The sequence below is a fragment of the Saimiri boliviensis genome, chromosome 11 (assembly GCF_048565385.1).
Source record: "Saimiri boliviensis isolate mSaiBol1 chromosome 11, mSaiBol1.pri, whole genome shotgun sequence".
Lineage (NCBI taxonomy): Eukaryota > Metazoa > Chordata > Mammalia > Primates > Cebidae > Saimiri > Saimiri boliviensis.
In genome coordinates, this window is record NC_133459.1 from 10,714,335 (window position 1) to 10,852,258 (window position 137,924).

The 137,924-nt window shown below is 51.1% G+C and overlaps 7 protein-coding genes and 2 pseudogenes across 14 annotated transcripts; 4 read left to right on the top strand and 5 right to left on the bottom strand.

Annotated features, from left to right (window-relative positions):
* Nucleotides 1–375: 375 nt before the first annotated feature.
* AGTRAP (angiotensin II receptor associated protein) lies at nucleotides 376–20,178 on the top strand. Of its 2 annotated transcripts, none has more exons than XM_039474454.2 (5): nucleotides 376–541; nucleotides 12,859–12,893; nucleotides 16,428–16,533; nucleotides 17,927–18,101; nucleotides 19,520–20,178. In XM_039474454.2, the coding sequence occupies exons 1-5, from the start codon at nucleotides 515–517 to the stop codon at nucleotides 19,633–19,635; spliced, it is 459 nt and encodes a 152-aa protein (XP_039330388.1). In that variant the 5' UTR covers nucleotides 376–514; the 3' UTR covers nucleotides 19,636–20,178. The 2 variants fall into 2 exon arrangements, with proteins under 2 accessions (XP_039330388.1, XP_039330387.1); XM_039474453.2 differs by having other exon boundaries at nucleotides 381–541; nucleotides 17,927–18,122.
* Nucleotides 20,179–31,431: 11,253 nt separating this feature from the next.
* Nucleotides 31,432–32,164, bottom strand: LOC120366095 (uncharacterized; annotated as a pseudogene).
* A 3,461-nt stretch (nucleotides 32,165–35,625) lies between these two features.
* On the top strand, nucleotides 35,626–48,466 carry C11H1orf167 (chromosome 11 C1orf167 homolog). The gene is made up of 9 exons (XM_074380061.1): nucleotides 35,626–35,695; nucleotides 37,081–38,300; nucleotides 38,431–38,474; nucleotides 39,629–39,827; nucleotides 41,911–42,065; nucleotides 43,703–43,815; nucleotides 44,255–44,420; nucleotides 46,871–47,046; nucleotides 48,259–48,466. Exons 1-9 carry the CDS (start codon nucleotides 35,626–35,628, stop codon nucleotides 48,435–48,437), a joined length of 2,322 nt encoding a protein of 773 aa, XP_074236162.1. The 3' UTR covers nucleotides 48,438–48,466.
* On the bottom strand, nucleotides 40,727–41,360 carry LOC141580367 (large ribosomal subunit protein eL29 pseudogene; annotated as a pseudogene).
* A 1,184-nt stretch (nucleotides 48,467–49,650) lies between the features above and the next one.
* LOC101037086 (uncharacterized protein C1orf167) lies at nucleotides 49,651–55,351 on the top strand. Its single transcript, XM_074381527.1, is given in 8 exon segments — nucleotides 49,651–49,895; nucleotides 49,897–50,061; nucleotides 50,607–50,760; nucleotides 53,158–53,272; nucleotides 53,987–54,146; nucleotides 54,345–54,480; nucleotides 54,743–54,836; nucleotides 55,251–55,351. Coding segments are annotated over 8 exon segments (1,170 nt in total).
* Nucleotides 55,352–56,432: 1,081 nt separating this feature from the next.
* On the bottom strand, nucleotides 56,433–71,798 carry MTHFR (methylenetetrahydrofolate reductase). 6 transcript variants are annotated; one of them, XM_074380056.1, is made up of 12 exons: nucleotides 71,669–71,798; nucleotides 68,732–68,980; nucleotides 67,011–67,318; nucleotides 66,075–66,185; nucleotides 62,324–62,517; nucleotides 60,716–60,966; nucleotides 60,348–60,482; nucleotides 59,964–60,144; nucleotides 59,525–59,707; nucleotides 58,213–58,314; nucleotides 57,153–57,272; nucleotides 56,433–56,808 (listed from the first exon to the last, which is right to left on the bottom strand). In XM_074380056.1, exons 2-12 carry the CDS (start codon nucleotides 68,965–68,967, stop codon nucleotides 56,590–56,592), a joined length of 2,040 nt encoding a protein of 679 aa, XP_074236157.1. In that variant the 5' UTR covers nucleotides 68,968–68,980; nucleotides 71,669–71,798; the 3' UTR covers nucleotides 56,433–56,589. The 6 variants fall into 6 exon arrangements, with proteins under 6 accessions (XP_074236157.1, XP_003936070.4, XP_074236161.1 ...); XM_003936021.4 differs by having other exon boundaries at nucleotides 67,011–67,249; nucleotides 71,669–71,796; XM_074380060.1 differs by lacking the exon at nucleotides 71,669–71,798 and adding an exon at nucleotides 71,506–71,651.
* Nucleotides 71,799–71,828: 30 nt separating this feature from the next.
* On the top strand, nucleotides 71,829–111,966 carry CLCN6 (chloride voltage-gated channel 6). Of its 2 annotated transcripts, XM_039473766.2 has the most exons (23): nucleotides 71,832–72,128; nucleotides 72,885–72,944; nucleotides 83,749–83,814; nucleotides 84,839–84,904; nucleotides 87,700–87,766; nucleotides 91,072–91,178; nucleotides 92,224–92,350; nucleotides 92,993–93,060; nucleotides 95,071–95,129; nucleotides 96,023–96,155; nucleotides 97,113–97,226; nucleotides 97,466–97,632; nucleotides 98,198–98,324; nucleotides 102,165–102,291; nucleotides 102,530–102,683; nucleotides 102,842–103,001; nucleotides 103,090–103,196; nucleotides 104,560–104,746; nucleotides 105,937–106,094; nucleotides 106,276–106,432; nucleotides 107,242–107,349; nucleotides 107,446–107,571; nucleotides 109,010–111,966. In XM_039473766.2, the coding sequence occupies exons 1-23, from the start codon at nucleotides 72,042–72,044 to the stop codon at nucleotides 109,088–109,090; spliced, it is 2,613 nt and encodes an 870-aa protein (XP_039329700.1). In that variant the 5' UTR covers nucleotides 71,832–72,041; the 3' UTR covers nucleotides 109,091–111,966. The 2 variants fall into 2 exon arrangements, 1 of the variants encoding a protein (XP_039329700.1); XR_005580784.2 differs by lacking the exons at nucleotides 107,446–107,571; nucleotides 109,010–111,966 and having other exon boundaries at nucleotides 71,829–72,128; nucleotides 106,310–106,432; nucleotides 107,242–107,331.
* A 2,246-nt stretch (nucleotides 111,967–114,212) lies between these two features.
* On the bottom strand, nucleotides 114,213–115,684 carry NPPA (natriuretic peptide A). Its single transcript, XM_003936020.3, has 3 exons — nucleotides 115,444–115,684; nucleotides 114,996–115,322; nucleotides 114,213–114,518 (listed from the first exon to the last, which is right to left on the bottom strand). Exons 1-3 carry the CDS (start codon nucleotides 115,564–115,566, stop codon nucleotides 114,507–114,509), a joined length of 462 nt encoding a protein of 153 aa, XP_003936069.1. The 5' UTR covers nucleotides 115,567–115,684; the 3' UTR covers nucleotides 114,213–114,506.
* Nucleotides 115,685–125,736: 10,052 nt separating this feature from the next.
* Nucleotides 125,737–127,220, bottom strand: NPPB (natriuretic peptide B). The gene is made up of 3 exons (XM_003936019.4): nucleotides 126,974–127,220; nucleotides 126,493–126,748; nucleotides 125,737–125,951 (listed from the first exon to the last, which is right to left on the bottom strand). The coding sequence occupies exons 1-3, from the start codon at nucleotides 127,106–127,108 to the stop codon at nucleotides 125,935–125,937; spliced, it is 408 nt and encodes a 135-aa protein (XP_003936068.3). The 5' UTR covers nucleotides 127,109–127,220; the 3' UTR covers nucleotides 125,737–125,934.
* Nucleotides 127,221–137,924: the final 10,704 nt, after the last annotated feature.

Sequence of the window (137,924 nt, forward strand, 5' to 3'; positions counted from 1 at the left end):
TCTTCTTTAACAACAGCGGTTAGCGCATTTAATCCTCACAAGGATCACAGGAGGTTGGTATCCTAAATGACCCATTTACACAGGGAAGTGGGGAGGAGGGTGCCCCCAAGGGTGAGGCACAAGCTGTTGCCACATCAGCACTTCGCGCCTGGACGGTCCCCCGGTTGTCCTGACTGCACCAGTCCCATCAGCCGGCCTCCTGAGATATTTGCCAGGCAGTAAACACCCTGCGCGACAGAAACTCCAACTTTGGCCAGCGGCCTCCAGGTTACTGCCTGCGCGGCGGCGGGAGCCTGGAGCCTGGAGCCTGGGGGAAGGCGCGCGCCGCCGACGCCGTCTCCAGGCAACTGGCGGCGGTCACGTGGCCCGCCCGAGCCCGCCTCACGTGGTCCGGAGCTGTGCCGGGGTTGGAGTCTCCGCAAAGGGCGGGGCGGGGTCGGGGAAGTTTGTTCCCCGAGTTCGGAGCCCAGGAGCCCCAGCTGCTGCCGCGCAGGTGCCCTCGGCCTGGGTCCGGATGGAGCTGCCTGCGGTGAACCTGAAGGTGGCGACGGGTGGGGCGGGGTCCCCTTTGCGGTGGGGGGCGGCATTTGCATTTTCCAGGAAGGTGGGAGGACCGAGGGATGGGAGGGAGAAAGGGAAGGTACAGACCCCAGGAGAGAAGGAGGTGGGCAGGCAAGCCACAGCAGGAAGAAGGATCCAGGCACAGGCCAGCAGGGCTACGCAGAGGGGCCGTTGGAGGTGGCGTGGCAGGGCAGGGCTAGGGCTGTCCCCTCCCGGACTCCGACCCTTCAGCGGGCAGGGCCGGTCCCACGTGCTGTGGCCCACACGCCCAGAATTCCCCTGGAGGAGGAGGAGGAAGGCTCGCGGGAGGGGCTTGGAGGCGGCTCACCTCCCCGGCGCGGGGGCAGGGGCAGGGCCTATCCCCGGGTCCCGGCAGCCTCCTCCTATGCTAAATCGGGTTAAGGAAATCAAATATTCCCAAACAATTCGTTTATAAAGTTTACACATCCAGCGCCCTTACTTCATAATCAAGAAGCACGAACTCCAACAGAAATTACTTAAAAGCAGAAAACCCCAACTTTGTGCACTTGGGAAAACTCTGCAGGGCTTCCTGGGGTGTCTTCATTTCCCGAGCCCTGAGCTCAGCCGGGTCTGGGTGCCAGCGGCTGTTCTTCTTTTTCTCCCCGTCCAGCCCCACCACCCCCGTGTCTGGGCTCTGTTTGCATTACCGGGGCTAGGGGCTTTAACTCTGGTCAGGAAGGTGTGGACCTTGAGCCAAACCGGCCATTTTGGGTCTTAGTGCAGCCTCCTTTGAGGCAATATCCAGGAATGTCCTCTTACTCATGAGTGACAACGCATTTAGCACCCTGTTGGTGTCTGTGACTAAAAGAACCTGAGAGATAGATGGTTACAAAACAGTGACTTAATACACGTTTATTATTACATCTGTGCTATGACTTGCCATGGACACATTTCCCTTCTTTTTTTTTTTTTGAGACTGAGTTTCACTGTTGTTGCCCAGGCTGGAGTGCAATGGTGTGATCTCAGCTCACTGCAGCCTTCGCCTCCCAGGTTCAAGCGATTCTCCTGACTCAGCCTCCCAAGTAGCTGGGATTACAGGTGCCCACTACCATGCCCGGCTAATTTTTGTATTTTTAGTAGAGATGGGGTTTTGTCATTTTGGCCAGGCTGGTCTCGAACTCCTGACCTCAGGTGATCCACCTGCCTCAGCCTCCCACAGTGCTGGGATTACAGGCCTGAGCCACCATGCCAGGTACATTTCCTTTCTTAAACATACTTGCTTCAGCAAACCTTCCTGAAGCGTCCCATCAACAGTGGAGGGGAGAGATGGCTGGAGCAAGGGAATGGGTTTGCGTGGAATGTTCAGCGGGGAAGAAATTTACATGACAGCAACTGAGATTTGTTGGTATCAGTACTCATTGTATCCCAGGCAAGGTGGGGTTAACACCAACTGCCTTTTCTCTGATTAGGGATGTGCTTAAAATAATTGCTAAGAGAGGATCAGGTGAGGGCGGTGGGAGAGAGAGAGCTCTCACTTATGGGTGTCTGTGGTGTGCCAGGTTATTTGTTTAATCGAGGTAACCTTATGAGAAAGCTGATACGGTCATCTTTTTACAGATGAGCAAACTTCAGCTCAGACTGGGTAAGTTGCCAAGGTCCCACAGGGAGTAAGTGGCAGTGTCCGTATTTGAACTCACAGGGATCAGACTCCAGGGCCAGGTCATTTCTGGGGTACCAGCTTACTCAGGGCTGACTTTGACCTCAGCTGTTTGTGTCCTTTGGGAGGGCTTAGTCTCTCTGAGATTTTTTTTTTTTTTTTTTTTTTTTTTTGAGGCGGAGTTTCACTCTTGTTACCCAGGCTGGAGTGCAATGGTGCGATCTTGGCTCACCGCAACCTCCGCCTCCTGGGTTCAGGCAATTCTCCTGCCTCAGCCTCCTGAGTGGCTGGGATGACAGGCACACACCACCATGCCCAGCTAATTTTTTGTATTTTTAGTAGAGACGGGGTTTCACCATGTTGACCAGGATGGTCTCGATCTCTTGACCTCGTGATCCACCCGCCTCAGCCTCCCAAAGTGCTGGGATTACAGGCTTAAGCCACCGTGCCCGGCCCCTGAGATTTTTTTTGAACAACTTTTTGGGCCTGACAGGCTAAGAGCATCCACAGGTGTGAGCTATGCTTGCTTTCTGTATCCAGGATGAAAAGGCTGGTTCTTCCCTTGACTTGGCACATAAGACCTCCTGTCTCCAAGGGTCTTGGCTGCTACCAGTCAGAGACAACTAAGTGCTGGGAGGCCCTGAGGGATCAGGGTCGCCAGGTCATGTATAGAATCTCCTATACGTGACCAGGTGAACTTGAATTTCAGATCAACAACAATCAGATTTTTAATATGAGTATGTCTCAGGCAATATGTGGGACATATTAACAAATTATTCATGATCTGATATTGGAAATTAACTGGGTGTTCTGTTATTTTTTTTTGAGACGGAGTCTCGCTCTGTCACCCAGGCTGGAGTGCAGTGGTGCGATCTCAGCTCACTACAGCCTCCGCCTCCCAGGTTCAAGCAATTCTTCTGCCTCAGCCTCCTGAGTAGCTGGGACTACAGGCACATGCCACCATGCTCAGCTAATTTTTGTATTTTTAGTAGAGGTGGGATTTCACCATGTTGGTGAGGCTGGTTTCAAACTCCTGACCTCATCATCTGCCCACCTGGCCTCCCAAAGTGCTAGGATTACAGGTGTAAGCCACACCTCGCCCAGCCTGGTGTTCTGTATTTTTGTTTGCTGAATCTGGCCACACTGTGGAGGGCAGCTGTTGACTCCTTGCTTGCAGGCCCTTAGGGGATGTTCTGAGATCAGAGCCCTTCAGGAGCTGGGGCACTGCTCCCCACGGCCTGCGCTCCCTCCCACTCTGTCATTTTGTATATTCCTCAGTTAATGGCTGCATGCCTGCTTCTGCCCAGCTCAGCCAGAGTGGGCACTGGTGCCAGCTGAGAAGAAACAGCTGCCCCAGGCCCTTTGCTCAGAGGGCAGCCCCTGAAGCCAGGTCCTGAGCGGCAAGAATGGCATTGTGATGAGCTTAGAAACGACTGGACTTGGCTTCAGAGGTCTTGTGAGAAGAGGACCTTGAGAGGAGGATCCAGTGGTCTAGGAGGTAGTTGAGCACTGGGGAATGAGGACTGCCGGGATGGAGGTGACTTCCTGGCAGGCACTGTGTTGAGTGCCTCCCACGCCTCTCCACCTCCCTGCACCACTGGATCCACACAGCAACACTGAACCAGGCATTATTACCCTACTGTACAGAAGAGCGAACAGCTCTTCCGAAAGTTAGGTGATTTGCCCAAGGTCACTAGGTTCTTTTTTTTTTTTTTGAGATGGAATCTTGCCCTGTCGCCCACACTGGGGTGCAATGGCATGATCTCGGCTCACTGCAACCTCTGCCTCCCCGGTTCAAGTGATTCTCCTGCCTCAGCCTCCTGAGTAACTGGGGTTACAGGCTCATGTTACCATGCCCAGCTAATTTTTTTATCCTCAGTAGAGATGGGGTGTCACCATGTTGGCCAGGCTGGTGTCGAACTCCTAACCTCGTGTTCCACCTGCCTGGGCCTCCCAAAGTGCTGGGATTACAGGCATGAGCCGCTACGCCCGGCCTAAGGTCGCTAGGTTCTAAAGTCATGGAGCCAGTCAAATCCACCTGTTTGCCTCCAGTACCCGTGAAGTTAACTGCTACACGACTCTGCCTCCCATCTGTGGCAGCCCTGACTGGTGTCCCTGGGCCCCGGCCACGCTGGGAGATCTCACTAGCACATGTAACAGGCCACCAAGTGTTGGCACAGGACTGGTAGTATATTCCATTTCTGGGAAGTCCTACCCTGCCGTGGGTTCTCTAGTGGCAAACAAAGGGTTCAGGTCTTGGTGTGCCTAGCCTGTTGGTGTCTCTTCAGCCTTTTCTTCTCCAAGTTAGACTTCCTCATTTCCATCCGCCCTCTCTGGCTCTCCTAAATCCTGACAGTATAGCACAGTAGAAAGAGCACAGGCTTTTGGGGCAGGCAGGTCTGCATTCAAGGCCTTGAGTGGGTTTCTGTGTGTCCTTGAGTAGGTTTCTGAACCTCTCTCAGTATCTGCTTTTTCATTGTAAAAAGAAGATCAATACAGTCCCTACCTCCTAGGCTGATAGATCCCACGGTCCAGGAGGTAATGTAGAATTAGGGTTAAAAATTCAGCCTGGGCCAGGTGTGGTGGCTCAAGCCTATAATCCCAGCATTTTAGGAGGCCAAAGCAGGTGGATCACTTGAGGTCAGGAGTTCAAGACCAGCCTGGCCAACATAATGAAACCCCATTTCTACTAAAAATACAAAAATTAGCCAGATGTGGTGGTGCTCGCCTGGAGTCCTAGCTACTCAGGAGGCTGAGGCGCCAAGGATCACTTGAGCCCAGGAAGCAGAGGTCGCAGTGAGCCGAGATCATGCCATGGCACTCCAGCCTGGGTGACGGAGCAAGATTCTGTCTCATGAAACAAACAAACAAAAACTGGCTGGATAGATCAATTCTGACTTTGCGTCTGGGCTCTGTTGTTAAATGCTTTATGAATTGGGCCAATTTACTTCATCTCTCAGAGCCTCAGTTCTAACCTATACAGTTACTCAGGTGACCTGAGTTACGTGCAGTGTAGACGCAGGGCAGGCAAGTGCTTGTCAGTAGCAGAAATGACTGCTGTTTACGATACAGGATCCCTGTCCCACATAGGTATTTACGGTTAGTAAGCGGATATGTAGTGACTATCCAGATAGATGCCTGTCTCTGATGGTTGAGCCACCCCCGTGGGACAAATGGGTACTGCCTCCATTTCGCAGAGAAAGAGGCTGAGTCCTTGGCGCCTGGACCAGCACCCGCCTCTCCTATTCCTAACAGCATCCTGGGACCTCCTGCTGCCTTGGCCCATTGACACCTGTCTGGGAAAGAGCTGGCGACCCTCCCCTGGATGGAGCACTGTAGTGAGGGTCCAGGAGCTCGTCCTTCCTACGCAGCTGGTAATGGTCCTGGCACTGCCTTCCATTTTGCTTAGGCCCCTCACCTGCTTCCAGCTCCTCTTTCAGGCAGTACCTCAGAATCCTTGTCTCTTTGGCTACCAGGAAGCTCCCTCAGGGGCAGCAGACAGTGCTTTTGTCCTGACAGTTACTGGGCCCTGCTTCGCTGGGCTGCCAGGCTGGTTTGGCTCAGTTTCTTCCTGGAGCCTTCCTGCACACTAAGGCTTCTCTGGGTGTCCTCCTGTTACAAAGATGAAGAAACTGAGGCAGGGGAGGCTTAGGCTTCTGTACATTTCTTTTCCCAGGGGCTTAAGAGAAGCAATCAGATGGTGCTAACTTTCTTTCTTTTCTTTCTTTTTTTTTTTTTTTTTTTGAGACGGAGTTTCACTCTTGTTACCCAAGCTGGAGTGGAGTGCAATGGTGTGATCTCGGCTCACTGCAACCTCCACCTCCCGGGTTCGAGTGATTCTCCTGCCTCAGCCTCCCAAGAAGCTGGGACTACAGGTGCACACCACCATGCCCAGCTAACTTTTTTTTGTATTTTTAGTAGAGATGGGTTTTGTCATGTTGGCCAGGCTGATCGTAAACTCCGGACCTCCACCTGCCTCAGCCTCCCAAAGTGCTGGGATTATGGGCATGAGCCACCAGGCCTGACCTTTCTTAATATTTATAAAACCAAAGTGAAGTCACGCAGAGGGGGCTGTGTGTGGTCTAAGGATCTGCAGTATTCCAGGTTATATTGTTTTCTTCCCTAGCAGAGATGGCCGGGGTGTGGGCCCAGCTGGGTGCTCTAGAAGGCTTTATCTTACAGCGCTAGAAGGCTTTATCTTACAGGTTACAAGCATGACCCTTGGGGTACCCTGTGGATCAGTGGCCCCTTGGGACTCAGCTTTTCATGCCATTCTCTTTGGAATAATCCAGGGCTCTGCAGGGCCCATTTATTAAAGACCTACTGTGTGTACAATCTAGCTGTAGGAGCCAGAGCATTGAAAATGAAGATCATTTCTAAAATAGGCCCAGAGTGGGAAGGGTTAGGTGTTGATTTTGGGGAGGAAAGGGGTGATGGGAGCTGCCTACCCTCTGTCTCCTTCCTTGCTGTCTTCAGGTCTAAAAGCTGGATGTTGGGACCACTGTGGTACACTTCGCGGTGTGGCTCTCAGCGAGTTCCTTCCTGTCTGTGGTCCAGGGTTGACTATCAGACAGAGGGGACAGTGTTAGCTCTGAAGATAAAGATCAGAATTGTCCTCATGCCCAGCCCTGCCCACCCCCAACTTCCTGTCCCTCCCTCCTCCACTCCCCTTGCCTTCCACTCCAGCCACACTGGCTTCTGTTCAGTTTCCAGAATGTTCCATGCCCCACTTCTACCACAGAGTGGGTGCCGTCCCTCCTGCTCTAAATGCTCCTCTTTCCCCTCTGCCTCCCCCATCCCTTCCTCAGAGAAGCCCCTGAGCCCCGCCACCCTCCCAGCCTCCCTGCCGTTCAGTCAGGTACGCTTTCCTTTGCTATAGCTTTCCTTCAGGATGAGGGTTTACTGCACCCCCATTCCTAGAGCTGAGTATCTAGTTAGCAACATCAGTCTTGAGAATGCAGCTCCGAATCTGCTCTGCATACCCCTGACTCCCCAGGGTGGTGGAAAATCAGGTGCCAGTGATGCTGGGTGACATTGTCAATGTTTAAGAAACTTAGCACCATTTGATGACTTCAGGCCCTTGGGAAATGAAATCCATGGAAGATGACATCTCCCCTGCCTCAGTTTCCCCTCTTTGTAATGGGGAGAGGCCTAATGGCTGGACAACACAGCCTGGATCTGAATCCTGGCTCCGCCACTGGCCTGCTCTGTGGCCTTGCATCCCTTCCTTCTGAGCCTCAGATTCTCAGCAGTAAAATGGGGTTAATAGGACCTCAGAGGATTGTAAGGATTTAGTTCGTTTGTATACAGAAAGCACTTGGAATGGCACCCAGCACATAGGAAGTGCTCAATAGTAGATGAAGGTAGGTGAGGTGATGGCGAAGATTTCTTCTAGAGCTAGCCTTCTGTAACACACAGACTTGGCCTGGTCAGATCAGAGTCTTGAGATCTCATTTTTTTTGAGACAGAGTTTCACTCTATCGCCCAGGCTGGAGTGCAGTGGCATGATCTCGGCTCACTGCAACCTCTGCCTCCTGGGTTCAGGCAATTCTGCCTCAGCCTCCCAAGTAGCTGGGATTACAGGCGTGCACCACCATGCCCTGCTAATTTTTTGTATTTTTAGTAGAGATGGGGTTTTGTCCTGCTGGCCAGGCTGGTCTGGAACTCCTGACTTCATGATCCACCCACCTGAACCTCCCAAAGTGCTGGGATTACAGGCATCAGCCACCGCGCTCGGCGTGAGATCTTAAAGTTGGGTGCATCTGTTCTTACAGAATAATTTTCCTAGTCTTCTGGAGCTGGGAGAGGAATTTCTTTTGGGCTCACTGCATACTTGACCTCCCAGGCTCAAGTGATTCTATGCCCGGCGTGAGATCTTCTTCAAGTTGGGTGCATCGGTCCTTACAGAATTATTTTCTTAGTCCTCTGGAGCTGGGAGAGGAATTTCGTTTGGGCCACAGAGCCTTGTGGTTCACTCTGGTCCTGGGCCCTGGAGGTAAAGGTAAAGCATTTCAGCCGCCAGCTCTGGATTTCATCTGGCCCCACGTGTGGACATTTCTCACAAGCCCAAACAGTTCCCAGCTGAAGGCCCGTGCACCCAGCGGGGAGGTTGGGGGCACTGATTTTGGAGGCGGGTTTGAAATTTAATTTGTTTTGCCACTTGCTATCTGTGGAATCTTGATCAACATAATTTATTTCTGAGCCTTGTTTTCTCATCTGTGAAATGAGGATAATAGTATCTGTTCCAGAGGCTGTTGTGAAGTCCGGATAAGGTCATGTGAGACGTTTGGCATAGGGCCTGGCACATAGTTGGTGTGTAGTCAAGAGTAACTCTTCTAGAAATGCTTTTTCCTCCTCTGCCAGAGTTCTTCCCTCCCCTCCCCTCCCCTTCTCTGTCCCTTCCTCTCCTCTCTCTTCCCCTTGCCTTCTCTCTCCACTCCCCTCCCCTCCCCTGCCCTCCCCTGCCCTCCCCTGCCCTCCCCTGCCCTTCCTATCCCCTCCCCTTCTTGCCCTCCCTTTCCCTCCTCTCCCCTCCCCTTCCCTTCCTCTTTCTTCCTTTTTTCCTCCCTCCCTTCCTTCCTTCTCTCTCTCTCTCCCTCTCTCTCTTCCCCCCTCTCCCTCTCCCTCTCTCTCCCCACTCCCTCTCTCTCCCCCCTCCCTCTCTCTCTCCCTCTCTCTCTTCCCCCTCTCCCTCTCCCTCTCTCTCTCCCCTCCCTCTCTCCCCCCTCCCTCTCTCTCCCCCCTCCCTCTCTCTCCCCTCCTCTTCCCACTTCTTTCTCCCTCTCTCTCCCCCCTCCCTCTCTCTCCTCCCTCCCTCTCCCACTCTCTCCCCCCCCTTTCTTTCCCCCCTCTCCTCCCACCTCTCACTCCACCTCCACCCCCTCTGTCTTTTTTACAGGATCTTGCTCTGTCCCCCAGGCTACAGTGCAGTGGCATCTCAGCTCACTGCATACTTGACCTCTCAGGCTCAACTGATTCTCCCACCTGAGCACCCCAAGTAGCTGGGACTATAGGCGCACTCCACCACGCCTGGCTAATTTTTTTATTTTTTGTAGAGATGGGATCTTACTTTGTTGGCCAGGTTGTTCTCGACCTCCTGGGCTCAAGCAGTCTCCCCCCTCAACTTCCTAAAGTGTTGGGATTACAGACACGAGTCACCACGCCCGGCTCAGTGTTCTTTTTTGCAGGTGGTGAGGTCGCCTCCTGCCTTTCCACCCAGGCCAGAAACCCAGGCCTTCTTTGCAAACCTTGCCCATGTCGGCGCCAGCACGCTGCCTCTGCCCCAGGCATGTGGCATCTCCCTCCCAGCCTGAACCCTCGATCCTTTGAATAAACCTTGAGGGCCCTCATTGACCACCAGGTCCCGTTGAAGCTTCCAATTTGGAGTTCCCAGCCTCCCAAAGTCTCTGTGCCACCTCACCCCCACCTTAGCCATCTCCATGCCCACCATCACCCACTCAGGGCCTGGGGCTTGGCCCCACCTTTGCTTGGCCAAGCCCAGCTCATACTTTGTATTCAGCCAGGGTCCCTTCCCTTTGGATGCTCTCGATGTAGCCGCCTGCCATCTTGAGGCAGCTGTCCTTTTTTTTTTTTTTCTCGAGACGGAGTTTCGCTCTTGATACCCAGGTTGGAGTGCAATGGCGCGATCTCGGCTCACCGCAACCTCCGCCTCCTGGGTTCAGGCAATTCTCCTGCCTCAGCCTCCTGAGTAGCTGGGATTACAGGCATGTGCCACCATGCCCAGCTAATTTTTGTATTTTTAGTAGAGACGGGGTTTCACCATGTTGACCAGGATGGTCTCGATCTCTCGACCTCGTGATCCACCCGCCTCGGCCTCCCAAAGTGCTGGGATTACAGGCTTGAGCCACCGCGCCCGGCCTTTTTTTTTTTTTTTTTTTTTTTTTTTAAGACAGAGTCTCACGTTGTCACCCAGGCTGGAGTGTAGTGGTGCCATCTGGGCTCACTGCAACCTCCACCTCCCAGGTTCAAACAATTTTCCTACCTCAGCTTCCCAAGTAGATGCAACTACAGGCACCCACCATCACGCCCAGCTAATTTTTGTATTTTTAGTAGAGACAGGGTTTCACCGTATTGGCTAAGCTGGTCTTGAACTCCTGACCCCAAGTGATCCACCTGCTTTGGCTTCCCAAAGTGCTGGGATTATAGGCGTGAGCCAACATGCCTGGCCCGTCTGCCCTTTGTTCTGTGTGCTTTCCAGTCAGGGCCTTTTTGATGTCCCGCAGTAGAGACCAGGTCCAGGAGAGGAGGCTGTTATTTTAAGGATAAAGAGGGCATTAAAAATGGTAAAATATTGTAGCAGGTGCAGTACCTCCTGCCTGTAATTGCAGCACTTTGGGAGACCAAGGTCAGTGGATTGCTTGAGCCGAGGAATTTGAGACTTGCCTGGTTAACATAGGGAGACCTCATCTCTACAAAAAACAAAAATTATCTGGGTGTGGTGGTGTGCACCTGCAGTCTCAGCTAGTGGGGAGGCTGAAGCGGGAGGATGACAAGCCCAGGAGTTCAAGGCTGCAGTGAGCTGTGATGGCGCCACTGCATTTCAGCCTGAGCCACGGAGCAAGACCATGTCTCAGAATTTTTAAGAAGTAGATGATTGCAGAAATCCAGAAAAATAGCCAGAGGGATTTTGTTGTTATTTTTCCTTAACATAAGGCACACCGAGCTATCACCCTGTAGGAAAGTGTCAATGGCTTTCCTCTTTGCACTTGGCATGAAGCCCACTCTCCTTCCTGAGGCCCTCAGGCCCCCCTACCTGTCCCCAGCTACCCTCCCTTTGCCTTCTCTCTCTAGTCACAACACCTGCTTTCCCCCCTGCCCCCGCAGTGCCCTAGCTCTAGTGTCCCAAGAAATCATCCCCAGTGAGTCCCCCACCCACCCACTCCGCTTCCCATCCAGGCCTCTTCTGGTGGCAGAGCAGATTCCCTGCGTTCTGCAAAGGGGTCCCGATCCAGACCCTCAGAGAGAGGTCTTGGATCTCGAACAAGAAAGAATTCAGGGCGAGTCCGTAGGGTAAAGTGGAAGCAAGTTTATTAAGAAAGTAAAGGAGGCTAGGCGTAGTAGCTCAAGCCTGTAATCCCAGCACTCTGGGAGGCCAAGGCAGGTAGATCACGAGGTCAAGAGATCGAGACTATCCTGGTCAACATGGTGAAACCTCGTCTCTACTAAAAATACAAAAAATTAGCTGGGCATGGTGGCGCATGCCTGTAATCCCAGCTACTCAGGAGGCTGAGGCAGGAGAATTGCCTGAACCCAGGAGGCGGAGGTTGCGGTGAGCCGAGATCGCGCCATTGCACTCCAGCCTGGGTAACACGAGCGAAACTCCGTCTCAAAAAAAAAGAAGAAAGAAAGTAAAGGAATAAAAGAACGGCTGCTCCACCGACAGAGCAGCTCTGAGGGCTGCTGGTTGCCCATTTTTATAGTTAATCCTTTTTTTCCTTTTTTTTTTTTTTTTTTGAGACAGAGTCTCACTCTGTCGCGCAATGGCGAGATCTTGGCTCACTGCAACCTCTGCCTCCTGGGTTCAAGCAATTCTCCTGCCTCAGCCTCCAAAGTAGCTGGGACTACAGGAGGGTGCCACCACACCTGGCTGATTTTTGTATTTTTAGTAGAGAAGGGATTTCACTGCATTAGCCAGGATGGTCTCGATCTCCTCACCTCATGATCCACCCGCCCTGGCCTCCCAAAGTGCTGGGATTACAGGCGTGAGCCACCGCGCCCAGCCTATGGTTATTTCTTGATGATATGCTAGACAAAGGGTGGATTATTCATGCCTCCCCTTTTCAGACCATGTAGGGTGACTTCCTGACGTTGCCATGGCATTTGTAAACTGTCATGGCGCTGGTGGGATGTAGCAGTGAGGATGACCAGAGGTAGCTCTCGTGGCCATCTTGGTTTTGGTGGGTTTTGGCTGGCTTCTTTACTGTATCCTGTTTTATCAGCAGGGTCTTTTTTTTTTTTTTTTTTTTTTTTTTTGAGACGGAGTTTCGCTCTTGTTACCCAGGCTGGAGTGCAATGGCACGATCTCAGCTCACCGCAACCTCCACCTCCTGGGTTCAGGCAATTCTCCTGCCTCAGCCTCCTGAGTAGCTGGGACTACAGGCGTGCGCCACCATGCCCAGCTAATTTTTGTATTTTTAGTAGAGACGAGGTTTCACCATGTTGACCAGGATGGTCTCGATCTCTTGACCTCGTGATCCACCCGCCTCGGCCTCCCAAAGTGCTGGGATTACAGGCTTGAGCCACCGCGCCCGGCCTATCAGCAGGGTCTTTATGACCTGTACCTTGTGCTGACCTCCTATCTCATCCTGTGACTTAGAATGCCTAACCTGGGAATGCAGCCCACTACGTTTCAACCTTGTTTTACCCAGCTCTTATTCAAGATGGAGTTGCTCTGGTTCATGTGCTTCTGATGCTTAGAAGGGGTGTAGGTGCCAGCTGCCCCATGGGAGGGGTGAAGGCATGAAGCGGCACCTCCCTGGCCTGGACTCCCTTCTTCCTCCTCCTTCACTCCTGGAGTTGGTGGCATGTATTTCAATAGACATTTCTGAGGCCCTCAGAGGTGCCAGGTTGGGGGGGCCTCCTGTGTTTTCTGCCCCGAAGCTTTCCTGCGCCTGTGATGGTCACGTTCACAGACCTCTCCCCCACTTGTTGTGCCACAGGTGATTCTCCTGGGTCACTGGCTGCTGACAGTCTGGTAAGTGACTCTGTGGGTTTCTGCATGTCTCCTGCGGTCTCTGGGTCTGTGTCAGTTGGATTGGCTTCTGGTTCTGCCACGTTTTAGCCAGGTCACTCTGGGCCAAGCAACTCTGCCTCTCGGGGTCTTGATTTCCATCTGTATAATGGGCATAAGGCCGGCACACCTCCAGGAACTGGGAGGAAGAAGTAGAAGGGCCCATCGGAGCTCCCAGGGCCTGCCCCACAGCGAGGCCTCAGTGTTGCAGGTTTGATTTTCACCTTTACCATCTCTTTTTTTTATTTTATTTTTTTTTGAGATGGAGTCTTGCTCTGTTGCCCAGCCTGGAGTGCAGTAGCACAATCTCAGCTCACTGCAACGTCCACCTCCTAGGTTCAAGCGATTCTTCTACCTCAGCCACCCAAGTAGCTGGGACTGTAGGCAAGCACCACCACACCCAGCTAATTTTTATATTTTAGTAGAGACAGAGTTTCACCATTTTGGCCAGGATAGTCTCGATCTCTTGACCTCGTGATCCACCCGCCTCGGCCTCCCAAGGTGCTGGGATTACAGGCCTGAGCCACCACGCCCAGCCTACCATCTCTTTTATTTGTTGAGCTTCTGGAAAGATTTCTCTGCCAAACCAAGACTGGAAGCCATTGAGCTCATGTGTGCACCTTGCAAACCTGGAAGTGCCCAGCGCAATAGTTGTGAGTAATATGAACAGTAGCCATCGTGGTTCACGACCTTGAGAAGCAGGGCAAAAATACAGATTTCTTAGTCACACTCCCCAAGATTCTGAGTTGGCGATTCTGGGTTGAGACCCAAGCACCTGCTTTCTTTTTATTTATCTTTTTTTTTTTTTTTTTTTTTGAGACGGAGTCTGGCTCTGTCGCCCAGGCTGGAGCATAGTGGCACAATCTCGGCTCACTGCAACCTCCGCCTCCTGGGTTCAAGTGATTCTCCTGCCTGAGCCTACTGAGTAGCTGGGACTACAGGCATGCGCCACCATGCTCAACTAATTTTTGTATTTTTAGTACAGACAGGGTTTTACCATGCTGGCCAGGCTGGTCTCAAACACCTGACCTCAGGTGATCCACCCACCTCGGCCTCCCACAGTGCTGGAATTACAGGCATGAGCCACCATGCCTAACAGCACCTGCTTTCTTTCTTTCTTTCTTTCTTTCTTTCTTTCCTTTTTTTTTTTTTTGAGACGGAGTTTCGCTCTTGTTACCCAGGCTGGAGTGCAATGGCGCGATCTCGGCTTACCGCAACCTCCGCCTCCTGGGTTCAAGCAATTCTCCTGCCTCAGCCTCCTGAGTAGCTGGGATTACAGGCACGTGCCACCATGCCCAGCTATTTTTTTTGTATTTTTAGTAGAGATGGGGTTTCACCATGTTGACCAGGATGGTCTCGATCTCTTGACCTCGTGATCCACCCGCCTCGGCCTCCCAAAGTGCTGGGATTATAGGTGTGAGCCACCGCACCCAGCCTCTTTTTTTTTTTTTTTTTTTTAATGTTTTCCTACAGTCTAACAGGCGTCCCCAGACTTTTTACACAGGGGGCCAGTTCACTGTCCCTCAGACCGTTGGAGGGCCGCCACATACTGTGCCCCTCTCACTGACCACCAGTGAAAGAGGTGCCCCTTCCTGAAGTGTGGTGGGGGGCCGGATAAAAGGCCTCAGGGGGCTGCATGCGGCCCATGGGCCGTAGTTTGGGGACACCTGGTCTAGCACGTGAACCTGCTTTCTTTTTTTTTTTTTTTGAGACAGAGTTTCGCTCTTGTTACCCAGGCTGGAGTGCAATGGCGCGATCTCGGCTCACCGCAACCTCCGCCTCCTGGGTTCAGGCAATTCTCCTGCCTCAGCCTCCTGAGTAGCTGGGATTACAGGCACGTGCCACCATGCCCAGCTAATTTTTTTTTGTATTTATAGTAGAGACGGGGGTTCACCATGTTGACCAGGATGGTCTTGATCTCTTGACCTTGTGATCCACCCGCCTCGGCCTCCCAAAGTGCTGGGATTACAAGCTTGAGCCACCGCGCCCGGCCTGAACCTGCTTTCTTAAAAGCAAAAGATAAGATGGTTTATTCAAAGACCTATTGAATCCAGTGACACTAAAAACCTGCCTTGCACATGTCTTCTGCATGTTGCCCTTCAGTGAATGTTATATAAATCTAGGAAGTGGTCGCTGCATGGAGGGGCAGGCAAGGCCCAGTGGGTTTGGTAATAAACGAGGTAGACTCAGTTTCTGTCCTTCTTGGTCTTCTTTGCAGCATAGCAGGGTGACAAGAGCATGGCCTCCCCAGCCAGACTCCAAATTCCAGCCTCACTGCTCAGCAGCCATGTGAGCTTGGGCAAGTTACTTAACCTCTGTGTGCCTCAGTTTCCTCATCTATAAAGTGAGGATAACAATAATACTTCCTGCCTAGGGTTGTTAACATAAATGCACATAAATGAGTTAATTTAAAGCAGTTAGAACCAGCCGGGCACAGTGGCTCACACCTGTCATCCCAGCACTTTGGGAGGGCGAGGCGGGTGATCACGAGGTCAGAAGTTCGAGATCATCCTGGTCAAGATGGTGAAACCCCGTCTTCTACTAAAAATACAACAATTAGCTGGCGTGGTGGTGTACGCCTCTAATCCTAGCTACTCAGGAGGCTGAGACAGAAGAATCGCTTGACCCTGGGAGGCAGAGCAACGTTGTAGTGAGCCGAGATCTTGCCACGGCACTCCAGCCTGGCTGACATTTGGAATAAAATGCAGACTCTTCACCAGGGCTTAAGGGGCCCGTGGGACCCCGGACACAGCCCCGCCCTCCCTGACCTCCCAACCACAGCCCTGTGCAGTGGGCAAAACTCTTGTCAAAAAAAAAAAAAGAAAAATAGTAGAACCATACCAGGTACTAGCAAGTGCTCTGTGTTCACTATGATTTTGATTGGATTGAAAAGCGAACAAATCGGTCAACAATGTCAGTTAGTAGCAATACCCTAAAAGGTAGAATAGGGTGGGCCTTGTGTTAGGAAAGTGACGAGGTCCTACTTAGCATTGGTGGGCGAGGGAAGGAGTCTCAGAGTGAACATTCGAGCTGCCACTCAATGACAAACGGGGGCCAAGTGTCAGGGTAGAGGGCACCCACTGCACAGGGCTGTGGCTGGGAGGTCAGGGAGGGCAGGGCTGTGTCCGGGGTCCCACGGGCCCCTTAAGCCCTGGTGAAGAGTCTGCATTTTATTCCAAATGGGATGGAAAACTGTTGGAGGATGTTTAGCAGAGGAGCGACAGCATCTGAATACACTACCGGTTGCTATTTAGAGAACAGAGTGGCAGTCAGGAGGCTGTTATCTGGCAGGAGAGGGAGGTGCTTGGGACCGGTAGGGACACAGCCAGATCCAGGGTCTGGGTGGGAGACGAGCCCATGGGATTTGCTGGCGCACAGCCAGGTGGCCTCAAAGACTAAGGTCTGTTATGGGAGGAGGCCCTGAGACCCCCGGCGCAGGAGGGAGGTGACCTGCGGGTCGGTGGCCGCCTGACGGGACTGAGCTGCCTCTTCCAACAGGGGCTGCATCGTGTTCTCGGGCTCCTATGCCTGGGCCAACTTCACCATCCTGGCCTTGGGCGTGTGGGCTGTGGCTCAGCGGGACTCCATTGACGCCATAAGCATGGTGAGCCGGGGTGGGGTAGAGGCGGCAGGGTGGGGGCCGCAGCACAGGGCGAGACACAGCCTGGCTGTGCCTCCCTGTCCCGTCCAATCTTCCCTCTCTTCCTGGGGCCACCACTGCCCATTGTCTAAAGCAGGTGTCCCCAAACTTTTTACACAGGGGACCAGTTCACTGTCCCTCAGGCCGTTGGAGGGCCACCACATACAGTGCTCCTCTCACCGACCACCAATGAAAGAGGTGCCCCTTCCTGAAGTGTGGCAGGGGGCCAGATAAATGGCCTCAGGGGGCCGCATGCGGCCCGCGGGCCGTAGTTTGGGGACGCCTGGTCTAAAGCCTTGTTCTTCAGCCTCCTGGGCGTCAGCCCATGCCTGTCTTCGGGAGCCAGCATGCTGCTCTTCTTGCCTGGCTTAGAGAAGCCCAGGTCTGCCATTATCTCCCCCAAGAAAGCCATGGGGCGGGTCCCACCAGTGCCCCAGATTGGCCACTCTGCAAGAAAAATGGAGCATCCCCTGTAACCTGCCTCTGGGGCTCCCTTTTAGGGGAGGGGACCTGGCTGGGAGACCCGGCCAAGGGGGCACACCACTACTTTAGGAAGGAGAGATGACCCAGGCTGACCGAAACCTCCCACAGGGGAAGCTTCTCAGCACCCACCAAGCCCTGTGGGGCAGCGTGTGCCCCCACACTGGCTCTTCAAGCTTTGGCCAGGGCTTGGGGTGACTGAGGAATGAAAAGGGATTTTCTTTTTCTTTTTTTTTTTTGAGACGGAGACTCGCTCTGTCGCTTAGGCTAGAGTGCAGTGGTGCGATCTCAGCTCACTGCAACCTTCGTCTGCCAGGTTCAAGCAATTCTCCTGCCTCAGCCTCCCAAGCAGCTGAGACTACAGGCTTGTGCCATCATGTGCGGCTAATTTTTTTGTATTTTTAGTAGAGATGGGGTTTCACCTTATTGGCCAGGCTGGTCTCGAACTCCTGACCTCATGATCCACCTGCCTCAGCCTCCCAAAGTGCTGGGATTACAGGCATGAGCCACCGTGCCTGGCCCTGAGAAGGGATTTTCTTTGTGTTGGAGACGGACTGGGTGAACTCCAAGGAACCTTTCTTTATGGAGGTTCTAGAGCCAAGTCCTATGCCCATCATGGTCTTGGAGGTGATGGAAAATGGGTGGGGAGGGAGGCTCTGTGGAACCGAGACCTGGACCCTCTGTGTTCCTGCCCCCAGACTGCAGTCTCAGCCAGGGGCTCCCCCACGGGTCCTGCCTGCTTGCTTGCTTGCTCGCTCAGTTTTCCAGCAATCCCCGAGGACACAGTAGGGCGTGAGACAGCTTCCCGTCTGGTACATGGTGGGGAGCCACGGGGCGTGGCAGGGCTCTGGTGCTCATCAGTGAATGTGTCTTGCAGTTTCTGTGTGGCTTGTTGGCCACTATCTTCCTGGACATCGTGCACATCAGCATCTTCTACCCGCCGGGAAACCTCACGGACACGGTCCGCTTTGGCGCAGGCATGGCCATCCTCAGCTTGCTGCTCAAGCCGCTCTCCTGCTGCTTCGTCTACCACATGTACCGGGAGCGTGGGGGTGAGCTCCTGGTCCACACTGGTGAGGTCCACCACCTCCGGCCAGCTCCCCACCACTGCCATCTCTCCCTTGCCTGGGCCCCAGCCTCTCCCCCAGTGAGCCGGCCTTGCCCCATGGGGCCAGCGATCAAGGTGCAGGGAGAGCATGGCATGGGCACTCTGTACCAGGCTGGATGAGCCCAAGCTCCTGGTCTCTGCTGCAGGAGCCCAGGGGTCCCCTGGCTGTCCTGGTCTGCTGTGACTTTCCCCTGCTGTGAAGCTAAGGCTGGGCCGTTCTCTCAGCCTAGAGCACAGGCACAGCTGGGGGTGCCATTTAGTTCCCAGGGGTAGCCCTGGGCTGTCTCGGGCACCTACAGGTCTCCTCTCCGTTCCCACCGGGCCCTGACACTGGAACCCCATTTCCTGCCATGTGGGGTCTTTCCTCTCCTGCGGCAGAGATTGTGCTAGGTAGCCAAGGAGAGCCTGCTCTAGCGTAGGCTGTGGGAGCCTCAGCGAAGATGGCCCTGAACTGTGGGCACTCTCCCTACCCACCAGCCCCGCCCACCCCGCCCTCTCCCACGCTCTCTCTGAACTCCTGTACCCCTTCTGCTGGTGGCTGAGCTGTTTGCCTGCTCTCTGACGCCTCTGTCTCTCCTTTCTCTTTGAGAGGAGTGGAGGGAGGTGGTGGGGTGTGGCCTTCTACCTTTCACTCCTGAGAAGAGAGGCCCCAGGTGGCCTGTGACTGCCACCAGCTGGTCGAGGGTAAGAATGGCCTGGGGCTGCCCCCAGGGAAGCGGCACCAGAATGTATCTCCCATTGGACAGATGAGAAAACTGAGGCCCACAGCCCTTGGGACATGCTCAAGGTCCCAGGATGAATGTACAGAGGAGGGGATGAGCGTGAGGAGTGTGAGGTGCTTGGAGCCTACCGTCCTGCCTTGGACTCAGCCCCAGCCTCCGAGGCCGTCTGGATATAGGAATGTGGTGTCGTCCTGCCTGAGAGGGGAACTGGAGAGGGGAGCTGCAGAGGAGCGCATGGGCCCAGGGCTGGTGTCCCTCTGCCCAGGTTCCTAAGCACGTGCTGCCTGAGGCACCACCCCATGGCACAGTGGCCTGGAGCCTGGCTTTGAGCTTGGCTGCCTAGGTGCGGGTCCCAGCATCATCGCTTCGAGCTGTGTGATCCCAGCAAGTCAGTTCATCTCTTTGACCCACAGTTTCCTCATGTGTAAAGTGGGGGTGATACCCGCTGCACAGGAGTACGGGAGGATTGAATGAATGATACACGCTAAAAGCCTAGTGCCTGGGGCTGCTGCCTCTGTCTCTGGTGGTGTCAGGATGCCCCGCCCCAGGGTGGCAGGGGTGGATCTTGCGTCGGACTCAGCAGAACGTCTCGAGTTCTCCCCATTCACTTTTCTTTCCCATCATGTCCCCTGCCACCCAGGTTTCCTTGGATCTTCTCAGGACCGTAGTGCCTACCAGACGATTGATTCACCAGAGGCACCCGCAGATCCCTTTGCAGTCCCAGAGGGCAGGGGTCAAGATGCCCGAGGGTACTGAAGCCAGCCACGCTGCACCTGGCCCCACTCCAGGTTCCAGGGATGCTCCTGACCTCCATCTCTGGGACCTAAGATGGAATGTGTCTCTAGCTCACAGGTTACCTGAACCAAGTGCCCTGAGAGGCCAGGAACCCCCATGGGCCACCCAGTGCCACACACACTCCTGTCCCAAACTCCTTGAGGCCTCCCTCCCTTCAGGGCACCCGCTGGTTCCCGGGCTGGAATGAAGATCTTTCTTCACCTCCTACCCCATCGTGGCACCACGGAGGCCCCCAGCCAAGTCCTGCCTGACCGTAGCAGGCTCAGGCCTTTAAGTCCTGGTGACGCCTGTTTGTCGGGCTTTGGGGGAAGCCCTGAGAGCTTCAGGTCTGCTCAGCCCCAGGAGCAGTCTGGCGTGGGAGTGAGGTCCTGTGCTTCTCACTGCCTGGCCACGTGGTTCCTAGCTATACAGGGCTGGAGGGCAGAGGCATCCGCAACACTGACACACCGCAGCCTCCAGCCTCCCTTTTCGGAGCCACAGCATTAAAGTTTGGGGAGTTCTGTAGATGGGCTGTGTTTTGAGCCACTTTCAGTCTCTTGGCTGGGGTGGGGCCTGGCCTTGTTCCTGGGAAGATTTCTCCTGCCAATTCCCAGGTGGAACCTGCCCTGGGCCACCCCATTCTGTCGTGGCAGGAGGAAATGGGCGTGTTCGTTGGCTGAGCTGGGCTTCTGCCTGTCTCTGGCCTAGCAGAGGCCACAGCAGAGAGACACTGGTGGGTGTGGTGTGTGGCATCCATTTCTCTGAACCAGATGACCCAAGCACCGGTTTGAATCCTGCTCTGCCCCTTACTAGCTGCGTGCCTTCAGTGTCTTCTAGAAAGGGTGGGTGCCTGCTCCAGGTGTAAAGTGCCTGGCATGAGGAGGGCTCCCTAAGTGATGGCGAAGTCGTTAGTGGACCTGCTCCTCGCGCCAGTGATGACGCTGGGTTAGGCGGCGGGGCGACCTCTTCCTGGCAGCCCGTGTGTCTGGTCACAGCTGACTTGGACTGACTCATCCAGAACCTCCCCAGGGCCCAGGCCTTCCCCACTGACAGGTCTGGCTCTCCACAGCTTGCACTTCTGCCCCCTGGACCCCAAGGGCCAGGACTTTCCCAGACCATCCTGGCTTGTCCCTGGCACAGGGTCAAGGCCTAGTGCACAGCCCCCATCATTCACTTGTGTCCGTCTGTCAATCAAAAGAGGTTCAGTACCTGCCTGGTGCCGAGCGGGCTGGGGGCTGCAGTGGTGACCTTTGGAAGCTGCTCTCTCGACCTAGGCGTCTTCCCACCTGGAGGATGGCAGACAGGGACAAGAGCCCCAAAAGAAGGGGCATGGGCCTCTGGGCCTGGAAGGCAGGCTGCTGTGGGGAAGGGCGCTGCCGAGCAGCAGCAGTTGTGAGAAACTGGAAACAGGCTCGCTGTCAGGAGACGGACCAGTAAGTCATGGTCCATTTATTATAGAGAGCACAGACCAGTAAGCCATGGTCCATTTACTGTAGGGAATATGGACCAGTAAGCCATGGTCCATTCATTATAGGGAATGTGGACCAGTAAACCAAGATCCACTGTAAGCCACGGTCCATTCATTATAGGGAGCACCCACCAGTAAGCCACCATCCATTCATTATAACGAGTATGGACCAGTAAGCCATGGTCTGTTCATTGTATGGAACCCGGTGCAGCAGTTGCAGCAGACAAACCAGACCTATTTCTACCAACGATGGTCCCCACAAATGTGAACAAAGCAGATTACAGAATGGCATTGGGATGAATTTTCAGACCTCACTGCTTGGGTGTGTGTTGTTCCTGGGTGTATATGCAGTAAAATAGAAAGCAGGGACTAGAAGGGCACCTGTCAAGTTAATGACAAGCCATCCTGGGTGGAGGGGTGGTGTGGCCTGAAGGGAGTGGGACTAAGACCCAAGGCCGTTTCTGTTGTGTACGAGGCTTCCTGGCCCCGGGAAGTCTTGCTGAGTGCCAGCGTTGGGAACGGGTCAGATTCCTGAAGGGAATGAGAAGCCAGGGCAGGGGCTTGGCCCAGGCAATGGGGAGCAGATGATGGAGCCTGGACCACCCAGAGGGGAGAGTATCTAGAGACCTCAGTTCCTCATCATCCCAGATCCCCAGGTTGAACTGGCTCTTTGGCAGAGAGGACAGAGGGAAGCTTCTGTCTTGGGGGTGCCCCAGAAGCAGAGCCTGTGATGAAAGCGAGGGAGCTGGGTTTTCCCGTCATTGGCCAGGAGCCGCCAGAGAGGGTAACTTAGATTTGCAGGCACCATGACCCCTGACCATGCAGACAGTTGGGACCCGCAGAGCCGTCAGAGGCAGACAGAAATAGTGAAGGAGGCACCCATGTGGCTGCCCCTTCCACACAGCGGCCCCGAAGGGAGAGCTTCTAACACACAACAAACACCGCAGAGCCCACTGTGAGTGAGGCCGTGTTCCCGAGGCAGGGGATGCCAGGGTTCGCGAAGAGTCACCGGGGCGTTCCATTTAGCATGAGACATTCTAGGCAGCAAGACAGCTAACAAGGCCCGAGGCAAGAGTGGCTGAGCAGAGGGTGGGAGCCGGAGGGAAGAAGACGAGGAGGTCAGAAGGTGGCCAGGGCCAGATGTGCAGGCTTAGCAGGTCATTCTGAGGACTCCAGGTCTGGCTGGATGAGATGGGAGCCCCGGAGGGTGTTAGGCAGAGCGGGACAAGGTCTGCCTTACATTCTTTTTGTTTTGTTTTGCTTTGAGACAGAGTTTCCCTCTTGTGTGGGCTGGAGTACAATGGTGTGATCTTAGCTCACTGCAGCCTCCCCCTCCCGGGTTCAAGCTATTCTTCTGCCTCAGCCTCCTAAATAGCAGGGATTACAGGCACGCGCCACCCTGCCCAGCTAATTTTTGTATTTTTAGTAGAGACAGGGTTTCACCATGTTGACCAGGATGGTCTCGATCTCTTGACCTCATGATCCGCCCACCTCGGCCTCCCAAAGTGCTGGGATTACAGGCTTGAGCCACTGCGCCCGGCCTCATGTAACTTTTGTTTGTTTGTTTTGTTTTGTTTTGTTTTGTTTTGTTTTTTTGAGACGGAGTTTCACTCTTGTTACCCAGGCTGGAGTGCAATGGCGCGATTTCGGCTCACCACAACCTCCGCCTCCTGGGCTCAGGCAATTCTCCTGCCTCAGTCTCCTGAGTAGCTAGGATTACAGGCACGTGCCACCATGCCCAGCTAATTTTTTGTATTTTTAGTAGAGACGGGGTTTCACCATGTTGACCAGGATGGTCTCGATCTCTTGACCTCGTGATCCACCCGCCTCGGCCTCCCAAAGTGCTGGGATTACAGGCTTGAGCCACCGCGCCCGGCTCATGTAACTTTTAAAAGCCCTGTGTCTATAGGGACTTGGAAGTAGCACACCCCACAGGTTTATATAATGTCTGACATTCTAGAGACTGTCAATTACAGGAAGCAAATTCCTCTTGCCTCTGGTCTCCTGCTGGAGAGGGCTCGTGTTAGTCTGTTCTCATACTGCTAATAAAGACATGTCAGAGACTCGGTAATTTATACAGGTGAGAGATTTAATGGACTCACAGTGCCACATGGCTGAGAAGGCTTCATCATCACTGCAGAGGCAAATGAGGAGCAAAGTAACGTCTTACATGGTGGCAGGCAAGAGATAGAGCCCTTGCTGGAGAACTCCCATTTATAAAACCATCAGATCTCGAGACTTATTCACATCACCAGCACAATAGGGGGAACCACCCCCATGATTCAAGTATCTCCACCTGGCCCGGCTCTTGACATGTGGGGATTATTACAATTCAAGGTGAGATTTGGCTGGGGACAAACCATATCAGGGCTGAAGTCACACTTGTCCAGTTTGCAAATCTATTTCTTGTTTTCACAAAGCTGAGCCTTCCAGATGAGGAAGCCAGAGAAATTGCCCCTCGGATATCACTGCCTTCTCCTGTTGGCCAGAACTAAACAAAAGCTGTAGTACCTACAGGGCCTCTCACCTCAGGCCTGTTCTCAGTCTGCAGAGTGGCCTGGAAATTCCTGCTCTCACACTGTGTCTCTAAACTGGCTCCGGAGTCAGTGAGCCTTGGTTTAAGCCCTCCATGTGCTCTGTAACTGGCCGTGTAAGAGACACTAGCTCTTAACCTCACTATGCCTCAGCTTCCGCCTCTGAAAATGGGGACCATAATAGTACCTGACTCAGGTATTAGGAGTGAAAATGGTGCGACACGTGTTTAATAAATGTTAGATCTCATGATCTGTACCACTGTGTACATTCATTCATTCAGAGAGGGAAGGCATCCAAGTGGCCTGTGACTGGTACCAGCCGGTCAAGGGCAAGAGTGGCCTGGAGCCTCCCACCCTGGCTGACCTCAAGCTGTGTCCAGACCTGCCCCGGGTGAGGGGTGCCAGAACGTTTCTCCCATTGGACAGACAAGGAAACTGAGGCCCGCAGCCCTTGGGACTTGTTCAGGGTCCCAGGATGAATATGCAGAGGAGGGGATGAGCGTGAGGAGTGTGGCATACTTGGGGCCCTACGGCCCTGCCTTGGACCCAGCCCCAGCCTCCGGAGCTGTCTGAATACAGTGATGTGGCGTCTTCGTGCTTGGAGGGCAGCTGGAGAGGCATGCGTGGGCCCGAGGCTGGTGTCCCTCTGCTCAGGTTCCATGGGGAAGCCCACGTCACAGTGGCCTGGAGCCTGGCTTTGGGCTCGGCCTGGGCGTGGGTCCCAGCATCGTCAGCTTTGAGCTACATGGTCTCGGGCAAGTCAGTTCATTTCTTTGACCCAATTCTGTGAACATTTCTTGAGTGCTTTCTACAAATTTTCAAAAGATTGGAAAAATGTTCAGGAAAGAAAACAGATTTTCCTCACTAGCAACAGAACTCAGGACCCAGTTCTCCAGGTGGTTGGGCGCTTTTGTGCACACCTCTCAGTCTATCTGCAGAGTCAACAGGTTCTCATAAAATGTTATATCTGAGGCCAGGCACAGTGGCTCATGCCTGTAATCCCAACACTTTGGGAGGTGGAAGCAGGTGGATCACAAGGTCAGGAGTTAGAGACCAGCCTGACCAACATGGTGAAACACTGTCTCTAATAAAAAATACAAAAATTAGCCAGATGTGGTGATGCCTGCCTGTAATCCCAGCTACTCAGGAGGCTAAGGCAGGAGAATCGCTTGAACCCGGGAGGCGGAGGCTGCAGTGAGCAGAGATCGCGCCAGTGCACTCCAGCCTGGGTGACAAGAGTGAGACTCCTTCTCAAAAAAAAAAAAAAAAAAAAAAATTATCATATCTGAGATGAATATTCAGTATCACAGATTTGAACTTGAGGGAAATTTAGACTTCCCCTAGCCCAGTGGTTTTAAAAATATTTTATTTCAAGGCCAGGCACAGTGGCTCACGTCTGTAATCCTGGCACTTTGGGAGGCCAAGGCAGGAGGATCAACTGGAGTCAGGAGTTTGAGACCAGCCTGGTCAACATGGCAAAACCATGTCTTTGCTAAAACTACAAAGATAAGCCTGGTGTGGTGGCTCGTGCCTGTGTTCCCAGCTACTTGGGAGGCTGAGGTGGGAGAATCACTTGAACCTGGGAGGCAGACATTGCAGTGAGCTGAGATTGAACCACTGCACTCCAGCCTGGGTGACAGAGTGAGACTCTGTCTCAAAAAAAAAAAAAAAAGATTTCAAATCCTTTGTTTAAAAGAAATATTCAGTATATAAGAGGCAGCAGGTCTGATCAAGTATCCTTTCATCACTACCAGGGAACCCCAGGATCCCCAGAGCATAATGGGAAAGCTGATCTCCTGGATCCTAAATCTCCTAGACACAGGCCCAGAAAGGACAGCCTTGGAAAAGGGCACACGGAGACTTGATTTCAGAGCTGAAATGTGGCAATGCAGAAATTAGGATTCTCAGCAGAGTTTTAAAAGAATGAAAGAGAAGTACAAGTGAAAAATACAGTGATTAAAATCAGAAACTCGATGGCTAGGTTAATTCATAGAATAGATACATCTGGGCCGGGCGCGGTGGCTCAAGTCTGTAATCCCAGCACTTTGGGAGGCCGAGGTGGGTGGATCACGAGGTCAAGAGATCGAGACCATCCTGGTCAACATGATGAAACCCCGTCTCTACTAAAAATACAAAAAATTAGCTGGGCATGGTGGCGCGTGCCTGTAATCCCAGCTACTCAGGAGGCTGAGGCAGGAGAATTGCCTGAACCCAGGAGACGGAGGTTGTGGTGAGCCAAGATCACGCCATTGCACTCCAGCCTGGGTAACGAGTGAAACTCCTTCTCAAAAAAAAAAAAAAAAAAAAAAAGAATAGATACATCTGAAGAGAGAATTAGTAGCCTGGAGGGTAGATTTGAAGAAATCATTCAGAATGCAGTAGAAAGAGATAGAAAATACAAAAAAAGAAGTTAAGACACAGGCCAAACACTGTGGCTCACACCTGTAATCCTAGCACTTTGGGAGGCTGAGGCTGTTGGATCACAAGGTCAGGAGTTCAAGATCAGCCTGTCCAACATGGTGAAACCCCATCTCTACTTAAAATATAAAAATTAGCCTGGTGTGGTGGCAGGCACCTGTAATCCCAGTTACTCGGGAGGCTGAGGCAGGAGAATCGCTTGAACCCTGGAGGTGGAGGTTGCCGTGAGCCGAGATTGTGCCACGGTACTCCAGCCTGGGTCACAGAGCAAGATTCCATCTTGGAAAAAAAAAAAAAAAGTTAAGACACAAGGATAGAGTGAGAAGGAACAATATATGTATAGTCAGAGTTCCTGAAGGAGATGGTGGGAGAGAAGCAACATTCAAAGAGATAGTGTCAGAGTATTTTCCAAAATGGAAAGACAGCAAAGCTCAGATTGAAGAAGCCAAACAATTCCAAAACAGAGTAAGTTGAAAGAGGCCAGGTGCAGCGGCTCACACCTGTTATCCCAGCACTTTGGGAGGCCAAGTTGGCTGTATCATTTGAACCCAGGAGTTGGGAGACTAGCCTGGACAACATGGCGAAACCCCATCTCTACAAAAGATACAAAAGTTATCCCGGAGTAGTGGTGCATGCCTGTAGTCCCAGCTACTTAGGAGGCTGAGGTGGTGGGATCACCTGCACCCAGGGAGTTCGAGGCTACAGTGAGCCATGATGGTGCCACTGCACCCCAGCCAGCCTGGATGACAGAGAGTCATTCTAACAGAACATGGTTCATTCAATTCTATATCTTCAGCACCTAGAACAGTACTGGCACCCAGTTAATGCTTTATAGAAGTTGTAGAATGAATGAATGAATGAATACTGTAGAACACCAAAGACAAAAATTAATCTCCCAAAAGCAACCAGATAGAAAACATACTGTCTCAAAAAGATTGACAGTTGCTGGCGGCTAATGTCTCAACAGCAACAATAGCAGTCAGAAGGCAGTGAAATGATATATTCCAAGTGGTAAAAAAAATAACTGTGAGCCTAAAATTATGCACCAGTCCGTTATCTTTCAGGGATGAGGGAAAATATACTGAGAAAAATTACAGTTCAGTTTATCACCCATAGATCTTTGATATAAAATTGTCTGAAGAATCTTTTAATGGCTGTTGGAAACAGATGCTCAGTGCCACAAAGAAAAATCAGCAGCCAGGTTCAGTGGCTCGCACCTGTAATCCCAGCTCTTTGGGAGGCTGAGGCAGGTGAATAATGAGATTAGGAGATCGAGACCATCCTGGCTAACATGGTGAAACCCTGTCTCTACTTAAAAAAAAAAAAATACAAAAAATTAGCCAGATGCAGTGGCATGTGCCTGTAGTCCCAGCTACTCTGGAGGCTGAGGCAGGAGAATCGCCTGAATCTAGGAGGCAGAGGTTGCAGTGAGCCAAGATCACGCCATTTCACACCAGCCTGGAGACAGAGTGAGACTCCATCTCAATTAAAAAAAAAAAAAAGTAAGAAAAATCAACACTGAGACAAAGGATCTCTCAGCAAGGTAATTTTACTTTCTGCAGAAAGGGTGCTCTCATTAGCCATCTTGCCATGAGAATACAACAAACAAAGGAAAAGCAGACATATTTATCCCTTACACATTTGGGGTCGTCCTTACTGCTGCATCTAATCTTCATTGGTTGGAGCCAGACCTCACAATCTAAACTAAAACCAGACTGGTTAACAACTTAAAGCTTTTCTAAACAGGTAAAAGCAGTGGAGAATAAAAGGAAGTCCAAATAAGGAAGCGACATAGGCTTCGAGCTGGAACGTGCCTGTGAGCACATCCAGCACAGGTATCTTGGTTAAAGTACAAGGGCATAGAATGTACCACGTGCCTGTGAGCAGCTACATAGGATGGGGCTTAACAGTTACTAGCAAGAAGGCTTTGAAGAAAGTCTTTAAAAGAGACTCTTATTTCTAACATTTATTATTATTATTATTATTATTCTTTAACAAGAAAGGAAACTTTGAAGAGGAACTTTTCTACTTCCTACAGTGGCACGTGGAATTTTTTTCAGAAGGAAGACTTGAGATGCACAAACGAAATAGTAAACATGGTGTAGTCTCCAAGACAATAATATGTAATTCAGGGGCCGGGTGCGGTGGCTCAAGCCTGTAATCCCAGCACTTTGGGAGGCCGAGGCAGGTGGATCACGAGGTCAAGAGATCGAGACCATCCTGGTCAACATGGTGAAACCCCGTCTCTACTAAAAGTACAAAAAATTAGCTGGGCGTGGTGGCGCGTGCTTGTAATCCCAGCTACTCGGGAGGCTGAGGCAGGAGAATTGCCTGAACCCAGGAGGCGGAGGTTGCGGTGAGCCGAGATCGAGCCATTGCACTCCAGCCTGGGTAACAAGAGCGAAACTCTGTCTCAAAAAAAAAAATGTAATTCAGGACAATCTGAACAGAAAGCGTGTGCTGAAGCCCTGCCCACCCCCGCCCCCCCCCCACGCCCCGGCCCCACGCTTTTTTTTTTAACCTGGGGGAGATTAAATACTGGCAATTAACTTTAGATTTTGTTAAATATACATATTAAAATATCTTGGGACTGGGCACAGTGGCTCACCCCTGTAATCCCGGCACTTTGGGAGGCCAAGGTGGGCAGCTCACCTGAGGTCAGGAGTTCAAGACCAGCCTGGCTAACATGGCAAAGCCCCATCTCTACTAAAAATACAAAAATTAACTGGGTGTGGTATGGGGCACCTGTAATCCCAGCTACTAGGGAGGCTGAGGCTTGAGAATCACTTGAACCTAGGAACTGGAGGTTTTGGTGAGCCAAGATCACACCACTACACTCCAGTCTGGGGGATAGAGCAAGACTTTGTCTCAAAAATGTGTGTGTGTGTGTGTGTGTGTGTGTGTGTGTGTGTGTGTGTAGGATAACCACAGAAAGAATAGATATGAAATGTGCAGTATCCAAGTCATTGAGGGGCAGGGCAGGGGAGAAAAAGAAAACCTTGATAAATCCTTAAAAATGCAGGCTGGGCGCGGTGGCTCACGCCTGTAATCCCAGCACTTTGGGAGGCCAAGACAGGTGGATCACCTGAGGTCGGGAGTTCGAGACCAGCCTGACCAATGTAGAGAAACCCCATCTCTACCAAAAATACAAAATTAGCTGGGTGTGGTGGTACATTCCTGTAATCCCCAGCTCCTAGGGAGGCTGAGGCAGGAGAATCGCCTGAAACTGAGAGGCGGAGGTTGCAATGGGTGTAGATCGCGCCATTGCAGTCCAGCCTGGACAATAAGAGCAAAACTCCATCTCAAAAGAAAAAGAAAAAAAAAGAAAGCAAGAAAAGAGAAAGATGAAAACTTTGGCTGTTAGCAAGCACAAAAATAAGATGGTTAAAATAAATATGTCCAAATCATACATTTTAAAATTCCAGCTATATTGTATTTACAAATGATAAACCTAAACTTGTGGACATGGGAAGACTGAAGGTAGAGGATGAAAAAGTTATACCAGGCAAGTAAGGACCAAAGCGGAGCTGTGGCGCTAAATTAATACCCTGCAAATTTGACTTTAAGGCAAAGAGTATTACTAGAGATAAAAGAGAGTCAAAACCTAAAGAACAGGCTGGGCACAGTGGCTCATGCCTGTAATCCCAGCACTTTGGGAGGCTGAGGCAGGTGGATCACCTGAGGTCTGGAGTTCAAGACCAGCCTGGCCAACATGGTGAAACCCCATCTCTACTAAAAATGCAAAAATTGGCCGGGCAAGGTGGCGGGCTCCTGTAATCCCAGCTACCTGGGAGCCTGAAGCAGGAAAATTGCTTGAACCCGGGGGCAGAGGTTTCAGTGAGTCAAGAGCGTGCCATTGCACTCCAGCCTGGGCAACAACAGCAAAACTCTGTCTCAAAAAATAAATAAATAAATAAATAAATAAATAAATAAATAAATAAATAAACCTAAAGAACAAAAGCTTCCATCCATCAGGTTTAGGAGACATTAGACATGAACACCTATGAAGGGAGCCGTCATCACCCCCTCCTTCTTCAAGAATTGCTTTAGAGTTTAAAAACTTCTTTGGCATTTATTTGATAAATATTCGACCCTCACATCAAGCCAAAGCGGTAGGGGAGGTAGGTGTCAGCCACCACCCACCTTTTACAGATGAGGAGCCTTAGGTTTAGAGAGGTTAGGGACTTGCCTAAGGTCACACAGCAGCAGAAAGTTCTTTTTTTTTTTTTTTTGAGACAGAGTCTCACTCTATTGCCCAGGCTGGAGTACAGTGCCATGATTGTGGCTCACTGAAGCCTTGAACTCCTAGATTCAAGTAATTTCCTGCCTCAGCCTCCCAAGTAGGTGGGACCACAGGCGTGCATCACCACACCTGGCTAATTGTTGTATTTTTTTTTCGTAGTGATGAGGTCTTGCAGTGCTGTCCAGGCTGGTCTTGAATTCCTGGGCCCCAGAGATCCTCCTGCCTCAGCCTGCCCAAGTGCTGGGATTGCAAGTGTAAGCCACTGCGCCTGATCGGCAGGAAGAGTTCATCACAGGTCTGCTGACTGAGCGCTCTTTCCTCTCCCAGCGGGAGCTTACAAAGGATAAAACATACAATCTGGAGAGAGGAAGGAAAGGGATGGCTGAGCACGGTGGGGAACCATGAGGGCAAAGGCTTGGCTGGTGGAAATGGAAGGACGTTCGCAGTCTTGAAAGAAGTGTGAGGAAGCTAGGCTGATGGCATGGCGAAGCCTGGATAATAGGGTGGAGTCCAGCCAGTTTCTGAAGTACCTGAAGGCTGGAAGAGTTTTTTTTTTGTTTTGTTTTGTTTGTTTTTGAGAAGGAGTCTCACTCTGTCACCCAGGCTGGAGTGCAGTGGCATGATCACAGCTCACTGCAACCTCCGCCTCCCAGGTCCAAGTGATTCTCCTGCCACAGCCTCCTGAATAGCTGGGGTTACAGGCACACACCGTCACGCCAGCTAATTTTTGTGTTTTTAGTAGAGATGGGGTTTTGCCATGTTGGCCAGGCTGGTCTCAAACTCCTGACCTCAAGTGATCCAGCTGCCTCAGCCTCCCAAAGTGTTGGGATTATAGGCGTAAGCTGCTGTGTCTGCCCTTTTCTTTTTTCTTTTCTTTCTTTCTTTTTTTTTTTTTTTAAACAAGGAATTTGTTATAGTTTTATTTTCTCTGCATTTGGAAAATAGGACCAACGTGAAAAAAAAAATACCTTCTGTAGGGGGAAAAATGACATTAAAAAGAGAGGTGGGAAGGCTGAAAGGGATTAGTGCTTTAGCTGCAAGGAGCTGCAACATCTCTGGTCCAGGGTATCAAAAAGATACTGGGAAGATAGAACAGGAGGAAGGAGAATGTGAATTTACTGAGGGAGAGGGCCCCGAAGTGGGCCGTGAGGGGGAACTGGCGGCCAGGGAGTAGGCTGGGTGGAGGGAGAGGCCCCCGCTGGCAGCCGTAGGATGGGGGTTGTGGAGGGCCTGTGTATCCATGAGGCAGCATCAGTGGAGGAGGCTTATGCATACCATGGAGGCATAGGACCTGGTGACCCATGGGAGATCCAGACTGAGGATGCCCATTGGAGGAGGTCCAGGACGAGGCACTTCAGGTGGTGGTCAGGGTGGTGACTGCCCCCCAGATCCTGGGGGCCCAGCACGGGGGTGTCCTCAGCCATGAGGGCGATGGTGTGCCAGCTGCATCTGAGACATTCCTAGATGGGGCGCCGCACCTGTCGGGAACAGGTGAGGATGTGAGTGTTCATGATCTGGATGTCCTGCCCCTAGGGTTCCTGCTGATGAGGGCCGGGGGCATATCCTGCAGCTCCAGGAGGCATAGGTGGTGGGGTCACGGCTGGGGTATCCCGGGTGGGGAGGGCTCGGAGAGGCAGCTGTAGGTGTGGGAAGGAGCCAGGAGGAGGCACGCCTGGTGAAGGAAGCCCAGACCCCACAGGATTTCGGGCAGAGGGTGAAGGAGGTTCCCAGGGACCTGAAGGCCAGGAGAATGTTGCCGGTCTTGCACGTGCAAAAGTTGCCCTGGGGCCAAGTGCTTTGCCTGCCGAGGACCCCACGCTGTGCCTGGACGTCTGTGGCCACGCCCATGGCTCAGGGCTGGGCGGGGCCAGGCGCGGGACAGCACGCTCTGCTCTCCTAACGACCCCTGCAGGCCAGCCACCTGCAGGGGTCGTTAGCGGTCCCAGCCCCGAGCCCCCTCTAGATTCAAATCCGACTGGGTGAAGAAGGACCCGAGGAGGACCCACGCACTTCAGGGCAGATCCAGGAGGGCAGGAAACTGACCTCAGGCTCTTTTGGTGGGAAGAGGAGGGAGGCCGTGAGCGTCGTTAAGTGGACGGGGTGGGGGTGGAGTGGGAGGGGGAAGTCGGAGGGATGGGGACAGGGGGCAGAGAAATGGACAGAAGAAACCCGACGTGAGGGCCGGGGGTGTAGGATGGGCTCCTGTGGCTTGAGCGGCCTCAAGTTCACTTGGGCAAGAGGTGGTGGTGTGGTGGTCTTGGTTACGAGCCTGCGCTGTGGAGCCAGCCCGGGGGTGGCCCCTCCTGAGGCCTTGGGGGTGGGAGCAGGCAGCTCTTCTAATCTCATGTCCTCATCTCTAAAACAGGGAACTTAAATCCTAGGGCTGCGGTGCAGATTAAATGTCAGGACGCCTGCTGAAGGCTGCACAGTGCCTAGCTGTCATTTATTCAGTGCACATTTCCAAGCCCCTGCTGGGGGTCAGGCATTGTTCTATGGACTGCAAATCCAGCGGCGGGGGGGGGGGGGGGGAACGGAAACAAAACCAGCCTGCCCTCGTGTGGCTCCTAGGCCACTGGAGGGAGAAATACACCAATTTCTTCACTGTTAGGTGGCCACAAGTGCAGGGCAAGAGAGTGAGGAAAGGCCAGGGTGCTGCAGTTAGAGAGAGAGTGGGTAGGGAGGGCTCACTGTGATATGGGAGGCAGGACTTGAAGGCAGAGGGGGCAGCAGCACAGGTGACGGCATGCCTGGTGAGGACAGGTGAGGGCGTGCGTGGCGTTTGTAGGAGCAGCCAGGGGGCTGGTGTGTGTGGACAGTGGGCAAGGGGAAGAGGAGTGGGGAGGACGGTAAAGTAACTGGAAGCTGGATTTTAAAGACTTTGCAGAGTTAGGTGTGGTGGCTTACGCCTGTAATCCCAGCACTTTCAGAGGCTGAGGTCAGGAGTTCAAGACCAGCCTGGCCATCATGGCAAAATGCTGTCTCTACCAAAAAATACAAAAATTAGCCGGGTGTCGTGGCATGCGCCTGTGGTCCCAGTTTCTTACAGTCTGAGGCAGGAGGATCCCTTGAGCCCAGGGAGGCAGGTGGGGGTTGCAGTGAGCCGGGATCACACCACTGTACGAGCCTGGGTGACAAAGTGAGACTCCATCTCAAAAGAAAAGAAAAAAAAAAAGGTTTTAGCCAGGCGTGGTGGCTCACACCTGTAATCCCAGCACCTTGGGAGGCCAAGGCGGGCAGATCACGAGGTCAAGAGTTCAAGAGCAGGCCGGGCGCGGTGGCTCAAGCCTGTAATCCCAGCACTTTGGGAGGCCGAGGCGGGTGGATCACGAGGTCAAGAGATCGAGACCATCCTGGTCAACATGGTGAAACCCCGTCTCTACTAAAAATACAAAAAATTAGCTGGGCATGGTGGCGCGTGCCTGTAATCCCAGCTACTCAGGAGGCTGAGGCAGGAGAGTTGCCTGAACCCAGGAGGTGGAGGTTGCGGTGAGCCGAGATCGCGCCATTGCACTCCAGCCTGGGTAACAAGAGCGAAACTCCATCTCAAAAAAAAAAAAAAAAAAAGAGTTCAAGAGCAGCCTGATCAATGTGGTGAAACTGTCTTTACTAAAAATACAAAAATTATCCAGGTGTGGTGGTATGCACCTGTAATCCCAGCTACTCAGGAGGCTGAGGCAGGAGAATCACTTGAACCCGAAAGGCAGAGGTTGCAGTAAGCTGAGATTGTGCCACTGCACTCCAGCCTGGGTGACAGAACGAGACTCCATCTCAAAAAAAAAAAAAAAAAAAAGTTTTTGCAGCCTAAGACCCTGTCTCAAAAAAGAAAAAAAAAAAAAGCTGGGCGCGGTGGCTCAAGCCTGTAATCCCAGCACTTTGGGTGGCCGAGGCGGGTGGATCACGAGGTCAAGAGATCGAGACCATGCTGGTCAACATGGTGAAACCCCGTCTCTACTAAAAATACAAAAAATTAGCTGGGCATGGTAGTGCGTGCCTATAATCCCAGCTACTCAGGAGGCTGAGGCAGGAGAATTGCCTGAACCCAGGAGGCGGAGGTTGCGGTGAGCCGAGATCGCGCCATTGCACTCCAGCTCAAAAAAAAAAAAAAAAAAAAAAAAACAAAAAACGTTTTGCAGCCTAAGGTATCTTGCAGCTACTGAGCTCTGCCATTGCAGCTGGGAAGCAGACAGTCTATAAACAAATGGGCTTTGTTCCAGTTTAATTTATTCACATAAGGGACCACTGGTCCAGGCAATAGTTTGCTAGCCCCTGGCCTATGACCTTGAAGGCTCACAGGAGCACTGAGTGGGCTGGAGAGCCTTTGTGACATTTGAATTGAGGCAGGGCATGATCTGATTTAAGTGTTCACAGGATCACCCTGCTGCTGAGTGAAGAGGAGGCTGTCAGGTGTGAGGACGAGGGCAGAATAAGAGTGACCAGTTGGGAGGTGGCAGGTGAGGGCCACTTGGCCCAGTGCACCAGGGTCAGATCCTGGATGCATTTGGGAGGCAGAGCCTATCAGAGCAGCCACTGGTGTGAGGGAGAAGGGGAGTTGAGGATGGCTCCAGGACTTTTGTTTGAGCCATCAGAAGGCCAGAGCTGCTATCCGTGGACGAGGAGGGCACCGATGGGAGAGAACTGGTTTTGAGGATGGCTAGAGTTCGGTTTTGGACCTTTTTTTTTTTGGCAGAGTCTTGCTCTGTTGCCCAGGTTGGAGTGAATTGGTGCAATCTCGGCTCACTGCAACTTCCGCCTTCCTGGTTCAAGCAATTCTGCCTCAGCCACCTGAGTAGCTGGGATTACAGGCACGTATCACCACACCTGGCTAATTTTTGTATTTTTAGTAGAGATGGGGTTTCACCATGTTGGTCAGGCTGGTCTCGAACTCCTGACCGCGTGATCCACCCGCCTCAGCCTGTCAACAGTTTTGGACATGTTAACACTGCACTGCCTGTTAGACATCTGGGTAGGCATGGAGGAGGTCACTGGACCTGTATGCAGGTCAGCCAAGAGGTCTGGGGGACAGGATTAGGCAGCGTTTGACCTGGTCACTTACCATGGAAAGTGAGACGATTAGTAGGGCAGGGAGAGGAGACCCTGAGAGACCAGAGCAGTGAGGAACAGGCCCTGGGCAGCTGGGACCAGGTCAGGGGCAGCCAGGAGTGCTGCTAAAGGGAGGGGGTAGGGATGAGAACTCGGTGGTGCTGAATGAAAGCCAGGTCAACCTGTCCTCTCCCCGCAGGGCCCATCTGATCACACGGACCAGGCCACTGTCTGTGGGGTGGACCCAGGATGCCCCTGTCCCCGAGCCCATGGAGCTAAGGTCTGAAGCCAGCCACAAGGAGAATGTGTCCCCAAAGCCTGCAGCACTCCTGAAGTCAGGCAAGAGGCTTGGTGGGCCTGAATGAGTGGGTACAGGAGCAGGGCCCCCTCTAGATTTCCACCCAGAGCCCCGCTCCCAGGCAGGCAAGCCTAAGGCCTGGCTAGTTCCGGAGATCAGCCATCCATGGTGGGCTGGGCAAAGGACAGAGTCTTCCCAGCCTGGGGCCTAAGGAGGGGTGTTCTTGGGAGGAGAGTGAGGTCAGGAAGAGAGGGGACTAGGAGTAGACCTGGCTGGCACCCTGGCTAAGATGGGGCCCCCACAGTCTGTGCCAGGGACGGGGGGCTGAGGATGTCCCTGCTCAGGCAACTGAGATTTAAGAAAGCCACAGAGCTGGGCCAGCCAAGAAGGGGAACGGCCCAAGAACAAATGCAAATTCTTGAATTCACGTCCCAGTTTCTTTGTGTTCCAGCTGTGTGACCTGGGGCAAATCGCTTAACCTCTCTGAGCTTTAGTTCCTATCCACAAAGGCAGCAACTTTTATGGCCCACTCAACCTGCCAGGCCCTGAGCCCATAGCCTCCCGGCACCTCTTCCATCCTCACGAGGACTCTGTGGCTGTGGAGCGGGCTTGGGGTCTGGGGAGGGGCTTCAAACCCCCCTCCTTGTTCCCAGAGGAGCTCACCTTTAGCCGTTGCTCTATGGGGTCTCACTTTCACCCCAGCCCGCTGCCCCCACCACCTCTTTGCTCAAGCCAGAAATCAAGTAGCCCCCCTCGACTCTTTTTTTTCCCCTTTACCTGATTTCCAAGCCTGTTGGCTCCACCTCTGAAGCTTATCTGAATCTTTTCTCTACCCACCTGCTAGTCTGATCCCAGCCACCATCATCTCTCTCCTGGGACTCCCTCAACAGCCTCCTAAATGTCTCTCTGCTTCCCTCTGTCCAGCTCCAAGACCCCCTTACTCCAAGAGCCCCAGAGTCTGCCCATCGCTTCACCAGGGAGGCAGAGCTAGCAGCAGACCCTGGAAGTCTCAGCTCCCTCCCGCTGCTGGGCCCTGTCCCCTCCCTTGATCCAAGACCTGGACGGCTCCACCTGTCCCCTGAGTGCCAGGCCGTCCAAGTTCGCCCCCAGGCCATGACTGTCTCTCCTCTTTTTTTTTTTTTTTTTATTGAGATGGAGCCTCACTGTGGCTCAATCTCAGCTCGCTGCAACCTCTAGCTCCCGGGTTCAAGCAATTCTCCTGCCTTAGCCTCCTGAGTAGCTGGGACTACAGGCGCGCACTACCACACCTGGCTAATTTTTGTATTTTTAGTAGAGATGGGTTTCACATATTGGCCAGGCTGGTCTCGAACTCCTGATTTTGTGATCCGCCCTCCTCAGCCTCCCCAAGTGCTGGGATTACAGGCGTGAGCCACCACGCCCAGCAGACTGTCTCTCCTCTCTTTAGAGCAACGGAGATTCCGGAGGAGTCTGGGCATTGGCCTGAGCAGTAGTCATGACCGGTGGGTGCCCAGGTGCCAGGTGGAGAGGGGAGAGCCTGCTGCCACACCCTCCCCAGGGGCAGTGCTAGATCAGCAGCCCTGCCGAGTCCAGACCAACCTGGCCAGCCCTGGTCCCCGTCTGGGCCTAGCCCTGAAGGACACAACTGGCAGACTAGTCAGTTCAAGCTTCTGGCAACAGAGCAACCTGCAGCCCCCGACCAGGAGATGCCAAGGGAAGGCCCAAGAGTTTGCCATCCAGCAGAGCAACCTGAGCATAAGTGGGACCAGCAGCCCCCTCCTCTGCCCAGAGCCAGTGGGGAGCTTTAGACCCCATGAGCTGCTCCAGGGACATCTCCTCTCCCAAGGGGCACTGGCTTGCCCATCCCCCTATCGGAGGCAGTACAGGCTGCCAGCCCCAGGCACCCCTAGCCGGGACTTCAGTCCCACTGCAGCCTTTGCCCCTCTCAGTGGGCACCCACGGCCAGGCCTCAGATCCTGGGGTGACCTGGGGAGCTGGACGTCCAGGGTGGTGGAGGAACTTCTCACCCTGGAGGACCTGGCTGACCCTAGTCAGAACCAGGCTCGGGCCCCATCCCATGCTGCCATCCACCAGCTTCTGGCGTCCGTACATCACCTGGCGCCGGAGGCAGCCCAACTCAGCTGCCAGGCATCCCAGGAACCCCCCGGTGCTGTGCAGCAGGACCTCGCGACCAGCGGCAGCCAGCCACTCTCCGCCCACCTGCAGCCCGGCCCGCCTGTCCTTGCTTCCTGGGATGAGCGGAGGAGACAACTCCGAGGCCGCAGGGAAACTGCAGCTTTTCTGGAGACCCCGGCTGCTCTCTCAGACTCTTGGGCTCAAAGCAAGCTAATGTCACCTGAGACCAAGTCGGGCACACTGACTGGGGATTTCCTTAATCCTGAACAGGGGCTCCCTCCCGCCCGTCCCCTAGGGTCAGGGGACAGCTATTCCCCCGAGTCTCCAGATGACAGGGCACAGAGGGGTCTCCCTCGAGGCGTGGGGAGCAGGGAGGCCGGCCCCTGTTCCTCGGCCTTCTCCAACACAGCCTGGGGAGTCCCACCCAAGCGGAAAGGAGAGGAGGGGGCCCCGAGGGAGCAGATGCACAGCGAGGAGGAGAGGACAACCTTCCATCTGCCAGACGCAGCCCCAGGGAGCAGTGCCTCGCAGGTAGACGCCAGGGGAGGCTGGAGGTGGGGTGGGGGAGGGGTGTGCACCAGGGCAGGGAGGCTTGGCGGGGGGTGCCCTGTCCCCCTGCTCCTTGGCCTGAGAACTGTATTGCTTACTCTTGCTTTCCCAGAACAAGGCACAAAATATCTTGGCCCCGGAGTCCGAGGCAACCTGGTGAGGCCATGCATGGCTGGGTGGGAACAGGGGTTGGAGTTGGGGCACACCTGCTCAGGACTCCTGCTCCCATTTGCCTGCGTGAACAGAGACAAGGCCTGACAGAGATGAAGCCAGGACCCCCCGCTCCCATTTGCCTGAGCAAACGGAGACGAGGGCCTGCTGGAGGAGACAGAGTTCAAGGAAGGGGTTCAAGTTCTTCCCTGGCCCTGCTGGGGAACGAAGGGAGCCTCCTGGGCCCAGGGACAAGAATGAGGGGACCGACGCCTGTGGGTTTGGGGCACTGAGTGTCCTGAACATCTGAGGCCACCCTGAGTTTTTGGGAAAAAGGGCAGCCTCTGGCCGGATGCGGGGGCTCATGCCTATAATCGCAACACTGGGAGACTGAGGCAGGCAGACTGCTTGAGCTCAGGAGCTCAGGACCAGCCTGAGCAAGGTGGCCAAAGCCTGTCTCTACAAAAACATTTCAAAAATTAGCTGGGTGTGGCGGTACACGTCTGTAGTCTCAGCTACTCGGGAGGCTGAGGTGGGAGGATCATTTGAGCCCAGGAGTGAGCTATTATCAAACCAGTGCCCTCCAGCCTGGGTGACAGAGCAAGCTCCTGTCTCAAAAAATATATACATTAATTAAAAAGAAATAAAGAGCCGGGCGCGGTGGCTCACACCTGTAATCCCAGCACTTTGGGAGGTCGAGGCGGGTGGATCACGAGGTCGAGAGATCGAGACCATCCTGGTCCACGTGGTGAAACCCTGTCTCTACTAAAAATACAAAACATTAGCTGGGCATGGTGGCACGTGCCTGTCATCCCAGCTACTCAGGAGGCTGAGGCAGGAGAATTGCCTGAACCCAGGAGGTGGAGGTTGCGGTGAGCCGAGATCGCGCCATTGCACTCCAGCCTGGGTAACAAGAGCGAAACTCCGTCTCAAAAAAAAAAAAAAAAAAGAAATGAAGAGGGCCTTCTCCCACCCCAGGGCCTTGCTTGTGTGGGATTTCCGGGTCCGTCCGTCACTAAGAGGGAAGTTCCCCCAGTCGGCAGTGTGAGGCTCCTGTGTCTTTCCTGCTGGAAAGACATCTCGAAGGGGACCCAGCCACTAGGCACTCCCGGGGATTAGGAGGGCAGTCCACCCCCTGATCAGCCCTGGTCTGTCCGCAGCTGGCAGCCGCTGTCCAGATATTTTCAAGCCTGGAGGCACTTGGTGAAAACGCAGCAGGCGGCAGTGGCGGCGGCAGTGGCACTGGGCCACCAGCACCTGTGGCAAAAGGGCCTTCAGGCCCTGTGGCTCCGGGAGGCTCAGCTGGAGGCAGCCTGGGGGCGGTACACAAAGGCCCTGCTTGCCAGGAGCTTCCGAGAGGTCAGGGGTCTCCAGGTTGGGCCAAGGGGAGGTGTGAAGCACTTGGTGTCTGGGGAGGAGGTTCAGTCACGGAGAGGGCACCCACTGGGCGTAGGTCGCACCTCAAGAACGATCAGCAGTAGAGCGTGTAGTTATGAGTCAGCACGCCTGAATCAACTCTGCCTGAGTTCAAATCCTGCCCCCTCTACCACTTTCTAGCTGTGTGACCTTGGGCAAGTTACCTAACCTCTCTGTGCCCCAGTCTCTTTATCTCTAAAATGGGATGATGATGATAGTAGTACATACCTCTCTCAGGGTCGCAGGGAGATTAAATTAATAAGGGATTCAGAACTCTGCCTAGCATATAGCAAGCTACTAGATAAATGGTTGCTGTTTTTTTTTGTTTGTTTGTTTGTTTTGAGACGGAGTTTCGCCCTTGTTACCCAGGCTGGAGTGCAATGGCGCGATCTCGGCTCACCGCAACCTCCGCCTCCTGGGTTCAGGCAATTCTCCTGCCTCAGCCTCCTGAGTAGCTGGGATTACAGGCACGTGCCACCATGCCCAGCTAATTTTTTGCACTTTTAGTAGAGACGGGGTTTCACCATGTTGACCAGGATGGTTTTTAATTGGTGGTTTGCCAGCCAGGGTTAGGAGGGAGCATCTGTGTCCTTCTCTCCTTGGGAAAGGGGTGCTCTGAGAGGATCCAGTCCCAGCTTTCATGTTTTTTTTGTTTGTTTGTTTTGTTTGTTTGTTTGTTTTTTAAGACAGAGTCTCGCTCTGTCACCAGGCTGGAGTGCAGTGGCGCGATCCCGGCTCACTGCAACCTCTGCATCCTGGGTTCAAGAGATCCTCCTGCCTCAGCCTCCCGAGTAGCTGGGACTACAGGCGCGCGCCACCACACCCAGCTGATTTTTGTATTTTTTTTTCCTCCCTCAGGTTTATTCGTACAAATAGCACAGGAGGACCCCAGCCCCATGCAGATGGCAGCCCCGGGGGGTCGCACCCGTCCTTCTGTCCTCACGTTGGCAGAGATATCTACTCTGAAGCCTTTGTAGGGGCCTGGGCACCTTTGGGAGACTGAGCTGGAACTGAAGCTGGAGCTGCAGCCTGGGCCTCGTTTTGATCCTTGGCCTTGGCCTTGACCTTTGGCCGGCAGAGCCTGAGCCCCTTGGCAATGCGAGCACGAGCATGCTTCCCAAGCTTGGGGTGGGCAATGCAGGCTAGTTGATCGAGCTTTCGGCTGACACCCCCTTTTGGGATCTTGGGCTTAACCTCCTTGGGCTTTACGAGGGCCTTGATGGCCTCGGCACGTGCCCTCCTGGCCTTGGCATTGTTAGCCTGCATCTTCTTTAGGCCCTTCTTGTTGTGCTTCCTGGCAAAGCGCATGTTCCTCAGGAACTTGGGGTCCACCCCCTTAAGAGATTCGTATCTTTGTGATCGGGGTTTCTTGATACCATTTCTGTGCCATTTTCGGGACTGGTTGTGTATGGTGTGGTTCTTGGACTTGGCCATGTCTGCACTTAAGCTGCGCTTCCCGAAGCGCCTACGACCGGATGGGGTTTCACCATGCTGGCCAGGATGGTCTCAATCTCTCTTTTTTTTTTTTTTTTTGAGATGGAATCTTGCTCTGTCACCAGGCTGGAGTGCAATGGCGTGATCTCAGTCACTGCAATCTCTGCCTCCCAGGTTGAAGTGATTCTCTTGCCTCAGCCGCCTGAGTAGCTGGGTCTACAGGCACGTGTCATCATGCCCAGCTAATTTTTGTATTTTTTAGTAGAGACAGGGTTTCACTATGTTGACCAGGATGGTCTCGATCTCTTGACTTCATGATCTGCCCGCCTCAGCCTCCCAAAGTGCTGCGATTACAGGCGTGAGCCACCGCGCCAGGCCCCAGCTTTCGTCTTCTAAGGAAGGCGTTGCCTCTTGGGATGCACCTCTCTCTATTTGTTCATTCATTCATTCCTTCATTCTCAAAGAAGAAATGACAAGGCAGAGTTATAGTTAAGACCGCTGGCTGTGGAGTCTGATAGGTGTGTCCCTGCCTAGTGCTCTCTTGGGAGGAAGAGTCAAGGTGAACATCTTTTCTCCTTCTCTCTTGACCCAGTGGAGCAACCTGACTCTGCAGCAGAAACCAGGACAGCCCCGCACATGGGCTGGGTCAGGGTCCCCGCCTTCCAGGAGCGCCCAGGGCCAAGGCCCCTCCTTGGAAAGAAGCAGAGCGGCAGACCCCGTGCAGAGACGCAGGCCGGAACACACCAGGTTGGTCAGTGTGGCCGGGGCAGCTGGTGGCCTTCCTTCCCCCACTTCCTGCCTTGCCACCCCTACTTCTCATCCCCAAAAAGAATGGAAATGAAATAAGCAGATGTGGGCAAAGATGTATGGAAATAAATGTCCGTCATGGCATCATTTATCATTGTAAAAACTACTTGATCTTCGTTGCCTAATACCTGAAAAAAAAAAAAAGAAAGAAAGAAAAAAAGAGTATAATTGTAAAAACTTCAAAACAGCCAGGCATGGCGGTTCACGCCTGTAATCCCAGCACTGTGGGAGACCGAGGCAGGCGGACCACTTGAGGCCAGGAGTTAGACATCAGCCTGGGCAACATATCGAGACCCCATCTCTGGGGGAAAAAAAGTAAACATTTAGCCAGGTATCGGGGCATGCTTGTAGTCCCAGCCACTCTAGAGACTGAGGTGGGAGGATCACTTGAACCCAGGAAATCAAGGCTGCAGTGAGCTGTGATCATGCCACTGCCCTCCAGCCTGGGCAACACAGCCAGACTCGGTCTCAAAAAAACAAACTGAAAAGCAACCTAAATGCGCCATGGTAAGTGAGTAAATGATGGTTTGACCATGTGATGAACAATTAGCAGCCATCCAATATGATGTTTAGAAAGACTTTTTAAATTTTATTTTACTTTTTATTATCACTTTTTGAGGCGGAGTCTCGCTCTGTTGCCCAGGCTGGAGTGCAGTGGCGTGATCTTGACTCACTGCAACCTCTGCCTCCCAGGTTCAAGTGATTCTCCTGCCTCAGCCTCCCAAGTAGCTGGTATTACAGGCTCATGCCACCACACCCAGCTGCCTTTTTTGTATTTTGTATTTTTTTTTGTATTTTTAATAGAGATGGGGTTGATCTTGAACTCTGGGCCTCAAGTGATTTGCCCACCTCAGCCTCCCAAAGTGCTGGGATTACAGGGCTGAGCCACCATGCCTGGCCTCTAGTTATTTTTTTCTTTATTTCTGCAATTTTCTATTACATTTGTTTTTGTTTTTGTTTGTTCGTTTTTTCTTTTGAAACAGAGCCTCGCTCTGTCACCCAGGCTGGAGTACAGTAATGTGATCTCTGCTCAATGCAACCTCTGCCTCCTAGGCTCAAGCAATTCTCATGCCTCAGCCTCCCGAGTAGCTGGGACTTCAAGTGTGTGCCACCGCACTGGCTGATTTTTGTGTATGTGTGTGTGTATATATATATATATTTGGTAGATTTGCTGTGTTGACCATGCTGGTCTCAAACTCCTGGCTTTAAGTGATCTGCCCGCCTCAGCCTCCTAAAGTCCTGGGATTACAGGTACGAGCCACCATGCCCGGCCATGTTCTTATTTTTAAATTGAACAAATGTATGTAAAGAATTATTTAAGTGATATTTATTTTAATACATGTTTGTTGTGAAGAAGAAATCCAAACCGTATTGAAGAGAATGAATCAAGAGCAGAACCTGCCCCCAGCAATAGCTTTTAAATCAGGCATAAAATGTACTGTCCAGAAGAGAGTAGGGGACTCAGATCCCCTGCTCCCGTGGCCAGACCACACCTGGCTGGGGTGGGGTGGACAGGCTGGGACTGTGTGCCCTCCCTCCCGGGTCATCAGCTTCTCTCTGGGCAACTTTGCTTTTAGTCCAGAAAGTCTGAAGGAGGAGAACATAGCTCGGTGGCTTGTGTCGAATCCTGGGCAGAGAACAGACGGCAGACACGAGAGAGTCCAAATCCTGCGGGCCCTGCAAGTGGCTGGTGAGATGTGAGGTGCTGGGAAAGCAGGGAGATGGAGCCTGGCCACCCAGGGCCTGAGCTCCACGCAGGACGGGCTGGGGTGGAGGACCCCTGGGTGAATGAACGTCTACTGTATATCTGCTTTGGCATACTCCCAGAGATAATCTCATTTGAGCCTCCCGGTGACCCCCCCAAGAGGAATTGTGCCCATTTTATGGATGGAGAACTGAGGCACAGAGAAGTTAAGTGACTAGTTTGAGGACACGCAGCATGAGAGGAGCACAGCTTGCACTCATGGGCTGATGCGCTGATGCAGACCCATGCCAGAGGCTAGTGTATTGGAACTAGACATCCCTTACTCAGAGATGGGGGTGACAAGCGCCCCAGGTGTCAGGGGTCCCTCCTGGCTCAGATCTTCCCATCTGCTTACTCTTTTCTCTCCTCCTCTCTCTCTCCTTAGACTTCTTCTTGTGGTGCCAACAGAAGGACCTGGCCAGGCAGAAGAGGGAGGATCACACGGCCACACAGAGGATGGGGAGCTTCCCTCAGGCCTGGCACTCCGCTGCAGCAGGTGCAGCCCGGGGGCCCCCACTGAGCCCCCAGCACCAGAGAGCTTGGCTGTGCAGGTAGGATGTCCTTTCTTTTTTTTTTGAGCTGGGGTCTCACTCTGTCACCCAGGCTGGAGTACAGTGGCACCATCTTGGCTCACGGCACTCTCCATCTCCCTGGCTCAAGCAATCCTCCCACCTCAGCCTCCCAAGTAGCTAGGACCATAGGCACGTGCCACCATGCCCAGCTAACTTTTTGAATTTTTAGTAGAGACAGGGCTCCACCATGTTGTCCAGCCTGGTTTCGAACTCCTGAACTCCAGTGATCTGCCCACCTTGGCCTCCCAAAGTGCTGGGATTACAGGGGTGAGCCAGCATGCCTGGCGCCAACTTCCCTTTAAGTCTGCTCTTGACTTCTAGTATCGGGAGGCAAGGATGCAAATAGGAAATGAAAGCAGCCATCGACTGAGCATGCCTAAAACGCGCTAAGCCGCCCCACTGGCTGGGGTTTGATGGTTAACTGGTTAACTTTATATTATGGGCCTTTTTTTTTTTTTTGAGACAGAATTTCGCTCTTGTTACCCAGGTTGGAGTGCAATGGCGCTATCTCGGCTCACCGCAACCTCCACCTCCTGGGTTCAGGCAATTCTCCTGCCTCAGCCTCCTGAGTAGCTGGGATTACAGGCACACACCACCATGCCCAGCTGATTTGTTGTATTTTTAGTAGAGACGGGGTTTCACCATGTTGACCAGGATGGTCTTGATCTGTTGACCTCGTGATCCACCCGCCTCGGCCTCCCAAAGTGCTGGAATTACAGGCGTGAGCCACCATGCCCAGCCTTATGGGCCTTTTTTATTTTTTATTTATTTTTGAGACAGTGTCTAGCTCTGTCCCCGGCTGGAGTCCAGTGGCGCGATCTTGGCTCACTGCAACCTCTGCCTCCTGGGTTCAAGTGATTCTCCTGTCTCAGCCTCCTGAGTAGCTGGGATTACAGGTGCATGCCACCACGCCTGGCTAATTTTTTTTTGTATTTTTGTAGAGATGGGGCTTCACCATATTGGTCAGGCTGGTCTCAAACTCCTGACCTCAGGTGATCCACCTGCCTTGGCCTCCCAAAGTGCTGGGATTATAGGCATGAGCCATGGTGCCCAGCCTAGGGGGCATTTTTATCTTACTCAAAAGTAAAGCAGTTAGGATAACAAACCCCAGCACCACAATCACTCAGCTTCAACAAAATCAACCTTTCTGGAAGCTTGTTTCATGTGTACCCCAAATGCATCCCCCTCCAAATTATTTTGAGACAAATCCCATGCATTATACTATTTCATCCATAAATATTTTTGTGTGCCTCTGTAAAAGATAAGGACTCTTTCGAAACATAACCACTGGCTGGGTTATGTTTGTCGAGACCACCTGGCCAACATGGTGAAACCCCATGTCTACTAAAAATACAAAAATTTGTCGAGCTTGATGGCGGACACCTGTAATCACAGCTACTCGAGAAGCTGAGGCATGAGAATTGCTTAAATCCGGGAGGCAGAGGTTGCAGTCAGCTGAGATCATGCCACTGCACTCCAGCCTAGGCAACAGAGTGAAAATCCATCAGAAGGAACGGGCATCCCACTCCTCCCCGTGGCCCTGCACAGGACCTGGCACACTGTGGTGTCCAGCCAATGCCAGGCCCTGGGAGGTGACCTAGGGACACTGAATTGAGCGGCGGGCCACTGGGGCCATGGGGCTGCCAGGGACGCAGACATAGAGCTCTACAGGGGTGGCTGGAACCCAAGTGAATGCCCATCACCCTGCCAAGTGCGTGTCCCCTGGTGGCAGGAACCATGTCTGTCTGGCTGTCACCGCTGGCTCCCAGCTCCTGCAGGTGCCCAGAACATTGCAGACATGGAATAAGTACCATAAAGAAACAAGGGTAGGAGCCAGGGATCAAGCTCTTATCTCCTCCACCTTCTGCCTCATTACACAACTGGAGAAACTGAGGCTCAGAGGGCCGGAGCAGCTTGCTCTACAACCCAGTGGGAGTCAGGAGCGAGAAGGTCCTGTGGCAAGACCTTGGTGCTGCCTCCACACAAGATGGTCACTGCTGGGATTCAGAGCTCAGAAAAGCTGTGGGTGAGGGGAGGGTGGCGATCCGTAGGGGCTAGCAATGAATAAATAATAAAAACATAACCACAATACCACACACACACACACACACACACACACACACACACAGAGAGAGAGAGAGAGAGAGAACAACTATTCCTTAACACTCATGAATATATGGCCAGTATTCACAGATATTCACATTTCCAATTGTTTTGCAAGTATATATTGTGTTAGAGTTTGCTGTAAAGTCCACGTATTGCCGTCAGGCGACAAGAGCAAAACTCCAACTACAAACAACAACAACAAAACCATGGAGGCTCGGAGAGATGACGCAGCTTGCCCAAGGCCTGGGTAGCATGTCCCGCAGCAGCAGCCGCAGTCATCAGTCCTTGCAATTGGCGTGGGTACTTTCCCTCTGCTCTCCCAGGTGCTTTGGGGCCTGGCAGCGGTTTGCGCAAAGAGGGTCCCGGTACCGAGACCACCTGGCTGACCGCCGGGCCAGGACCCTGAGGACGTGCCTGGAACAGTGGGTGCGGATGAAGCAGCTCCGGGCCTCAGAGCGGGCAAAGGTGACCCAGCTGTCCCTCTGCTGGCAGAAAGCAGGTGAGCTAATGTTGGCTTCCCCAGCAAACCGTATCACTTAAGCCCCTTCTTCAGTGCGCCCCAGGTGAATGTGTGGATTCTTGTGGGAGGTGGTAGAACTGGGGCTTTCTAGGAGGGCAGCCTGTAGGCCTGGGAGGGTGCAGGAGGGGTCCCAGAGTGGGCAGACCCCGACTGGGCCACATTCCTATGTCCCATCGCGGGCTGCTCTGGGTGAGAGACTTGGTTCTGCACCTCACCCTGCAGGCTCCCAGTGCTGGCTACCCCAGATCCTGCCCCAAAGGGATTGTGGGCTCTGCTCTTGGGAAGCTCTTGGTCTGATGGGGGACACACAGTCCTAACCCCCACCCCAAAACTCAAGTGGGGGCCAGGTGTGGTGGCTCATGCCTCTAATCCCAGCACTTTGGTAGGCTGAGGAGAGAGGATCACCTGAGGTCAGGAGTTCAAGACCAGCCTGGCCAACATGGTGAAAACCCGTCTCTCCTCAAAATACAAAAATTAGCCAGGTATGATGGTGCACACCTGTAATCCCAGCTACTTGGGAGGCTGAGGCAGGAGAATTGCTTGAAACCGGGAGGCAGAGGTTGCAGTGAGCCAAGATCACAGCATTGCACTCCAGCCTGGGTGACAAGAGCGAAACTCTTTCTTTCTTTTTTTTTTTTTTTGAGACAGAGTGTCGCTCTTGCTGCCCAGGCTGGAGTGCAATGGCACGATCTCAGCTCACCGCAACCTCCGCCTCCTGGGTTCAAGCAATTCTCCTGCCTCAGCCTCCTGAGTAGCTGGGACTACAGGCACGCGCCACCATGCCCAGCTAATTTTTTGTATTTTCAGTAGAGATGGGGTTTCACCACGTTGACCAGGATGGTCTCGATCTCTCGACCTCGTGATCCACCCGCCTCGGCCTCCCAAAGTGCTGGGATTACAGGCTTAAACCACCGCGCCTGGCCACGAGCGAAACTTTCTTTCTTTCTTTTCTTTCTTTCTTTCTTTGTCTCTCTCTCTCTCTCTCTCTCTCTCTCACACACACACACACACACACACACAACTAGGGAAGATGGGATCTTTGAGGTGACCTGGAGGGGAGGGCTTGGAGGTGGTGGAAGGGGACAAGAGTGGGGAGGCCCCAAAAGGGGCTCGATGCAGCAGCTATCAACGGCTGTGGGTCGAGTGAGGTCAGTGGGGAGGCAGCTGACTGGCCTCTTGACCATTTCTCAGGATGCGAGGCTCTCTATGGCGCAGGCCCCAGAGCCAGTGGCCTGGGTTCAGTGGGCCAGGCCCAGGGGCTGCAGGAGCAGGGACGGGGCTGCCTGCAGAATGCCTGCCGGACACTGGCCCTCCGCCGGGTGCTGCTGCTGTGGAAGAGGCGGCTTTTCCAGTGCCAGTGGGCCAAGTAGGTGTCCCCGAGCTTGTGACCTGGGTTGGGCCTGGGGGTTGTGGGGTGGGCACGTGAGCAGTGCTCAGCACCGGGAGGAACACGGAGCAATGTCCCATAGGCCACGAGCTGCATCCCACTCCTCCCCGGGGCCCTGCACGGGACCTGGCACACTGTGCTGTCCAGCCAATGCCAGGCCCTGGGAGGTGGCCTGGGGACACTGAATTGAGCAGAGAGCCACAGGGGCCATGGGGCTGCCTGGAAGGCAGACACAGAGCTCTACAGGGATGGCTGGAACCCGAGTGAATGCCCAGCTCCCTGCCAAGTGCATGTCCCCTGGTGGCAGGAAGCATGACCCCCGTGGTGACGAGTCACAGCAAGGGGAACTCGGCTGTACACCACCTCTAAGAGAAGAGAGTGAAATCTTCATCATCTTCATTTAACTAAAGATGTTCCGGTGGAACACGCATGCAGTGCATGAATGCATGCTGTAAAACCAAGCAGAGGGATGCGGAGTGGCTCCTCCCGCAGTTCAGTACGAATTTGCGAATGTCCAGTGTCCCCCTAGGGGCAGTGAACTGTTGCCTACAAAACGGCTGACGTCTGTGTTTTTGCATCTGAGGGTGTAAATGGTTTTTTTCTTGGCTTCTTAGTGAATGGGAGATCGCGTTCTTCCTCCTCACCAACCACCTGGGCGTGTGAGGGGAGGCAGGGCATGGCTGGTGTGGGACTTGAACCCATGCTGCTGGTTCCCATGCCCTCGCAGGGCAGCCCCTGTGCTCTGAGTCTGAGGTTCTAAGATGGAAAACCAGTACTTTGCCCTGTGACTGGTCATTCGCTGCTTTGCAGGAGATTTGTGGGCGTAACTTTGAATAAATGTGACTTTTGACTCTGAAAGCCAGACAAGCCCTCCCATACATGTGGTTTTTTTGTTTGCTTGTTTGTTTTTTGAGATGGAGTTTCACTCTGGTTGCCCAGGCTGGAGTGCAGTGGCATGATCTTGGCTCACTGCAACCTCTGTCTCCTGGGTTCAAGTAATTCTCCTGCCTCAGCCTCCCAAGTAGCTGGGATTACAGGTGCCCACCACCACGCCTGGCTAATTTTTTTATTTTTAGTAGAGATAGGGTTTCACCATGCTGATCAGGCTGGTGTCGAACTCCTGACCACAGGTGATCCACTTGCCTTGACCTCCCAGAGTGCTGGGATTACAGATGTGAGCCACTGGGCTCGGCCCCATGTGTCTGTTTTGCAGCTACTTCCAGGACTAGTGTGAGGCTGTAAGAGACACGGGGGTGCTCAGGGCCCAGCATCAAGCCTTCCAGGATGGCCTGAGCAGAAGAGCACTGGGGGCCGCGTTTGCCAAATGGTGGGAAGCCCAGGCAGCTGCAGCCGGGGCACAAGAACAACGTGGGGCACAGGCTTCCCTTGCCCACTGGAGAAACTGCTTGCAGCAAGGCCAGGAATATGGGCAGCTGAAGAAGGGCCTTTGCAGCAATGCCAGTGGCCCTAGGCATGCACCATGAGGCCCAGCAGCAGGCAGGAGGGAGTGCTTGGGCCCAGGCGACCTGGTGCTGGACTCTGTGGGTGCGCGAGTCCTGTCGGGGCCAGGTCAGCCGAGCCCATGCTTCCCGGAAGCCGGGAGCCTGGTGAGTGCCTATGGTCTAAGGGCAGCCCCACTCTGTGCTTCCAGCTCAGGCCTCCAGCCTGTTTTTTGCAGCTATAGAGCGTAATTTGTGCCAGGGTGGCAGGGCTGAGGCTCAAGAGGGTGGTTGGGGGTGACAGGGGCTGTCCTGGCCATCTAGTCCTGGGTCACATCCTGGCATCGCTACTTCCTGTGTGTCCCCTCCTTGGGGCAGTCTCTAATGATCCTGCCTTGCAGTCACCAGCACAGCCAGCTATAAATGCGCTCTTGCCAGGGAAGGGGCTGCAAAGCCGCACTGGCAGGGCTGTCCCCTCTCTGCCCCTAAACAGGATGATGCTTGTCACTGTCTGTGATTTTCTCTTTCCAGGCTGTTCTCCATCCTGTTTACACAGACTCGCCCTCCAGAAGAGGGAGTGGGAGGTGGGTGGGCCCCGGCTCCGGGCTTGGCCTGGAGGGCCCCTCCCGCAGGGCACGGGGAGGGCTTCCTGCAGAGCTTCCGAGAGACCCGGCCCTGACCGCCCAGGCAGCAGACTCCTCCCTCTCCCGCAGGGTCCTAGAGGCCTCTTTGCAATTAGCAGCGCGCATAGCTGTACAGCGAGCCATCCTCACCCAGCTCCGGCAGGCCGGGCTCGGGGGCTTCCTGCGGACCGCGAAGCTCAGGGTGCGGCTGGGATTGCAGGCTGAGGCCCCAGGGGCCGGTAAGGTCCGCCCCAGGCTGACCTCACGCTCTGGCCCCGGATGGCCAGCAGGGGGCGCCTGCTGCTGGATGCTCCAGCCCCTTGGAAGAAGGTGAGGGGAGCCCAGGCGGGACGGGAGGTCTAAAAACGATCCTCGGACTATTGGATCTTAGAATCGGCTTGATTGAGCCCGTGGTGGCGGCATGGCTGGATGCCTCCCCAGGGCCCCGGTAGCCCCGTACACACCTCCTCTCCCCAGTTCTCGGTCAGCCTCTGACAAGCAACTCTGAATCCAGTAGCAAAGCTGAACCCAGCGCCTTCTGAGCGCCAGCCCACTGCAGTTCTGACCAGTGTGTTGGATCACAGCCTGTTAGGCGGACACTGAAATGCACGTTTCTCAAGGTGCAGTCGAGGATCAGGATAGGTACACAAGGATGGTCGCAAAGTTTTTGCCAAGATTTTTTATTTTTGAGACAGAATCTGGCTCAGTTGATCAGGCTGAAGCAGTGGCTCACAGCATCTCGGCTCACTGCAACCTCTGCCTCGTGGGTTGAAGCAATTCTCCCGCCTCAGCCTCCTGAGTAGCTGGGACTACAGGTGCGCACCACCATGCCCGGCTAATTTTTATATTTTTAGTAGACGGGGTTACACCATGTTGTCTAAGCTGGTCTCAAACTCCTGACCTCAAGCGATCCTCCCACCTGGACCTCCCAAAGTGCTGGGATTACAGGTGTGAGCCACTGCACCTGGCCAAGTTTTTTTTTTTTTTTTTTTTTTTTGAGACGGAGTTTCCCTCTTGTTACCTAGGCTGGAGTGCAATGGCCCGATCTCGGCTCACGGCAACCTCCGCCTCCTGGGTTCAGGCAATTCTCCTGCCTCAGCCTCCTGAGTAACTGGGATTACAGGCACGCGCCACCATGCCCAGCTAATTTTTTTGTATTTTTAGTAGAGACGGGGTTTCACCATGTTGACCAGAATGGTCTCGATCTCTTGACCTTGTGATCCACCCGCCTCGGCCTCCCAAAGTGCTGGGATTACAGGCTTAAGCCACCGCGCCCGGCAAGTTTTTTTTTTTTTTTTTTTTTTTTTTTCTTATTAGAAAAATGAAATATGCTCATTACAGAAAAATCAGAAAATATAAAGTAGAAAAATATCAAAATTTCTTTCCCAATTCTCTCTACCCAAAGGCATCCGTCAGTCTCTCTCCAGACCAGAAGAAATTAGTTCTGACACCAACAAATGGTTATCAGAGGTTGATGGCCTAGCAAGAGAGAAGAGGCCACCACAAAAGCCAAGCACAAAAAATGACCCTGCACAGACATCTGGGGACATGCCCTTGAAAGGCACAGCCCAGAGATACTGGCAGGTGAGGTAGTGTCCCTAAGATCGTCATGAATCTTATTTCAGAATGCCACAAAGAATACATTTTAGAAAAGATTCCAAGAAAAAAAGCTAAAGTGGTGTTTTGTTTTGTTTTGTTTTGTTTTGTTTTTTGGTCATTTTTTGTTTTCAGTCTCTCACTGTCTCCAAGGCCAGAGTGCAGTGGTGCAATCACAGCTCACTGCAGCCTCAACCTCCAGGGCTCAAGGGATCCTCCCACCTCAGTGTCCTGAGTAGCTGAGACTACAGGGGTGTGTCACCACACCCAGCTAATTTTTTTCTTTTTTTGTAGAAGTGGGGTCTCACTATGTTGCCAAGGCTGGTCTTGAACTCCTGGGCTCAAGCAATCTGCTCATCCTGGCCTTCTCAAGTGTTGGGCAGGCCCATACCGCCATGAGCCATCATGCTTGCTGGTTTCTGTTTTTTAAGTGGAATTGAAAGGGAGTAGCCTTGGCGAGTTGCAGAATTCACACATATGCGGCAAAGGCAACAGCAGATTCTGGGCTCTTAGGGTATTTTCTTTCTAGATAAGTTACAGGGCAAATGCTTTTCCAAGTACTTTTATACTTTTATTCCATTCTTGTCAGTAAAGACAAGAATCTCATATTGATGGAGAAACTGAGGCTTCTGAAAACTAAAAGCTGGGAATGGCACCTGGGGTGCTTAATTCCAGGACCCCTCTTTTCTGCCACAAGCACACATGCCCCAACAGCCCCCTTGGAGAGCCCCTTCTCTGTAGAGAGTACTAGCTGGGGGCTCTGGAGTCAGATCACTTCTGAGGGGTAAGGCCTCAGATAAGTAACTCAGCTTTGAACAGTCTTAAGTGAGGAGAGAAACACTCACCTCCCGGGCGGTACTCCAGGGACCGAGGGGCAGCTATTATGGTCCCACCCCACTGTTTAATGTCTTCAGCCACACGGGGGAATGGGTGGAAGAAGAGGCAGGATGTTTTCTGCCAGCCAGAGCAGCAAAGAAGTCCCAGTGGGGCCGTAGGAGGTCCAAGCCCATGGGGTTCAGGTGTTCCTCTCTGGCTGTTCCTTCAGACCCGCAGCTGCTGGACACAGGCCACAGAGCCAGTGCCGCCTGGGCCATCACTGCAGTGCAGCCTGGGTGGACAGAGGAAGCCAAGGAGAATGGCCTGGGCTCTAAGGAGACCTTGTCCCCGGGGACAAACGGTGTCTGAAGTGCAGGGATGAAGCGGTGGGATGGACGGTGTTAAGCACAGGGGTGAAGCAGTGGGATGGACAGTGTCTGAAGCGCAGGGGTGAAGCGGTGGGATGGACGGTGTTAAGCACAGGGGTGAAGCAGTGGGATGGACAGTGTCTGAAGCGCAGGGGTGAAGCGGTGGGATGGACGGTGTTAAGCACAGGGGTGAAGCAGTGGGACGGACGATGTCTGAAGCACGGGGTGAAGGGGTGGGACAGACGGTGTCTGAAGCGCAGGGGTGAAGCGGTGGGATGGACGGTGTCTGAAGCGCAGGGGTGAAGCAGTGGGATGGACGGTGTCTGAAGCGCAGGGGTGAAGCGGTGCAATGGACGGTGTCTGAAGCACAGGGACAAAGTGGTTGGTCTCCAGCCCTCAAGGGCCTGGAAATCAGCTCCTTGGGACACAGTCTTCGTATATCGACTGTTTTCCTCATCCATTCCCTCTTGGGAATGTTTCAGCTGTTCTGAGAAAACACTTCACGTTCCTGCCCCGCCCCCATGATTTCCCTCCAGCCCAGGGCAGCTGGAGGCCTGGGGAGATACGGGGCAGGGCACGAGGCTGAGCTCAGCGCCTCCTCCGCCCTGTACTCAACTCCTAGGCTGGCACCGAGGGCAGTGGCCTTCCTAGACGCACAGTAACCTCTTCTGACTCAACTCCCCTTTCCAGGGTGCAGACAGTGTCCCCTCTGCCCTGCCATCCAGCTCTGGCAGAGTAGCTCAGTCCCAGACCTGCCCCTGTGGACCAGGGACCAGGGACCAAGATGGCACCCCAGCCCTGAGCCCCGCTCCCTCAAAGCCCAAGGCGAGGCCCATAAAAGGAGGCTGGGGTGACAGGAGCTGTGTGTGTGTGCAGTTTGGGGGGGGTCTGAGGGTTGGGGGCAGGGGCCAAGGGGCTCGCCTGAGCCAGGGCTGGAGCTGGGCCCTCTGGTCAGTGCTCATTTCTGCAGGATCCCGGAGGAGTGGCCCAGGCGCAGGGCTCTGCCCTTCTTCTGGCCCTGAAGGATCACAATGCTCTTGGCCTTCAGGAGGAAGTACCTGTGGCACTGGTACCTTGAGGCACTGCTTTGTGGGCTGCAGGGTTCCCAGCAGGTCAGGTGCCTGGCAGTGGGATGGCAGCATTGGGTAGATGGCCAAGGGGCAGAGCAGCTGGCACGGACCCTGGTGAGCAGGTGCTGCCCCTCTCCACACTTACCATCTCCCTTTTCACCTCATACTCAGCCCTCATCCCTAGAGACAGTCTCTCAAAGTATGGCCCTTTGACCTACTGACTCCTAAACCCCATGTGAATACTCCTCAGATGACACCCCCTTGTCACAGCCTTTAACTGTGGGACCACAGAGGTGCAGGAGGAGAAAGGCAGAAGGGCTAGGGATTGTGGGGGAGCATGGGCACAAGAGGCCTTCTCCACCAACTGTCCCCACAGCTCAGGGAGTGGCACCTGAGATGGGCCCGGCAGACGTGGCAGCAGCGGATCCTGCGACTGGGAGGGGCTTAGCAGTTATAGCGGCAAGAAGATGGCTGGGTCCTTTCCCAGGTACTGCCTTCTTCTCTCCACTCCACCCAGCCAGCCCTCCCAAAAGCCTGTGCCCCCGACACGCACTGCAGAGCTGGGTTTCCCTGTTTGCCAGCCCCAGGGCTCCTTCACTTCCAGGGGAGGGGTCAGTTCCATGACAAAACACACAGGCTGAATGCTGGAGCCCTTGATTTGACTTGTGGCCCCAGCTCAGGCCCGCCCCACCCGGTCCCTCAGTTTGGGAAGAAGGCTTGGCATGAGGCACAGCTGCCACCCACACTGGCCCGTGGAGGGCCTTGGTCCCGAGCGCCCCCTCCCTCCTTTGCTCCACTCTGAGCACAGCTTCACACTCTAACAGGCACAGCGCAGATCCTGGGGGAGCCCACAACAACAGCACTTGCTCCCCTCCCCAGTTCCAGGCCTTTGAAAAGTGGCACCAGCACCTGGCAGCCAGGAGCCCAAGGAGAGGACGTGCCAGTAGCTGGAGACCCTGGAGCAAGCCAGGCCCTAATGCCCTAAGAGCAGACAGGAAGCTGCTGGAGCCCCGTGGGTCGGGGGCTTGGGCAGAGCCCAGGGCCCAGCTGCAGTTGTGACTTGTTCCCATAGAATAAAAAGCAGAACTGAACCCAGCCCTCTCTCTCTCCTAGCCAGGGAGTCCCCCAACTGCGCCCACCCCCTGTGCCATCAGGCTGCTCTGGGCCACCCCACTCCACCCTGCATGCTGGGATCCAAGACAGGGAACAGCCCATCTGCACCTGGCAGTTACTGCCCGCAAGCTATGCGGCTTGCAGGACTCCTGGGGAGCTGTGCCAGGCAGAGCGCCTCTGGGACAGGACGAGGGGACGACAAGGACAGCTGGCAGGAAGGGGGCCTACCTGAAAAATCAGCCAGGAAGCTGGGCTGCTGCACAGCCCCAGGCAGGTCCAGGGCCCCTGTGCTGGAGAGTCTCATCCTGGCCTTTGATAGCGAACGGGGCAGCATTAGGCCTCCACAGCCACGGAGAACGGGAAGGCCACGACCCCCACCGAGCACAAAGGTTCAGACTGCCTTCAACCCTTACCGGGCACTTTTTCTCTCAAGGCTCAGAATAGACAACTGTGCCAAAAAGCAGCACAGTAGGAAGGGGAGGAACCCAGCTGTGCTCTTAGAATGCAGCAAGTAATGTGTGCGTCGTTAGGTGTCAGCCCAACGCCCATTCAGGGGGCTGGTGCCAGAGATGGCTAAGCAGGCAGGCAGGGCAGTGGTGTGCCCCTCCAGTCACAAGTAGGTGGGGCCCAGCTGCCCACCTCTAGGAGGTCGAAGTAGGCGGCACTTTGCCACATCTCCTCTAAGATGCTACCAATACCCGGTGCCCGTGTATGTTCTGCCTGCGTTGTGCGGCCCCAAGTGTAAGTTCACTGGGAGTCCCAGGCTGGCTCTGGAGGCTGCCTTGGTTCGAGGGCTTGACTGGCAACAACCACTCTCCTCCCCTTCTCAGGGGGTGCCACCCACCATGGTCCTCTGCAGGATGGAAGTGCTCCCACCAAAAGCACACAGACTCCCAACTAGAGCAGGGAGTACCAGGTTCCGATGTGAGGCCGACTCCGGTCCAGCCAGAGCCTGGAAGTCTCACTCCAGTCCAGCTGCCGTCGTCAGGTGGGGGAGTGGAGGCCAGGTGTGGGGGAGACATGCAGGGGAGTGGGTTCCCAAGAGAAGCAGCCTGTAAAGGAGGCAGGTGGGACAGGAGTGGCTCCAGCACAGGGCGTCAGGACGCAGGGTCACAGAGCCTCCGCCTCCCTCTCATTCTGGGTGGGCCTATTGAGAAGCTCCAGCGTGTCTTCCACCACCTGCCACAGGCAGTTGTCCAGTGGGAAGTCATTGTCCACCAGGTTGACCAGGAAGTAGTTGTCGTGGATGTACTGGATGATCGCACGGGATGGAGACGACTCCTCATACAGCTTGCCCCATTGCTCGATCCACAGGGCGAAGGCCTCGTCCTACACACACACACACACACACACACACACACACACACACACACACACACACGTGAGATTAACAGGGCTGCCTCTGCATAGCCTCCATGCTAGGCTCTCCAAGGACTCAACAGGACATTTCCCGGAATAAAGCAAGGCCCACTGCCAGTATCACTTCCCACCCCTGCCCAGAAATAAACACCATGGGTCAGCAGTAACACGGGTGAGTGAGTCAGAGCTGGGTGTGCCTGAAGGCTGGGTCCACTCGCCCCGGGTGGGGCCTTCAGCATACCTCGGGACTTGGCCGCAGTCCCTGCCCCAGGTTTCCCAGGTGGGGAGGGCAAGCTTGCTCCTGGCTCCTTTACCTTCCAGAACATGAAACTGACGGGATCCACTACGGTGGGCTGGATGATCTCTCGCCCAGGGAAGATGCCCCAAGTGACAGCGTTCGGCTGTAGCCCAGGGGCGTTGGTGATGTTTTCACCCTGAGGGCACGTGGGGTGGGGGTAAGACCCGGGCCAAGGACAACTGGAGTCCCACTGCCTGGACAGCCTTGAGTCACTGGGGTGGTCTGTGCCTCCACTCCTGGCCTCCACTCTCCCTGTGCCTCTACTCCCAGCCTCCACTCCCTGTGCCTCCACTCCCAGCCTCCTCTGCCTGCATCTGTGAATGGCATCTCTCCTCACACAAGCCCGGACCTAGAGGCCATCCTGGCTACATCCCCTCTCCTCCCCAAGCACCCCCTGCTCACTGCCTGATCCATTCCCTTTTGTCCAGCCTGCTGCTAGGGCTGTGTTTGGCTTGGGTCACTACAGGGGCCTCTTCTTCAGCCTTCCCAGCTCTAGCCTTCCCCAGTCCCTATCACCTGTCTGACTGTCCACTGTGATTTGCCTAAAATAATGCAGGAACCAAGCCACCCCACTGCTGGAGAAAGCTCCCCTTGCATTTAGGGAAAACAAATTCCAAGCAGGACACCATGACCTCTGCAGGCCCGGCCCCTGCATAACACTCCAGCCTCTTCCTGGCCGTGTTCCCAGTTTCCCAGAAACCCCAGAGCTCACTGCCCCTGCCTGTCCCCTGCCTGTCCTCTGCCCTGTCCCGGGAATACCCTTCTTTCCTGTTGCCCAATTCCTCTTTGTCCTTAGCGATTCGCACACATGATGCCTCCGAGAAGGCTGGCCTGGCCTCCCAGGTGAGATGTCCCTCCTCTGGATCCAACAGCATCCTCTCCTGAACTTGATTGTCCCACTTACACTGGCTGGTGCTCACACAGTGATCTGCCTTCCTCACTAGGCTGGAAGCTCCTTAAGAGCAGGGCCTGGTTCTGCCTGTGTCAGTCTGGCACGACGCCTAGCCCAGGCTGGGTGCTGGGTGTTTGCTGAATGAAGGACCTGGTGCTCTGTGGGAACCCCGGGCCTGACCTACCTTCACATTGACAAGGTGGTAATTAACCCGGAGCTCGTACTTCTTCAGCACCTGCAGAAGCGCTTCCACTGTCTCACGGGAAGTGAAGAACTCTAAGTAGGCCTGTGGGGGCGACAGGTGCCTGTCACCAACCCTACCCCCCGCCAGACGCCCTTTCGCAGACACCTAAGGTATCAGGACTAGTGATGGCCGTGTGGACGGAATAATGAACCGTGACGTCATTATTAACAGGTACGTAGGCAAAGGGTGAGGGGAGTGGGGAGGTGAGTTCCTCAGTCTGGACAGGTCTCAGGGCTATCGGCCACCCCTCTCCCAATCAGGCAGGGAAGCCTCCAGAGAGAAGCCATTTCTGAACAGCAGCAACTGGTGTGACAAGTTGAGTCATGGGAGAGAAGCCTGACACATGCCATCCTCCCCAATCACTGCAAGGTGACAAGGACGTGGAGGTCCTCTCTAGGACCAGTGTCTATCAGGGATAGAGCTGGGTTTACTCAAACTCATTTGCTAGAATGCTCCTAATACTGGAGGCTGGGCACAGCGATCCCAGACGAGGAAAGTGGGTTGGGGGAAGCTGAGCACGTGGGCTACTCTGACAGGAAACAGCAGAGCTGGTCATTCAACTCGGGGCTTTCTGACTCCAGAACATAATTTTTTAACTCCAGCAGCCCTGGGAGAAAGGTGTCAGCTCAGGACAGTAGCAGCAGCTGCCTTTCAGGGAGTGCTTCCTGCTCCTCCCATGAGCCAAGCACTTTACATGCTTTGGTAGGTTTCATGCCCAGAACATGAGCTACATCCCATTTTACAGACAAGAAAACCAGGCTCAGAGAGGTCGAGTGATCTGCCTCCATAGGTCTGATTTTTTTTTTTTTTTTTTTTTTTTTTGAGACAAGGTCTCACTTTGTGGGCCAGGCTGGAGTGCAGTGGTAGAAATCTGGCTTCCTGCAGCCTCCAGCTCTCGTACTCAAGCAATCCTCTCACTTAGCCCAGGTACCCGGGACTACAGGCGTGTATCACCATGCCCAGTATTTTTTGTAGAGAGAGATTTTGTTGAGGGTATTTTTTGTTTCACCATGTTGCCCAGGCTGATCTCAAACTCCTAGGCTCAAGCGATCCACCCGCCTTGGCTTCCAAAGTGCTGGCCAGGCTCCACGCCCGGCCAGGTCTATCTGACTTAAAGCATCAGCTCCCGTCCGGTCTGATTCATGCTCATTCAAAATTAAGAGCTGAGGAGAGTCAGGCTGCTCTGCCCTAAGCTCTGGGAAACCCCTGGGCACTGGTCAAGTGGGGACACCCCTCTGCCTCCCTACCACACCTTCTGGAAGACATAGCCCCCGCTGGGGCCCCAGCCCACGATGGGGTCGGAGGACGGCTTCCCGTTGATGTTGGGCTGCGAGTTGATGGTGAGGACGCCCTGCCGGTTCACCCGCAGCAGCTCCTCCTTCAGCAGGCTGGTCTCGGCCGCCAGCGGCTCATCGTTCCAGGGCAGGCAAGTCACCTGGGAGAGAGGGTGAGCAGGCCGAGGTGACGATCAGGTTTGGCACCTCGAGTCCTTCTCATGGCCCCTGACAAAGACCCAGCCCGTCTTTGCCTACCGAAGCCCTTCCAGGTGGGGGACCCCCAACTCACCCTTCTCCCTTTGCCGAGGTGCCATCCACAGCAGGGAGAGGAGGGCGTAGGGTGGGGGAGTCACAGCCCCGCAGCCTGGCCTGCAGCTGGGGTTGGGCCAGGGACCCCACCCCCGCATCACTCACTTTGTGGCCATTCCGGTTTGGCTCTCCAGAAAGGTAGTGGACAAAGACTTCGAAGACGCTTTCTTCACTGGCCAGCTCCTCCCCCCACATCTTCAGCAGCTCCTCCCTGGGAGACTTGCTCTTCAGGTAGAAGAGGTAGTAGTTCTTCAGCTCCCCAAAGGCAGGGGAGGAGGAATTGCCCCTGGCAGAGGGGTGCCCAGAGGTCAGAGCACACGCCTGACCTGGGGCTCCTGACAGAAGGCAGTGCCACCACATGCCCAGGAGGCCATTCCTGTAAATCCTGCCCCGACTCCTCCCAAGTCAACCACAAGCACGCAAACTCCTTCTGCCCTCTTCTTCCCAAGAACAAAGATGTATTTACAAGGAAGGTCTGCAGGCCCTCACCAGCGGCCATTGGGGAACTCATCCCATTCCTGGGTGCGGTAGATATAACTCTTTGGTCTGGAGGCCCAGAAGATGGGACGTACATCTTCCTCTCGGCGCTTGGGGTGGGCGCTGAGAGCCCAGGGCAGGGGACGCCTGGGTGAGGATGGAGACAGAGAATCGAGACAAGGGATTGGCTAGAGGGAGCTGGAAGCAGGGGAGGACCACGGAGGCTGGGTTCCTCCCTTTCACACCCTCTGAGACTGGCGCCCTTGGTGTGCCCGGCTAGCCATGGCACAGACACCGTCTGTACCACCGTGGGGAGCCAACACTGTAGCCGGGACTGCTCTTGGACCCCTCTCTGGGGATCGCTGGGCCACCGCCCTCACCTGGGGTCCTCAGTCCACAGGCCCAGGCGCTTCAGCACCTCTGTGGTGGCCACCTCGCGGTTGAGGGTGTAGAAGTGGAGGCCTGGCACCAGGCCGCTGGCCAGAAGCTCCCGGCACAGGCACACGGCCAGCTCAATGCCATAGTTGCGGATGGCAGCATCGTTGTCTTTGATGGGCTCGATCACGTCCTTGATCTCCTGTGGCACCTCCAGCTTGGACAGCTTCACAAGCTGCCGAAGGGAGTGGTAGCCCTGTCCAAGACATGAGGTGCTGTGGCGGCCGTCGGTCAGCCCATCTCCCACCCTAAATACTTCTCCCCCTTCCATCCTCCACGCCAGGTGTCCCCAAACTTTTTACACAGGGGGCCAGTTCACTGTCCCTCAGACCGTTGGAGGGCCGCCACATACTGTGCTCCTCTCACTGACCACCAATGAAAGAGGTGCCCCTTCCTGAAGTGCGGCGGGGGGGCCGGATAAATGGCCTCGGGGGGCCGTAGTTTGGGGATGCCTGCTCCACGCCAACCACAGTGTCAGGCAGAGGGACCCAGGAAATCTGATGATATTCCAGGAGCACACCTGGGCTTGGCCTGCTGTTTTCTCCCCCTTTCTCTTTTTTTAGAGACATGTCTCACTGCTTTCAAATGCCTGGGCTCAAGCCATCCTCCCACCTCAGCCTCTCAAGTAGCTGGGACTACAGGCACGTGCCACTAAGCCCAGCCTTGCCACTTTTCACAGAGTACAGCAGCTACCCTAAGCATTCCAGCCTTGGGCTGAGCCAGCCTTTTAGCTGTAGGTGTCTCTGCTGATAACATGCTGTCATCTAACCCAGTTGTTCCCATGCTGCACTGATCATCAGAATCATCTGCCACGCTCAAGAAGTAAAATACAAATTCCCAGGACCTCCCTCGGATTTCCTGAGTCAGAACTTCCAGGGGTGGGACATGGAGATCCACTTTTTGAAAAAACTCATCAAATGGTTCTGATGACAGCCACATTTGGGAAACACCGATTTAACCAGGATTTGTAACGAGAGTTAGAATCCCTGGCCAGGTGCAGTGGCTCACACCCGTAGTCCCAGCACTTTGGGAGGCCGAGGTGGGTGGATCACAAGGTCACGAGTTCGAGACCAACCTGGCCAACATGGTGAAACCCCACCTCTACTAAAAATACAAAAATTAGCCGGGCACAGTGACAGGCACCTGTAATCCCAGCTACTTGGGAGGCTGAGGCAGGAAAATTGCTTGAATCTGGAAGGCAGAGGTTGCAGTGAGCCGAGATCGTGCCACGGCACTCTAGCCTGGGCTACAGAGTGAGACTCTGTCTCAAAAGCAAACAAACAAAAACAAAGAGAGTTAGAATCCCTTTTGGTGACGCTTGTCAGCCAAAGTACAACAAACCTCTCAAAAGACACTGTTGCTGGGATTTGGGGGGAAATTTAGAAGTAACCAAAATGAGGTAGCCAAGCAATACTGTGCAGGTGCTGGACCTGACATGAGATCCAGGAAGATCTCAGTGAACTCAGCACTCCACCCAGAGCCCCCAGCCTGTGCGAGGACGGCGCGGCGGGAGTGGGGTGGCGGGGGCTGATGAGCCCTCCTGGGCCCCTCACCTGGATGGGAAAGATCCCGGGGAGGATGGGGCAGGTGATGCCTACATCGGTGCATGCCTTCACAAAGCGGAAGAACGTGTCCGCCTCAAAGAAAAGCTGCGTGATGATGAAATCGGCTCCGGCAGACACCTTCTCCTTCAAGTGCTTCACGTCAGCCTCAAAGCTCTCTGCGTCAGGGTGGCCTTTGGGGTACCCTGCCAATAGGGGTGACAGTTGGGTGAGACTGGCCTCCACCTGTTCAAGGCGAGCGATGGAGAGGCCAGAGGGACTGAGCAGAGTCCTCTGCTTTGGGTGCTCTGATCTTACACCTTCCAACAGCACAGCATGGCCTCAACTAAAACAGTGGGTGGCTGGGCTCATGACTGATATGCTTCCAACCCTGGAGATGACTCTTGAGGGCAGTGGCTCAGAGCCCTCCTTCCCAGAGTGGGGGTGGATTGCTCCAAACTCCCACACTGTCCTGCCTTGAGCAGCCAAGCAATTCAGGCCTGCACTTGGTGGCCATGGGAAAGAGAAAATGCTCCAGTTCGCCTTGGTGGACAGCATCTGCTAAGCCTGACTTTTCTCTAGGCACTGGATTAAAACACTGGTTTTAATATAACATTAAATTTACTCAGGAGTCCAAGATAGTGAAAAGCTAGAAACCAAGTCATATAAGGAAGAACTGAAGAAAGTGATGTTTTGTTCAAATAAAAGAGTGGATGGCCGGATACGGTGGCTCACGCCTGTAATCTCAGGAGTTCAAGACCAGCCTGGCCAACATGGTGAAACCTGGTCTCAAATAAAAGTACAAAAATTAGCCAGGCATAGTGGCAGGCACCTGTAATCTCAGCTACTCAGGAGGCTGAGGCAGGAGAATTGCTTGAACTCGGGAGGTGGAGGTTGCAGTAAGCCAAGATCGCACCATTGCACTCTAGCCTGGGTAAGGAGAGTGAAACTCCATCTTAAAAAAAAAAAAGAAAGAAAAAAGAAAAGAAAAGAATGAAGAGAATGCAGAAACTCCTTTCAAATGTCCAAAGGTCTGTCCTGGGGAGAAAGAAAGGATCCACCACAGATGAGTTTTTTTGTTTGTTTTTTCAGAGACAGAGTCTTTGCTCTGTCGCCCAGGCTGGAGTGCAGTGGTACGATCACAGCTCACTGCAGCCTCAACTCCTGGGCACAAGCGATCCTCCCACTTCAGCCTCCTGAGTAGCTGGGACTACAGATACATGCTATTACATCCAGCTAATTAAAATTTTTAAAAATTAATTATTTATGTTTTAAAAGATGGGGTCTTGCCATCTGGCCCAGGCTGTTCTGGAACTTCTGGGCTCCAGCAATCCTCCCACCTGGACCTCCCAAAGTGCTGAGATTACAGACACGAGCCACCGCACCCAGCCCCCAGTCCAGTTCTTTATTAGTCATATTCTGTGTTGCTTCTGATGGCAGAACCAGCATCCGGTTCAGAGAGTTGCCTAGAGTACAAGCCACCCACAAAACAATGAGCTCCTGGAGCCTGAAAACACAGGGGCACTGGCTCCCCTTGTGCTGGGGAGGCTAAAGACAGGATTCTGGAATTGCCTGGGAGGTGGGACCAGATGTCCTGTAGGCTCCTTACTGGCTCTGTTAACTGTGACAGCTCCCCTAAATGACTAAACTTACTTGTATCCTTGCTTGGTCAGGGGCAAGGAAGAAGACGATAGGCCTTCCTGAAACTACATGGAGAGGGTTGGTTTCATCAGCCCAAGCCCAGGGCAGAAGAACCGTGAGCCAGGCGGGAAGCCAAGCTGCTTTGCTCTGATAAGGCAATTCTGAAAAAAAAGCGTCATCAAAACTCCGAAACCCAGAAGCAACAAAAATGAATATAAAAACTGTTGTTTCAAGGGGTAAGGGAGTGGGTGATAAAGCACTTGGGCTTCAGGCTTTCAATAACAAAGCTGTTTTTCCAGTAGGAATTTCAGAAACAACAAGGTTTTTAACAGCTAAAACTATAGCTGTACTACCAAACTATCACCGAACAAAGCTAGCATTTGATTACATAAAGATTTTGCTATTTATTTTATTTTTCTATCATGAACAGTAACTGGGTGCTTTCTTTTTAAATTTTTTTGTAAAGACGGGGGTCTCACTCTGTTGCCCAGGCTGGTCTTGATCTCCTGGCCTCATGCAATCCCCCTGCCTCAGTCTCCCAAAGCCCTGGGAACACAGGCATAAGTTACCATGCCCAACAGGCTGGTGTTTTCTAATCCACTGATCTTCATTACCCACTTTATAAGCAAAGCACAAAAGCAATCAGCAACTGTAAGCTCACAGCTTCGCTAGTTGCCAATCAGGATCAGCTAACACTCATCACTGGTGCACGTTCCCTGCTGACTGACTGTATTACAGCTGATACAGCTGATGACAACTGAACAGTAAGATGTGCCTGTTCTCTGACTCTGTATCAGTGCTTCCCAGACTTAGCACATCAACAGCCCTGTTGACACAAGAATGGACACGTCCATGGGGGTTTAAGGACAAGGCCAAGGTCACCCACAACAAGCTAATTTTCTTGAAGCCAAGTTTTTTTGCTTTTTTTTTTTTTTTTAAATTCACATCACTTGAGACGCTACTCCATAATGTAGCCATGTTTAGCATAAAAATGGTAGGATTTCTCCCAAAATCTTGGCAAAACACTGTCATTCCAGATGTGCCAATCCTGGGACTTCCGGTCCCTGGTGCACACTGCCTGCCTTGCCATACCTGAGCCCCATCTGAGACGCTGTATCAGCTGTAATACAGTCAGTCCCAGCCTTCAGCTTCAAGGATGGGAGAGAGTCCAATCTACCCATTTCTGTTGGTGAACCTGGCCTTGTCGCTGTAGCCAATGGAACCAGAGTGGAGCCCATAGATTCTCTCCTGGGAATGTGGAACGAACGCCCATCCATTAGCCTGGGAGACTGGCTGGAACGGACATTGTACACTCAGGAGCAGGCCAGTTGTGTGGGAAAGCATGGGCATCAGGTCTCCCAGACGAAGCACAGATATGCAGTGGGAAGTGGAGATGGGGGACCCTGTGGCCCCCAAGGGAATGAGGGGGTCCTTGCTTTCTGACCTCTTCCAGTGCCTTGTGAGGTCTGGGTCCATTTCCTGACCTTGGGTTCCCTGCCCTCTGGAGTCCTATTAGTAAATATCCCTCTTTTGTGGATTTCTTTTATTTATTTATTTATTTTGAGATGGAGTCTTGCTCTGTCACTGAGGCTGGAGTTCAGTGGCATGATCTCCATATACAGCAACCTCTGCCTCCTGGGTCCAAGAGATTCTCCTGTCTCAGCCATCCGAGTAGCTGGGACTACAAATGTGCACCACCAGGCCCAGCTAACTTTTGTGTTTTTAGTAGAGACGGGGTTTTGCCATGTTGGCCAGGCCGGTCTCAAACTCCTGACCTCAGGTGATCTGCCTGCCTTGGCCTCCCATAATGCTGGGATTACAGGAATGAGCCACTGTGCCCGGCCCCCTCTTTTGTTTTAAAGAAAAGAACAGGGCTGAGAAGCAGGCTATGGGCACAGCCAGGCAGAGGAACAAAAAACAAGTGGTCGGTGGTGGCAGGCCCAGGAGGGGAGTGGGTGATACAAGAGCAAGGACATGGTGCAATTCACCCGATACGTCCCTCATCAGGCATGGCCCCACAGGTGCACCTGATCGCTGTGTCCTGAACTGAACACTGACAGGTTCTCTGGGCATCTCAGCCTGCCTCACTCCATCTCTGTACCAGGATGATCCAGCCACTCACCTGCCACACAGATGTCAAAGTAGTCACCAAACTCACTTCGGATGTGCTTCACCAGGTCCACCGCGTGGTTGAAGCCTCCCTCCTCCTCTTCCCACTGGTCACCGGTAGGGTCTGCAGAGTTGGTGGAGGTCATGGTCACTGGGTCTCAACCAACCTCCAGAGAAGCTTTCTGTTCCCTCTACCTAGCCCCGGCACCCAGGACTGCGAGTTCCCGGAAGGCAGAAACTTCCTATTATTTAAGTTGGTCTCTTCCCTTTCTAGCACTTGGTAGACAACAGGAGGGAAGAGAGCGGCCCACCAGTACAATATTCCTTGCGCGCTGACCTGTGCAGGTGGAGAACAGGAGACCACCTCTGCTCCTCGCTGTGCCTGGAGGATTGGAGAGCCCTTCCCTACTTCCACCTGGGCACGCTCGCCACCCTCTCCCATCCCACGGCCTTGGGGCTCCTGCCTCCTGGGAGAATTTTCTACTCATCTCAAGTGAAGGGGTCTTGTAGTGGGGAGCCCGACGCCACAGGCTCCCACCCTTCAGGCTCCCTCTTCCCATTCTTGGGTGGCCTGATGACAGCAGGCACCAGAGGGATAACCAGCTATTCTCACTCCTGGACAAAAGCCAGAATGGCACTCTGCAATTGGGCCAAGTGCTGGGTGCAGCCAGCAATCGATGAAGCTGCGTAGGCAGGGCAGAGGGTTATCAGGCAGTGACTGCATTCGCAACAGAACTCCTACGTCGGGGTCAAGAGGTGGAAGAGGTGGCTGCTGCTGTATGGTGCCCAGGGTGACTCACTACCCACGATGCCTACTGACACTACTGGTGGGGATGGGACCCTGTGCATCTTCAGTGGGGACCCAGGGAGAAGTAAAGGACGTTTCAGGGACCCAAGTGGCTTTTGGGGAAGCCAGAACCCAGCGTGTGGGGCAGTGCTGGCTCCATACCTCCCCGCAGAGCCAAGATGTTCTTCAGGCCCAGCTGCTTGGCTTTGTGCAGATGGCCCGTGATCTCCTCCAGGCGCTGATGGCAGCAGGTCATGTGCAGGATGGTCTCCAGGCCACAGTAGTTCACGGCGGTGCTGGCGATCATCATGGAGGAGGTCTCCTTGTCTGAGCCAGGGTCACCTGCTGGATGCCAGGTCACATCTATGAAGAGGGGGCCTCCTGCCGCCATCCGGTCAAACCTGTAGGGGGTTTGTTTCTGAAGAGAGGTTCCAGCGAATATACCACCCCTCACTGCCTTCCTATGGGGCCTAGGAGTTAGAGAAGCATAAATGAAGGCTGGAGACAGACCAATCAGTGTTCAAATCCTGGCTTTGCTACTTACAGATGTGTTATCTTGGGTAAATTACTTAATCTCTGTGAGTTCTGTTTCCTTATTTATAAGATACAGCAGATAATAGCACCCACTTCATAATAACACTAGGAGGCTGGGTGCAGTGGCTTACGCCTGCAGTCCCAGCATAGGCATGAGCCACTGGGACTACATTTTGGGAGGCCAAGGAGGGCAGATCACTTGAGGTCAGGAGTTCAAGACCAGCCTGGCCAACATGGTGAAATCCCAACTCTACTAAAAATACAAAAAATAGCTGGGCGTGGTGGCGGGCACCTGTAATCACAACTACTTAGGAGGAGGCTGAGGCAGGAGAATCACTTGAATTGGGAGGCAGAGGTTGCAATGAGCCGAAATCACACCCCTGTACTCCAGCCTGGGCCACAGATATCTCAAAAAAACAAACAAAGCAGCAGCGACAACAAAAACCATGACAGTAGGAGAATATGACAGCAGCTAGTTCCACAGCACTTAGAACAGTGCCTGGTGTACAAACCGAACACTCAGTAAATGTGAGGCGCCATTATGATCCCTATTACGGAGGTAATACACAACAACAGCGCCACCATTTTGTGTGAGAGCAGCACTTCAGACTCTTCCCAGGGCTCGCCTGTTTATTATCTCGGGTGAATTAAGACATCATAGCTGAGAGTTAGGGGAATCCTAACTGCTTCAAGCACAGCCTCGCTGTAGGAACAGTTAGAAAGACGGCCGGCAGACTCACGTTTCTTTCATGCCACCGCCCCCACCCAGCCCTGTGCAGCAGCTCACACTTGTGCAGACCAAGACCAAGTTCCGAAAGAAGACCTGAAGGCCTGGATGTTTGTGGTACAAGCTATCGCAGTGTGTTTAAACATCCCTGTGCATTTAAACTTCAAAATCTTAGAAGCGACACGTGAAAAGTACAAACAGTAAAAGGCATAAACTTTTAAAAAGGAATTGAAAGTCATGAAGTGCTAACGTAATTTGGTTGGCATTTCTAGATTTCAAGAAACATAATCCAAATTCCTAACTTGCTGAAAACATGCTCACTGCTTTGTGACTTCCTAAACTGCACTCGTGATCCAGCCCCGCAAGGTCCACCAAAGAATCTAGTTTGAGAATCATTTTTAACCCATTGAAGAGTGTGTCTAAAATAGCCTTGACACTGTGGAGGGACTTTTACAGGCAATGGAGAAGTTGCAGATCAGATGACCCACTCTGCCTTCTCCTTCCTGACCCCTCCGGCTGCTTTTCTCTGCCAGGTTAAAGGGCAGCCCAGCCTCAGGGCTGACAGTTCGCTCCCCAGGCACCACCACCCCTCTGTCCCCACCTTAACCTTGCATCAATTTACCTTGAGATGAGGTTGACAGCTCCCTCAGCAGTTCGAGGAGGGAAGAATTCCAAGGAGAACCACTTGTCACCAGATTCCATGCGCCGCCTCATCTTCTCCAGGAGCCTCTCATGCCGATCAGGGTCCAGGCCCGGGGTGGAACATCTCGAACTGTCTTTGGAGCTCTCGCTGCCACTGCTGGCACTTCCCTCCAAGCAGGGGTTCAGGCTGCCGTTTCCTCTGGCTTCGTTCACCATTGCCAGGTTCCTGCTGCACGGGGTGGGGCAGGGAGCATCAGCGGGTGGGCAGCCACACTCCAGGCACATCGAGGTGCCTGAGTACCAGGTTCAAGAAGGAGGTGCTGTATTTCCATACAGGAAGAAGGCCAAAAAAGGTGATACTGCCCCCTCCCAGTGGTTCCATGCTCCTCAGCTACGGCTGTTAGGGCCGCCTCACTCAAAGCCTTGCTCTCCGCTGCTGCCAGGCTCCTTGCATGCAAGGCAGCCCCCACCCGGCACTACAACATACTCCTCGGTGACAGCTACCTGATGGAAGGTGGCACAGAGAACCTCACGCTGCCGGCCTGCGAGGCCCGTATTCCTAGCGAGGGGCAGTAATGCCCAGCTGGGAGGACCCTGGCTTTTCGATGGTCCATCTCTGCCAGCTCAGGCCCACAGTGAGTGGGGAGGGAACAGAGGCACCTTCCCCAGCGGGTGTGTTCAACTGGGCGGAGCTGTGACAAAGGAAGGGGGTTGAGCTAGAGCCAGCGCAAGGGGGCGGGGTAAGGCTTCCAGGCAAGGAGGGAGGGCTGAGGTTCTAGTAAGGGAAGGCAGACGGAAGGAGGGGGAAGGAGGGGCAGAGACTGCATGGGTTGGTGGAGATGAGGCCAACAGGCATTCAGGGATACCGGATCACTTTCCCGAGAAGGAACTGCTCCTGCTGGCTGGCTTTGCCTGGAACATCTGTTACTTGGAACGGTTTGTGTGCAGGATGGAAGGGGTGAGGGCTTGACTACGCAGCCAAATTTCTCCTAAGTTTGTGCTACTCCAAAAAGACCATGTCATGGGTTAGAACTGGACACTGGTCGTGTTTCAAAAATAGCCAGACCCCAGTTCAGTTAAGGGCACGAATTTATGTCCAACTCAGAACAAAAGCTGCCCCATCTGTGCTTGCCTTGCAAGCGGGTCTTCTTACACACCACTGAATTCAATTAAAATCACCACAGTGATCCAGCTACTGGGGAGGCTGAGGCAGAAGGATCACCTGAGTTCAAGGCCAGCCTGGGCAACATGAGACTCATTCTCTTAAAAAACAAAAACACACCTGTAAGCCCAGTATTTTGGGAGGCCAAGGCGGGGGATCACCTGAGGCCAAGAGTTTGACACCAGCCTGGTCAACATGGTAAAACACCGGCTCTACTAAAAATATAAAAATTAGCCAGTGTGGTGGTGGGCGCCTGTAATCCCAGCTACTCAGGAGGCTGAGGCAGGAGAATCGCTTGAACCTGGGAGGCAGAGGTTACAGCGAGCTGAGACAGCGCCACTGCACTCCAGCCTGGGCAACAAGAGCGAAACTCCGTCTCAAAAAAAAAAAAAAAAAAAAAAAAAAAATCACAGCCGCCAGGGCAGCCACAGCCAGGCCAACAGAGGGCATAGTGCCATCTGGTAGTCTGTTAAAGAAAATAAACACTTAAAAACAAACAAAATGTGCACAGCAATAGGCAAACACAGTAGTGAAATCGGTGTGTGGTGATACGGCGTGAGAGAGAGACGACCAGGTCAGGTTCATTTCTTTCAGACTGTCACCACTAAGCCCTTGTACCTAACCATTTGGGGTCTTAGACTCTTTCGAGAATCGGATTAAATTCACTGCTCCCCTCCCCTGAAACACACACACAGGTGCTCAGAGTACACATGGATGCATCCAAAGACAAGGAGCTGATTCCAGACTGAGAACCCTGGGCCAGTGCTTTCTTCTCCTAGAGCTTCTCTCTGATTCTGACCTCTAACTCCAGATTCTCAGTGGGGATGGCAGTGAGGAGTGAGGAACGGGGGTAACAGCAAGAGCAGCCAGTTGGCCTTTTTCCAGCGCTTGAAGGAGCGCCTCATTAACTGCCTGCTGGAACAGAACCTACAGTGGGAGGAGGCTGAACCACCTGCAAACCCTCTGATCTTCAAAGACTTATTGCATTCCTGTACATGCTAGGCACGTGCCATATTTGTAAGCCAACACCCACGATTTATCCGTTTTCAGCTGGACTCCCATAGCACCCTAGGTTGTAACTGCGGGTTAGCAGGCCTGTCTCCTGTCTCTCCCCCCAGTTCCCTGAGACCAGGACCGTGTCCTGCCTGGGGTATCCCCAGTGTTTGGCACACGGTGATAACCAACATTCACTGAGCGCCAACGGGCCAGGTGCTGCCACTCTCAAAATAAGCCTCTGCCATCCTAGTCTGTGCTAAGCACCAGGATACCAAGCCCAAGACTCCCAGAAGGGTCCCGGCGGAATCCCGTGCGCAGCAGGACGCAGTGGGCGTCAGGGACCGCAGTGCCCCGGGCCCAGCGCTCTTCTCCAGGTACTCGTCGGGGAGACAGGTTTAAAAGGCAGGAGCCAGAAGCCGTCCGGCGCCCGGGTGGCCGAGAATCGAGTCACCGGGTCACTGGGTCACCAATGAGGGTGGGGACACAGGCTCGGGCTGGTCAGCGGGGCGGGATCGTCACCCCTGGCTCAAGGGCCCCTCAGTACAGGCAGAGAGCCAAAGTGAGTCTTCGCCTAAAGGTTGGAGGTCACTGATTACCCTAGTCCCGAGAAGCGTGCGCGGAGGGGGCGGCAGCTCCCGCAAGAAGAGGGGCGGGCCGGTCTCCAGCGCTCCCCGCCCACAAGCACGTCCTGGCCCCCGAGACAGTGTTCGCCGGCTCCAAGATCTTCCTCCCGGCTACCCGGGCCTCGCGGTCACTCACCCTCCAGTCCCGGGTGACTCAGAACGCTCGCCCGCCGGCCGCAGCCCGGTGGCCGTTGAGGGGCGGGGAACGCAGTGGAGGGGAGCGGCGCAGGTGTCGGGTTGCTGGCGAGGCGGGACTACAGGGCGGAAACCACCCTTGCGGGCGACCGGAAGCCCCGCCTCCAACATGGCCGCCCCCACGGGTCTCGTTGGAGGCCATGCCTTTACCGTCATGTGACGCGAGCCGTCGCCCCACCCGTCTGCAGCCACTCCCGGTCTCAGTCTCAGAGCTCCAGAGGGCCACGTGACCGTCCGGGGCCAGTCACGTGAGGCGCGGATCCTGGGTGGGAGGGGGTTGTCAGAGGGGTCCAGAGTGGCAGTAAAGAAGGAAGATGGCGGGGTGCAGGGGGTCTCTGTGCTGCTGCTGCAGGTGGTGCTGCTGCTGCGGTGAGCGTGAGACCCGCACCCCCGAGGAGCTGGTAAGTAGCGGGCGGAGCCGGGCTGGGGAGGGGGCAGTTGCTAAGGGACTGCGAGAGGCGTTGCCGGGGGTGGGGCCGGGCCGATTTGGGCCCGCAGGTGGCAGCCGGTGGGGCCTGGAGACCGCAGCCCGGGCTCTCGAAGCGTCCGCCCTGCTTGACGTGCCCAATTCTGGGGTCTTTTCTTATAACCCCTCCCGGAATCTGAGGGAGGGAGAATCCAGGTCAGCTCCAGTTAATCCCACCCATGTTTCCTTTTTTTTCCATCTGAAAAGAGTTTTGAAGGAAACAAGCGTTTTCAGAATGAGCTTCTTCACAGGCTTTTGTGCTTATCCTGCGGCTGTTTTAGCTTCTCCAGCCCTTTCTCACTCTATCCCTCACCCTTTCTGGGTCACTGACAGTCCAGCTTCCCACTGCAAAGCATCCTGGGAAAACTTGAGTTGTGTTCCCAGAGTTGACAAGCCCCTTCTGATTTCACATACGTCACACTGTCAGATGGAACCTGAGTTTTTCCCTCCTCTTCAGCTGACATCGGACATCTTTGGGTGTCCTGAAGAGGAGGGTAGCTGTTTGGAGACTCTTATCAGTGGAAATGAAGAGCTCCGCTGATGGCTGTAGATCCTCACCCCCAAAAGGTTTTTTTGAGGGCTGGTTCTTATTGGAACCAGATGATATAGAAGCTAGCCATTGATTTCAGTAAATACCTTGTTGCCGTCTTAACCACTAAAAAGGGCTCCTTCTGCGGATCTATTTTTCTAGACCATCCTTGGAGAAACACAGGAGGAGGAGGATGAGATTCTTCCAAGGAAAGACTATGAGGTGAGTTCCTTTGATACTGCTTGGGTGACTAACGATGTAGCAGGTTCCAAAAAATGGCCTGGTCACTTTAGCCGAAGCATTATGATTCCAACCAGAGATGCCCTTTGACCTTCTATCCTAGGGAGTGAATGGGTAAGGGATAATTCCTTCCGTAAAAGAGACTGTTTAACAAGCCTTTTTCTCACCTTAACCCCAAAACAAAGTCCGGTGTTTTTACACATTTATGAATCTCTGGCACCTTAACCTGGAGAGAGTATGTATTTGCCATTAAACTGCTTTTATAGTTTACAGAGAAACCTAGAGTGAAAGGTACTGACAGTGTGTGCTCCTAACAGGTGTGTGCTCATAAACTGTTAAGGAGGCCTTGCTTCTCTTCTAAAAGAGCTTACTTTTTAGATATTTTCTTTTTCTTTGAAATGGAGTTTCACTCTTGTTGCCCAGGTTGGACTGCAATGGCGCAATCTCGGCTAACCGCAACCTCCGCCTCTGGGTTCACGCGATTCTCCTGCCTCAGACTCCTGAGTAGCAGGTTTAAAGGCATGCACCACCTTGTCCGGCTAATTTTGTATTTTTAGTAGAGATGGGGTTTCTCCATGTTAGTCAGGCTGGTCTTGAACTCCCGACCTCAGGTGATCCGCCCACCTCGGCCTCCCAAAGTGCTGGAATTACAGGTGTAAGCCACCTCGCTTGGCCTTTTGTTGTTTGTTTTTGAGACAAGAGTCTTGCTCTGCCACCCAGGCTGGAGTGCAATGGCGCAGTCTCTGCTCACTGCAACCTTCACCTCCCAGGTCAAGCAATTCTCCTGCCTTAGCCTCCTAAGTAGCTGGGATTACAGGTGGCACCACCGCACCTGGCTAGTTTTTATATTTGTAGTAGAGGTGGGGTTGCACCACGTTGACCACACTGGTCTCGAACTCTTGACTTCAGGTGATCCACCCATCTCAGCCTCCGAAAGTGCTGAGATTAGAGGCATGAGCCACTGCACTCGGCCAAGTTTTCAGATTATTTTCTTGCTCAAGCAGCTTCTCTTTGACTGTTCCTGATTGAAGTTCCAACTTTCATGTATGGAGGATTCTTAGAGTGTGTGTTTTTACTAAAGCCAGCACTGCTGGGGTGAAACAACATGCATGACTTTTTATTATTCTTTTTTTTTTTTTGAGATGGAGTCTTGCCCTGTCACCCAGGCTGGAGTACAATGGCACGATCTCAGCTCACTGCATCCTCTGCCTCCTGGGTTCAAGCCATTCTGCCTCAGCCTTGAGTAGCTGGGATTACAGGCACACACCACTGTGCCCGGCTCATTTTTGTATTTTTAATGGAGATGGGGTTTCACTGTGTTGGTCAGGCTGGTCTTAAACTCCTGACCTCGTGATCCACCTGCCTCAGCCTCCCAAAGTGCTGGGATTACAGACGTGAGCCACTGAGCCCAGCCTTCAATTCTTAAAAACTATGTACTTAAAAAAGGTAGAGAGAAGCCTATGACCCCATTCATGAAAAGATGACTGTTAACACCTTACTAAATATCTTTTTAAACCCTTACCCATGTTTTGATACACATGCTTTTTTTAATGCATGCTGTTTTTAAGTAACAAAAATGAAATTAGCTGGGCATGGTGGCGGGTGCCTGTAATCCCAGCTACTCAGGAGGCTGAGGCAGGATAATTGCCTGAACCCAGGAGGCGGAGGTTGCGGTGAGCCGAGATTGCGCCACTGCACTCCAGCCTGGGTAACAAGAGCGAAACTCCGTCTCAAAAAAAAAAAAAATGAGATTCCACTAAATCAACTATTTTAACCTGTCCACTCACTCCCTTTAGTACGCTTTTTGTATCACTAGGTAATTTTCCACAGTCTTTTAAAACAGGAATAGTATTTTATTGTGCCACAATTTATTTACTCTGTCTTGAGTTTCTTCTGACTTTTCTGTATCATGAACTGCATAGTGGTGGGCATCCATCTATCCACCCATCCTTTCCTGTCCATGCTTAATTGCTTCTACTTCTTGGAACTAATCATGTGTATGTCTAATGCCTTTTAAAAATGCCATATGGGGCCGGGCACAGTGGCTCACACCTGTAGTCCCAGCACTTTGGGAGGCCAAGACTGGTCAATCACCTGAAGTCAGGAACAGCCTGGCAAACATGGCAAAACCCCATCTCTATGAAAAAACAAAAATTAGGTGGGCGTGGTGGCATGTGCCAGTAATCCCAGCTACTAAGGAGGCTGAGGTGAGAGAATTGCTTGAATCCAGGAGGCAGAGGTTGCCGTAAGCCGAGGTTGTGCCACTGCACTCCAACCTGGGCAACAGAGCAAAATTCTGTCTCAAAAAAAAAGTCATATGGACTTAAAAAACCCAATATACTAGACAATAACATACCCAAGCTAACTTTCTTTTTAATATTTCGTTTTACTTTTACTGTAGAATTTAATGTCAACATTAGGATTTGTGGTGTAGCACTTTTTAAACTTTTATTATGAAGGATTTCAATTATATGCAAAAACAGAGAGAATAATCTGCTGAAACCCCTTGTCCTCATCACACAGCTTCCACAGTGATTCAGCTCAAGCGCAGTCTTCTTTTGTCTCTGCTTTCATTATTCACTTCTCCCTTCCCATATTATTATTATATTTTTATTATGTGTGTGTATATGTGCATGTGTGTGTGTATTTTAAAGTAAAGACAATCTCCCTATGTTGCCCAGGCTGGTGTCAAACTCCTTGACACCAGCAATCCTCTCCTGTCAGCCTACCAAAGTTCTGGGATTACAGTAATGACCTACCATACCTGGCTGCCCTTCCCATTTTATTTTGAAGGAAATTCCATACATCATATTATTTCGCACATAATTCAATATGCATCTCTAATGGATAAGGACTTTTAAAAAGCATAACCCAATACTATTACCACATCTAAAAAAATAGCAATTTCTTGATATCAAATATCTACTGTCCAGATTTTCCAGTTTTCTTGTAAATGTTATAAGTATTTTAACTTTGTTTGAATCAGGTTCCAAAAATGATCCTTTTGTATTTGTTTAATAGATTTGTTAAATCCCTTTTAATCTGTAGGTTCTTACTTCTTTTTTTTTTTTCTTCTTTGTAAGTTGACAACATAATTAGGACCCTGGGATTTTCTACTGTCTGGATTTTGCCATTTGGACCTGTTTGTACAGTTGAATGTGCTACTCTGATGGGACTGCTTTGAATGAACCAAAATGCACTGTATCCACTGCTGTGTTTTCTTCTATTTCTTTCTTCTTTTTCTTTTTTTTTTTGAGATGGAATCTCACTCTTGTAACCCAGGCTGGAGTGCAATGGCTTGATCTCTGCTCACTGCAACTTCCACCTTGCCTTGGGTTCAAGCGATTCTCTTGCCTCAGCCTCCCAAGTAGCTGGGATTACAGCTGCCCGCCACCACACCCGGCTAATTTTTGTATTTTTAGTAGAGATGGGGTTTCACCATGTTGGCCAGGCTGATCTTGAACTCCTGACCTCAGGCAGTCTGCCTGCTTTGGCCTCCGAAAGTGTTGGGATTACAGGCCTGAGCCACCATGACTGGCCATTTTCTTCTTTTTTACAAGTGTTTGTTTCCTTGTACAGAGTTGGGAGGTTTGCAGGAATTCGTATAAGATAATCTGTATTGTTCTATCACCTTGTGCTCCCTCACTGAACCCTTTTATATCATTGTGACTATATCACCAGGACTGAGACTGTCTTACAGCCTTTATCCTATTTCTAGGAGCTCACCAAGGCTTCCCCATCATACTGTTACCCAGGCTCCTTCACTCCTTCTACTAAATTGCACATACATTTGTAATGCACGTGCCTTCAGCTGATATTCATATTCATGTAAATTTTTGTTGTTTTTTGAGACAGAGTCCTACTCTGTCTCCCAGGCTGGAATGCAGTGGTGCAGTCTCAGCTAACTGCCCCCTCCACCCCCATGAGTTCAAGCTATTTTCCTACCTCAGCCTCCCGAGTAGCTGGGACTACGGGCATGCACCACCACTCATGGTTAATTTTTCTATTTTTAGTATAGACAGGGTTTCACCATGTTGGCCAGGCTAGTCTCAAACTCCTGACCTCAGGTGATCCACCTACCTCAGCCTCCCAGAGTGCTGGGATTACAGGTGTGAGCCACTGCACCCGGCTATATTCATGTGCATTTCACGGGTTAACGTTATTTTCATGTTAGTCATTAATATTTCTCAACCATCTTCAAGTATGAGCTTCTTGAGAGCATTTGCTTTGTGTAAAAGCAAATTCATTCAGGCACTTAATCAGAAAAGTCTGGATTTTATTTATGAAATAAATCAACTTTATTTTTTGTTGATTTATTAAATAAAGTATAATAAAGGGGGTGAGTGGGACAAAAAGAATTGATTTAGTGGAATCTCATTTTTGTTACTTAAAAAAACGTGTATTAAAAGCATGTATATAAAAACGTGGATTAGGATGTAGAAAGATATTTAGTAAGGTATTAATAGTCATATTTTTATAAATGGGGTTATAGGCCTTTCACTACCTTCTTTGATAGTCAGTCAACTAGAAAACGCTTCTGTTGAATATCTGTCTAAAGCGTGCCCCTTCTCCTTCCTGTCTCAGGAAGAGTTCATTGCACATATTTGACTCTTTCTTTGATAAATTGGGGGCTTATGTTAGAATCCCATTTTGACATCCATTCTGATTATAGGTGGTTTGAATAATAATAACTTTCTGTGAGATGTGCCATTACAAACAGGAATGTTTTCATGCAGGTCACAGTCTATATTGTACCTTTGAATTAGAAAGAAGCACCCTCAGAATGTGAGGCCCAGAATTCAAGGCCTCCCCCACTGGCCATAGCAGCACCCCTAGCTCACCGCCAGTGGAAGGTGGTTTTGATGTGAACACTAAGGTGCTTCTTCCTGGTTGAATTGGGGCTGGTTCAGCCTCCACCTTCCTCCCCACCCGGCCAGTTGCCAATTTGCTCATAACCCCCTGTAACAGCCCTGCAAGACACCTATAAAATTTTATTTTTTAAAAAAAATTGTTAGTCCCCTAAACCAAAGAGCAACGTATACTGCAGAAATAAAAAGAAGTTAATCATAGCAAAGGAGAAGTAACAGTATCTGGTTTTTTTGTTTGTTTGTTTGTTTTTTGTGATGGAATTTCGCTCTGTCGCCAGGCTGGAGTTCAGTGGTGCGATCGTGGCTCACTGCAACCTCTGCCTCCTGGGTTCAAGTAATTCTCCTGACTCAGCCTCCTGAGGAGCTAGGACTTCAGGCATGTGCCACCACGCCCAGCTAATTTTTGTGTTTTTAGTAGAGACGGGACTTTACCATGTTGGCCAGGATGGTCTCTCTTGCCTCGTGATCTGCCCGCCTCAGCCTCCCAAAATGCTGGGATTACAGGCGTGAGTCACCACACCTGGCCTGGTTTTAATAATAGGTCATATATTCCATTGGTCTGTATTTGTGAAATGCCAAACTCAACTAATTTATTTTAAAAAAGAAAGAAAGACCAGGCACAGTGGTTCACACCTATTACCCCAGCGCTTTAGGAGACAGAGGCAGGTGGATCACTTGAGCCTAGGACTTCAGACCAGCCTGGGCAACATAGCGAGACTCCATCTCAACAAGAAGTCCAAAAAAAAATTAACCAGGTACAGTGGCATGCCTGTGATCCCACCTACTCAGGAGACTGAAGCAGGAGAATTGCTTGAGTCCAGGAGACAGAGGTTGCAGAGAGCCGTGATTGCGCCACTACACTCCAGCCCGGGTAACAGAGCAAGACCCTGACTCAAAAAAAAAGGATTCTGGTGTTCTATTGTTGCGGTTGTTTCTAAATGCCCTTCCTAACAGTATTATTGCACTTTAAGTTGCATGCTATTCAATTCACCCATTCAGAGTATATGATTCAATGGGTTTTTTAAATTAGTATATTCACAGAGTTGTACAACCATTCCCACAGCCAATTTTAGAATATTTTCATCACCTAAGGGCAAACCCTGCACTTGTTAGCAGTCTGCGAATTCCCCTTGCCCCTGACTCCAGGCAACTACTGATCTCCTTTCTGTCTGTAGATTTGCCTGTTCTGGATATCTGAAAACCTTCTAAATGTTTATGGAATCATAGTGTTATTAGAACCAACAATCAAGTAATTGACAGGTAATTTCTATACATATCTGGGATGAAGGCAAGAGATAAGGACAGACCAAGTATCGTTTCTCCTCTGCCCTCAGACGCCACTCACGAAACACTGCTGATACTGATGTGTGGAGACAGTTTTCCCACGCGCCTAGCAAGCAGCCTCCAGCAGACACCTGCTGGGTATCCTCTAGTTCAGTGCCAACACTGTCTACCTGATGACGTCAGATCAGGATGAGGGCTCTCTCCTAAGAGACTGTTTCCATTTCAGATGCTAGTTAAAAGTAGCAGACAGGCAGGCCAGATGTGGTGGCTCATGCCTGTAATCCCAGCACTTTGGGAGGCTGAGGTAAGCAGGTTACTTGAGCCCAGGAGTTTGAGACCAGCCTGGGCAACATGGTAAAACCCATCTCCACAAAAAGTAAAAAAAAATTAGGCTGGGTACAGTGGCTCATGCCTGTAATTCCAGCGCTTTGGGAGGCCAAGACGGGCGGCTCATGAGGTCAAGAGATCAAGACCATGTTGGCCAATGTGATGAAACCTCGTCTCTACTAAAAATACAAATATTAGCTGGGCATGGTGGAGCGCACCTGTAGTCCCAGCTACTCGGGAGGCTGAGGCAGGAGAATCGCTGGAACCTGGGAGGTGGAGGTTGCAGTGAGCTAAGATTGTGCCACTACACTCCAGCCTAGTGACAGAGTGAGACTGCATCTCAAAAAAAAAAAAAAAACAAAACAAAAAAACAAAAAAACAACTAGCCAGGCATGGTGGCGTGCACTCGTAGTCCCAGCTACTCGGGAGGCTGAGGTGGGAGGATGGCCTAAACCCAGGAATTGGAGGTTGCAGTGTACTGAGATTGTGCCACTGCACTCCATCCTAGGTGACAGAGAAAGAAAGACAGAAAGGAAGAGAAGAGAAAGGGAGGGAGAAAGGAAGAAAGAAAAGGAAGGAGGGAGGGAGGGAAGGAAGGAAGGAGAGAAAGGAGAAAGAAGTAGGTGAAAGAAAAGGAAAGAAAGAAGTAGGTTGTCACCTGTATTTCTCAGCAACTGGCAGTGAATTGAGGGTTCACAGGACTCCTTCCTCCAGTGTGGTTAATTTGCTAGAGCAGGTCAGAAAACACAGAAACGCTACTTATGTTTGCTAGTTTATTAATAAAGGATACAGAAGAACAGCCAGATGGAGATATTCAAGGAACCTGGGAGGGGGTGCGGAGCTCCCATGCTCTCCCCAGGCCCAGTACCCTCCAGGAACCTCCAAATGGTCAGCTATCTGGAAGCTCTCTGAACCTTGTCCTTTTGGAGTTTCATGGAAGCTTTTTTATGCAGGCATGATTGATGACATCATCAGCCCTTGGTGATGAGCTTAACCTTCAGCTTCTGTCTCCTCCCTGGAGGGGTGGGTGTCTAGCCCCGATAATCCTGCCTTGGCCTTTCTGGTGACCAGCCCCTTTTCTGAAGCTCTCTGAGGGCCCCCAGCCACCACTCAACTCATTAGCAAACAAAAGATACACCATCTCAAAAAAAAGGAAAAAAGACAAAGTATGTGTGTGTATGTGTATTGCTGGGGTTCAGAAAATGATACCTGGAAATACGGTGCTTTGAGATGCTGAACGAAAGCAGCAGCTCCGGGGTCTCTCTGACCCTCTCCACCCTCACCCTTTGTCTCTCCCGAGCACAGGATGAGGCTCTTTTCTGCACTGGACCCAGCAAAGAGCAACACAGTTGTCTTTGATCCCTTCCCTGAAATGTTGTTAACCAGAGAACATAAAAACTCATCTCACAGAGGAGAGTGAAGACCAGACAACATACCTAGATCCCAGACAAACTGTTCCAAACCGTTGTCTGCTCACTGTTCCAATTTCCAAAGAGAATCTTTCACAAGATAATGTCTGCCTCCCAGATCCATTTATTCCCCGCTAAAAATTATTTCCTCCCACATCCCCATCTCCCCTTCCCCTGTGAAGAAGAGTATAGAAGCATCTGTGCCTCACTGGGGTTATTGGGTGATCATTCTGCAGTTTCCCTGTGCAATGCATGCTAAGTAAGTCTGTATGCCTTTGCTCCCATTAATCTGCGTTTGTCAGTTCACTTTCAGCAGACCTTCAGAGGGTGAAAGGAGCAGCTTTTCTTCTTTGCTGCTACTGTATATGTGCATCTATACATATATGTTTAATCACTTATGGATGAGTCTAGTTTACTGTGTGGGTTTTTTTTGTTTGTTTGTTTTCTGATCAGTCAAAAAGATAATTTTTTTTTTAGGACAAGGGAGACGGAGTCTCACTCTGTCGCCTGGGCAGGTGTGCAGTGGCACGATCTTGGCTCACTGCAACCTCCGCCTCCTGGGTTCAAGCGATTCTCCTGCCTCAGCCACCCTAGTAGCTGGGATTACAGGTGTGCACCACCACGCCTGGCTAATTTGTGTATTTTTGGTAGAGATGGGGTTTCACCAAGTTGTCCAAGCTGGTTTCAAACTCCTGGCCTCAAGTGATCCATCCGCCTCAGCCTCCCAAAGTGCTGGAATTACAGATGTGAGCCATTGCACCCAGCCGATAATTTTTTAAAATGTAAAAAAGCACACCATGTGTGCCGTGAGAATTTCAGACAACACCCAGAAACGAACATCTTAGACACTACCCCATGGATGTTTTCCCACCGTGAATGCTAACATACACATAATGCTAATTTTGTTTAATCAAAAAGGGGTATTATACTTTTAATTCTCCATCTTGCTTTACTTTTAAATTGCATCTGGCTCTTTTGCTGAATAATTTTTGGACATTTTCTGTATCTTTCTATAAGAATTAACTATAATCATTTTATTGGTGTATAGTTTTCTATATTTGGATATATGATCATTGATTTACTCAGTCACCTGTTGGTACTTCAGAACTCATAAAAAAGGAATTTGGACCAACTCTAAAAGTCATGTAGATAGAATAAATTGTCACTCATCACGTGTTTGGCTGAAACATATTAGATATGAAACTATTTCCTGGGAGTGTGGCTGCCACCCAGCCAATGTCCAGCTGATGTGGGTAGGAACAGGTTGTAGAAAGGAGAGCTCATGGCTGACCATTTTTCTTTGTTGCCAAACTGTCTTTTTTTTTTTTTTTTTTTTTCGAGGTAGTGTCTCACTCTGTTGCCCAGGCTGGAGTGCAGTGGCAGGATCTTGGCTCACTGCAACCTCCGCCTCCCAGGTTCAAGCACTTGTCCTGCCCTATCCTCCCAGGTAGCTGGGATTACAGGCGTGCTCTACCACTCCTAGCTAACTTTTGTATTTTTGGTAAAGACTGGGTTTTCCCATCTTGCCCAGGCTGGTTTCCAACTTCTGGCCTTAAGTGATCTTCCTGCCTCAGCCCCCCAAAGTTCTGGGATTATAGGCATGAGTCACTGCACCCAGCCCAGACTGTTGCTTCTCTAACAAGACAGAACTAAAATTATTTCCTTTGAATTGTTTCTCTAAATGTCTTGGTGTACCTGCAAGTTGCTTGCAGGATTTCTGTGTTCTACAATGCATGTTATAAAGGATTCTGCTTTAGATGGAGAAGTTTTAGGAGCCGAGCTGAATCTGTGCCTCTTCCTAACATAAAGGGGAAGTTGCTTTTAAAAATAGTTTCCATATTAGTTTGTCTTGTGACTAACCTCATTTTCATAGGCACTAACTACAAAAGATAATTATAACCAATTAACATTCTAAATTAATTTGGTTCTGGCTGAAACTTTTGTTCACATCTAATGGAGTAAGTTTCATAAGGCTGATGATAGCTGAAGGTCTTCATTTTGCCAGAACAGGAAGTTTAAAAATAGGTGATTAGGCCAGGCATGGTGTCTCACACCTATAATCCCAGCACTTTGGGAGGACAAGGCAGGTGGATCACCTGAGGTCAGGAGTTCGAGACCAGCCTGGCCAACATGGTAAAACCCCATCTCTACTAAAAATACAAACGATAAGCCATGAGTGGTGGTGGGCGCCTGTAGTCCCAGCTACCCAGGAGGCTGAAGCATGAGAATTGCTTGAACCTGGGAGGTGGAGGTTGTAGTGAGCAGAGGTCACGTCACTGCACTCCAGCCTGGTGACACAGCAAGACTATGTCTCAAAAAAAAATTTAAAAAAAAAAAAAGGTAATTAAAAAATTCTCTTACAGAATGAACTATGAACCTAAAGCAGCACTGCTCAAATTTTAATGTGTCACCTGGGGCTGCAGGTCAGCAGGAGTCTAAGACGCTGCATTTTGTTTTTGGTTTTGAGACAGAGTCTTGCTCTGTCACCCAGGCTGGAGTGCAGTGGCGTGAACTCAGCTTACTGCAACCTCCACCTCCCAGGTTCCAGTGATTCTCCTGCTTCAGCCTCCCGAGTAGCTGGGACTACAGGTGCATGCCACCACGCCCGGCTAATTTTGCATTTTTGGTAGAGATTGGGTTTCACCTTGTTGGCCAGACTGGTCTTGAACTCCTGACCTCAGGTGATCCACCTGTCTTGACCTCCCAAAGTGCTGGGATTATAGGCATGAACTACCTTACCTGGCCAGATTCTGCATTTTCAACGAGCTCCTGGGTGCTGCAGGTACCACTGCTCTGCCCATCCACAGGAACCCAGAGTAGCAGGAACCCAGAGGTTTGTCCCTTTGCAAATCTTCGCACCTGATGTGACTTTTTGACTCCACCTTTGCATCTTTTCAGAGTTTGGATTATGATCGCTGTATCAATGACCCTTACCTGGAAATTTTGGAGACCATGGATAATAAGGTGAGTTTCACAATTCTTCATCTCTGGGGATCAAATCAGTCTTAACACAGCATTTTTTTCCCTTCTAAAGGCCCCGGTAAATATCTTTACCCCTGGTTTTGTGAATCTTTTCATACGATATAGGCAGACCTCACTTTACGCACTTTGCTTAATTGCCCTTCACAGATAATGCAGTTTTTACAGATTGGAGGCTGGTGGCAATCCTGTGTTGAGCAAGGTGCCATTTTTGCAATAGCATGCATTTTGCTTGCATTTTTTTTTTACCATAAAGTGCTTTTTAATCAAGGTATGTACTTTTTTTTTCTATTTTTTTTTTATTTTTTGAGACAGAGTTTCGCTCTTGTTACCCAGGCTGGAGTGCAATGGCGCGATCTCGGCTCACCGCAACCTCCGCCTCCTGGGTTCAGGCAATTCTCCTGCCTCAGCCTCCTGAGTAGCTGGGATTACAGGCACGTGCCACCATGCCCAGCTAATTTTTTGTATTTTTAGTAGAGACGGGGTTTCACTATGTTGACCAGGATGGTCTCGATCTCTTGACCTCGTGATCCACCTGCCTCGGCCTCCCAAAGTGCTGGGATTACAGGCTTGAGCCACCGCGCCCGGCCGGTATGTACTTTTTTTTTAGGCATAAGGCTATTGCACACTTAATAGATTGCGGTAGAGTGTCAACATAACTTTTATATACATTGAGAAACCAAAACACTCATGTGACTCACTTTATTGCGATATTTGCTTTATTGTGGTGGTCTGGAACCAAGCCCGTGCTATCTCCACGGCAGGTCTGTGTTGACATTTATTCCCTAGACCTTTATCCTGCCAACCAGACTACCCCGTCAGTGCACCTTGCCCAGCCTCTTAAGAGCTCATCGTCTTTGCACTCTAAGGCACCTGAAATGCCAGCATCATCTTCGCTGTGCCTGCTCTCCACGTGGAATTTAGTTTAAAACTGGTGAGACAAGTTGTGTTCCTTCCCTGCTGCCATCATAACCCTGTAAACTGAATCATTCTTTTCCTGTGTGTACAGAAAGGTCGAAGGTATGAGGCAGTGAAGTGGATGGTGGTGTTTGCCATTGGAGTCTGCACTGGCCTGGTGAGGAGGCAGGGCCTGGAGGGATGGTGGGCCATAGGGATAGAGGGGCTTACAGGGAAAGCGCTGGCCTGGTGAATAACATTGTCATTGGTCATTATAATAACATTTGTCGTTATAATCAGGAGTGCCTTTTCTTCCTTTTTTTTTTTTTTTTTTTTTTTCAGTTTTTCACAATTCCCCTGCTTTTGCTTTGTGAAATGAAAGCAAGACACATGCCTACAGTTGCCCTTTAAGCGCTCAAAGGTTGGGCAGGACTTACCTTTTATGATATGATTATGGATCATAATCTGTAATCTACATAATAAACTAGGTAACATACCTCCCTAGTGGTTAGGTAACATATTGGATAGAGAGTACATAATGGATGTTAAAGTCACTTTTTTTGTTGTTTAATTTAAATAGAGACAGAGTCTTGCTTTGTCACCCTGGCTGGAGCACAGTGGCATGATCATAGCTCACTGCAGCCTTGACCTCCTGGGCTCGGGTGATCCTCCCATCTCAGCCTTCCAAGTGGTTAAGACTATCGGCGTGCATGAGATCGATCTCAGGGAAAAAGCAAAGTCATGGGTACGGAACTGTGAACATGGTGCCCTTCATTTAGCACAGTGTGCCAGTGAACAGGGTGGTACACCACAGATCCTGATCTTACGAAGGGAGTTTATTGTGCTGTCCTGGGATCCTCCCTGCACGTCGCTAATGTTATCTAGAAGATAGAGCCAGCAGCTGTGAGTGGAGAGAGATGCCCGAGTGAACAGAGTTCGTGGAGGCAGCAAATTCACAGGTGGATCCACAGGCAGGGCAAGATTGGAAACATGGGCAAAGATGAGGAGAGCAAAAAGTCTGGAACCAGAACTGCTGACTGACATTGTTAATAGGAAGAAGAGAAGCTGGAAAAGTCAGCGTCAGTCAAAATGATCCATGTCAGATCTGATTCTGGTCAGTAGAGTATTGGGATAGGGTATCTGTCCTCAGTAGCAGCCTGTTTACCACCTTTCTTTTGAACTGGCCACAAGCCTCCTACTTGACTTGACATGATATGCCTGGAAAATGTACACATGCGTTTAGTATAATATAGCCATAGGGGCCAACCACAATTTTTCATGGCATGCATCCAATTTTTATGATAGTAAATCGGCAAGAAAAGGAGCATCTTACTAGGTAAGACTAAAGGCCTTCAGAAGCCCTCTTTGGTGACTTTCCGATGGAAACCATTTTGGGGAAACTTGGGTTGATTTATTGTTTTATTTAAATCTCAGGGTGTTGTGCTGGGCACAGTGGCTCACACCTGTAATCCCAGCATTTTAGGAGGCCAAGACAGGAGGTTTGCTTGAGCCCAGGAGTTTGAGACCAGCCTGGGCAACATAGGGAGACCCTGTCTCCTTAAAAATTCAAAAATGAAAAAAAAGAGGCTGAGTGCGGTGGATCACAAGGTCAGGAGATGGAGACCATCCTAGCTATGTTTCTGGTTGTGAATTTCTCTGTAATAAGAATAGTCGTTAGGCCTCTAGTTGTTAGTGTTTATGCCTCGTTTATATCAAACTCTTTTGAACTGCTACGTTTGTCCACCACAGGTTGAGTGTCCCTTATCAGAAAATCCAAAATGCTCCAAAATTCAAAACTTTTTGAATGCCAACACGATGCTCGGAGGAAATACTCATTGGAGCATTCAGATTTTAGATTTCAAATTTTTGAATTTGGGATGTTTAACCAGTATAATATAAATATTCAAAAAAAAAAATCTAAAATCCAAAACACTTCTGATCCCAAGCATTTCAGATAAGGGATACTCAAGCTGAAGCAAATTTACCTCCTACCCTTGTATTTGAGGAAGGCAGACTCGCCTCTATGACATAGCACTCCTGACTCCCGCCCACTGAGGCATGGCCACTGATGGCTTCAGTATTAAAAAGCCTCCAGGCATTGGCTTGAGGGAAGGCCGGAGTTAAAGACAAGAAGTCTTTGATCCTAAATTAGAAGTCTTTCTAGTTCTCCTTGAAGCCCTGAACACTTTGGAGAGTGGAATGGTGGAATTTGGTTGTTTTCTCTACCCAGAGTAACCATGGACTTTAAGATGGTTATAAGCCAAGCCTGGCACGGTGGACTATGCCTGTAGTCACAGCTATTTGAGAGGCTGAGGCAGGAGGATCTCTTGAGCCCTGGTATTCGAGGGCAGCCTGGGCAATATAGCAAGACCAAGACCCCCTATAAAAAAAAAAAAAAAAAGATTATTAAGTCAAAATAATGAATTATAAAATAGAACCTGCTAATAACAAACATGCAAAAAGCACATACACCTAAATGCATGTTGTGTTTTAAAGCAAGCTTATCCAATTCTTGGCCCAACACAGATTTGTGCACTTTATTAAAACATTATGAGATTTTTTTGAGATTTGCATTTTTTTAGCTCATCAGCTGTCGTTAGTGTATTTTATGTATGGCCCAAGACAGTTCTTCCAGTGTGGTCCAGGGAAGCCAAAGGATTGACACATCTGTGTCTGTAGTCCTTCTTGGTCTCTCACATCTTTTTCTGCATCTGCTTTCCTCCTTGTTTTCCATTGCTTTACTCAGCTTTGCTGTACCCTCTGCCTTTGTCCTTTGGAGGGGCAGTGGGCCAAGGCTGGAGAAGGGATCTCCTCCTCCTGTGCTTTTCTGCTGCGCATTCATGTGCTGCTGGCTGGTGACCAGCCTCTGTCCCTGCAGTAGGGGAGGAAGTGCTTTCAAGAAAAGCACACTTGTACTACACCTGTACTACCCTTGGAAATAAGGCTGTGTCATGGATCTCTTGCTCTTCACAGGTGGGTCTCTTTGTGGACTTTTTTGTGCGACTCTTCACCCAGCTCAAGTTTGGAGTGGTACAGACATGTATCCTTTTCACAGTTCCTAGGCTCCATGGACTTCAGTGGTCGGCAAGATTCTTTCATGTGTAGAAATGGGTTTGACAGTAACAGTGATATTAGAAGGGCCACTTACTCAGCTTTAATATTTTTAATTATCACAAAAGAAAGACTTTAATAAACAAAGACACATACCCATGTTTGTGGTTGATAAGATTATAAATGGTACAGAGATGCCTGTACTTACAAACTTTAATTAAATTAAAGTCTGTAAATTTAATTCCAGTTCCAATCAAAGTACCAGTAGAATTTATTGTGGAACTCAAAAGTTCTTTCTAAATTTTTATAGAAGAGTAAAGGGCCAAAAGTAGTTAATACAGTCCTGAACGATGAGAAAGTGCACTTGACCCTGCCAGATATCAAGTCTTATAAAATTAAGAAGTTTGGGCAGTTAGGGGGGTAAAAAAAGTCATAAAATATACAGTCATTGAAATTGGTCATATTGGTACAGAAATACCTAGGCAGTGGAAAAGAGTAGAGAAGCCAAAACTGGTCCTAAATACATGGAACTTTGGTGAATGAGAGTTAATGTTACAAATCAGTGAGGGAGTGATGAATGATTTAATAAAAGATGCTGTGTTATTTAATAAATACAAGATAACATATCTCTGTAGTCCCAGCTACTTAGGAGGTGAGCCCAGGAGTTTGAGGCTGAAGTGTACCATGATTGTGCCTGGGCAACATAGCAAGATTCTTGTCTTAAAAAAAAAAAAAAAAAGATGCTGGGACATTGGTGATCCAAATGGAAAAAGAGTCCTATTCCTATTTCGTACTATAAATAAAGATAAATTCCAGATGAAGATGTAAATACGCCAAACAAAACTTTAGGAGACTCTTATGTTGTCAAGAGTAGGGAATAATTTCTTAAAACTCCAGAAGGCGGCTGGGTGCGGTGGCTCATGCCTGTAATCCTAGCACTTTGGGAGGCCGAGGTGGGTGGATCACCTGAGGTCAGGAGTTCAAGACCAGCCTGGCCATCACGGTGAAACCCCATCTTGAAAAAAACAAACAAATAAACAAAAAACTCCAGAAGGCACAGACTATAAGAAAAAAACATCACTGGCCGAGTACAGGGGCTCACACCTGTAATCCCAGCATTTTAGGAGGCTGAGACAGGAGGATCACCTGTGGTCAGGAGTTCAAGACCAGCCTAGCTAATATAGTGAAACTCCCTCTCTACTAAAAATACAAAAAATTAACTGGACGTGGCAGCAGGTGCCTGTAATCCCAACTGCTGGGGAGGCTGAGATGGGAGAATCACTGGAAACTGGGAGGTGGAGGTTACAGTGAGCTGAGATCACACCATTGCACTCCAGCCTGGATGACAAGAGTAAAACTCTGTCTCAAAAACAAAACAAAACCAAAAAATCAATGAACTCGGTCACATCAAAGTACATATTCACAAAGACAAAAACTCCAAATAACAACAATAAAACAACATAAATAAGTGAAAAACAAGTCCACAGCTTGAGAGAAATTATTTACTGTGCATTTAAGAGGCAGATGATTAGCATCCAGAATACGGGAAGAGAGTGGGCACGATGGCTCATGCCTGTAACCCCAGCACTTTGGGAGGCTGAGGCAGGCAGATCAGGAGGTCAGGAGTTTGAGACCCGCCTGTCCGACATGGTGAAACGCTGTCTCTACTAGAAATATAAAATCAGCCGGGTGTGGTGGCGGACATCTGTAGTCCCAGCTATTCTGGAGGCTGAGGCAGGAGAGTCGCTTGAACCTGGGACGGGAAGGTTGCGGTGAGCTGAGGTTGCACCACTGCACTCCAGCCTGGGTGACAGAGCGAGACTCCAACTCAAAAAAAAACCAAAATACAGGAAGAACTGTGCAACCCAATAAGAAAAACAACAGATGGTCCAATAGGAGGAAAACGAGCAAAGGATGTGAACTGTAATTCTCCAAAGATGAAAACTGAGTGGCCAGTAAACCTCTGGAAAAACTAAGGTGCACATTCCTATGACTCATAGATTCCTCTTACAGATGTGAACCTTAGGCATGTACAAGGGTGACAGTTATAGCTCTGTGATAGCAAAAAGCTGGAATCACCAAATGGGAGAATAGAAAAATTGTGGTGCATTCATATGGTATCATTTGAGACATCATGTCATTTCTGTAGGATGTAAAAGAGAAATAATTTTAGGCAGAAGTGAAAGTGAATGAACCACAGAGCTGTGTGTATCAACATGGCTAATTCTCAAAAACTAATGTTGAGAAAAAGGAAGTTATAGAATATACAGGTGCCATGTAGGACAGTATAGACACTTTTGAAATATGCACAATAATTTCAGGTTAGTGGTTTCTCCCAGGGAAGAGAGGAAGGAAAACTGGTTTGTTTTGTTTTGTTTTGTTTCTTAAAATGGTATTGAATGTTTTATTTTTTTAAAAAAAATACCTGGAGCACATATGGCTTATTGTTGAGGTTTGTTAAAGCTAAGGTTGTGAGGGTATAGGTGCTTTTTGCTTTTTATAATGTTTGAAGTATTTCCTAATGTTGAAAAATCTCAATTTTTTTTTTTTTTTTTTAGAGATGAGGTCTCACACTGTCACCTAGGCTGGAGTACAGTGGTGCAGTGACAGCTCACTGCAGCCTCAGCCTCCCAAGCTCAAGTGATCCTCCCACCTCAGCCTATTGAGTAGCTGGGACCACAGGCATGTACCACCATGTCCAGCTAATTTTTGTTTTTCTAGGGACGTGGTCTCACTATGTTGTCCAGACTGGCCTCCAACTCTTAGGCTCAAGTGATGCTCCTGCCTCGGCCTCCCAGAGTGTTGGATTACAGGCATGAGCCATTGCACCCGGCCATCTCATGCAATTTAAAAATTTTTTTTTTTTTTTTTTTTGAGACGGAGTTTCACTCTTGTTACCCAGGCTGGAGTGCAATGGCGCGATCTCGGCTCACCGCAACCTCCGCCTCCTGGGTTCAGGCAATTCTCCTGCCTCAGCCTCCTGAGTAGCTGGGATTACAGGCACGCGCCACGATGCCCAGCTAATTTTTTGTATTTTTAGTAGAGATGGGGTTTCACCATGTTGACCAGGCTGGTCTCGATCTCTTGACCTTGTGATCCACCCGCCTCGGCCTCCCAAAGTGCTGGGATTACAGGCTTGAGCCACCGCGCCCGGCCCCAAAAAATTTTTTATATATGAAGAAAAAGTGCACTCAGCAGCCAGCATGATCCAAAGGAGAAGTAGCTGCACCCTCTCAAGTGGTGACAGGGACACCTCTCAGCTGATGAACAGTTTCCTTAACCCAGTTTCTGCAGCGGTGGAGGAGTGCAGCCAGAAAGGCTGCCTTGCCCTGTCTCTCCTTGAACTCCTGGGTTTTAACCTGACCTTTGTCTTCCTGGCAAGCCTCCTTGTTCTCATTGAGGTGAGGTGGTTTGGATTCACCTGCTCATTTATGGGGTTTTAGAGTCCTGCACTCCTTTTTCCCACCTCCTTCCAGAATGTCAGGAAACAGAATGTAGATTCCTGCAGAAAGTGGCTTCTTGTTCACCAAAGGTAAAGGTTTCACCCTCTAGTGAGATTAAAGAGGAAAAATCCAGATTAGGATAGTGGGTCTCAACCTTGGGAGTACATTAGAATGCTCTGGAGAACTTTTTTTAAAACATACTTAAAGCTGAGCCCCAGCTCTAACATATGAGAACCTCTGAAATTGAGGTACCTGCATTGATTGTGGAGAGGCTCCCCAGGTGATGCTGACTCACAGGGAACTTGTGCAGATTCTGGTGGGAGGAAAAAGGGTGTAAGGGTTGGAAACAAAACTGTTGGGCGCTGTGCTCACTACCTGGGTAACAAGATTATTCATATCCCAAACTCAGCATCATGCAGTATACCCTTGAAACAGACCTGCACATGCACTCCCTGAATCTAAAAGAAAAGTTGGAATTATTGTTCTTTGAAAAAATGCAAGTCCAGCTGGGCACGGTGGCTCATGCCTGTAATGAGCACTTTGGGAGGCTGAGGCAGGCAGATCGCCTGAGGTCAGGAGTTTGAGGCCAATGTGACTAACGTGGAGAAACCCCATCTCTACTAAAAACAAAATTAGCCAGGTGTGGTGGCGCTTGCTTATAATCCCAGCTACTCAGGAGGCTGAGGCAGGAGAATCACTTGAACCCGGGAGGAGGAGGTTGCAGCAAGCCGAGATCATGCCATCACACTCCAGCCTGGGCAACAAGAGCAAAACTCCATCTCAAAAAAAAAAAAGTGCGAGTCCTCCCATTGCCCCTCAGACCTCCTGAGTCAGGTCCTCTGGAGTAGGGCCCAGCAGCTGTGGATTAGCAAGCCCTCTAGGTGATGTTGATGCTACTGATGAAGGTAGCCAGCTCTCCCTCTTCCGCTGCCCAGGTTGTTGAGGGTAAGCCGGAGAACCAGTGGATTTTGAGTTTATGGATGTGCCTGCTCTCTCCCGTCAGCCGGTGGCAGCAGGTTCTGGGATACCCGAGGTCAAATGCTATCTGAATGGCGTGAAGGTGCCAGGAATCGTCCGTCTCCGGACCCTGCTCTGCAAGATCCTTGGAGTGCTGTTCAGTGTAGCTGGAGGTGAGAAGGGTCCAACTTGTATCCTTCAAATATTCAAGGGGCAGAGATGACAAGAAGCGTGATGTATTTCAGTTATTAGATTTGGACTTCAGGGCCCAGCCTCAAACAGCTGATGTCTGTAGGTTTTTTTTCTCCATTTTTTAAATGGAGACACTGTATGTTACCATTCAGAAACCTGACACACACCCTTCAGTTTTGAAGCTGCCATCTTGTTAGTTTGTGGAATTCACTTTTGGCAAAATTAGCAAGGTTTTTGTGTCAACGGCCAGATAGTAAATATTTAAGGCTTTGTGGGCCAAGAAGCAGAATGGAAGCTCTTATGTAGGTGCTTATATAACTATTTATGTGTGTCCGCTTACGAACATAAAACCCATTCTTAGTTCTCAGGCTGTGCAAAAACAGGCAGGGAGCTGGTGGTCTTGGCCCATGGGCTGTCGTTTGCTGACACACAGTTTAGAATGTAGAGTGTTTTCTATCAAGACTTTAAATGGAGCTTTTTGGTAGGAATTTGGCTCTTTCTCTTATAAAGTCTTAGGATCATCCCTGTTTCATTGTCACCAGAGAGATTTTTGTAGCCAGAGTCCCCTGACCCAGGGGCGTTTCTGTGCTGACTGGCACTCTTGCCTTTTTCACCCTACCCAGGGCTCTTTGTGGGGAAGGAAGGTCCCATGATCCACAGTGGTTCGGTGGTGGGAGCCGGCCTGCCTCAGGTAGGATGGGCTGGGGAGGGTATGGACCTCCTGGGCAGGCCAAGTGGGAGGTCTGTGGGTGCACTGGGGCAAATCCATTGGGACACCCTGGCATCATGTTGGAACCTGGTGCCATTCTGGCTTGATGTGAAAACCATGTGTCTTATCTGTCGCGAAAGGGCGTAACTTATACTTGGAAGTTTTAATGATGCCCTGCTGAGTCCTAGGAGCAGAAATGGGACATAGAGAAAAATGATGACACAGGTGGATGAAAGTCACTGGATGCTTCTGCAGCCATCGCTGGGCACCTCCATATAGGGTGGCTGGGTGGATCATCTGAGTGCTGCCAGATCCAAGAGGCGTGAAGCGTCAGCAGCAATGGTTTCAGGCACAGTTCCATGCTGATTCTAGTTGGTGTGGTACAGTCATAATAACAGCTGCTAGTTAAGTGGTCTTTGTGCCAGATGCTGCATATACTAAATTCTTTCTCCTTATGGCCACTTTAAATGATTCTTTGTTATCATTACCTCCACTCTCAGATGGGGAAACTGAGGCTTAGAGAGGTTGAGGAACTAGCTTAAGATCCCAAAGCTCTCGTTCTTAGGGGCTGCTCCAGATCCCTGGGCTATGGGTTGTAGAAGTCTCAGTTCCTTGTGAACCATCACTTGGAGTCATTTCCCTCTCCAGTTCTGAGAAGAGGAACTTATGGTCGGGTAAGGTGGCTCATGCCTGTAATCCCAACACTTTGGGAGGCCAAGGTGGGCGGATCGTTTGAGGCCAGGAGTTTGAGACCAGCCTGACCAACATGGTGAAACCCCATCTCTATGAAAAATACAAAAATTAGCCAGATGTGGTGGCACACTCCTGTGATACCAGCCACTCAGGAGGTTGAGGCAGGAGAATCATTTGAACCTGGGAGGTGGAGGTTGCAGTGAGTGAGCCAACATAGTGCCACTGCATTCCAGCCTGGCGACAGAGCGAGACTCTGTCTTAAAAAAAAAAAAAAAAAAGGAGTTACTGTGGTTGGGAGCCTCTAAGGTGATTCTGTGTTCCAGAGCTCATCTTCTGGTCTCTCTCCTGCCACTGCCTCAAGCACCAGCTCTGGCAGAAGTAAGCCAAGTGGTGGAAGGAGGCCAGGCGTGGAGTGGGCATCAGCATGCACCATTGTGGAGCCGACTGCGGACAGCTCTGGGCCCTTCTCTCCCTGGCGCTGCTGAGCAGGGCAGGCTCAGTCTTCTGCGGCAGCTCCCACGTCCCCTTCCTTTGGCTCAGCCGTTTCCTGTTTTTTTCTGACTTGCTGACTCTGCACAAAATGAGATTTTAGAAGGTCCTAGAAATTTGGGGACAGGAAAAATAAGCTCCTCCCTAGGGTGAAGGGTAATTTCCTCTTTTTCCAAGTTTTTAAATGTTATTTTTCAAGATAGAGTCTTGCTTTATTGCCCCAGGCTGCAGTGCAAAGGCGTGATCTGGGCTCACCACAGCCTCTGTCTCCGGGTTCAAGCAACTCTCCTGCCTCAGCCTCCCGAGTAGCTGGGATTACGGGCGCCCATCACTCCCAGCTAAATTTTGTATTTTTAGTAGAGATGGGGTTTTGCTGTGTTGGCCGGGCTGGTCTCCAACTCCTGATCTTAGGTGATCTGCCCGCCTCAGCCTCCCAAAGTGCTGGGATTATTGGTGTGAGCTATGAGCCGTCACACCTGGCCTCCTTTTTTCTCCAAGTTGTTGTTCTGGACTCTCCCTTCCTGCAGCACACTTACCCAGGTGTGCTCAAGCAGAGTGGCTCCCCAGGGCTGTGCATTCCTGCCGATGCAGTCCTTTTAGAGTGCCCAGACCTGTTCTCTCTTTTCTCTTGTTTTTATTTTTTATTTTTTTCCCCCATAAGTTACTGGGGTACAGGTGGTATCTGGTTCAATGAGTAGACACTTCAGTGGCTCTCTTTTCCCTCTTTTTTCTTCCCATAAGTTACTGGGGTACAGGTGGAATCTGGTTAATGAGTAGGTTCCTTAGTGGTTCTTTTTTGTTTTGCTTTAGTTTCAGAGCATCTCCTTACGGAAGATCCAGTTTAACTTCCCCTATTTCCGAAGCGACAGGTATGGAAAGGTTAGAAATTGGGTTTTTTTGGGAAGCAACATGTTCATGCACTGCTGGTCAGACTCGATCTTGTTTTAGCCTGGCACAGCTCCCTGCCAGAACGCTGCATGAAAAACCCTTCTGTGGGAGAACGTGGTGGGATTTTAACTTTTCTTCTGGAAATAAGAAGCCAAAGCATCAGGCTGGCACTGTGACTTTTATTTTGTCATGCCATAAGGCCTACAAGCATCTCAGGCAAATGATGATGGTCCCAGATTGAAAACCCAACCAAGAAAGGCCACAGACAGACATATTCACAGGAAAGCATTTTGTAGTCTCCTGTGATTCACCTGGTCAGCGACCTTCCTGGGTCAGAAGGTGCTCTTAGACTTCTTAGCCGTGTATGAGATGTGTGTGTTACTGACATGCATACCTTGTAATAAAGCTCTTTGAATCAGAGACCCGGTTTAGAGTCATGGACCACCTTCTCCTCGTGGTAGTCCTCCAACTTCTGCACATACCCAGCAGGCACCTTGATGTTTTTACTGATGCCGGGATTTTCTAGAAAGAAGATCCGGTGGGAACATGGTGCCGCAGTGATGGCACCGATCTTTGATCTGTGCCCTGAGCTGGGGCTGAGGTTCTGTGATCACAGAAAACACAGATGTCAGGGGCTCCTGTTCCCAGGCAGAGTAGCTGCCGTGCTGGAGGGGACTCTGGTGCTGAGATGTGTGGCTCTCAGGTGAGCACACTTGCGGCGGAGGCTGCCTTGCCAGGGTCCTGCCCTTCCAGGATCCCTGCCCATTCATTCATAGGCTTGAAAGAAAATGTTCATGATAAGGAAGTCAGAAACCGCCTTCTGTGGGCTGAGGGCTCTTTAGTGGATAACCCTTCTCTTTCTCTCCTCCCCTAGAGACAAGAGAGACTTTGTATCAGCAGGAGCAGCTGCTGGAGTCGCTGCAGCTTTTGGGGCCCCAATCGGGGGTACCTTGTTCAGTCTGGAGGAGGGTTCGTCCTTCTGGAACCAGGGGCTCACGTGGAAAGTGGTGAGGAGGACCTTCAGTGAAAGCCACCTCCCAGACTTAACTACACAGCCCCCAAATTACACTGGGTGTCCCTTATTTGGTACATGGATTGGTAGTTTTGATGAGACTGGGGGGGTCAACTGGATCAGAAACAGCTTTGCTCTTGTGTGCATGACCTCTGCTTTCTATACTTCTCATTTCAGTACCCTCTCCATCCCCAAACAATAAACCCCAAATCAAACTGCTGTTATCCCTTTTTTCTTTTTTTCTTTTTTTCTTTTTTTGAGATGGAGTCTCACTCTATTACCCAAGAAGCTGGAGGGCAGTGACACAATCTCAGCTCACTGCAGCCTCTGTCTCCCGGGATCAAGCGATTCTCCTGCCTCAGCCTCCCAAGTAGCTGGAATTATAGGCATGTGCTACCGTGCCCAGCTAATTTTCTTATTTGTAGTCGAGACAGAGTTTCACCATGTTGGCCAAGCCAGTCTTAAACTCCTGACATCAGGTGATCTGCCCGCCTCAGCCTCCCAAAGTGCTGGGATTACAGGCGTGAGCCACCGTGCCCGGCCTTGTTACTCTGTCTTGATGAGCCACCTGATACGCAAATGTGAAACTGGCTGTTGTCCTAAAGCAGGAAGTGACGGGGCCTGGACTGGAGCCCGTCTCCTCCCTTGGAGCAGGGCGCCCTTCCCTGTGTGTTGCTCCTTCCTTTTGGTGCAAGGTCTGGTCTATTAAGGCTCTAAATAGGCTCTCATAGTAGAGTAGGCTGCTGAAATGGAAACTTCGTAAAGCCCAATCCAGAGTTGGTCACACTTGGGGTGTATCTACTGTAGGGGTTATGCAGGGGTTACCAGATCCCTGTACCCTGATGTGGATTCTGCAGGTGTCTCCATAGAGCAGTGGGTACCAAGAGGAAGGGTCGGGAGAGTATGGCATGCCACTCCTGAACCTTCTTGTCTTTTGTCACCTCTCCCCTAGCTCTTTTGTTCCATGTCTGCCACCTTCACTCTCAACTTCTTCCGTTCTGGGATTCAGTTTGGAAGCTGGGGTTCCTTCCAGCTCCCTGGATTGCTGAACTTTGGCGAGTTTAAGGTATGTTTTGTCCTTTCCCCCCGGATTTCTAGTTTGACCCATGAAAATCTCCTCTTAAGTGAAGGACCAGAGAGAAGTGAGCAGAGGGCTAGGTACAGCTTCCAGGGTGCATCTCACCCTTTAGCCTCTGCGTGCGGGAAGGCAGCCCCACTCTTGCTTCTGTCTTCTTCTCTTCTGTCTCTTCCGGTTCTCATGGCTGCTATGGTTTTTCTCTCCCTCTCCGTTTCCCCTTCTCTCAGTGCTCTGACTCTGATAAAAAATGCCATCTCTGGACAGCTATGGATTTGGGTTTCTTCGTCGTGATGGGGGTCATTGGGGGCCTCCTGGGAGCCACATTCAACTGTCTGAACAAGAGGCTTGCAAAGTACCGTATGCGCAACGTGCACCCGAAACCTAAGCTCGTCAGGTATCTGTGCAGTCGCCTCCCCCAAGCCTGCGGTGGCTCCCTGAGCTTGGTGTGGGCTGAGCCATCTCTCCCGAGGAGCAGACTCTGCCTCCATGGCTTTGATTTCTCATCTAAGATCGAGAATCTAAACATAGCCATGTGTTTGTTCTACTTGACAGGCCAAAGGGCTGACCCAGTTTAATTTATGTCAGAGTTGCTGGTTGACTCCCAGCCTGTCCTGACTTGCCACTCAGACACATGACAAGGTGATAAGGGTCACCGTGGTCCTGCCAAGTGGCATGTTCTCAGGAGACTTCTCACCCCAGGACTTATAATGGAAAGCCATTTCATTCCTTGGAGAGAGATGATGTGGACGTAGCAGCCCACTTTAACTGCCCACTTTTTACGAACAAATTGCTGGAATACAGCAAATCACTGATAAATTCTGCACATGTGTGGACTGACCGGAGCTGCTGTGAATGCTCTTTGGGGAAATTGGGGTTGGGGGTAGGCAGGGTTATGTTCTGAATTCCTGAGATCAGAGCTTCTTTCTGTGGCATTGTAATAGCTGTGCTTTGCCTTCTAGAGTCTTAGAGAGCCTCCTGGTGTCTCTGGTAACCACTGTGGTCGTGTTTGTGGCCTCGATGGTGTTAGGAGAATGCCGACAGATATCCTCTTCGAGTCAAATCGGTAATGACTCATTCCAGCTCCAGGTAACCCCAGTGCACCTGCTACCTTTATCCCATACCATGAGGAAGAATCCTGAAATGCATGACTTTCCTCTGTTGAGAACTAATAGATGTATTGGGTTCCTCCTTCCATACCCATACCTGAATGCTAAGAGATACAGGAATTTGTCGTCATCTTTTTACTCAAGAGATGGTGCACCCCAAATGCCCTCTGTCTTTGCCACTTCTGTTAACAGCTCTGGCATCACAGAGGGGAACTCTTCTCTGTTGAGCAGAATTCATGGGAAACAGCCACTCGGGAAGCTGACAGCAAGGTGCTTTTCGAGCCCTAGTTACTCTTCTACCTCCCCTCGCCTGGGGGGGCCGTGGCCCAAAGGCTTAGCACTCACCTCATTGCCTCTGTGGCTATGCCAATCACTCTTGAGATGAGAGGAAGAAATGTCTGCATTAGGGCAAGGATGCTCCTCTCTTCCCAGCATCCTCTGCCTCTTCCCGGCGTTGGGTCCTTTTTCTCTCAATGCTATTGCGAGAATAGGCGCACCTATTGAGAGAAAAAGTGCAGAAGAAGCTCTTCTGCACTTCTTTTTCTCCTTCGGGGGGTGCGGTATTTTCCAAAGGCTTTCCCTGAGGAGCAGGTCCCATAAGGTAGTCCAGGGAGCTTAATCTACCCTGTGTTTTTTGGTCCAAGCCAGCAGCTCTGAGAGTTATACCTGTGGCTCAGTGAGTCAGCTAGATGTGTGATTCCAGCCCTTGGATGCAGACAAGTGAATGTTCACAAGTGCCGTCGGCCTTCCACATCCGTGGGTCCCGCATCTATGGAATTACCTGGGGTCAGCCAACTGTGGATCACATCTATTCAGGATGCAAAAAATAAAAAATAACAAGACAACAGTAAAGAACAATGCAAATAAGAAACAGTACAGTATAAGTTATTTAGACAGCATTTACATTGTCCTAGGGTATTATAAATAATCTAGAGATGATTTTAAAGTGTATAGGAGGACCTAAGTAGGTTATATGCAGATATATACCGTTTTTATATCTGGGACTTGAGCATCCTGGATTTTGTTATCCATCAGGAGCGTGGACCCTATCCCTGGTGAATACTGAGGGTAACCACTTGAATCTCTCAGATCCCCACTAGGGCCCTTAACTTGGAGGACAGCCTCTTCAGTGCCCCTGTTTTTTATATATATATGTGTATATATATATATATATATATATATATATACACATATATATATACACACACCACACACACACACACACACACACACACACGCACATTGTATATACACACAGTATATATATATATATATATATGTAAATTATTTGTGGGTGTTTTGTTTTTTTTGGTTTATTTTTGGGAGGGAGTCTTACTTTGTCACCCGGGCTAGAGTGCAATGACACAATCTTGGCTCACTGCAACCTCCACTTCCCAGGTTCAAGCAGTTCTTCTGCCTCAGCCTCCTGAGTAGTTGGGATTACAGGCACCCGCCACACCCAGCTAATTTTGTATTTTTAGTAGAAACAGGGTTTTACCAAGTTGGCCAGGCTGGTCTTGAACGCCTGACCTCAAGTGATCCACCTGCCTTGGCCTCCCAAAGTGCTGGGATTACAAGTGTGAGTCACTGCCCCCATCCTGGTTTATATATTTTGAAAGGGTTGAGGGAAAAAAAAAGAATATGCCACAGAGACTGTATGTCACTGACAAACTCTAAAATATTTACTGTCTGGCTCATTATGACAAAGTTTGCCGACCCCTATTACTCGTTATTCCCAAGCCCAGCTTGTTACCAGACAGATACCTGATGCATGTGATTGAAAACATACAAAAAATGATTCTGTGCTCAGATGAGCTAAAAATTAAATTTGCTTCTTTATCTTTTTAGAGGCAGGATCTTACTCTGTCACCCAGACTAGAGTACAGTGGTATGATCATAGCTTTCTATGACCTCTAATTTCTGGGCTCAAGCTATCTTCCCATCTCAGCCTCCCAAGTAGCTGGGACTACAGGTACATGCCACCACATCCAGCTGATTTTATAGAGACAGAATCTCGCTATGTTTCCTGGGCTGGCCTCGAACTTCTGGCCTAAAGTGATCTCCTGCTTTGGCCTCCCATAGTGCTGGGATTACAGGCGAAAGCTACAGCACCCAACCTAAATACATTCCTTTAGTACAGAACTTCTAAGGCCTTATTCCAATAAGTGTTATAAGTGTTTGATGTCTTTATTGTGTACCAGATATTCCACTGAGTACTTTACATGATTTCATTTAATCCTTGCCAGCACTGTGGTGGCCAGTAGCTGTTACCCCCATTTTATAGATGAGGAGACTGAGGCACAGTGTGGTCTTAACCAACAACCTTCAGCAGTCATATATAGTGAGAAGGTAGGTATTGTTGCCATTTTATAGATCAGGAAACTGTCACAACATGAAATACTTCTCGGGCCGGGCGCAGTGGCTCACGCCTGTAATCCAAGCACTTTGGAGGCTAAGGCGGGCAGATCACCTGAGGTCGGGAGTTCAAGACCAGCCTGACCAACATGGTGAAACCCTGTCTTTAAAAAAAAAAAAAAGAAAAGAAAGAAAAGAAAGACTTCTCCAAGTCACTAGAGAGTGGCAGAGTCGGAGACAAAGCCATCTGAGTTTGGAGCCTGTGCTCAGCTTTTAGCAGACACACTGATTTCCAAGAATTGCTAGGATGTTTCTCAATGCAGTTGACCACAGGACTCTTTCCAGAAAGCCTCCGGGACTGAACTTCCTCCAGACAGTTTGGGAGGCACTGCATGCGATGAAGCCATCAGCTCAGCTTATCCTCTGTGCACTCCACAACGCTGGACTCTGCACACGGCTCACCTGTGCCAGGTGCTGCCAGTCAGTGGTGCCATGCTGTTTCCGCAGCAACCTGCATCCCTTATTGCCCAGCCCACTTCACCTGGCGGGGCCATACAAACCACCCACTGGTATTGTCAGCATGTCCATATATAAGAGTATCTCCATAGCGTCCTCAATAGAATGTCATCCAGGAAAAACTGATAGTCTTGATTAACCTTTGTAATAACATGCCCTATTTGGAGGCACAGCGATAGGTGTGAAGTACAGCTTTGTACCGTTGTACACTGTCAACTAGAAAATAAAACAGCACACTTGAAACACCCTTGCCCTCTAGCAAGTCAGGTAGAACCAGGATCCCATCTTCCCACACAGAATGATGGAATGATGGCAAGAAAATGAGATCTAAAATATGTAGAAGTAGAAATAGTCTGTTTTTCTGTTTGGGTTGTTCCCCAGGTGGGGCTTAGGGGGAGAGGCAGACTGGAGGACTGAGTCTGCTCTCCAGGCATTGGTGGGTTTTCTTTTTCTGCAAATTTGGGTGCTTTTTTTTTTTTTTTTTTAAATAGCAAAATCAAAGGCTTTTATCGTTTGGAAGCAGAGTTGGGGCTTTCGGTCAAGGGGTGCCCCGGATTTTCCTCCTCAGATCCCTGTCAACTCCCAGTCACTCGCTCTCACCTGCCTCGTCTTCCTTCCAGTCCTAAGGCCCTCTGGACAGGCTTCCAGCAGCATCACTTACAAAGTTAGCGCCAGGAGAGGAAGCAGAGCCAAACTCATGGTGAATCGGTCATAGTGACGTTTTCATCATGAGTGTGGATGAACAAAGACTGTCATCCCAATTCTTTCATCTGTGCATTCGAATGTAAAGAACACACTTGCGTGCATGGCTGTCATTGGTAGAGATGTGTTTTTGCCCTGTTTGATTGATAGGGAAAGCTGTTCAGCCACCTGTTTCGGACCCAGCTGGAGACATCCCAAAGACTCAGTCAGATGTCCTTGTGCTGACTTTCTGATTCCTTCTTTTTAGGTCACATCAGAAGATGTGAATTCAAGTATCAAGACGTTTTTTTGTCCCAATGACACCTACAATGACATGGCCACACTCTTCTTCAACCCCCAGGAGTCTGCCATCCTCCAGCTCTTCCACCAGGATGGTGGGTATCTGCAATACAGCCCATCCCTGGGTAATTGCTATCATCTCAGACACAGCCAGGCTTGCCCTTCATTCTGAGCAAGACCAGGACTTCTTTGTAGTGCCCATCCAGACAAAAGATCAGTTTCTGCCTCCAGTGTTGGAAGGGGAGCCAGCGACGGGTATGGGCGGACCCAGTGGGTCTGGTGGGCCTTGGCAGGCATCTGGTAGAGGGACTCAGGTCGGTTCTTCCCTTGCAGGTACTTTCAGCCCGGTCACTCTGGCCTTGTTCTTCATTCTCTATTTCTTGCTTGCATGTTGGACTTACGGCATTTCTGTTCCAAGTGGCCTTTTTGTGCCTTCTCTGCTGTGTGGAGCTGCTTTTGGACGTTTAGTTGCCAATGTCCTAAAAAGGTATTCTGTGTGTACGTGTGTGTGCCTGCGTGCGTGTGTTCATGCATCTGTGCCTGTGCATGCATGAATGTGCCTAGGCACAAGAGTGTGAGCTCTAGGTCCCCCCTACATCCTGTCAGTGACTCAAAAGCCATGTTCTGGGTGTTTTCCTTCACTAGCTACATTGGATTGGGCCACATCTATTCGGGGACCTTTGCCCTGATTGGTGCAGCAGCTTTCTTGGGTGGGGTGGTCCGCATGACCATCAGCCTTACGGTCATCCTGATCGAGTCCACCAATGAGATCACCTACGGGCTCCCCATCATGGTCACGCTGATGGTGAGTACACTCCCTCCAGGCCTCTGTCAGGCTCAGAGCCAAGTTCACCCCACAGGACCTATTTTTAGATCTTCCTTTTGTGTTTCAGGTGGCCAAATGGACAGGGGACTTTTTCAATAAGGGCATTTATGATATCCATGTGGGCCTGCGAGGCGTGCCACTTCTGGAATGGGAGACAGAGGTGGAAATGGACAAGTAAGGCCGTGATCTTGCTCATGTCCCAGTTTCAGAATGTGCAAGCTCTAAGGCATAAGGAATGTTAGTATTAGGGTAGGAAACAGTAGCTCACATTTCTTGGGCTGAACGAAGCAGCACACGCATTCCTGAGCCTGTGTGAGGACGTGGAGCAGCCCGTGGGCTGGGGGCTGGGGAACAGGGAAGGGGACATGGGCACTGTGGGGACTGCAGTGGGCAGGGCCACTTCATGGTGTTTTGGCTCCCATGGCATTCCAGTTAGCTATGAGGTGAGGTCTCTGAATCAAGTTTGTGATGTGATTGAATGTTTCAACTAAGGGTATGCCAAGCCCCAGAAGTGAGAATAGCCTGTTTCACATGTGTCCACCAGAATGCCCTACTGCCAGCCGTGATTATTCTGGGCATAATCACCTCATCACCCGCCTACTAATCCACAGGCACCCCGGGCTTTCTGTGTCTGGATAGCAGGCAAGGACCTTATGGCTAACGCAGGGGCCAGTAAGCCATTTCTGTGGAAGGCCAGACAGGAGGCTGTTTTCAGCTTTCCAGGCTGTATGGCCTCTGTCACGACTACTGGACTCCGCCATTGCAGCAGGAAAGCAGTGAGCACGATGGACTTGATCTGTGGGCCATGCCCTGATCTAAATGGGGACCCAAATGCTGCTGCTGCTGTTGTTGTTGTTGTTATTATTATTATTATTATTTGAGACAGGATCTCACTCTGTTGCCTAGGCTGGAGTACGGTGGCATGATTATAGCTTACTGCAACCTACGCCTCCCAGGCTCAAGTGATCCTTCCACCTCAGCCTCCTGAGTAGCTGGGATCACAGACGCGTGTCACCACGCCTGGCTAATTTTTAACATTTTTTATAGAAATGGGGTTTTGCTTTGTTACCCACTGGCCTCGAACTCCTGGGCTCAAGCACTCCACCAGCCTTAGCCTTCCAAAGTGCTGGGATTTCAGGCATGAGCCACCGCGCCCAGCCCAGATGCTGTTTGTAAATGCTGCAGTACAATGAGCAGTTCAGGGGCAGTATGCGCAGTGTGCTGCCGGGCACTGGCGAGGGCTTGGCCAGCCCCTGGGCCAGCAGAGGGGCTTCTTGGGAAGGGGATGTTGCTGTTGAGCTAAGGGATAAGCCAGGGCCCACTAGCATGACACAGCAGGACAGGGCGTTCCAGGCGCAGGGAACAGCATATGTGAGGGGATGGAAGTACGAAGGAATGCGTTGGGTTTGAGGAAGAGCTGGGGCAGTTCAGAAGAACCCTTAGTGTGGTCTGAGCAGGGATGGAGAGCCAGCATAGCTTGCTCCCACGGGCTTGCAGGCACTGTCACAAGACTGGATGGCTTCCCCTCCTCCCCCAGGCTGAGAGCCAGCGACATCATGGAGCCCAACCTGACCTACGTCTACCCGCACACCCGCATCCAGTCTCTGGTGAGCATCCTGCGCACCACAGTCCACCACGCCTTCCCGGTGGTCACAGAGAACCGTGGCAATGAGAAGGAGTTCATGAAGGGCAACCAGCTCATCAGTAACAACATCAAGTTCAAGGTAAAGAAAATGGCATGAGAGGAAAGGTGGGTGAGAGTCCAGCGGTCCCCCATTTCATGTGGCTTAGTGCTTTGCCCACCCCTGGCTGGGGTGGAGTTACTGGCTCTCAGGGGAGGTCAGCACTATTCTCATCAAACGCGACAGGGAGGGCAGATTTGACAGGAGGGGCGGCTTTATCAGGCCATCAAGACTTGTGTTCGTTCTTGCCGCAGTAAGCATATGGCCAGATCTATTTTTCAAGTCCGCAGCTTTCATGGTTTATTTACTGTGTTAAGAGTATCAGGGAGAGTTCTAGAGATGCCAGCAACAGAAATGGACTTGGACCTACTTAAGAAAGAGAAAGAAATCGGCCGGGCGCAGTGGCTCAAGCCTGTAATCCCAGCACTTTGGGAGACCAAGGCGGGTGGATCACGAGCTCAAGAGATCGAGACCATCCTGGTCAATATGGTGAAACCCCATCTCTACTGAAAATACAAAAAAAAAAAAATTAGCTGGGCATGGTGGCACGTGCCTGTAATCCCAGCTACTCAGGAGGCTAAGGCAGGAGAATTGCCTGAACCCAGGAGGCGGAGGTTGCGGTGAGCTGAGATCGTGCCATTGCACTCCAGCCTGGGTAACAAGAGCGAAACTCCGTCTCAAAAAAAAAAAAAAAAAGGAAAAGAAAAGAAAGAGAAAGAAATCTATAGGAAATCTCAGGACTGTCAGGTCAGGAAAGCTGAAGGGCCAGAATCTGTGTGCTGTGGGGACAAGGTGCAGGGTCTAGCAGACACCCCTCGGGTACCAGGAGGAAGGAACACTGGCCTTGCGTTCCTCCTGATTCAGATTCAGAATCCAGGGAGAGGGAGCATCCCGTTGTCTCACTTGGGTTGGATGCCACTCCTTGGCTTTGGGGGCAGGCACGTTGATTGACAGTTCTTCCAAGACAGGCTATAGGAGACGGGTTGTTCCCCTCTGGAGAATCAAGCTGCTCTTCCCAGATCAAAGGAAGCCACGGAGACTGTAGCCAAGTCCTAGGATTCAGACACCTTTGAACCCCCAGCCCCTGAGCCGCTCCTTTGAACCTCAGCCCCTTTAAGTTTCTGCATCTGGATCTGCCTCTGACCATCCCTGTCACCCAAATCCTTAAGCGCTGTCCATGCTGCTCTGTTCGTTTGCTCACGCGCAGTAGCCTGTGGCCTCCCCACCCACAGAAATCCAGCATCCTCACCCGGGCTGGCGAGCAGCGCAAACGGAGCCAGTCCATGAAGTCGTACCCGTCCAGCGAGCTACGGAACATGTGCGATGAGCACATCACCTCCGAGGAGCCAGCCGAGAAGGAGGACCTCCTGCAGCAGATGCTGGAGAGGAGGTGAGAGTGGGGGCCCCAGCTGCCTGCAGGGCTGCGCATGGTGGAGTCAGCCCTTGGCTCAGATGTTGTGAGGTGGCTCCTGAGTGTCCTGGGAACGTTGGATAGGGAGCAGGCTGGGAACATGGATGAGAAGCGCTCCTGCTGAGGGTATCCCAGGCAGCATCTGGTTTTTGTGTAACAGATACACCCCCTACCCCAACCTATACCCTGACCAGTCCCCGAGTGAAGACTGGACCATGGAGGAGCGCTTCCGCCCTCTGACCTTCCACGGCCTGATCCTTCGGTCACAGCTTGTCACCCTGCTTGTCCGAGGAGTTTGTTACTCTGAAAGCCAGTCGGTAAGTCTCTCTGATGCAGAAACCAGCCAGGCCAGGCCTGATGAAGCTCGCGAGGTTGGGCGCTGCCCGGCGGGCCGTGGACAGTGCCATGGGGAAAGCTGAATGTTAGGCAGGCGGAGCAGAGTGGAGTTAGGGGAGAAGCCACCACAGCCAGGTGGCAAGAAACAGCGCAGTCTGTTCTTTCATAGTGCAAGACCAGAAGTACACAGTTTAGGTGTCACCAGGGCGGCGCTCTCTGGGCTCTGGGAGAGGAGCTGTCCTCGCTCCTTCCTGATTCACAGGAGTTGCCTGCAGTCCTTGGTGCTCCTGACTGAAAGCAGCCCCCATCCTCACCTCTGTTGTCACACGAATCTTCTCTCCTTTCCCCAAATCACTGGATTTGGGGCCCGCCCTAATCCAGCATGGGCTCATCTGAGCTCCATCACATCTCCAGATGCCCTGTTTCTGGAAAGGTCGCATTCATAGGTACTAGGGCTTAGGACTTGGCCATTACCTTTTGAGGGGGGATACATTCACCACCCCGCCCCAGCCACCCAGCACTTTTCTTACTTAAACTTCCAGGTAACCAATTTGCATCTCACGAAGGAAGGAAGGGAGTACAGAGAGATAGGGGACTTGCCCACAGTGCCCCAGCTAGGAGCTGGCCACGGACTGGGCGTGACTGGAGAGCTCTCAGACTGGAGTGTCTGCTGCTGCCCTGCCTCCCTCGGGCCCGGGCTGGGCAGATGCGGGCACCAAGGGAGGGGCTCCGGGCTGACCCTGCTGGCCGTTGCTGCCCAAGCATGACAGTGTCTTGGTTGGAATTGCAGAGTGCCAGCCAGCCGCGCCTCTCCTACGCCGAGATGGCTGAGGACTACCCGCGGTACCCTGACATCCACGACCTGGACCTCACGCTGCTCAACCCCCGCATGATCGTGGTGAGAAGGGCCCCCTGGGCCTGTCCCACGCGGAGCTGCCCCTTCGTGCTGTTGGTGTCTCAGGCAGCCGGTGACACGCGTGTGGTCTCTTTGCAGGATGTCACCCCATACATGAACCCTTCGCCTTTCACCATCTCACCCAACACCCACGTCTCCCAAGTCTTCAACCTGTTCAGAACCATGGGCCTGCGCCACCTGCCCGTGGTGAACGCTGTGGGAGAGGTGAGTGGCCCTGGCCCTGCCCCCACCTTTGAGAAAGGAGCCCCCAGCCAGACGCTGTTTGTGCATCCAGGCTTCTCACCAGAAGCGAAGGCATCCCATCAGGAGGGGAGAGGATGGCCGAGCACTGTGAACGCCTCTTGGCTTCTGTGCGCTTGGGACCCTTTCTCCTGCCTGCCAGCAGATGGCACCAGCATCCTCCTGGCTGTCCTTTCCAGCCAGAGCCCCACCTACCCTGGGCTGTGTCTTCCTCCTGAAGTGTTCTTCACTCCAGACCACATGTTCCTTGGTTCTCCACCTGTGTGGGGATTCGCGCATTAGATGAGAGTATTTCAAGCAAAGTACTTTGAGCTTTACAAAGATCAAACACTTAGTAATTATTGCTGCAAACTCTTCTTTTTTTTTTTAGAAATTTGTTTTCTTATTACACAAATATTATTTCACTGTAGGAAAATACAAAAACACTTAGGAGCAAAAAAACAAGCGAAAACCAAACCGTCGTCCCTACCTTATGGGTAGCCATGGTAACTTTTCAAAGCTACCCTTTCAGTCTTTTGTTGTTGTGGCTGTTGTTGTTTTGAGACAGAGTCTCGCTCTGTCACCCAGGCTGGAGTGCAGTGGCACGATCTCAGCTCACTGCAGCCTTGACCTCCCAGATTCAAGCAGTCCTCCCACCTCAGCCTCCTGCGTAGCTGGGACCACAGGCGTGCGCCACTATGCCCAGCTAATTTTTGTATTTATGGTAGAGATGGTGTTTCACCATGTTGCCCAGGCTGGTCTTGAACTCCTGAGCTCAAGTGATTCACCTGCCTCGGCCTTCCGAAGTGCTGGGATTACAGCATGAGGCACCACGCCCTGTCTCAGTCTTTTTTCTATGCAGCCTGACCCTGGCATCCGTAATGTGCTCTTACACAGGTTTTAATTACAGCAGGTTAAATCGTGTCCTTTGAAATGTAATTGCCAACCACACTGACAGAGTCCTAGCATCGTTTATGATGTGGCTTTGGGGTTCCCAACAACAGTGACACGTGGGAAGCACTTAACGACCAAATGACTGTAACAGTGACTTTCATGGGTCACTTTACAAGGTGGTGAGTATGAGGCGTGGCAGGGGTCATCATCTCAGGAGACTTCAAAGGCCCTTTCCATTGCCTGTCTGCAGCAGGCTGGTCATGGTGGGAGCTGAGCGCTGAGCACGTGCCCTGTGGAAGGACATTTTAGTTGAGATGCTAGCTGGCCCAGGCCCTGTTTGGAGCTAACCTTGTCCCCTTGGCCTCCAGTGTGTGAGCCCTCATTATCTGTTTATCCTAGTCAAGCAGTGTCTGGCCCTGCACTGTCCAGGCCTGGTCCTCTGTCCCTCCACAGGGTGGCTCCTGTCACTCCTTTTCTCGCAGTGGGTTTGACCCTACAGGTGACTTGGGCATTCTTCTCCTTGCCCTAGATCGTGGGGATCATCACACGGCACAACCTGACCTATGAATTTCTGCAGGCCAGGCTGAGGCAGCACTACCAGACCATCTGATGGGCCAGCCCGCCCTCTCCTGGGGCTGCCTGGGGAGGCAGCTCATGCTCGCTCCGGCTGGCACAGCTGGCTGGGGCTGTTCAGGGCATGGAAGATTCCCAGTCACCCACTCTCTCAGAAAGCCCGGAGTCATCGGACACCTTGCTGTTCAGAGGTCCTGGGGGTGGTTTTGAACCATCAGAGCTTGGACTTTTCTGACTTCCCCAGCAAGGATCTTCCTGCTTCCTGCTCCCTGTGTTCCCACCCTCCAGGGTTGGCACAGACCCACCCCTGGCCCCACCAAGCTAGAACCAGAGGTGGAATCAGGAGGACCCGGGCTGCACTCTGAGCGGTATTCCTGGCCGTCTTTGCTACCTTCCTCGAGATCCCAGCTGTTGCCTTAAATGTGTGAGAGGGACTTGGCCAAGGCAAAAGCTGGGGAGACACCAGTTACAACATTCAGTTAATGACCCGATTTAGGAATTGGGCGCTGAGAAAATTCTCCATATTTCAGAGAGGCCTTCCCTTATTCGGGACTCCTAACACCATATCTTTGCTGGTTTGTTTGAAGGGAAAGGTTCTGCTTCCTGGGTGTGAGCAGAGGCTCCTGTTTTGCCCCTGTGGTTTGACTCTCCTTAGAACCACCACCCACCAGAAACACAAAGCACTGAAATCACACTAATAACCCTTGGGTGATACATCTGATGTTACGATCAGATTTACATCTACCCTCGTTCTTAACATTCCCTTTATCTCCATTTGCAGATTTTTCCTAGTCTCCGAGTAACATGTTTCTATCTTGATCCTGTTCATTTCCTTAAGTTTCCATCTCCGTCTTCATGATGGAGCAGCCAGAGCCCAGAGGATCTTGGCATCACCCACCAAAGTTAGCTAAAAGCAGGGCACTCCTAGATGAAACAGCTTTACTGAACTCTGGGGAATGGTACCATTGATAGAAAGGAAGCACTTCTGAGCCAGTGACCACTGAAAGGTACATGCTATGATAAAGCGGATGGCCTATTCGAGGAAGAGGGTGTCTGCCCCTCACAAACCCCTCTCTCCTCCCTGCACTAGCCATCCCAAGCTTACATATACAGGCCCTTCAGGAGAGTCTCCCACGCCACAGAGAGGGTGCGTGGGGAGGTTCTTCCCGCCAGCACGTGCCCGGGAGTTTCGCATGAAGCATGGGAACTACCCCTGTCGTTCAGTGTCGTCATTCTTCTCCAGGCTGGCCAGCCCCCTCTGACTAGGCACCCAAAGTGAGCATCTGGGCATTGGGCATTTGTGCTTACCTTCCTACCTTCTTCATGCCATCTCAGTTCCAGCCGGCATCCCCGGGGCAGACGTGCTTTGGCTCAAGATGGCCTTCATTTACGTTTAGTTGTTTTTTTGTTGTTGTTGTTTGTTTGTTTTAATGTTGAGGTTGCCCGCAGGCCTTGGCGCCTGGCCCTGGCAGCACAGCTCTCTCAGGCCCAGCCCTGGGCGACCTCCTTGGCCAAGGCTACCTTTCACTCTGGAGTGGGCATCAGTCCTGGCTCTGCCAGTCCAGGTCTCGCACTCAGCACACCCTGGGGAATAATTCCACTCCAGAGAGGAATTCTTTGAGTTCTTTTCCAACTGACTGTGGCCCTTTCCATTTTCCCCATTTTCTTATCTCTTTGACCAAAATTACTTTGACTTCTAAATGTTTCTGCTTCCAGAATGGGACATGTGAAATGGGGGATGATACTCCCAGGAAATAGTACAGGAGATCACGAGGACCAGAAAGGCAATTCTTATTTAAATGTGTTCAGCCAGCTGCCACTGTTTGATGGCAGTGTTCAGAGCTCGATCACGTTATTTCTTCATTTTACTAAAAAGGAAGCCAATTGTCCAAGTCGGGAGAATGGTGTGATCAACTGTCACAGACACTTCATGCCCTCTCCCCACCCCTTCCCGGAGTTGGCAGAGCTAACGCCCTGCAGGGGGACCCTGGCCTCTGGAGGGCCGGATCAGCAGCCGCTTGCCTCCAGGCTGACCCGGTGAATGTTGTTGGAATTCATCCCTCGTGCCCATCCTGTTGTGTTTAAGTCACCGGATATTTTGTTCCCATGAGTTTAGCCCAGAGATAGACAGTAGAATGCAGATGCCTCCCTCCCCTAAACTGACTGGATGGCCGCCAAGAAGGCCCCAAACCCAGGCCCCATGCAAAGGCACATGGTTTCCTGTTCTCCTCTCTGCATCTGCCCTTTCCAGATAAGTCCAAAGACAACAACTTCTCCACTCGTGACAGTAAACTGTAAGCCTTGCTCCTTCCATTTCTGTCCATTAGAAACCAGCCTTTCAGCATCTCACCCATTAGCAGCCCCATCACCAGGTGATAAGGCACCTCAGTCAAACAGACCCTTGGATGGGGATACTGCGGGTGGCTAGAGGTGGTGGTTTGTGTTTCGTCTCCAGCTCGGCGTCCCGTGGCTCCTAGGCGAGATGACTGGGGAGCGGGACTGAGGGGTCCCTGGCCCTGGCTGTGGGACCTTGTGCCGCGGGATGATTTGCTCATGACCCTGATTAACAGTTCCCAGCTGGAAGGGACACTTTCTGGACCCAGCCCTCTGTATGACATTTGTGATGCAGAATTATGCACTGACAGGACCCTGGGTGACAGGAAGGCCTCTCCAGCCCCGCAGTGTTGACGTGCAGTATTGCCCCACAGCTCTGCGGACCTTGGCGGTCGCCACCGTCGCAGCTTCCTTTTTCTGTTTGCACTGTTGGTTTGTATGATGTGAGCTGATTCCACTGTGTATATAAATTGTATTTTTTTTAATTTGTAAAATGCTATTTTTATTTGAACCTTTGGAACTTGTGAGTTCTCACTGTAACCGTAACATGTCAGAATAAAATGTCTTCTGTCTCCTTTAGCCTTTTGTCTCCGTGCTGCTCTTTCTTTCAAGGGATACTTGGTTTTTATTTTATTCCCCCTGTTTCTGATGTGTGAAAATCACACTAGGATGTGGTTTTATTGTCTCAGAGCTCTCCCTATGCGGCTGCCCAGCAGGGCTCTTCATCCACAGGAGTCCATTTCTCTACCAAGCGGCGACCTTAATAAGAACGGATTTCATCCTGTGGGTCTTCGTAGAAGTCAGCAGTATCTGTTCCTCCCTGATGAGCACTCTTCCCGATCCTGTCATCTAGAAACCATCTCCTCCTGCTAGTAACAGCATCCTGAAGCAGCAGATGGGGAATCCATTCTATTAGGAATTTTCCCTGCAAGCAGATGCCCTGATGTCCAACCAGAAGAAGTGAAACTGGCGCTGGGTCTGGAGAGCTGAAGACCCGTGGTCAGCTTCTGTTGCTGCCATCTGCCATTGCATTTTGGTTGCTTGCTTTTGTTTTGCAAGAAGCATGGCCTCTGTCTCTGATCTGCTTCAAGTCATCATTCCATCAGGGACAGAAACAGTTGCAGTCAATTCAGGCCCCTGTACCTAGCCCCAGGTGTTCTGGAACTCGGGGGGGTGTGTATTTGTCATTTCTATTCGATGAGAACTCCCTGTGTTACGGAGACAGAGACGCCTTAGGAATGGGCCCAGCTGCTACTTCCCCTGCTGGCAACTCATATCGGCCTAATACCGTGCCAGACCTCTGGAGCCAGGTTTGGGCCAGTGCTGTCTCCTGTCGCTCTTAGCTTCATCCTTTGTCATTCTCTGTCTGCCCCCCGGTTTCTGCCCTTCAGTGTGTAAAGCCCAGATAGGGAACATTTTGATTGGAAGTGGTTAGATGAAGCTTTTCCCCCCACCTCCACCCCCTCCCAAGCAGTTCACTGGGACCCTCCCACTTTCCTCTGCAAGGAGCAAGTTGCCACTTCGTTTCCTCTTTTCCCAATTTCTGGACAAGACCAAGGCAATTTGACCAACATTTAGGGGGCATCAACTCAAAAGAGTGCCAAAGGAGCATTTGCCCTCAAAGAGCTTGCAGTCTAGGGACGTAGACACAAGCGATTGCACGCTGGAAGCTCATGTTGTGTGCTGCTATTACCATTACATGTGAAATGCTGCCTGTGAAGAGACTCATTGTTACTGGGCATGAGGTATCAGGGAAGAAGTGGTGCTCACATGAGCCTTAAGGAATGAGTACAATGTCCTCGGGAGGACGGGAGGAAGGAAACCCAGGTGAAAGGAACAGGAGAAATAAGGGCACAAGGGCACGTGAGGGTGTGGGGTGTTTGAGTGCCGCAGAATCTGATGAGGGTGGGGTCCATGGGGTAACAGGTGGGAAGACAGGTCACTCTGTTTAAGGTGAACTTCAACCCTGGTTTTTTGTGCTCAGAACAATACCCTTTTCAGGAGCAGATAGAAAAAGCCTGCATATTCTCCAGTGGCTCTTAGTAAAATACAAGCCCAGGCCCTCTGGACCCGAATTAGTCAAAGATTATGGCTATTTTCCAAATACTTGTTAGTACACCAAAGGCACATAAACTCAGAGTTCGTCTGCATGGCAAACCTGTCTTCACCGTGCTGTTTTTATTATATTTTTGAAACAAGTCTCATTCTGTCACCCAGACTAGAGTGCAGTGGCATGATGCCAGCTCACTGCAGCCTCCACCTCCTAGGCTCAAGCCATCCTCCCACCTCAGCTTCACAAATAGCTGGAACTACAGGTGCACATCACCACCCCTGGCTAATTTTTAATTTTTTTTTTTTTTTTTTTTTTGTAGAGGTGGGGTCTCACTCTATTGCTCAGGCTGGTCTTAAACTCCTGGGCTCAAGTGATTTCCCATCTTGGCCTCCCAAAATGCTGGGATTACAGGAGTGAGCCACCACGCCTGGCCGGCTCAGCTTTTAAACTCAACACTCTGCCTACTCTTTTCAAAACTAAAAAGTACCATTAATTTCACTGCAGCATGTCTTTTGTAATGTATCAGAGAGAATCTAATTAAATACTCTCATTTTCTGAATGTCCCCCTCTAAAAACAACAAAAATCCCTGTAACCAAAAACCACTGGAGGTGGAATTTGAGGCCTCCCCAGCGACCCACAAAAAAAGGAGGGAGAAATGAAAGGAAGAAGAAAAATTGAGCATTTGTTTTTCTCTGACAAAGAGTAAAATGACAGGGAAAATCAAGCTGAACTCTTCCTGGAGACGGAAGAAATCACACCAATGCAAGCATCTGTCTTCTGTCCATGGTGCTGAAATTTATTCACTTTCAAACCACTTGCAGTAACAGGTGAGGTTCTACCTTAAAATTTAATGCATGGGGTGGGAGAGATGAGGAAGCCACAATCAAAACACTTCATCTACAGTTAGCATAAAATATGAGAAGTGTTGACAGGAAGCTGCAGCTTGGATGGGATGATCACAACTCCAGGGCAATGAGATGACACGAAGTTGCAGGAGAGACCCCAGGGGACAAGAGTCTCTTGCCGTCTGCCCCAGGGCCCAGCCCTCCTTGTCCTCCCTGGCTGTTATCTTCGGTACTACAAAGAGAACACAGACATATCTGGCCTGGTGACCTGGCTGTACTAGAAAAGTCAGCTTCATGTATGAGTGTGCCCATCCTCTGAGCTTGATTACTGACCACCTTCCCACCAGCCCCCATTCCAGCCTGATGACTCTCTGAGCTTCATGAATTGATAAGCAAGTTACTCAGCAGGCTAAATGTCACTTAAGCCCTTCGGGATCTTGCAGTTCTGGAGAGAAACATGAACTGCTAATCAGCCATGCAAAGATAACTTGGATCTATGAATATTTTAATTTCCCAGTGCTAGTGGCAGTCACTTTTTTTTTTTTAGCATTTTCTCAGCAGACTGTAGCTGAGGATGATAGATGGTGTGTCCTGACACCTATGGGGCAGTCACGGTGTTGGGGCAGAAACTGCAGAGGGAATAATTCCTGCTAAAGGTGTCTCCCAATAGTGTTCATCCCATCCCATTTCCATCCCCAGTTCCTCTTACCCGGAAGCTGTTACAACCCAGTCCGCTCTGGGCTCCAATTCTGTCCATCCTGCCCCCAAAGCAGCTGGATCTCCGCAGGCTCCGCGGGGCAGCGAGCAATGCCCTCAGCTTGCTTTTTAGGAGCGCAGATCGATCAGAGGAGTCCCAGGGGCCCCGCCCAAGGGCACCCCCATCTCTCTGGGCTGGGCTGACATCCCCAGTCCAGGGAGGCACCTCCGGGAGGGGGCTGAGGGCAGCCCCTGCTTCTTCATTCTGCTCACTGAGCACTTGTGGGGGCACAACCTCATCTTCTAAAGGCATCTTTTCTTCCAAATGGTCCAGCAAATTCTTTACAAAAGGAAAATACAAGGAATGGGATAAGCCTCATTGACTTGGAGAAAATCAAAAGGAATGAGAACAGCATCAAAAGCCCCCTGGCCCCAGACTGCACCCACTTTCCTGGCCCTACCTTGAAATCCATCAGGTCTGCGTTGGACACGGCATTGTACACGGGGTTAGCTCTGGTCTGACCTGGAAGCTGGAATGCCAGAAGGAGGAGGAAGCTCACGGTAACAGCGGAGAAGGAGCCCATGCCGGTGTAGTCAAGGAGCGATCCACTGCTTGCTGCTCTGTCTCTCCCCTCTGGTTCCTCTCTGGTTCCCCTCTCTTGGCCTACGTCCGTCCCTGTCTCTGAACTGCCCAGCGCCTCCTCTTTTTATAGTCCTCCCAACTCTTCAAGCACGCAGGAGAGACAGAACCCTCCCCATTCTGTCACTTGCAGCGATAAAACAGCCGAGTGAGAAGCCAGCAGGAGATGCCCTTTTAAAGTTATCATCCCACAGGGCTTGTCACAGCCCCTCTGCTTTGGGCAGCCCCTACAGCCCCCCAGACCCTCGGCCGCAAGAGCCGAATTCTTGCTGATTTGACTCAAGAGGCTCCCACTTCAAAGGTGTGGGAAGAGCAAAAAAGAGTCCTTGGTTATCTCACCGCCATGCCTCGGGATTCTTTCTCCTCGACACTGGCACCCATGCAGGGAAACAGAGGGTGACATTTGGCTGGTGCCCAGCTCCCCCAGGCTTGTCTGTGGCTCAGCTGTCAGGGCCTCCAAATAAGGGCGGAAAGGAGAAAATGGCAAGCAGCCAGTAGCCCGAGACAAAAGCGTCCAGATGCTCAAGCTGGCCTCACACCTGCCTCATCTGCCACGTGGCCTAAAACAAGGCCGCCCTCACCCCTGGCCGTCCGTCCCTCTCCATGGTCAGGTGAAAGGGAGTTATTGGTTAGAATATGAAGTCAGCCAAGAACCAAATGTGATGAAGCTCCCAAGAATTCAACCCCCAAACAGAAATATCAAGAAAAGCCAGGGGAGCACAAGCATCCTTTCTCTAAAGCTCCTCCTCCTCCACGTCCCCCGTGACCCTCCTCCAGCATGCTTCGGGGATAGGCTTTGAGAACGCAGCCAATGTCATTTTATCTTCTGCAGTTTATAGACACTCCGACTTGTAACAGCCCCCTGCCCTTCCTGGACTTGTGCCCATTGCCACTTGGTCAATGAAGGGAGGGAGGTGGGAATGAAAGAGGTATAGTCCGTTTCCCTCAATGCCCTCCACCTCATTCCCTGAGGCTAGGCAAGTGACTGAGCCACCAAGGTCACAATCTCCCTGACTCCTAAAAGAGAAATAACAGGCAGTGAGTCTGTCTATGGTGTTTGTTTTTTGTTTTTAGGGTTTTTTTGTTTGTTTGTTTTTGTTTTTTGAGACAGTCTCACTCTGTCACCAGGCTGGAGTGCAGTGGCATGATCTCGGCTCATTGCAATCTCCGCCTCTCGGGTTCAAGCGATTCTCCTGCCTCAGCCTTCTGAGGAGCTGGGACTACAGGCACGCACCACCATGCCCAGCTAATTTTTGTATTTTTAGTAGAGACAGGATTTCACCATGTTGGCCAGGACAGTCTCGATCTCTTGATCTCATGATCCACCTGCTTCAGCCTCCCAAAGTGCTGGGATTAAAGGCATGAGCCACTGCACCCTTCCAACCAAGTCCGTCTATGTCTAATGAATGGCCTGTTTGCTAAGCACTGAACTCAGCATTAGCCCTTACCGTTCAATGCAACGTATACTGGGGGAAAACACTAAATTTGAAGTGTCAAGAGACCTGCACTGTAGCCCAAAACAAACCAGTTGCATACATCTTCATGGCCTTATTTTCCTTGTGTGTAAAATGAGAAAGAATGTAAAAACCGGCCGGGTGCAGTGGCCCATGCCTATAATCCCAGCACTTTGGGATGCCAAGGTGGGCGGATCACCTGAAGCCAGGAGTTCGAGACCAGCCTGGCCAACATGACAAAACTCTGTCTCTACTAAAAATATAAAAATCAGTTGGACGTGGTGGCACATGCCTGTAATCCCAACTACTAAGGAGGCTGAGGTACAAGAATTGCTTGACTGTGGGAAGCAGAGGTTGTAGTGAACCAAGATGGCGCCACTGCACTCCAGCCTGGGCAACAGAGTGAGACTTCGTCTCAAAAAATATAAATAAATAAAGTAGAAACCTTCCCTGCCTGCCTTGCAGGGCTGCTGTGGGACCCAAGTGAGCTGAGAACGTGTGAACACGTATCAAGTGTGCAGTGCTGAGTCGCTGCAAGATGGCCATGATAGTTGTCATTATTGATTGCATATAAAATGCCCGGCACGTGGCTGAGAGCTTTATGGAAATGATTTTATTTTGATCACCATCCCCAGGCAGTAGATATCATTGTCCTTACTTACAAAGGCACAGAACTGAGCCTGAGAGGCTATGCCACTTGCCCAAGGCCACTAACTACCTAAGTGGAAGAACCAGGACTGGAACTCCAGGTCTGACATTGATGTCCGTATCTTAGTCTATTTCACATAAAGTACAGCCTCCTCACCTCTTAGCTGCATTCCCTAATTAAACCCTCATTCCCTATCTTTCAGATGCCCCAAGGGAGGTCTTTCACCTTCCCTGTGTCCCTGGGACTATAATTTTTTGTGTGCTTACCAAGTCTGTGTGTGTTCGGCTGCTCTTCTGACCTATTTCTACACCAAATGTGTTTTAATCCAGTCTTCGGAAGCTCAGAAAATGTGTGTTGAGTGACCAGCACTGTCCTGGCCAAATCTGTCCTGAGCTGTGCTGACCTCATGATTGACTAGGTGGTCAGGATGTCATGCAGCCATAAAGTTGGAAATCAGGGCAGCAAGTGGCCAGAGGTCACAAGAGGTATCCAGGGTGAGATTATTCTAAGACAAGACAAAAGGGGCCCTCTTTGGCAAGCCTTGGGGGATGTGTGTTCGGGGGGATCTCATATTTCACGGCGTGATTAGAAGCAGCCTGTATCAGTGAGAGAGAAGAAAAGTAACAGACACAGATTTGGCAATTGATTTGGGTCAGCCAAGCTCAAATTGAAATCTGAAATGGGTGCAATTCTTTTTTTTTTTTTTTTTTTTAAAAATAAAGACAGAGTCTTGCTATGTTGCCCAGGCTGGTTTCGAGCTCTTGGGCTCAAGTAATCCTCCTGCCTTGGCCTTTCAAAGTGCTGGGATTCCAGGAGTGAGCCACTGCACCCAGCCTGAAATGGGTGCAATTCTAAGTAGGAGCTTGCAGGGCAAAAACCTCTCATATCCTGACAAGTCCCTGGAATGTGCTCACAGCTTAATTGCTCAGTTGGCAGGGTTATTATTAGCGAAGAGGATCCAGCAAGCCCCCTCAGTGGGGGAAATGCATGCTGGTGCTGCGTGCATCATACCGCCTGTCTCCTGGAGATGCCCTTTGAGATAGGCCTTTGATAAGAGCAGGGACTTCCGTAGCTGCTGCTGCTCCTCTGTCCTGAGCCACTGCTGAAGTCTGTAGGTAGCCCAAGGAGAAGTGGAAGTCCCATCCAGGGTTCCAGAAAGAGAATTCCAGAATTTGCCCACCTCCTTTTATTAAAATCACTTGTCCTTTTGCAGAGTGAAACTGGAGTGGGATGTGAGTGTCCTCTGCTGAGTCTCTATTAGCCAGGCTTTTTTGCGGGGTGCAGGGAGGAAATGGGCATTCAGTTGTGCTGCCCTGAGGGCTTTGAATAGAACCATCATCTCCTGCACCTACAGAGCCCCGAAAAAACACAAACATCCTCAACCTCAACGGCACCTATTACCCCAGATCTTATTAAAGTGCAAACCAGAAAGCGGCTTGATGTAAAATTTCATTTCCATGCTCCCCGCTCAGCCTGGTGGGGTGAGTGTGGGGGATCTAGTATTTAATAAGGTGGTTAGAAGCAGCTTGTGGGAGTGAGAGAGAAGAAAAGTAACAGGCACAGAAAGCCAGGCCCACCCCCATCCCCACCTCTCCCACTGACTGAAAACTCAAAAGCCCTTTATTTCTTTATCACTGGAAAGACGTCATCTTAGTCATATGATAGGTGGAGCACTGCAAATGAATGTGAGAATCCAGAATCCGGGTGTCACCAGCTTCCGGCCCAGAGTTTGGCTTCATGATTTTCCGGGGAAATGCCGTGGGCTGCTGCAGGGAGCCCCAGAGTGTACAATGTCACCCGTGTGCAGAGCTGGCACGACAACCCCAATGCATTCATGGCAGGATCCTCTGAGACCCACATGGTCCAAAGCAGAAGCCCCAGTTGGGAGAAATTGGTGCATATTTAGGGCTGATCACTGCTGACTTTGTAAATGATATTTTGTTTCTTTGGTATAATATGGAGGTCACTAGGGGCTGAATCTTGGGGACAGTTTCCCTAGAAAACAAAGCTCAAGGCAAAGGTCACTTGCTGAAGTTTTGTGGGGGTTCCTATTCAAAGGAAGCAAGAGTGAGGGGGAAAAGAGTGAGAATGTTTTAGTAAACTACTGCTGAGTGACAAGTCACCCCAGCCTCAGCACCGTGGCTCAGGCCTGTCATTCCAACACTTTCGGAAGCCGAGGCGTGAGGATCACTCGAGCCCAGGAGTTCAAGACTACCTTGAGCAACTTGGCAAAACTCTGCGTCTACTAAAAATACAAAAAAATTAGCTGGGTACGGTGGTGCGTGCCTATTGTCCCAGCTACCCTGGACGCTGAGGTGGGAGGATCACTTAAGCCTGAGAGGTTGAGGCTGCAGTGAGCCATGACCAAGCCACTGTACTCCAGCCTGGGTGACAGAGTGAAAACCTGTCTCAAAAAAACAAAAGCCAGGCATGGTGACTCACACCTGTAACACTAGCACTTTGGGAGGCTGAGCAGGAAGATCTCTTGAGCCCAGGAGTTCAAAAAACAAAACAAAAACCAAGTCGCCCCAAACCTTAGCAACTTCATACAACGTGTGTCTATTCCCTCATCGTCTCTGTGCTCTGTGATTCAGGGATCTGGCCCTGCTTGGCCTGGGGCCGCTGGGCAGTTAAGGCATTGGCTGGGGCTGCAGATGTCTCAAGGCTTGGCAGGGGGAGGATGTGCTCTCAGGCTCACTCCTGCAGCTCTTGGCAGACGCTGCAAGTCCTGACTGGCTGGTGGATGACGCCAACATCAGTTTCTTACCGCATGGGTCTTTCCATGGAGAAGCAACTGTCTTCTATTAGGTCCATAGAGAAAGAGAGAGAAGTTATGAAGAAGCCACAGTCTCTTTGTAACCTAATCTCAGAAGTGACATCGCATTCTTCATGTCGTGCTGTTCTGTGGCCCTTAGAAGTGAGTCTTTGGGCCGGTCATCGTGGCTCACACCTGTAATCCCAGTACTTTGGGAGGCTGAGGTGGGCAGATCACAAGATCAGGAGTTAGAGCCCAGCCTGGCCAATATGGTGAAACCCTGTATCTACTAAAAACACAAAAAGTAGCCGGGCATGGTGGCAGGTGCCTCTAGTCCCAGCTACTCAGGAGGCTGAGGCAGGAGAATCACTTGAACCCGGGAGACAGAGGTTGCAGTGAGCTGAGATTGTGCCGCTGCATTCCAGCCTGAATGACAAAAGGAGACTCCAAGACTCCATCTCAAAAAAAAAAAAAAAGAAGTAAGTCTCTGGGTCCCACTCACACTCTCACTTGAGGCCAGGAGTTCAAGGCCAGCCTAGCCAACATGGAGAAACCCTCTCTCTACTAAAAACACAAAAATTAGCCGAGCATGGTGGTGCATGCCTGTAATCTCAGCTACTCAAGAGGCTGAGACAGAAGAATCGCTTGAACCCAGGAGGTGGAGTTTGCAATGAGCCGAGATCGCACCGCTGTACTCCAGCCTGGGCAACAGAGTAAGTGAGACTCCCTCTGCAAAAGAAAAAAAGAAAATATTTTCTGAATGACTGAATCAATGAGTTTGCCTTCCTCCACAGCTATCTGAGTGCCCGTCACTGCACTTTGCCCTCCCCAGGCCCTTGCAAGGAGGCAGAGCTACACTCTGAGAAGCACGTGGGTTCTTCTCTCTCCCCTGAGGCAGAAAGAGCCAGAGTGGGAAGCCTGGAGTGGGGAGGCCAGTCAGGAATCTGGTGCTGCAATGTGGGCAGGAGGGGTGAGGGCCAAACCCAGGAAGGGAAGGATGGGGTACAGGAGATGCTACAAGGTAGGAGGCGGTGGGCACAGTGTGTGCTTTGGGTGGTCCAGCCAGAGAACAGAATCAAGGAAGATTCCAAGGTCTCCATTCATCAAGGGCGGGGCCCTGCAGGAAGTCGGATTTACTTGGGAGTGTCTTAGATTAAGTTCCCTTGAACCGGAGACAAGGATTCCAGTATTAGTGACCAATCTCGGAGACAATCCCAGGAAACGTCAGTGGAGAGTGGGGGAGAGACGCAGGAAAAATAGAAGTCACCACCTTATAGGTCCTTGGAGGAGGAGGAGGAGGAGGAGAGACACACAGAGAGAAGATGGCCACGTGATGTTGGAGACCAGGTTGGGGGTGATGCAGCCACAAAAAAAGAAGTGACCACCTTGGTCAAGAGGGACTTAATCCTGGCCAGGCGTGGTGGCTCACGCTTGTAATCCAAGCACTTTGGAGGCCAAGGCGGGCAGAACACCTGAGGTCAGGAGTTCAAGACCAGCCTGACCAACACAGTGAAACCCTGTCTTAAAAAAAAAACAAACAAAAAAGAGGTACTTAATCCTCCTCCCACAGAGAACTCGGAACAGGTATAAGACATGTGCCACCTGTGATTCAAGGGAGATGGGGCTCTGTTTTATTTTATTATTATTATTACTTTCATTTTTAAAACTTATTTTATCATATTATTTTGTTTTTTTGAGACAGGATCTTGCTCTGTCACCCAGGCTGGAGTGAAGTGGTAATTTCAGCCCACTGCAGCCTTGACTTCCCAGGCTGAAGTGATCCTCCCACCTCAGCCTGCCAAGTAACTGGTACTACAGATGTTCACCACCACACCTAGCTAAATTTTTTTCTTTGATTTTTAGTGGAGATGAGGTCTCTCTGTGTTGCCCAGACCGATCTTGAACATCTGAACTCAATGGATCCTCCCACCTCAGCCTCCCAAAGTGCTGGGATTACGGGCGTGAGCTGAGGCACCAGGCACAAGCTGGGTCTTTAAATGCCAACTCCTGGCCAGGTGCAGGGGCTCACACCTGTAATCCCAACACTTTGGGAGGCTAAGGTGGGAGGATTACTTGAGGCCATGTGTTCAAGATCAGCCTTGGAAACGTAGTGGGACTCTCCATCTCTACAGAAAAATAATTTCTTTTAATTAGCCGGACACAGCAGCATGCTGCTGTAATCCCAGCTACTTGGGAGGCTGATGTGGGAGGATAGCTTGAGCCCAGGAGTTTGAGGTTATGATGAACTATGATCATGCCACTGCACTCCACCCATGGTGACGGAGCAAGACTCTGTATCTGTTCAAAAAAGAAAAAGAAAAAAATACTGACTCTTGCCAGATGTTGGTTGGGCACTGCACTTCCTGCCAACCCCAAGGAGCTGAGCGGGCTTCGGCTGCCAGAGAAAGTCCTTAGGCAGAAAAGTGTGGTGCTGCTGGATGAAAGGAATGATGTGTGTTGAAGCAGTGAGGTCAGGGTCTATAGGCCTCTGCCGAGGCAGAGACAGGGGAGCTAGAGGCAGGAGAGTCGGGGCCAGCATCCAAGGGCAGATGCTGAGTTTGGTTCTAGAAACACTCTGAGGAGCTATACGGGGCAGGCTCCAGATCCAAGGGAGAAATGGATCACTTGGTGGAGTAAGATTGATTATTTAAGCTAAGGCAGTAGATGAAAAATCCTAGAGAGAGGCTGAGAGCTACAATATGAATAAAGACAAATGACCAAGTTCATGACTTGGTTTAGACCCAGCTCTGCAGGAAGAGAAATGCAGTTTTTTTCCTTGCCACAAATCATTCTCAGAAGGGTCAAAGCAGCCATAAGAGGGAGGGAGAAGGGCTTAGCATTCCTTGAGACTGTCCCAGGTGCAAAATTGCTGACATGAGATGAAGCATTCAGGCCCAAACGCAGTCCTGACGTCTGTGACCTCAGTGCTAGGACCTGAAAAAGCCAGTTCATGCTCTGTTGAAGCTTCTTCCATCTCTGAAGCTAGGGACTACATCTCCTTGTTCTGCATTCACCAACGCATCTTTCTGGAAAGATTAAAATAACAAGAGGCCGGGTACAATGGCACACACCTGTAATCCCAGCACTTTGGGAGGCCAAGGCAGGAGGATCACTTGAGGCCAGGAGTTCGAGACCAGCCTGGCCAACATGGTGAAAACCCATCTCTACGAAAAATACAAAAATTAGCTGGGCGTGGTGGTGCATACCAGTAATCCCAGCTACTCCAGAAGTTGAGGTGGGAGAATTGCTTGAACCCAGGAGTCAAAGGTTGCAGTGAGCCAAGATCACACCACTGCACTTTAGCCTGGGTGACAGAATGTGACCTGTCGCAAAAAAAAAAAAAAAAAAAAAAAAAATGAGTTTTTGTAAGGCCTATCTGACTATGCCTGGTACATGAATGAGGACTTTATGAATATTAACTATTCTAATTATTCATTGCTTTCCCCAGGTCATTAGACATGACTCATAGTTGGTTAAAAAATAAGCTGTCCCTAAAACCTCACTTTTATTTATTTTATTCTCTTTTCTGTTTGTTTTCTGAGACCGGGTCTCTCTCCGTCACCCAAGCTGGAGTACAGTGGCACAATCACAGCTCACTGCAGGTTCCCCGCTTCCAGGCTTAAGCAATCCTCCCACCTCAGCATCCTGAGTACCTGGGACCACAGGTATGCACCACCATGCCCAGGTAATTTTTTTCATTTTCATTTTTTTAAGATATGGGGTCCCACTATGTTGCCCAGACTGGTCTTGAACTCCTGGGTTCAAGCCATCCTTCTGCCTCGGCCTCCCAAAATGCTGGGATTATAGTGTAAGCCACTGTGTTTGGCCTAAAACCTCATTTTTGAACAATTATTATTTTTTTTGAGATGATGGAGTTTCACTCTTATCACCCAGGCTGGAGTGCAATGGCATAATCTCAGCTCACTGCAAGCTCTGCCTTCCAGGTTCAACTGATTCTCTTGCTTCAGCCTCTCAAGTAGCTGGGATTACAGGCGCACAGCACCACATCCAGCTAATTTTTGTATTTTTAGTAGAGACAGGGTTTCACCATGTTCAGGGGGCTGGACTTGAACTCCTGACCTCAGGTGATTCACTGGCCTCAGCCTCCCAAAGTGCTGGGATTACAGGCATGAGCCACCATGCCTGGTCTAGACAATCTTAATTTATGTCATTAGCTATTCATAAATCCTCAGTTGCACACTGAGTTAAAATGATAACACAAAAACCCACCCTCTAGTTCCCTCTCACTCAAAGAAACATCCAATGAGAACATCAGAAAGGACTTGAGAGTGAAGTTCGAGGCCAGGAGTGTGGGGCTGAAGAGTCAGAGAGCACAGGCTCAAGAGTCACCTGAATCTCTGCTCAGTCCCCAGCAGCAGTGCTTAGTGGCTGTGTGTTCTTGAGTAGGATGCTTGCTCTTCCTGGGTCTGTTTCCCATTTGGAAAATGGGCATAACAATAGTGGACCTCATGGTGCCTTACCCCTCAGCAGAGCTGGAATTATAAATGGCATTGTGAGAAAGGGAATGGCATGAGACCTTTCCCAGGAATCTGAAAGCAGAGGAACTCAGCACAGTGGGAGGCATGGATTGCAGGGTGTGTGGGAAGGGGACCCATAAGAGGAGATGGACCCCCAACTGGTTAAGGCAAAGAGAAGAGGAGCTGATACAGCCCCAGAGGAGGGGCATCCTGGAAAGCTGGGCCAATTGCCAGACCCTCTCACATTGTGGGTTGGAGTTTTGAAGGCTCCTTTGCAGGATGACACCAGGAATTGGAGTTTAAAGCTGAGATTTTTTGGGCAGGATGGAGGGCTCACCCCCATAGAGGAATGCAGATGAGCCACACACAGAGACACACGCACACACTGCCCCCAATCGCTAACATTTTAGCTGAGACCCGAAAACAATAATCCTCAGGGAGAGTGCTTTAATGGTGGGATTCCCGGCAGAGCAAAGATGAGTGGAGAAAATGGCTGGGCACCTGCCCTCAAGTTGCTCAAATAAGTCAGGGCCATTGCATGCCCAGGAAGAAACTGTCCTGCTTTGAAAAACCGTTTCTCCCAAGTGCCTCAAGCGTTTGCAATATTTATGAACATTTCAGAGCATTAAAAACCCTGAAAGAAAAGAAAGCCTGCTACTCCTGGGGCCATGTCCCCATCCAACCATGAAGATGCCTTGAGATCACAGAGCTTTGTGGTTTTTGTTTTGTTGGTTTCTTTGAAATGAGGGATTAGTTTTAATGCACCGAGACAAATCAGTTTCAAAAGCTTATAATGTTGACTTTATTTCACCATAGAAATTTTGTGCTCAAAGTTAAGAAACCATCTTATATAAAACAGTCAAATAAATACATAAATACATAAAAATAAATAGGAGTCACTTCAAAGGTGGTCGCAGGGTTGAGGAAAGAGCCCTTTGTGGAATCAGAAGCCGGTAGCTGCAGCCAGGACTTCCTCTTACTGCCACCTCAGCCCTGTCAAGGAAAGAGAGGTGATGATGGTTAGGGTGAGAGATGGAAGCAGGGGCTCAGCTTCCCTCACTGTGTGCCACTCATCACCCTTTTTAGTCATCAGACATTTGAGGCTTAATCCAACTCTCTGAGCCTCAGTTTCCTCATCTGTAAATCGGGGATTATCATCACTCTGGTGATCCTGATCTCTGCCTTTGAGACGATAGACAGTTTAGAGGAAACCAGGAGGAAATGTTTGGTTCTTTTTCTGCGCCACTGAGAGGCTGCCAAATGATAAACAGACCCCTAGAGAGATTCTGCCCCTTGGATAAGAGAGGTAGGAGGTGGGGAGAAGGTATTGCAGGCATGGTAATGAATGAGCCCCACATTTACTAACTCCACAAAGGCAACACTTGGCCCTGCAGGCTGTCAGCAAGAGGAAGTGATGTCCAGGTGTCCTTTTCTCAAAGAGTGTGGTTCCCAGAGACAACAAACCCCAAAGTGACTCTAACAGCATCACACACTGGAATGGGGGCAGGCGGGAGGGATGGCAGGGGGTGCTCACTTTTACAGCCCAGGCCACTGGAGAAGCTGATCCGGTCCATCCTCCGCCCAAAGCAGCCAGTGTCTCGCATTGGCTTGAGACTTCGTGGTCCCCACAGAGTGGAGAGGACCAGTTTGCGGAGCCCAAAAATGCCCTCTGTGGCTGCCTCCCGGGCTTTCCAGACAGCTGTGGGATGAGGGCTCTGCTGGAGAGGCTCCAAGGATGTCTGCTCTGCCTGCAGCTCCAAGAGTTTGTCCTGCAAATGGCCTTGCTGCTCCTACAATGGATGGGGGAGTCCAAGACTGAGGGCCCCACGCCTGGGCTCACCAGCCCTTCATGGCACCCAAGTAAACTGACTGCCTTGGGTCCTGGCACCCAGTCTCTCCACTCTCTGATTCCTTTATCACTAATTCCAAAGGGAAGGTGAGGGCCTCTTTGGACAGCAGGTGGGGACCCTTTCACTGCTGCTGTCCAATCCCCCTGAGTTGCCCTCCACTCTCACCTGTAACCTGGACATTTCCAAGTCTGAGGGCAAAGTGGGGCTGCCCAACGGGTGGGAACGACCTCCAGGGAAAGCCAGGTGCAAGAAGAAGAGCAGGAGCAGGAGCGCCCGAGAAGATGCTGTCTGGGGATCCATGTCTCTGGAGGAACTGGCAGAGGCTGCTGCTGCGATGCGTCTGGGTTTGCTTCCCACCTACCCTCAGCCTGCCGGGTGCTCCTCCTGCCTCCTCGGGACACTGTGGACTTTTATCCTGGAGCTGAGTGTCCGGCCGGCCCTGCCCCGCAGGGTTATCTCTGATTTATCAGCCACATTCCGGGCTGCTGAGATCAGAGCCCGGGAATGCGCCCCTCTGCGCCTGCCACGTGGGAGGGAGGTGGAGACCCGGCAGAGCAGGCCTTGTATAGAAGTGGGCTAGGCCGGGGCCGGGAGCGGGAGCGCCCTGGAGACACTGACAAGTCCCAGTCTTCTGCTTCTTCCTTTCCTGCAAAAGTCCGGGTGTCCTAGGTTGGCACTTTCGTCTTGCCTCCACACCCCACCGTTGCTGGAAAAGGCAGGGAGAACCCTGGCGTTCCGAGGCCCGACGGTGAGCTCGGGGCGCACTGGGTGACTCAGAGCGACTCAGAGCGAAAACAGCCCGGGCCAACACCCCACCACCCACGGCGCGTTTCCCCTCCCCGCACGAGTTCCCTGGCCCGCACGTAGCGCAGCACCTGCTCGCCGCTGCGGGTCCCCAGGGCGCCCTGGCCGCTGTCCGTGGTGCTGATCGTCCCCAGGGTGCTCTGTGCAAACCCTCGAGAGCTGCTCTCTTCAAACCCTCGAGAGCTGCTCTCTTCAACCGGATTTCCAGGCCAGAAAGATCTGCACGGAGCAGGGACAAGAGACCTCCGAGACCCTTCCCTATGCTTTCAGAACCCCCCATCCCATAACCCTGACAGCAATGGGATGCTGATTCCCCAAAGGCAATGCATTAAAAGCCTGGGTATGACCAGGAACTTCTGGAATGCTGACCCTTCTTTCATCTCTGAATTTTGAGAGACAGGGCGCAGCGATGACAAAGTCATCCAGGAATGCCTCATAGGTGTCTCTTCCAGGTGTCAACACCTCCTCTCCCCCACCAAGCCAACACTGGATAGAAACAGAAGGATGGCTGAAAAGATGGTTATCTGTTTGCTGGGACGCCAGAGTTCCGCTGCCCCAATGCCTCCTTCATCTGATCACCTATGAACTAATTTCCCTCCACTTCCTCCTTCCCTGCCTCCCTCCCTCCCCCTCATTGCTATAGCCTCATAAGGAACAAGGGACTCTGAAAGGGTCACGCTATCCTTCCTACCAATGCCAGAAAGAATGGTGCTGCATGCATATTATCCCCATAGCTGGCATTCTGGTGACAGCGTTAAAGTCCCTGGATCTAGCAATGCCTAATATCAATCTACTTTCAACTTTTCAGTTATGTGAGCCAATAAATCTGCCCCTTCCACCTCTTTTTGCCCAAAGCAACTTAAGTTAGATTTCTGTCATCTCCATTCTAAAAATTCTTAACTGACAGTCTCTAAAAGAAACTGCCTGCCTTTTTCTTAGAAACATTTGAGAACATTTCAGAAATGTCATATCAATGACATTTCAGTCCTTGATAACAGCCAGGATCTCAGAGTCTTTGCAAATGAATGTCCTGAACACTGATTTAACACTCCTTTTGTAACATGAGTTAGTCCCCTGTCATCACACAAAAAGCAGAAAACGTGTTCAATAACTTTGAGGAGCTGGAGAGAAAAATCAGAAGCCTGGTTTTCTTCACATCTCTCAAAAGCAGGCATGGCTCAGCAGGCGTGAGGCTGCCAGGGAAAGGAGGAGAGGTCCATCCCAGAATCTCACCCTGTCACCCAGGCTGGAGTGAGTGGTACAATCTTGCCTCACTGCCACCAACTGCCGCCTCCGAGGTTCAAGCGATTCTCATCCTCAGCCTCCTGAGTCGTTGGGATTACAGACATGTGCCACCACACCCAGCTAATTTTTGTATTGTTAGTAGAGATGGGGTCTCACCACGTTATTTGGGCTGGTCTTAAACTCCTGACCTTGTGTTCCGCCCTCCTCGGCCTCACAAAGTGCTGGGATTACAGGCGTGAGCCACCACACCCGGCCGTTTTTTGAGACAGGATCTCTCACTGTTTCCCTTGTCCAGGCCAGAGGTGCAGTGGTGCAATCATGTTTCACTGCAGCCTTGACCTCCCAGGCTCAAACAATTCTTCCACCTCAGCCTCCTGAGTAGCTGGACTACAGGCACGCACCACAATGCCCAGCCAATTTTTAGATTTTCGTAGAGACAGGGTCTCACTACATTGCCCAGTTGGTCTCGAACTCCTGGGTTCAAGCGATCCTCTTGTCTCTGCCTCCCAAAGTGCTGGGATTACAGGCATGAGCCACCACACCCAGCCAGATTTCAACATACAAGTTTGGGGGAACACAATTCAGTCCATGACACCCCCTTACTTCCTCATTCCTCGTTTCTGTTCATTGCCACATCTCCAAGGGGCGCCAACACTCTCTATTGTTTTATGATTTTCGATGTCCAACAAATCACCCCAAACTTAGTGGCTTGAAAGAAAATCATTTGATTGAATCTCATGATCCTAGGGATGGATGAGGCTCAGCTGAGTGACTGAACAAATCACCCCAAACTTAGTGGCTTGAAAGAAAATCATTTGATTGAATCTCATGATCCTAGGGATGGATGAGGCTCAGCTGAGTGACTGTCACTTGGGGTCCTTCATATGGTTGTAGTTAGATGGCAGCTGAGTCACCTGAGGGTTTCTTTTCTTTCTTTTTTTTTTTTTTTTTTTTTTTTTTTTGAGACGGAGTTTCGCTCTTGTTACCCAGGCTGGAGTGCAATGGTGCGATCTCAGCTCACCGCAACCTCCGCCTCCTGGATTCAGGCAATTCTCCTGCCTCAGCCTCCTGAGTAGCTGGGATTATAGGCACGTGCCACCATGCCCAGCTAATTTTTTGTATTTTTAGTAGAGACGGGGTTTCACCATGTTGACCAGGTTGGTCTCGATCTCTCGACCTTGTATTCCACCCGCCTCAGCCTCCCAAAGTGCTGGGATTACAGGCTTGAGCCACCGCGCCCGGCGTTTTTTTTTGTTGTTGTTTTTTTTTTTTTTTTTTTTTTTTTTTTGAGATGTAGTCTCACACTGCCACCCAGGCTGGAGTGCAGTGGCACATCTTTACTCACTGCAACATCTGCCTCCCAGGTTCAAACAATTCTCCTGCCTCAGCCTCCTGAGTAGCTGGGATTACAGGCACCCACCACCACACCCAGCTAATATTTGTACTTGTAGTAGAGACGGGGTTTCACCATTTTGGCTAGGCTGGTCTCTAACTACTGACCTCACAAAGTACTGGGATTACAGGCATGAGCCACCACACCTGGCTCACCTGACGATTTCCCCCATGCCTCTTACCTAGGCTGCAATGGTGAGGACAGATGGAAGGTGGTCGCTTGTGTCTGTCTCTATGCAGCCTCCTTGTGTGGCCAGCCTGAGTTCTTCAATGGTGATGAACTTCCCCACAGCAAGCGATCCACAGTGGAAGCTGCCTGTCCTCTTCTAGGAACTGGCCTGACATCTCCTTCATCATTTTCTATTGGTTAAAACAGTCAAGGGGCTGGGTGCTGTGGCTCACATCGGTAGTCCCAGCACTTTGGGAAGCCAAGACAGGAGGATTGCTTGGGCCCAGGAGTTTGAGATCAGCCTGGCCAACACAGTGAGACACCGTCTCCACTAAAAATAAAAACAAAAATATTAGCCAGGCATGGTGGCCCACACCTTAGTCCCTGGAAGGCTGAGGTGGGAGGATCACCTGCACTCCAGCCTGGACAAAATAAGACCCTGTCACAAAACAAAAAACAAGTAGTCACAGGCCAAGCCAGATATAAGAGAGCCGAAGAGTGGATTCTACCTCTCAGTGGGGGAACTAATTGGAACTACCTGCATCTGTAGAAAAGGAGAGGATTGGAGGTGACCATACTGAAGACGAATGGCATAATCTATTCATCAGATTCTCCCCCAGAGGCAATACGTGATTGAAGCTGTTGGCTTTGAGCCGTTCACTTCCAAGCTTCCTTCTTGTAGCTGGCGCTGCAAACCATTGAGTCCCAAACCTGAATTCAGTGTCTGGACACTCAATGCTCACCTTTCCTTTTCTGAAGATGACTCTGTCTGTGCTTTGTTTATTAACTCTGCTGCCTTCTCCTTCCCCTTGGTACTGGGCCTTTTTTTCTTTTCTTTTCTTTTCTTTTTTTTTTTTCGACACAGGGTCTTGCTGTGTTGCCCAGGCTGGAGGGCAGTGGCTCAATTATCTGCACATTGCAGCCTCCACTTCTTGGGCTCAAGTGATCCTCCCGCTTCAGCCTCCTAAGTAGCTGGGACCACAGGCATGTGCCACCATGCCTAGCTAATTTTTTTGTATTTTTTGTAGAGACAGGATTTTGTCAGGTTTCCCAGACTGGTCTCAAAATCCTGAGCTCAAGCAATCCTCCCATCTCGGTCTCCCAAGGTGCTGGGATTACAGGTGTGAGTCCCAGCGCCTGGCCTGTGCTGAGTCTTCTAAGTTTCCCTTGCCCTAGTGACCCTGCTCATGACCTACAGTTGCAGTAGGAGGTCTGCTGGAATTTGGTGGCTTTTTTCTACTTGCGGGTTATTTGAAGTTTGGTGTGTTCTGTCTCCTAGTAATGCTGAAGGAATGAGTCATGGCTTCATTTGTATTATTTGTTGACCTTATGCATTTAAGTGAGGACGTGTGCAAAGACTTGAACTTAGGTGGGTGCCATTAACATTGCTAGTACACCTTAGCTTTATTAGCTCAGCCTTCATAGCAGCCCTAGGATAAATGATTATCCCCATTGGGTGGATGAATATCCTTGATAGATGGCGGTTGCCTTTCGTGCTGGGAATCTTTAGTCACCCCTGCAGACCCCTCTCCATCCTTCCCTCTCCTCCTCAGCACCCATGAGGCTGACTTTTACGGCTTATGTTGGATTCAGTGAATGACAGTGAGCAGCAAAGTATCAGCGAAAGAAGTTTTGATACAATTTCTAGTGGTTTCTCTGTATGCCTTTATTTATTTTTATTTTTGATATATTTTTAAACAGGGTCTCCCTCCATCATCCAGCTTGGAATGCGGTGTTATGATCATGGCTCATTGCAGCCTCCAACTTCCTGGGCTCAGGTGATCCTCCTGCCTCAGCCTCTTAAGTAGGTAGGACCACAGGTATGAACCAACATACCTAATTTTTAATTTTTTTAAGAGTTGGGATCTCACCATGTTGCCCAGGCTGGTCTCAAACTCCTGGGCTCAAGGGATCCTCCCATCTCAGCCTCCCAAAGTGCTAGGATAGCAGGCATGAGCCTCTTTGCCTGGCCTCTGCACACCTTTATACACTGTGCCCACAGCTTTGTAAACAGCCCCTTTTTTAACTTCTCTTGAACTGTTCTAATGTGAGTGTGCTATTGGTTTTCTGCTAGGACCCTCACTGATACCTTTATCATCATCATCATCATCATCATGACCAACAACATGACCTCCACCATGTTTTTGAGCTTGAGCTTGGTGGCTGTTCCTCCTGGTTACATGTGCTGTGCCTGCTGTTTGGACAATTCTCGTAGTTTGTCCGGGCAGGGCAGGTTGAGCTGAGCCCTCTGAGGGGGGAAAAGGGGAGCATCCCATGCCTGAAAATGGGGCGGGAGGAAGCCAGGATGGTCACAGGATGGCTCTGCTAGTGACTTATTTTAAGGTAGCTCTTAGGGGCCTGTCACACACCTTCAGCACAGCACCAGCTACAAGAAGGAAGCTTGGAAGTGAACGGCTCAAAGCCAACAGCTTCAATCACGTATTGCCTCTGGGAGACAATCTGATGAATAGATGACATCATTCGTCTTCAGGATGGTCATCTCCAATCCTCTCCTTTTCTACAGATGCAGGTAGTTCCAATTAGTTCCCCCACTGAGAGGTAGAATCCACTCCTCGGCTCTCTTATATCTGGCTTGGCCTGTGACTACTTGTTTTTTGTTTTGTGACAGGGTCTTATTTTGTTGTCCAGGCTGGAGTGCAGGTGATCCTCCCACCTCAGCCTTCCAGGGACTAAGGTGTGGGCCACCATGCCTGGCTAATATTTTTGCTTTCATTATTTATTTATTTATTTATTTATTTATTTATTTTGAGATGGAGTTTCGCTCTTGTTACCCAGGCTGGAGTGCAATGGCACGATCTCGGCTCACCGCAACCTCCGCCTCCTGGGTTCAGGCAATTCTCTTGCCTCAGCCTCCTGAGTAGCTGGGATTACAGGTACGCGCCACCATGCCCAGCTAATTTTTTCTATTTTTAGTAGAGACAGGGTTTCACCATGTTGACCAGGATGGTCTCGATCTCTTGACCTTGTGATCCACCCACCTTGGCCTCCCAAAGTGCTGGGATTACAGGCGTGAGCCACTGCGCCCGGCCGCTTTTATTTTTAGTAGAGATGGTGTCTCACTACGTTAGCCAGGCTGCTCTCCCGTAAGCGTCCCAGCACAGTCATCAGGGGGATGACTCACACTTACCTTTCCCCTGAGATCTCCTTCCCGCCTGGCTGCTCTGGCCTGTGGCACTGGCGCTGGGCCATCAGGACCCCACACCTTCTTCCTGCTGGAGGGACTGGAGTGGGCTCAGAGGCTCTAGATGGCCCTGGATCAGGGAGCAGCTGGCCAGCCTCCAGTTCTCTCCAGGACAGAACAGCCCTCGTGGCCTATGTCCTGACAGGGAGAGGGAGGGCAGGCAGGGCCACTCAGAGGTGGCACCCAACAAACTCTCTTTTCCTAGTAGTTTCATTTAACCTTGGAAAGGCCTGTTTCACTCATTCATTCCACAGAAGTTTATTGAATGTCTACTCTGCTCTAGATACGGAGGATACAGCAATGAAGAAAAGAGATAAAATCCTGGTCTTGTATCTTAGAAGGTGACCACACTGGCCAGGTGCAGTGGCTCATGCCTGTAATCCCAGCACTTTGGGAGGCGGAAGCAGGTAGATCACCTGAGGTCAGGAGTTCGAGACCAGCCTGGCCAACATGGCGAAGACCCATCTCTACCAAAAATACAAAAACTAGTTGGGCGTGGTAGTGTAATCCCAGCTATTTGGGAAGCTGAGGCAAGAGAATGGCTTGAACTTGGGAGGCGGAGGTTGCAGTGAGCCCAGGTGGCGCCATTGTACTCCAGCCTGGGCGACAGAGCAAGACAGGAAAAAAAAAAAAAAAAAAGGAAGGTGACCATGCTTGCTAAGGACTCCGGAGAATGAAGCAGAGCGAAGGGAGGGGTTGCTGGGAGCTGCGTTTTTAGTACGAAGGTCCGGGAAGAGCTCACTAAGGAGGTGATGTTGGAACAATGAGTTAAAAGATACATATATATATATATTTTTTAGATGGAGTTTCACTCTTGTTACCCAGGTTGGAGTGCAATGGCGCGATCTTGGCTCACCGCAACCTCTGCCTCCTGGGTTCAGGCAATTCTCCTGCCTCAGCTTCCTGAGTAGCTGGGATTACAGGCACACGCCACCATGCCCAGCTAATGTTTTGTATTTTTAGTAGAGATGGAGTTTCACCATGTTGACTGGGATGGTCTCGATCTCTTGACCTTGTGATCCACCCGCCTTGGCCTCCCAAAGTGCTGGGATTACAGGCTTGAGCCACCGTGCCCGGCCAGAGTTAAAAGTTATATAAGGGAACAGGCCAGGCTCAGTGGCTCATCCCAGCACTTTGGGAGGCCAAAGCTGGCGGATCACTTGAACACAGGAGTTCAAGGCCAGCCTGAGCAACACAGTGGAACCCCATTTATACAAAAAATATAAAATCAGCTGGGCATGGGGGCATGTCATGTACTCCTAGCTACTTGGGAGGCTAAGGCAGGAAAATCGCTTGAGCCCAGGAGGTAGAAGTTGGAGCAGTAAGTCAAGATTGCACCACTGCACTCCAGCCTGATAGTCACATTCTGAAATACTAATGTTAACTTTTCATTTTTTTTGAGACGGAGTCTCACTCTGTTGCCCAGGCTGGAGTGCAATAGCGTCATCTCGGGCACTGCAACTTCATCTCCTGGCTTCAAGCCATTCTTCTGCCTCAGCTTCCTGAGTAGCTGGAATTACAGGTGTGCACCACCACTGCTGGCTAATTTTTGTATTTTTAATAGAGACAGGGTTTCACCATGTTAGTCAGGCTGGTCTTGAACTCCTGACCTCATGATCTGCCCTCCTCGACCTCCCAAAGAGCTGCGATTACAGACGTGAGCCACCACGCCCGGCCCTAACTTTTTTTGAGATAGGAGCTCACTCTGGCGCCCAGGCCTGAGGGCAGTGGTGCAATCATGTTTCACTGCAGCCTTGACCTCCCAGGCTTAAGCAATTCTTCTACCTCAGCCTCCTGTGTAGTTGGACTACAGGCACGCACCACCACGCCTTTACTCCAAGTCAGATGGGAGCCGTGGAGTGTTTTGAGTCAAGGAGAAATATGATTTGACTTTGGTTAAGTGTGGCCATGCCTATCTGGAGAGCTGGCCCCAATATTTGGCTTCTTCTGGTTCTTTCCATCCTCTTCAGAGGTCTGTGTCCCAGCTCCATGGACTCCTCCTCCAAGCTTCTAAGTTTTCATAACTTCAGCCTCTTCCCTTCATTGCCCTTGTCCAAGGACTGAGTAGCTACTTCCTGCAGTTTCTCTCTCCTTGACACTGGTGTTTTCTCTTTGCCTTTTCAAGTTATTTTTGATATATAGTAAACGCTTCTTTTTTTTTTTTTTTTTGAGACAGAGTTTCGCTCTTGCTACCCAGGCTGGAGTGCAATGGCGCGATCTCGGCTCACCGCAACCTCCGCCTCCTGGGTTCAGGCAATTCTCCTGCCTCAACCTCCTGAGTAGCTGGAATTACAGGCACGCGCCGCCATGCCCAGCTAATTTCTTGTATTTTTAGTAGAGACGGGGTTTCACCATGTTGACCCGGATGGTCTCGATCTCTTGACCTCGTGATCCACCCGCCTCGGCCTCCCAAAGTGCTGGGATTACAGGCTTGAGCCACCGTGCCCGGCCCTAGTAAACACTTTTATATACTAAGTTCTCCCTGTTAGAATAACTAGCATAGTTTCTGTCTCCAAGTGGACCCTGGCTGCACATCAATGGTGGACCTTCAACTGTGACCAAGATGTGTTCAACTGTGAGCAGGACTCACTCTGTCACCCAGGCTGGAGTACAGTGGCGTGATGATGGCTTATGCCATCCTCCAACCTCAGCCTCTCGAGCAGCTGGGACTTACAGGTAGGTGCCACCACGTCCGACTAATTTCTGTCTTTTTTGGGTGGGGGTGGTTAGAGATGGGATCTCGCTATATTGCTCAGGCTGGTCTCAAACTCCTGGCCTCAAATTATCCTCCTACCTCAGTCTCCCAAAGTGCTGGGATTACAGGTGTGAGTCATCACTCTGGCCTTAAGCAATGATGTTGAAGTTGGTTGCAAGGAAAAAGCCTTCCCTCATGTTCACCCCTGCATGTAATAAATAGCCAGGGCTGCTATAATAAATGGCCACCAACTCAACAGCTTAAAACAACAGAAAAGCATCTTTCATTATTCAGGAAGCCAGAAATCCAAAATCAAGATGTTGTCCAGGCTGCACTGCTTCTGGGGCTATAGGAGAGATCTTCCCTGGCCCCTCCAGCTCCTGACAGCTCCAGGCATTCCACAGCTCGCAAATGCACTGCTCCCGTCTCTGCCTCTTTCACATGGTCTTCTCTGCGTCTCTGTGTCCCAAATGTCTCTCCCTTTCTTTTATAAGGACCCCTGTCATTGGGCTTAGGACCCACCCAATATCCAGCATGATCGCTTCTTGAGATCTTTAATTTATGACATCTGCAATGACTTTTGTTCCAAATAAGGCCACACTCACAAATTCCAGGAGTTGGGAAATGAATCTATCTTTTTGGAGGCCACCATTCAGTACATTATTCAGTGGCTTGTCTGTTTCCTGCTCTGGGATGAAAGCAGCACAGGGCATGAGCCATTTTGTACTTGGAACGGCTGGCGGAGAACTGGACACAGGGAAGGAGCTGTGTCAGCATACCACAGGTATGCTGGCAGGTTTTGTTGTTGTTGTTGTTGTTGTTTTGAGACAGGGTCTTGCTCTGTCACCCAGGCTGGCGTGCAGTGGTGTAATCACAGCTCACTGCAGCCTTGACCTCCTGGGCTCAAGTGATCCTCCCCCATGAGGCTCCCAAGTAGCTGGGACTACAGGCATGCACCACCACACCTGGCTAATTTTTTTTTTTTAATAAAAAAATAAAACAGTCTCACTCTTGTCTGACAGGCTGGAGTGCAATAGCACAATCTCGGCTCATTGTAACCTCCACCTCCCCAGACTGAAGCGATTCTCCTGCCTTCGCCTCCCAAGTAGCTAGGACTACAGGCGCCTGCCACCACACCCGGTTAACTTTTGTATTTTTAGTAGACAGGAGGTTTCACCATGTTGGTCAGGCTGGTCTTGAACTCCTGACCTCAGATGATCTACCCACCTCGGCCTCCCAAAGTGCTGGGATTACAGCCGTGAGCCACCGCACCCAGCCTTTTAGGGGTTTTGTTTCTTTCTTTCTTTCTTTCTTTCTTTCTTTCTTTCTTTTTTTTGGAGAGATGGGGCTTCATTATGTTGCCCCGGCTTGTCTCAAACTCCTGAGCTCAAATGATTCTCCCATTTCAGCCTCCCAAAGTGCTGGGATTATAGTCACAAGCCCCCTGCACCCAGCCTGTACTGAGTCCTTTAAGCCTCCCTTGCCCTGTTGACCTACAGTGGCAGCGGGAAGTCTGCTGGAATTTGGTGGCTTTTTTCTACCTGCAGATGATTTGAAGTTTGGTGTGTTCTGCCTCCTGGTAATGCTGAAGGACTGAGTCAAGGCATTC

Excerpts from the sequence above, each read along its gene's own strand:
- NPPA (XM_003936020.3), bottom strand. The coding sequence starts at position 115,566 with ATGGGCTCCTTCTCCGCTGTTACCGTGAGCTTCCTCCTCCTTCTGGCA. Across the intron at positions 115,323-115,443 it reads CAGACCTGATGGATTTCAAG|AATTTGCTGGACCATTTGGA; the intron begins GTAGGGCCAGGA and ends CCTTTTGTAAAG.
- AGTRAP (XM_039474453.2), top strand. The coding sequence starts at position 515 with ATGGAGCTGCCTGCGGTGAACCTGAAG. Across the intron at positions 542-12,858 it reads TGCCTGCGGTGAACCTGAAG|GTGATTCTCCTGGGTCACTG; the intron begins GTGGCGACGGGT and ends GTTGTGCCACAG. Across the intron at positions 12,894-16,427 it reads CACTGGCTGCTGACAGTCTG|GGGCTGCATCGTGTTCTCGG; the intron begins GTAAGTGACTCT and ends CTCTTCCAACAG.
- NPPB (XM_003936019.4), bottom strand. The coding sequence starts at position 127,108 with ATGGATCCCCAGACAGCATCTTCTCGGGCGCTCCTGCTCCTGCTCTTC. Across the intron at positions 126,749-126,973 it reads TGGAAATGTCCAGGTTACAG|GAGCAGCAAGGCCATTTGCA; the intron begins GTGAGAGTGGAG and ends CATCCATTGTAG.
- C11H1orf167 (XM_074380061.1), top strand. The coding sequence starts at position 35,626 with ATGGAGCTAAGGTCTGAAGCCAGCCACAAGGAGAATGTGTCCCCAAAG. Across the intron at positions 35,696-37,080 it reads TGCAGCACTCCTGAAGTCAG|AGCAACGGAGATTCCGGAGG; the intron begins GCAAGAGGCTTG and ends TCCTCTCTTTAG. Across the intron at positions 44,421-46,870 it reads CAGAGAGCTTGGCTGTGCAG|GTGCTTTGGGGCCTGGCAGC; the intron begins GTAGGATGTCCT and ends CTGCTCTCCCAG.
- MTHFR (XM_074380058.1), bottom strand. The coding sequence starts at position 69,365 with ATGGACCATCGAAAAGCCAGGGTCCTCCCAGCTGGGCATTACTGCCCC. Across the intron at positions 67,319-68,731 it reads GCTGTCAACCTCATCTCAAG|GCCCCATAGGAAGGCAGTGA; the intron begins GTAAATTGATGC and ends TCTAACTCCTAG. Across the intron at positions 58,315-59,524 it reads GGGGCTATGTCTTCCAGAAG|GCCTACTTAGAGTTCTTCAC; the intron begins GTGTGGTAGGGA and ends TCGCCCCCACAG.
- CLCN6 (XM_039473766.2), top strand. The coding sequence starts at position 72,042 with ATGGCGGGGTGCAGGGGGTCTCTGTGCTGCTGCTGCAGGTGGTGCTGC. Across the intron at positions 84,905-87,699 it reads TTGGAGTCTGCACTGGCCTG|GTGGGTCTCTTTGTGGACTT; the intron begins GTGAGGAGGCAG and ends TGCTCTTCACAG. Across the intron at positions 97,633-98,197 it reads CCGAAACCTAAGCTCGTCAG|AGTCTTAGAGAGCCTCCTGG; the intron begins GTATCTGTGCAG and ends TTTGCCTTCTAG.